Source organism: Vidua chalybeata, chromosome 5 (assembly GCF_026979565.1).
Source record: "Vidua chalybeata isolate OUT-0048 chromosome 5, bVidCha1 merged haplotype, whole genome shotgun sequence".
NCBI classification, from domain to species: domain Eukaryota; kingdom Metazoa; phylum Chordata; class Aves; order Passeriformes; family Viduidae; genus Vidua; species Vidua chalybeata.
This window is the reverse complement of record NC_071534.1, coordinates 65,121,371-65,255,363: the sequence shown is the minus strand read 5'-3', so window position 1 is coordinate 65,255,363 and position 133,993 is coordinate 65,121,371. Positions and strand designations below refer to the sequence as shown.

At 42.8% G+C, this 133,993-nt stretch overlaps 6 protein-coding genes across 10 annotated transcripts; 4 read left to right on the top strand and 2 right to left on the bottom strand.

Moving 5' to 3' along the window:
- The first annotated feature begins 36,872 nt into the window (after positions 1-36,872).
- Positions 36,873-48,239, top strand: HSPA14 (heat shock protein family A (Hsp70) member 14). Its single transcript, XM_053942326.1, has 14 exons — positions 36,873-36,929; positions 37,019-37,099; positions 37,202-37,284; positions 38,142-38,190; positions 38,985-39,078; positions 39,205-39,295; positions 40,327-40,431; positions 41,008-41,169; positions 41,626-41,781; positions 42,964-43,066; positions 44,583-44,795; positions 45,197-45,370; positions 46,201-46,271; positions 47,560-48,239. The coding sequence occupies exons 1-14, from the start codon at positions 36,873-36,875 to the stop codon at positions 47,636-47,638; spliced, it is 1,518 nt and encodes a 505-aa protein (XP_053798301.1). The 3' UTR covers positions 47,639-48,239.
- A 1,001-nt stretch (positions 48,240-49,240) lies between these two features.
- SUV39H2 (SUV39H2 histone lysine methyltransferase) lies at positions 49,241-61,180 on the top strand. Its single transcript, XM_053942327.1, has 6 exons — positions 49,241-49,318; positions 50,318-50,463; positions 51,433-52,104; positions 54,010-54,156; positions 55,700-55,829; positions 57,184-61,180. Exons 1-6 carry the CDS (start codon positions 49,300-49,302, stop codon positions 57,291-57,293), a joined length of 1,224 nt encoding a protein of 407 aa, XP_053798302.1. The 5' UTR covers positions 49,241-49,299; the 3' UTR covers positions 57,294-61,180.
- A 302-nt stretch (positions 61,181-61,482) lies between these two features.
- On the bottom strand, positions 61,483-73,274 carry DCLRE1C (DNA cross-link repair 1C). The gene is made up of 14 exons (XM_053942324.1): positions 73,166-73,274; positions 73,035-73,086; positions 71,293-71,377; positions 70,047-70,106; positions 69,346-69,401; positions 69,166-69,267; positions 68,844-68,916; positions 68,539-68,679; positions 67,917-68,018; positions 67,190-67,326; positions 66,973-67,027; positions 65,320-65,408; positions 64,360-64,460; positions 61,483-63,883 (listed from the first exon to the last, which is right to left on the bottom strand). The coding sequence occupies exons 1-14, from the start codon at positions 73,272-73,274 to the stop codon at positions 62,925-62,927; spliced, it is 2,121 nt and encodes a 706-aa protein (XP_053798299.1). The 3' UTR covers positions 61,483-62,924.
- Positions 73,275-73,392: 118 nt separating this feature from the next.
- On the top strand, positions 73,393-81,333 carry MEIG1 (meiosis/spermiogenesis associated 1). 4 transcript variants are annotated; one of them, XM_053944187.1, is made up of 4 exons: positions 73,393-73,538; positions 75,585-75,671; positions 77,539-77,701; positions 79,669-81,333. In XM_053944187.1, the coding sequence occupies exons 3-4, from the start codon at positions 77,543-77,545 to the stop codon at positions 79,795-79,797; spliced, it is 288 nt and encodes a 95-aa protein (XP_053800162.1). In that variant the 5' UTR covers positions 73,393-73,538; positions 75,585-75,671; positions 77,539-77,542; the 3' UTR covers positions 79,798-81,333. The 4 variants fall into 4 exon arrangements, with proteins under 4 accessions (XP_053800162.1, XP_053800163.1, XP_053800161.1 ...); XM_053944188.1 differs by lacking the exon at positions 75,585-75,671 and having other exon boundaries at positions 77,543-77,701; XM_053944186.1 differs by lacking the exon at positions 75,585-75,671 and having other exon boundaries at positions 77,528-77,701.
- Positions 81,334-92,158: 10,825 nt separating this feature from the next.
- Positions 92,159-101,188, top strand: TMEM243 (transmembrane protein 243). Its single transcript, XM_053942839.1, has 4 exons — positions 92,159-92,282; positions 98,611-98,661; positions 99,513-99,617; positions 100,672-101,188. The coding sequence occupies exons 1-4, from the start codon at positions 92,205-92,207 to the stop codon at positions 100,792-100,794; spliced, it is 357 nt and encodes a 118-aa protein (XP_053798814.1). The 5' UTR covers positions 92,159-92,204; the 3' UTR covers positions 100,795-101,188.
- On the bottom strand, positions 101,186-130,935 carry DMTF1 (cyclin D binding myb like transcription factor 1). Of its 2 annotated transcripts, none has more exons than XM_053942838.1 (17): positions 130,637-130,935; positions 123,256-123,372; positions 122,635-122,754; positions 121,610-121,704; positions 120,740-120,854; positions 118,511-118,587; positions 116,928-117,085; positions 116,094-116,126; positions 114,848-114,957; positions 114,075-114,303; positions 112,316-112,467; positions 110,647-110,862; positions 108,088-108,173; positions 107,298-107,456; positions 106,173-106,559; positions 103,076-103,223; positions 101,186-102,531 (listed from the first exon to the last, which is right to left on the bottom strand). In XM_053942838.1, exons 2-17 carry the CDS (start codon positions 123,362-123,364, stop codon positions 102,422-102,424), a joined length of 2,304 nt encoding a protein of 767 aa, XP_053798813.1. In that variant the 5' UTR covers positions 123,365-123,372; positions 130,637-130,935; the 3' UTR covers positions 101,186-102,421. The 2 variants fall into 2 exon arrangements, with proteins under 2 accessions (XP_053798813.1, XP_053798812.1); XM_053942837.1 differs by lacking the exon at positions 130,637-130,935 and adding an exon at positions 124,813-124,893.
- Between the last annotated feature and the right edge of the window lie 3,058 nt (positions 130,936-133,993).

Genomic DNA, 133,993 nt, shown 5'->3' with positions numbered 1-133,993 from the left:
CCACATCTAGCATTTCTTGTTATGCATTACACAGGCAATTCAAAATCCAGGTTGAGTTTTACAGCAGCATATGCACATTAGGGAGAAACATTAAGAAATAAAAGATGAAAGGCCGGCTGAGAGGAGAAGAAAGCAAAAAGTGTGGAAAAGGACCAAAGGGCCAGACCCATGTACTGTGACAGCTATCAGAGCAGAGAGGAACATCACAGTGACACTGTATTTTAGGAAAGAAACATGTCATGAAAAACCCATCAGATTAGATTAGACTTCTTTCCTCCAATGCCTTGGTGCATCTTGAAGAGCAGCATGGTTTCTTTAAATAACCTGTGTGTTTTACACAGTCCAGCAGGCTGGGGGAGACTTCTGGGTGTGCAAAAACACTCTGAGCTCAAACAGTCCCCCTGTGCTGGAGAGTGGATGTCCATGCCCCAAGGGCAGGTACAGCCAGGGATCACTCTCCTGCATCCACCTCCAGCATGGGGAGGTGGGGGGAACCCATGGGAGCCCCTCAGCATTTCACCCTGTGAAAGGGAGGAGTGGCAGCACATCTCTGGTTAGGAGCCCATGTGGTGATGAGACATCACCTCAGTATGTCACTGTCAACTGCTGACATGATCTCAGCTTTGTCTGGCACCCAAAGTCTCCTGGAGAGAGCACACTGGGCTCCAGATGCTTCTTTATATCTGACTATTTGCATTCCTCCCTCTTGGGGTTTAAACCTAACTGGGCTTTGCAATTAGCTTCAGGAGAGCTGCCCCTTCTCCCTGTGCTGGTAACAAATGCTGAGCCTCTGACATGAAGTGGCTCAGAGTTTGCACTTTGGGGGCAATATAGTAACCAGCTCACTCAATCCACTTTCTTATTTATCTGTCCATTCTTCAGAACAGGGCAAAGCTTGAGCTCCTGCCCTGAGAGGCTAATCCCAGGGTATTCCACTGGGGTGGTGTTTGTTTTATCACTTCAGCTGGCTATCAGGGCTGCTAAAGAGCTGACACATGGGTGAGGAGAGGGGCAGAGCTGGACTGGGGGCCAGTGGAAGGCCCCCTCCACTTCCCACATCCCTGCTCTCCCTTCCTCCACCCCTCTGCCACTGCAATGCCACTGATTTCTAAGTCTCCCACCTCAGTCCTCTACAGAGAGTACCAGTTTCTCTTTTGTTTTTAAAATTTTTATTGACAAATAACTCCTTCAACCAGGCAGATCTTAGTGAGATATTATGCCTGTTCTCTCCATGTGCAATTCTGCTGATTTTGTTGGAAAATCAAGCTCCTTCCCATTGCTGGTAACATTTGTTCTTTGGCTGAGAAATGATGGCTGAAGGGAATGGAAACAATAGGATTCAATGAGCATTTGCTTCCAGGGGGTTTCTTGCCAGTGCAATTCCAAAAGTAAAACTAACAATAATGAAAAATGACGTAAGTGTTAATATTATCTCTGAGAAGAAGTTAAATTGCACAAGCCTGGGGAGCTGAAAGAGTAGTTTAATTAAAATCTGCTTGCGCCTGCTTTCTTCCCCACATGTATGAGCAAAGCCCTCTGGGAAAATCCTCCTACAAGAAAGACAAATCCCTCTGAAAACTGGAGAATTCCACAAAACACTTATAGCCAGAAAAATAAGGACAAGCAGTTGCTTAAGGCCACTGGCTTCAGTCAGAGCCCAAATAACTGGATCCAGTCCCTGCTGTCCCTGGAGCTGTGCTGGGGCAGGAGCAGCAGGCACCCACGAGCTCTTACTGTGACTTTCAGAGAAAATCTTGTTGTCACAAAAATTCTCTTCTTCTCCCTATACATTTACCTGTATCTATCATCTCAGGGCCATTTTTGGACCTTGAATGCTTTTCTTTTTCACCATTTAAATTGTACATGAACAGATTCCATCCTGCTAGGGAGATTTTTTCTGCCAGTGAATGGTGACTCAGCATAAATAATTTTCCTTTACTGCTTGGGTTTATTGTTTGAGTTTCCTGAGAGCTGGTTCTGCCACTCTTCCTTTTCAGAAATTGTGCATGATTTCAGACCAGAGGATCTCAAGGTCTGGGACTTGATTTCACACACTTTTCTTTTAAACCAAATTATAATACCAGATGAGGAACTGCTGAATTCTTGTGCAATAAAAATAAACTTGTCTTGAAATTATTTATATTATATTATAATATTTGGTTGAAATATTAAAAAAATCTGTTGTAGTGGTTTTTTTTTAATTTCCCATTTGCAAATGTCACAGCTGCAAAGTGTAGAGGTTTGTGTATAATAGGAGTTTTATGGTAGCAGCATAATGAATATTAGATGCTTCTGTCAAATGATCACATATTGAATAATAGCAGAGAAAGTGGAAGAAAAATTTCCAGAGAGAGGAGAAAAACACAACCTGAAGGAGTGAAGCTCACTCAGGTTTTGGAGCTGAGTAGAAGAAAGAAGAACTGAAACTGATTTTTGCCTAAGACATATTTGCTTTTAATGTCTAGAAGGTTACATACCCACTCAGCACTGGGACAGAGAGCACCACAAAGTCTTGGGATATTAAAGGAGTGGTTTGCCAAGGTCTGGCAGGTCTGCAGAGGAAGGTGGCAGCAGACAGAAGAGCTTTTGGTTTGTGGAATCAGAGGACGAATTTAGCTTAATATTAGGAAAGGACCTTCCCATGGAGACATCCAAAGAAGCTGAACACACATTACTGGGGTCCTCATAGGGAATAAGGCAAATTTTTGCTCACAGAAATTAAAGTCTGGAAAATGCCCCACTCTAGTGAGAGATGAGTGTCATTCATGCAGGTGTTGATGCCTGGGTCACTTGAGCACTATTGCTCATGAAGACAACACTCAGTCGTTAAGAATTTGTACCAGACGTCTGAAATCTCATCAAGCTGCAACCTGGACAGCAAAATCACACTGCACTTAACTACTTTTTCTTTTTCCCCTGGAAGGTTCTAGATCATGCAGCTGGGCTGTGGAAGATTGAGATCTACCACTGAAACAAGGTCCTGCCCTATTACTACTTTTTGTTGCCCAGTTTGGGTTAGCAGGGGTTGGTTGCTGTACATGACAAGTGAAGGACTCAAGGTACTCAGCAGAAAGAAGTATCTGTTAAAATTTCATTTTAGGTACCTAAAAATTATCTTGTGGCATCTAGCCACTACTTTTGATACTAAGCCAAAGGACAAACACAAATCCTGTCAGCAAACAGGTCAGTTTGATCTTTTTACTAACCCCATTATTTACATCTGAAATTGCAGAGCAAGGAACTCAGCAGCTTCTACCCACTGAATTATTTGTTAGCTCTGTCTGTGCTTAGCTTCTCTTCATGTAGCCAGTGCAGCAGCAGGGCTGGAGGCAGCTGTGTATGTGTACAGGTGAGAGGCCAGCCCTGTCCCCTGAGAAGGCATTGTCTTTTAGCCACAGCATCTGTCTGCTTTGTGTCAGGGCAGGAGAGCTAAGGGTCCCTTCTGCTAGTGCTAGTTACAAAAAAGCACTAATTTAGTCAGAGCAGCTGGAGACTCCTGGCTGCTGGTGTGTGGAAAAGAGGGGGACAGAAAGAACAGGGCTACATTCCAAATGTACAGCAAATGTTTAGTCCCAAATTACAGCAGCCTGCCATTGTTCTGGGGGGTGTTCAGCCTCCACGTGGAGTCCTTACCCAACACAAAGCTCTGTGTGCACGTTCTGAAGCAAAGCTCAAACAACAGCATTTTGCATCTGATGCTCTGAAATCAATGGCAATCCCCAGTGGGAGGAACCCTCCACATCAAACCCTTGAGTCTGGCAGTGCTCAGTAGTTTTTTTAGAGGAACTAACGGCCCAGATGATTTGGGGTTTTGGCACTGTTGGTGCACTGTTTGTAGTCTAAATGTTTCCATTAAAAATAATCAAGAAATTGGACCTGTCTTCTTATGGCTTAAATAGTACTTTTCTAAAGCTCTGTATTCAGGTGTGTTGTCTGGGGAGAGGCTGAATGCTGGTCTCAGTGTAGAGCTGGACTGCCAAGCCATGGCCTTTCAGATCAATATTTTGTTTTAACACCCAGCCCCAGTGCATTAGATATAACAATATCTCTGGGTACAACTGTCCTCAACACATGGCTATGGGACAAGGAGAACAAGCAGAAGCAAAGATAAATGCTGTCATGCCAGAAGTGTGTGATTCCACACAGAGTGCACTCTGAAAGACTCAAAATAGCTATACTGCAATCTATTATGTCTGGATATATTAGTGATAAATTGATACACATAGTATATGTGTATATATATATATAAATATATATATATAATGATCTATAAAGTTTTGGATTTCTTGAGCTCTATGTCTCTGGGCAAATATAAGGTCAGGTTCATGTAAGGCTTGATCTTTATTCACAGGCAGAGTCCCCAGGGTCCTACTGGCTGATGAGTAGTTTGGTGCTGGATCAGACTGCTTAAATACAGAAACTTCTTAGGTTACTAAAACTAACCCCAAACCAAGACTATTGTGGAGGACCATATAAAAGGTTTTCCAGAAGTCCAGGTAGAGATCAGTAGCTCTTCTCATGTCCACTGGTGCCATCACTCCACCTAGGAAGGACACTTCTATGGTCACTCAGGCACAACTTGCCCTCAGTGAAGCTGTATCGGCCTTTCTCTTCTGCTTTTGCTGCTGGAGAGGGAGTGGCCATGGCTGTGCCAGATGTGAAGACTGCTCAACAGCCAGCCCTGGATCAGTAAGAATGCACAATATTGACAGAGTTTGCTTTATCAACAGCAAAACAGCAGAGCTGTGATGTGTCAAGTCATAAATAACTCATCATGGGGAAAGTGTGCACTGTCTGGGCAGGGAGCCACAGCATTCATCCTTAGATATGCATTCAAATCAGTCCCATTAGTATCATATTCTTCTGTAATTACTCCGTTGATTCAAACTGCATCTTATCTCCCCCCAAGAGCTGCAAACACCCTTTAATTTACTGAGAGGCAGGAGGCAGGAGAATGTTACCATAACATTCACACTGAGTTCAGAGCAAGGCTGTGGAGAGCATGCAAGCAGGGCATGAACACCTATGGAGCTGAACAGTATTGGTTCTGCAGGTGCTAAAGTGAGCAAAAGCCAAAACCTGGAGGCTAATGGGGTGCCAGTGTTTACTCACACAGCAGCATCCCAGGACCCTAAGAGTAGAAGGGGTATGAACTCTTCACTGACCCTGGGCTGTTCTGTGCTGGTGATGAAACCCAAAACCTGTCAAGTTTCATGTGGTCTCCGATTTCCTATAGGAGGTTTCAAAGTGCTCCTGTTACAATATCTTGTTTTCAGAAGCACCTTTCATGAAACTTCATAAATTCTCCTTAATCCCCTTTAAATGAGGGTCTTGTGACTTCCAAGCGCTCCCTGAAAGCTCCACTGTTTCTATTATTGTTGTTGGCACAGAGGAGGTTCATTACTCCCAAAAGCTGCTGGAATAGGTTTCAGTGTGGGAGTGGGCATGGAAGAAGCTCTTAGGCTGTCCCTCATCACTCTGCTAGGCAGGAGATGCTGTAGAAAAGCAGCTGAAATGCAACTGCTTAACCCCTCTGCAAAAAATAACCCAGCTGATTCAAGCTGAGGAAGTAAGAGGTAAGAGAGAGATTCAGAAAAAGCAAGAAGAACATTTTCTTGTCAAATAAGGGAAACTGCACCATTTTGGTTTGGGTCAGCTAAAGCAATGCCATGTGAAAGATGAAAGGGGAGTTGTTGGATGGGGAGTTCTGCAGGCAGGAGGGGGTTGGCAGTGCTCACTGCTCTGTGCACAGATGTGCCAACCTAGGGACAGCACAGTCTGGGATGGGACACAGCATCTCTTTGACCAGAGCCTGCTGCTTCTACCACTAGGATGGATTTTATTTTGCATATGTGCAGGGCATGGAAGAGAATGAGTTGTGCGTTAGCCAGGATAAAAGGCTCTGTGCTGCCATTACCTCTGTGCTTGTGTGGGAGTGGAGAGCAAGGAGAAAAATGTAATGAGAAAGTCTGGTTTCACTTAGGTGCTGTTTATGTTGAGAGTGAAGAACTGCCAGCCCACACACACTCTCCCCAGACAGCTGCCAGCTACAGAGTCAAGATTAAGAGGGAGAGTTGAAGGGAAACCTTACAGTAGCATGCTCTAGTAAGAGATTTTGGTCACAGAGAGCAAGGAAACAGAGAGGGGGGGAAAAAAAAATCAATCCTGTCCAAGGACTCTCTCAAGTCTCTTGGAAGGCTCTGGCCAAATAGCCAGGGCCATAATCTCCCAAATGAATTTGCCAAAGCATTAAAATAAAAATGTAATTTCTATATGACACTGTTTTATTTGAGATGCTAAGCTCCTGCAGATGTCAGAGGAGCAAAGGGTGTTAATGCTCCTCTGGCAACCACAGCCTGAGACTGAGCATCCAGCTAGAGCACTATGAAGAGATGGGTTTACTCTTTGGGTTTAATTTGATTAAATTAAAGCAAATTTGCACCAGAGTAATACTGGGGAAAATAAAAGTAGTTTTTTCTTGTTGCTGGAGAAAAGACCATCCCTGTGCAAGTCCTACAGTCCCCCTGATGAAATGATCACAAACATTTTCTGCTGAGGGGTGGAGTGAAGCCTTTGCCAAGGTAAGCAAAAAGACAGCTCAGAATTGAGCAGCTGCCAATCACCAAGTAATTATGTTCTTTTCCTGCTAGTTTTTAGCTGCCTATCAAAATACTTCTCTCCCAAAGCATGCTTGAAATGCTTCCTTCAGCAGTCAGACACGCAGGCCCACAGGGCTGGCCAGCACCTGAGGGGAGTTTGAACACAACCTGGGCTGTTTTCCCAGGAGAGCACGAGAAGTGCCAGGAATCCTCACAAGCATTGCGTCCTTAGGAGCTGGTATTACAAAACCACGAGCATGAGTGAGTCTGACTGTGAGAAGTCCCATTATTTTCAATGGACTGTTGATATATTCCGTGTATTTATGGATTTTACCTACAGGGTAAAACTTCATTGTAGGGCTTCACCTAGGCCACTAGTGGTGGGCATCCTCCATCTCAACTGTCCTCATCTCTTGCAGTCCTGTATCTCCACTCAGTGAGCACTTTCCCCTCCTGTAAATGTGTGACAAGTCGTTACCAGGCTTTGTTTTACATCATTATCTTGACACTCAGATCAGTTCTGGACCAAGCCTGGTAAAGTTGTTGTGAATTATGTGAATTATGGTGCCAAACACCTGGCTGTTCTGTTCAGAGTCTTGAAAATAACCATCACTGTGTCAAATCCACTGAGTGTCTTCTCTAGCCAAGGAACTGCTCCAGGTACCGAAAAGGTACAAATGCAAAACAGACAAAGCTACACATTCAAGATTTGAAAGTAGCTATGAGATCCTCTAAAGGGTTCAGTGTACCCTGAAGGCATGACTGGTACTTTATCTAGGAAGTTGCAGGTGAGACCAATTTCATTAAGGGTCCCCAGGAGCAACTGGAAGCTTCATCCAACATATCATTCCCATGATCTCTGGTATAAGGTCTCAGCTTCTGATTTTCTGGTGGCTCAAACAGCTTGAAAGGGAAAAAATATTCACTGATGCACTGGATGATGTTTGGGTTTCTTTTGTTTTGGAAAATAAACCAATCTGAGCTGTGAAGGTCATCAGAGTTCAAGTCAGGTGAGTGATATTGCAAGTAGAAGGGGTCACTGATATGCTTTTGTCAACATGAAACATTTATTGGAGTCATAGCACAGTTGTTGGTTCGGAGCAATAAGGATTTCTTTTCAGTTTTCACCCCAGAGTTTATCAGTTGCTAAAACTGTACTTGGAAATAAAAGATGAGAAAATTTTTATGCTGTAGCTGAGGTTGAAAGACCAGGCAAACAAGTTCCCATCTCTAGTTCTGGCAGCTTTGATTTATGGCCTTGTAAAGGCTGATAACGACTTTCCAGCACACAAAACACAAGCAAATTAATTCTTTACACGTCAGAATCAGGACAAAGATGCAAGATGTCAAATACTTCATTGAAATTTAATCATGCTTTATTACTGAGGCAACCCCTAAATATTAAAATGATGGTTAGTTATTTACAAGCATATTGCTGCCATGGTAATTGTGATGAAACAACTCTAACTCAATCTCTTTGGTAATTATTTTCATGTCTAATTTCTGTTTGGATCATGTTTATATCAGATTTAAGCTTGGCTCCATCTGGAGCAGATGCAGCCTTCTCATAAAAGGAATAATTGATCAAATTCTGGATTTGGTTACATATATGCAACTCCAGTGTAATCCAAAATATGTGACTACATATCCCAGGAGGGAGGGTCAGCTGGAAGATCTTGTTAATTAGTATATTATGTGTTCAAATTAGAATTGTATGCTGCTATTAGTGAAAAGTGGACTGATGCTCTCTCTGCTTGAAAAGGATTATGCTGACAGGTAGACAGCAGGTCTCTCTCTTGATGCTGGAAGTTTCAGTGTATTTGTCCTTAGCTCCTTGATGTCATTTCAGAAATGAAGGAGACAAAATACTATGAGTATTTATCCTGACATCACTTCAGCTATTGTTGAAGAATTTGATGCAAAAACATGAATTAAAGATTTCTTGTGTAGGGCTGTGAGATTCCTGTGTAGACCTAGCAAATTTCCCTTTGTCACTTAGCCGCTAAATGTTATTTTAATGTATAGATTTCACTGTGATTGCATAGGAAATAGGAAAAATTCTGTCTGTTTTATAGCTGGAGAAAGAGAAATACCAAGGGAAATTCAGATATGACAAGGAGGATGGATATCTCAGTCTTCTCCATTGGACCTCACTGGCTCCTTTAGCAATGTCTGGATATTATTATTTTTGGACAGGCATGAGCTCTGCTTTGGGACTGAAATGCCTCCAGCCCTGGTTCTCCATCAGCCCTGTGCTTTCTTCTCTCCTTTCCTCTCCACCCTCCCACCAAAGCCACCCACACCCTGGTCACAGAGACCCTGTGCTCCTCTTTCTCTCCTCATGGACCATATTTTCCCTGAGTCCCTTCCCTTACATGTACACCAGATGTCCTGTGTGCCTCCCACCACCTTTCCTCTCCATCTTCTTCCTCCCACTCACGTCAGGAGCAATGTGTGTGGTCCCCAGCCCATCACATGCCTTGACCATAACCTCCCTCTCTCTTCCCCACTCCCTGCCAAAGTCCCATTGCTGGGATCCTCTTCTTCCTCTCCAGATTTATCATGTCTCTTCCCCAGTTGTGGCAGAAAGTCCAAACCCCCCAGTATCTCCACATGCCACACTTCCATCCTTAACCCACCAGAGTCAGTCCACATCCTGCATTCCTTCTTCCACCCACTGCACTCCGACTTCCAACCAGTGCATCACACAGTCCTCACGAATGACCAGCCCCCTCTTCTTATTTTGCTTCAATTATTTATTTTCCCTTTACCTGAGAAGGCAATCAGTGATGGTAGTAACATCTTCAAACCAGTTGAGCTGATGGGCAGAGCTGAGGGAGGACACTGCTTTGCTGTAGGGTACCAAGAGCTGCTGCTCAGCAAGTCTCACAGAAAAGCTGAACGTGGACACTCAGACACCAAGACTCTGTGGGGTCTCCTGTTTCTCCCCAGTTTGCCACCCAAATAATCTCAGCCCATTGGCTGCAGAGTGCCCAGACAGCCTGGAAGTGGTCAGATGCAACATCTGGGCTGTGTGTGCCGTGGAGACAGAAGTGCTCCTTGTGTGTGGGACGTCACAAGTATCACTGACCAGACCCTGGCAGGAAGGTCCCAGTGATGAGGGGCAGCAGAAAGCCCAGTTCCTGCTCTAACAAGGAATTTCCTTGCAGATCTCCTCAGTGACAGGAAAACATCAGGGGGCTTAGAAGAAGGTATTCAGCAGGAACTTCAGGGCAGGACCACACTTCCTGATGAATGTTTCTTTTGTAGCTTGTTCTTAAAAAATCCCTAAAACCAGTGATGAAAGATTTGAAGTGGTAAATTGTATGACTGATTTTGAATCGCCTAGATTGTCCAGAGGGATTGGGGCCATTCCTGACTTCTCCTCTGATTGCAGATTCATATAAATTTTACTCCAAAATTGGACCATGTGTACTCCTGGAGAAACCCCTGGCTCAGGTTAGCCAGCAGAATCCCTGCTCCACCACTGCATAAGTATGGAACATCTTTGGACTGCCACAGTCTTAACCCTTCAGCATTGCCTGTTCCAACACCACAGGCCTGTGAGGTTTGAGATGCCTGTGCCCAACATAAGAAACCTCTTCTGCTACAGTGAACACGCACAGTGGGCGAGAGGTGCTGGCAGAGGCTTTGACAGCACAAAGAGCAGCAGGTCAGCAAAGGCAAAGGGTGAAGTGGTTGGAAGGGAACAGGTAGGAGCAGACAGAGGGCAGAAATTGTCATAAAACCATTGTAAAGCCAAGAGCACCACACCAAAAGCACCATTATAAAACCAAGAGCTGTCTCAGGGACAGCAAAGAGATGCCTTGTGCTTATAAGCTGCATGCATGCATTAAAATCCAGACATCACACAAATGGTGGCTGGAAGGAGCCTTCTGAGGTCTCTTTTCCACCCTCCTCCTTAAAGCCAGATGGCTACCAAGGGTATGCCAGGTCAGCCCTGGATTTGTCCAGCCAAGTCTTGTAATCCTCCAAGCAGAGCATCCCCATCACTTCTGTGTGACCTCCTCCCATGCTGCACTGCCCTCCAGGTGAGAAAGCCTTTCCTAACATCCACCCTGAACCTCCAAAGCAAGAAAAAACCCCAAAAACCAAACCAAACCAGAAAAAACAAACAAAAACAACAACCAAAAAAAAAAAAAAAAAAAAAAAAAAAAAAAAAAAAAAACACAAAAACCAAACATACAAAACGAACAAACAAAAATCCCCACCAGCAAACAAAGCAAAACAAAACAAAAATAACAACAACAAAAAAACAACATCAACAACAAAAGGGAAACCAGAGAAGTGTTTTACAGAAGTGAAGCAACAAAAAAAGTGAAACCACAGCTGGTGATGCAGACCTTGATAACATCTGTTTTGGCTCTTGAATGTCAGAAGGACTAAATGTACTACCTCCATCCCCAGATAATGGCCAGCTAGCTATTCTTCAGAATCCAGAGCACCTTCATAGTCAGCCCTCCCTTCTACAAATTATTGTTGTTGGGCAGCTCCCTTTCTTCCTTATATTATTTACTTCTATTCTACGTAGGAGCTGTGGTTGAGGGCTGAGCTGCTCTACAGAGCTCCCAGCTCTGGTGATTGCAGCATAACCCACTTGGAAACCCTGATTCTGGTAAGTTTCTTAATTCCAGCAGATATATCTCACGTGAAACCTTTTTCTAGCTCTTGTTCTACAAGAAGGACATATATCTTTGCCAAACACAGTACTACTACCTGACTGTGATGGGGAAGCAAACAGCAGAACTCTGAATATATACAATTTGGCAGGAAACTGGGGGAGGACTGAACTCCTAAACAAAAGCTGTGATATAAAGAATTTGAGTCACACGTGGCTTCTATTCCTCAGTGTTTATTGGAGGGAAAAAAGCCTGTGATCTCCAGTTACCTAGCCAAGAGAAAATGAGAACAGTACTATTTGTCCATTACTATTTATTATTTTAGTAGTAACAATGGCAAAATACTCAACTTTGTGATCTTATTGAAGCAAGAATAAATGGAATTCACCAAAACTACACTCAAAACTACATTCAAAACCTTACTGTTGTCTCCAAGCACACACAAGCTAAAAATAAGATGGAAAAGGGATTCTGCAGTCACTGGTGCCACAGCCTTGAGGCACTTGGCTGAGTGGCAAAAATGCAGCATTCACTCAAGTCAGGGGGAAAAAATGATGCCTGTTCATTTCAAGGGATTTTGGATGACATCCAAAACAAGTGAAGATCGACAAAAGATAGGAAGGCAATTGATCGAAACATACTGTAAAAGTGCCTGGTATTATTACAAACATCCCCAAAGGCTTCTGATAATAGTGCAGGAAAGCTACAGCTGTGATATTGTATTATTTTAGTAAGAACAGCTATTAGTCCCTTCCTGCATGCCAATCAATACCAAGGTAAATGCTCCCGTGGATTTTTTTTTTCCTACCCTTTCTCTACCCAGTAAAAGTGAGCCAGGTCTCTTACCTTGTTGCACAGCAACTTCTAGAGCACTCACCTTTGGCACGTGGATGATGGACGGCCTGGGGATGTGAGTGCAGAGTGCAATAACTTCCTGGCTCAGCTCTTTAGCAGCAAACACTGGTGACTCGGTGGTGGCAGGCACCGCCTGAGCAGCAGTGTGATTGCTGGAGCTGCCCTGTTTGTCAGAGCGCCGGCTGCCTTTGAACATCTCCCCGCTGTCCCTCTCTCCTCCGTGCTTGATGCTGCTGGCTGCTGCTGTGGATGGCTGCAGGCACACTGCTGAGGCTGCCTCTGTCCTCTCCTCCTCCATGGACACGGGGCCTGCGTTGGGCTGCTCGAACGGGGTGTTTTCGTGTGCGTTTCCGAAGCAGGTGAGCAGGGCTGAGCAAGGGAAAGGATGCATCTTGGATGACAGGTTATCGGATCCGCTTAGCCTGCTTTCCACAGCGGCATAATCAACAGGCTGCACTCACATCCACAACAGTGACCAAAATGAAAGCCCCGGCATGACGGCATTCCAGCCTTCCTAGGAGAGAGCACCCCCTGTTCTGCTGTCAGGAGCATTCAGAAGCGGGGTACTACACCTCCTGCTCTGTCCTCCACCAAAGTCAGCCCACTATCTCCTCCCTGCAGCCCACTCCTATTGTCTACAAGGCAAAGAGGTGCAGGCACAATAAAAACGTTTGCAGCCCTTGCATGCTCTTGCTGGGAGCTGTCAGCAGCTGAACAAAGCCCTCACAATAGCCCCATAGCCCTGGCAGGCTACGGTTACAGGAGCGGACACTCCAGCACCCGGCGGTCCTCAATCAATAGTGCCACGGCCTCAAGTTACCTGGTGAAGGAGGCAAAAAGATAATGTAGCCCGAGCTCTGCGGCCATAACAGCATCAACACTGTATCAGTGTCATCATAACAATAGCAAAACTGGCTCTGGTTACGCTGCTCCGGTGTTTATTAGCGAAAATGCCCCAAAATTGTTCATCTGTCACTGGCTTGGATCAAAAACGTGCTTCCAAGCTCTGGCTGGGCTGCTCAGCGTTAAGATGGGAAAACGAGCGGGTGCTTTGGTCAGGAAGGTGAAGATGGGGTGCTGTGTGGGTACCCATGTCTAGCACCCCCTCCTACAGCACAGGCAGGATCCGTCCCCCAGCTCCTCCTCCAGCCACGAAGCATCACATCTCCCAGCCCTTCTCAAAGTCACCCACTGCTCTCCCGGCCCTCTCCATTCCCCAGAGAAAACCAGGGAAGCATCCTACTGAAACTCTGCTGCTGGGTGGTTGTAAAGGGAGACATTTCCTCTTTCAATGTGCAGTGCCTCGAGGCTGGCTGTTAAAACAAAAATATGTGGGAAGTGAGGGAAGAAGGGAGATTGTGGTTAGAGCATCTGCTTCCAGAAAATCCCAGTTCCTTCTATTTTGTGCTGCCACAGGCTTCCTGTGTGATAGCAGAGATGTTATTTGATCTCTATCTCCATCTGTAAAAAGGAGGAGAGTAATCACTTCTTTTTTTCCACCCATTATACATATCCTGTCTCTTTGTAAAAGGTTATCAACTCTTGAGGGCAGCAACTTGGTCTTATTTGCCCTTAAGCTGCTGGTACAAAAGGTCTCTGAATACAAACATTGCATTTACCTGCTAATATCTTCTAAAGAGAAATTTGGGGTTCAGTCTTTCCCAAGAAGGTAATTTATTTTTCTAGCCTGGTTTGCTGTTAGATGTTTGTCAGACCCTCCCTGTAATTGTTACTTTCATATTCCTTAGGGTGTAACACTGAGCAAAAAAGTGACATAGTAAAAGAAACTCATACTCATAGTAAAAGAAACTACTACCCAGTAGTAGTAGTAGCTCATCAGGAACCAAAGTACAGAATGTTGAGGGTTAAATTCCTGATGTGTAAATTTTCAGCACTGGGAGCAACACAATCTCAGGTCCCTCATCCATCCCCAGTAACTTAAGTTCTCTTTGTACCCTTTTCTAACTGAGTCTTGCACATCTCAGTGTCTGGTTTTGGGTTTTAGAAAGGTCCAAAGTGGCCTCCAGCTTGCACAGCAATGCATTTTGTCCTGCGGGGGCTCTTGCTGTCCTGCATCACTTCCCCATTTGTAAATACTGCCCGGTATTTAAATGAAGACCATATGGCTCTTGGAATGAGAATCAGGTACCTGCTGACCTAAAAAGACTTGGAAAAAGTTAGGAGAGGATCTAATAGTGGGGAAACAAACTCAGAGGTGAAAAATGTGCTGCAAAAATGAAAACACTTGAAGTGAAAAGCACTAGCTTTTTATAGTATTATAGTCATGGAAGTGGTTGATTTTGGTTAGGGGTCCACCTTGCTTTACTAGAGGTGAAAGTAGCAGCACCAATGTCAGCATCCAAGGAGACAAAAGGCTGGCTGTGCTGATATGCAGCAGCTTCCTCTCACTTTGCATCCACTGGGGTGGACATGGATTCCTTTGGAAGTGGATTCACTTGCAATAATAATAATAATTTTGCACCCACTTGGGTGCCCCGTTCCTCTGCACATCTCTGTGGCTGTGAGAGGTCAGATAATGAGGCAGGACCAAAGAACTGTTTTTATGTGGGAACAGCTTTTAGTGCTTAGGTAAGAACAATAATTTCAAAGTGATGCACAACTAAGTCTTCAATGATCTGACATTAATTAAACAGTAAGTTGTCCTTGGAATTAAAATAATTATTTCAGCAAGTCAGTCAGCCAACAACCTACATTCAATTATTTCCAGGTCTTCAGCTGGCCATGCCAGCTTTTATTCAACTGTTTCTGAGAACTTAGTGAGTTGATAGGGACACCAGTCTACACAAAGACTAGCTGCATGAGTGAGTCATGACCACTTAAATTCACCACATCACAGATGCATGTCTGAGTGAAGAGTGGTTGTTCTAAAAATCAGGTGTGTGTTTGTATTACCTCTGAGGAGGGAGGAGGTTCAGTGCCTGCTTGCTGTGAGAGCCACAGAGATACTTTTTCAGCCAACAAAAAGAGCTAAATGCTCCATTGTACCTGTAAGAGAAGTGATCAGGACAAGAGTAATTAACCCACGAGTCTTGTCCTGAGTTCAAAGACAACATAAGAAATCTCACAAGCTGAGAATGTTCAAAATTAACTTGGTGGTGACATCTAAGACGTGGCAGCCATGAGCCCCAGCAGTCAGACTTGAGCTCCATCTCCTTACAGCTTGGGGCCATTGGGTTTTAGTTAAAGCCCATCACTCTTGCTAACACTGCAGTCATGACTCAAGGTTTATTTCATCCAAGCAGATCTCCTTGCACCAATCAACCAACTGTACTAACCACTTTTTATATGTGGTGAGATATTATTAGGACAAGAGACAAGACTCGCTTTATTTTTCCTGAATTTGCTCATAAATTAATGATGAGCTGAAATGTTCTGGCTTAACAGCTCACGGAGCTGGACATGTCGAGTAAATGGAGAAGGTGAATTGCAGCCAACTCTTGACCTGTCTTTAGTATTATTCCTTCAAGAGGAATTTTTCCTTCACTTGTCTGACGTTATACTCTCTTCTCAGCAGGAGACATCAGGTCAGATTTAGCTCAGATGCTCCAGGTTTGCAGCAGGAGCTAAGCCTAGCTGGGTCTCTCACTTCACAGGAGCCAGTTTTGCAGCATTTTGTTTTACAGCTTTTGTTCTTCTGAGTTGCCCCTTCTTTGCTCATCTCTCCTACAGTAGCACTGACTCTCTAAACATCTCCCAAAACCAAGTCTGTCTGATGGGTTTGGCCATAGCTCAGCATTCCCCAGCACCTCCCCTTTCTCATCCTGACAAAAGCCACAACCTGCATCTGCTGCCTCTGTGCTGCCTGCAATGGTCATTGCACCAAAGTAAGTTTTAGGTTAAATCAGAGCTGATGATAATCAATAGAGTTCCACTGCCTTCAGATCTGAGGGATCAGAGGATATAAATCCAGTCTCCTGCTATCTCTTCTATCTCCTATCAGACTGCCCAAACTTTAACTGGAAACCAGGTGAGCTTCTGTCTCCTCCTACTTCATATGACACATATGAAACTGACAGAGGACAGGTCTAGATTAGATGTTAGGAAGAAATTCTTTATTGTGAGAGTGTTGAGGCCCTGGCACAGGTTGCCCAGAGAAGCTGTGGATGCCCCATCCCTGGAAGTGTTCAAAGAGAGGTTGAATGGGGATTAGAGCAGCCTGGTCTAATGGAAGGTGTCCTTGCCTGTGGCAGGGGGTTGGAACGATGTGTGTGTGATGTATGCTTTCTATACACACACAGTATGGATCAGTAGGATGTGCAGAGAGTGTAGATGGAATCAGGAAATCAGCTGGAAGCAACTTGGCACGACTTGGATGGAGCTTAATAGAAGTTAGTTCAGAGAAGAGCACTGCAGATGCCGCAGGACCAGTTCATAAGGGAAGGCGTAAAAGAGCTCAGCTGGAGATGCAACAAGAAACCAGTAAGATAAACAATGAGATAAGATGGCCTGTGTTTATCTGAGGCACATACGGATTGAGGTTAAAAAATAAGGTGATTATGGAAGCCAAAACACTCCCTAATAATTTCAGAGTTTCTTTCATCTTCTGTTGTACCTGCTATTAGGAATCACTGAGGGCAGGTGACTGGCTGAGAGGAACTATTAGTCTCATCCAGTTATGGCAGAGCCTGTTTTTCTAGACAGGAAAAAGTTAGACTGATTTATGAAAGATTTTACTTAATAATAAACAAGTTTTTAAAAACATGAACAGGAAACTTTTATAGGTTTTCTTTTTCAACTAATTTTCTGAAATTTCTAAATGTTTTGACACTTTCAAAATCAAACAAACAAAAAAGAAACAAACAAACCCCCTCCCCCCTCATATTCCATTGCTAATCTGGTTTTTGAAGGTCTTGCCTGTCAAAATCTCACTCCTGAGAGGCTACAAAAACCTCCTGTCTTGGAATGCCAAAAACCTGACAGGGCTAACTGATCAGCTGGAGGCAGACTCTGAGTACACCCCTCTGTCTTCCCAGGAAAGGCTATAATCTTGAGGGACTGTGAAAATGCTTATTCCCTAAGGGATTCCTACTGAGTAGCTGGGAAAAAAAACACAACTAAAAAGTAAACCCATGTGGTGAGATTACAGAAGACTGGAAATGAAGAGCTAAACTAAAGTCCTTTGCAACAAATTGTGCCATTCTACTGTAGAATTAAGGACAGAAGTTGTATGATTCCTGAAGCTGGATAAATGCACACATGCACTCTTTATATTAATGAAAGTCATTGTTCAAATTTTCAATTTTCAGCCATGCAAATAAGATTCATACCAAACCAAAGTCCTGGGCCTTGGAGCCAGAAGATTTTGTAAACCAAGTTTTGATTGTGCTGTTGAAATGGATATAACAGAGATGATGATATTTACTTTGCTATCTTCCAGCTAGGCAGGTTGTTTCCATCAGTGAAAACTTGGAAAAAGTCAGAAGGCCGCTTAATGAATTAGTTCCTTCATAACAAGTGCTACTAGTTGCTGAGATGGATTTAAGCCTTGCTCCTGCAGCTGGATTAACAACTGAAATAAAACTTCTGTCTCAGCACAAGTTGTCCTTGAGGCAGCAGCAGACTCTTTTTTTTGTAGTTTAGAGGATTCAATATTAAAACCCATATTTTTGTTTTAAATGGCCTTTCATGCACAAATGACACTTCAAGCCTCTGAGCCAGAACAGTTTCAAATAATTGACACTTTGTAAATGATCAGCTTCATTTACTTTCTGTTCTTTTCTCAGTCACACATCCAAACTTCACAACTTTATACATTTATAGCAATTTTCCGGTTTTCACTCTCACCCACTGGTATTAACATGGCGTGACTGTGAGCATTAAGTAAAACAAAAGAGCAATGACAAAATATTTCTCTGAGTTTCAATGACTTTACTTCATAGGAAGATTTCCTTTGAATTTGCAAATATTCATTCCAGTCTCTGTGCAGCCCTTTTAAAATAACACAGACTTGCCCTATGGCTGCTTCTTAGCAATCATTCCAAAAGGCAGGTAATTATCAAGGAATTAAAAAAAAAAGGCGGATTATCTTGTTTGTAACTTTGAATCATAGAATGGTTTGGGTTGGAAGGAGCCTTTAAAGGTCATCTAGTTCAACCCCCTGCAAGGAGCAGAGACCTTCCACTAGGCCAGGTTGCTAAATGCCCTGTCCTGCCAGTCTGACCTTGAACACTTCCAATCCACCACCTCTCTGAGCAACCTGTTCCACTATTTCACCATGCTCACTGCAAAAAAAAAAAAAAAAAAAAAAAAAAAAAAAAAAAAAAAAAATCTTCCTTGTACCTAGCCTGGATCTGCCTTCTTTTAGTTTAAAACCATTACCCCTTGGCCTACCAGAACAGGCCCTGCTCTGAAAGTCTGTCCCCATTTGGAACAGGTTGCCCAGGGAAGTGGTGGAGTCTCCATCCCTGCAGGTATTTAAAAGACACTTAGATGGTTGGACTCAGTGACCTTAAAGGTCTTTTCCAATCTAAATGGTTCTATGATTCTATGATCTTTCTTATAAGCCCCCTCTAAGTACTGGAAGGCCACAGTAAGCTCTCCCTAGATCCTTCTCTTCTCCATGCTGAACAACACCCGCTGTCTCAGCCTGTCCTCACAGAGAGGGGCTCCAGGCCCAGCCATCGTCACAGCCTTCCTCTGGACCCACTCCAACAGGTCCATGTCTGTCTTGGACTGGGGTTCCCCAGCCTCATGCAGTACCCCTGGAGAGCAGAGGGGAACAATCTTCCCCCTTGACCTACTGGCCACGCTTCTTTGGACTGGAAACATATCTTTGATGCAGCAGACACATCCGTGGGCCCTGATGGCCTGATCCACTGTCCCCGAGCCATTCTTCCTATTCCAGACGGTTGTTTTGCCCACACGTGTTGGCATATGGATGGAGCAGACTGCCAGATGCCCTCTTGGAAAGGGATGGAATGAAGGCCGCTCTCCCAGCGGGGATTTTCTCAAACAGCTCTGATTTTTCCAGTTTTTGTCATGGGAAGCAGGGGGTCTCAGCCCTTCCTTCGCTGGTCTGCAGCTGTGTCACTGCTCCCGGCAGCACTGGGCAGCTCCACTCCTGTGTACAGAGAAATGCAGCTGAGCCTGGACTGGGGGAATCGTTCTCTGCCTGCCCCTTCCCTGCTCTGCTTGCTGAGCCGAGCCCTTTTCCAGTTGCACACCACAGATGGCTAATTAGGATCATGGAGAGAGGAAATCTGCTCTGTGGCCTTCTGTGCAGGGAATGGGCTCTCCGTTATGCAGATGAGATTGCTGTGTAATTCAGCCCCGTGTTGCAGCTGGGGCATGGCACAGCACCCAGGGCTATGGCACAGTCCTGCCCTCGGGGACCTGGAATCTGATTTTGAGCATGGATGGGCAAGCAGAGAAATGGGGCGTGCAAAAGAAGGGAGCAATGTCTGGGAGCAGAAAAGGTGGATTTTCAGGTTCTTTTCATTCCCACTGGCTTCTTCTTTGAACCCTCCCCATATCCATTTAAAAAATATCGCTTATGATATTTAATTTCAAGGCACTGTCGTTATCTCTCACCCTTAAAATCACATTTTCATTCTTGACTATGCTAATTACAATGCAACAATTGCCTCCCAGAAAAAATTCACCCAATTCCTTAGACTCTGTGAGCCCTTAACTGAGCAAGTCTCCATAGCTAACAGAAAGAGAGCCATGAGGAACCATGCCAGGTACCCTGTGTCACACATGGGCCACAAAATCTCACTCCAAAATTTCTGATGCAAAGAAAAGCACCATATTTCCTTCTTCCCTCTCAGGGGCTTGAAAATACATCATCACTGAGCACTTCAGACACATATTGTAACTTGTGTTCTGAGTGCTTGCTGAACAAAACCTGCACTTCAACTCAGCATAGCAGTGATTTGTGAGTATTAAAAACAGAATCAATATTAAGGGGCAACATAGTGAGAGATTTTAAAATCATATAATTTGTTTGTATTTCCCTGCAAACCTCCGGGCATTTTATAAAAACACTTCAAAAAAACATTTTATTTACAGGAAAGGAAATCCCTCTTTCTTATTTGTATGAAGAAGCCATCTTTCTTGATAAGAACATTTTTGTGGGAAAAAAAAATCTACCAAAGCAATTATTATTTCAGGAAATGATACTTTGTGAAATGATCTTTCTGGTTTGGAAGCCTGTTTTTGAAAACTCTAAATAAAGCCTGCACTTGCCATGGCCTTGACCAGAGATAGGTGATTAAACCAAACAAGGTCCTCAATCATTTTGCTCAGTTCCATTTAATTTTGGCCATGTCGGCACATCTCTTAGCTCTGTTTACTTTGCACTATTCTTGCTTGATGCTTGGGAAAATGAACAGTCATGTCTGTGGCCAAGATTCTGTATTTAATCAAGAAACAAGATCATGGAATTGCAGAAAGGTTGAGGCTGAAAGGAACCTCTAGGGGTAATCTTGTCCAAGTCCCCTGCTCAACTAGAACCACCTAGAGCAATTGTCCAGAGCTGATGATGTCCAGAACTGTGTCCAGATGGCTTTTGAATATCTCTAAGAATGGAGACAACATCCTTGGGCAACCTGTGCCAGTGCTCAGTCACTCTCACAGCTAAAAAAAAAGTGTTTCCTAGGGTTCAGATGGAATCCCCAGCCTTTCAGGTTGTGTGTTTCAGTTTGTTTCAGTTTGTGCCCATTGCCCGTGGCCCTGTCACTGGGCACCACTGAACAGAGCCTGGCTCCCTCCTCCTTGCACCCTCCTTTCAGGTTTTTACAAACCTGATAAGATCCCCCTGAGCCTTCTCTGCTCCAAGCTGAAGAGTCCCAGCTCTCTCAGCCTCTCCTCTTAGGACAGCTGATCCAGACTCTTCATTGTCTTCACGATCTTTTGCTGTATTTCCCTTATGTCCATGTCACTCTTGTATTGGAGAGCCCAGAACTGAACAAAATACTCCAGGTGGAGTCTCCAGAGAGCAGAGTAGAGGGGAAATATCACTTCCCTCCAACTTCTGGTAATAGTGTAATGCAGCCCTTTGCCTTTGCTGCAGGGGCACTGTGCTGGCTCATGCTCAACTTGGTGTCCACCAAGGTCCTTTTCTGACAAGCTGTTTTCCTGTTGGGTGGCCTCCAGCATGTATTGGTGTTGGGGTTGTTCTTCCCCTGGCACTTTTGCTTGAGTTGAGTTTCATGAGGTTCCTGCTGGCCCATTTCTCCAGATTACTGAGATCTGGATGGAAGTGTAATTCATTGGTGTATCAGATGCTCCTCCCAGCCTGGTGTCATCCAGTTCATGACCACATAAAATCCATCTCAGATAGAAGTAGGTGCCTTAAACATCATTCACTGAGTCCAGGAACCACAGCAATCAACCAGCTCAGGTCTGACAGCAAAAGCTCTGGACTGACTGCCTGCCCTGGATCCACTTGGGCAGCTGGCGAGAGGCTGCCCTTCAGCATCATGCTGCCTCCTGCCCACACGTGCAGCAGGGGCAATTCCCAACCAACAGGCTGAAATACGTGTGTGTGTTGATGCAACGCACTTGTTCCATGTTTGCTTACAGTGCCTGAGCCAAACACAGATGGCTGGGTTTGCTACTGCCTCTGCAAGGGGCTCTGCGGGCATTTCACTGCCGCCCTCCTCGCTGTGACCTCAGAGGCAACAATCCAAAGGCATCCCTGTGGTGTCCTTAAAACTAATTATCCAGAACTTCAGGCATTGGGAATGGTAACCCAGCTACACAAGTTTCAACAGAGGATTGCTGGTTTTGCAGACATTCAGAACATTTCCCAAGCAGAGATGACTCCTCAGCACGATGCACGGAGTCCTCTCTCAACCAAGCCTGCAAGATGATCAATCATGGTGCTATTACTTTTTAACCTCTGTACAGCTTCCACACTTCAGGTTTCATTTGTTTGATCCAGTCTTTAGACTTCTTTTTTTGCCTTCCCAACCCCACGACAGGCACATACACAGCTCACAGGTGCAGCTTTCCACCGCTTGACTTGTTGGGGTCGGTTGTGCTGGCTGCAGCTGGCTGCCTGATTAAACAGGCAGGAATTCCCATCTCAGTGCCCACAATGCATCTAGCAGCTGTCTTGCTCCCACAGACTGCTCTGATTTTGAGGAAAATGGTTTTAAATAGCTGCTTCCCCCTCACACCCACCCTTTGACTTCACTGCAGTATAATCAGGTCATGATAAACCACAGCATGGGCCTGTTTGACTCTGCCTTCCAGAGCAAATATTTGGCAAGAACAAAAGTTATGGGGACTTTCAAGGTGCTTCAGGCTTGGAAAATTTGGCCATTTCATTCACATGCTGCAAATGTGAAATTAACAATAAAATTTAAGGAGCAATTTTGAAAATCTTATTGCAACAAAATGTCTTCTGAAAAGATGGGTCCAGTGCGTGATTTAGATGTGAAGGAGCTGAGCCAAGAAGTTGTAGCAGTGTTTAAGGCTTGAGAAGGAGTCAGTTAAAGCTCCTGCTTCCCAGAGGCAGGTGAAATGCCAAAATTGCAGATTCCACATTTAAAATATGTCTCTGAGCCCTTGGGCTTGTAACAGAGAGTCTGAAGTTTACCCTGGGAGTAGTCAGTAACACACTGATGTGTCCCTATGGCCCTGTGCAGCTTCCAGCAGGGAGGACACAGTGAGGGCCCTTTAGCAGGGAGGGAACAGATCCTTCATCAGCACACAGCACTGGGACAGTGTCCCACACTGCACCCTCTTCTGCTCTGCACTCCCAGAGCAGATGCAGAGGATCACCCCATCAGTGTCCAACCCAATTTAGATGCCTCTGCAGGGCAGAGGGGGTACCTGGGGGGACCAATCCAACGCATCTGCTGTGCCCAAAGGCACCTCATCCTGCTGGTTGGACACTCTGGAGCTGATGCTGCACACAGAGGGCAGACACAGGCAAAGACTATTAAGAAGGCAGATTGTAGCAAATACAAAAGATGCCAAACTTGGCCTGAAATCTGCTCAGCACCTTCCTCCAGGATATTATTGAATTTGGGATAGCTACCAATTTCATAGCTGCATTTTGAGATCCATGGCAGGTGCCCAGCTGGCAGAAATCTCTCAGTGGCAAGACTGAGGGGAAGCATTGTCCGTGCTTCCGACACGGACCCGGACCTCTGCCCCAGCATTAACAATGCAGTTAACTTCCAGGGAGCTCTTGGCTCTGCTCAGCTCAGCCCCCTCCAGTGCTCCCTTCAGGAGATGGCTTCACCTATCCACACTGGCTGTGAGCACAGAAAGGGAGGTCAGATCCCAGCCTGTGTCTTTCCGGCAGGACCCTCCTTTATGGCTCACTTGCCAGCAACAGTCGTTAGTGTTTCACAACTTCCTGCTCTGCCACTGCCTCTGTTGTGCGTGGACAAAAGGCTTTCTCTTGGCATGACATGCTGGGAGACAGAAGGCACCTCCTCTGCCAGAGTCTATGGAATGGTGGTCTCAGCAGTAGGGGAAAAAATAGCTTTTTGGGCTGCTGAGTTTGCTGGCATCAGCAAATGTCAATTCACAGGCTGAGACAGCTCCAGAACGCTGTGGGCTGATGGCAGCTATTTCTGCACCAATTCAGTGGACAAGGGAGTCCCACCTGGTACACAAAACTTTCCCACTGCCATGCTTTGTTCAGAGTGAATATTTTTCTTCCTAATTTTTAAATTTTAAAGCTGCTGCTTAAACAGTCACTGTGTGTGACTTGAGTGCCTTTCCCTCTAAGAAATTTTGCATAGGAACCCACACCAAGCCATGGGCTGATGGGAATTGTCTGGGTTCTGCTGAGCTCATTTGACTCCTGGCAACTCTGAGTCTATCCTTAGGTGCACACCTGACTGCCTATTCCACAGGCAAATAAGTCATAGCTGAGCAGAAAGAGGTCTTGAACAGGACCTAAATATCTTTTTATATTTTTATGTGTGTATATATATATATTCTTGACCACAAGAATAAGTTTGCAAACTTTAGGCAACACAATTAAATCCATCTATTGAAATGCTTTGGCAATGAAATCCAAATTTATGTATTTTGCACATTGTTTTACAACTCACTGCAAAAAGATAAGATGGTTTTGGATAGGAAATGCAGACTATCTTATTCAAATGTACCTGGAGGGAAATGGAGGTAGACAGGAAGGTTTAGGCAAGGTGTGTTTGACCACATCCCCCGAGTAATAATCTGCTGTTTTATGAAGTGATAGAAAATTTTAAATAAGTGGAAGGGATGGACTTAACTTCTGTGACAGAGCACAACCAAAAGGCAAGTAACATTAAGAGTAAAGCAGGTCCTTGGTTCATTACTGATAGAGAAGGAGCAATTTATCTTCCACTTCCTTTTTTTAAAGCAGATGTACCCAAATAACTTACAATTAGATATATAGATACAGATAAAGATATAGATATATAGTTACCAACTTATGTGTCTTGTGTTTTCCTCTGTGACAGGAGATAGTGAAAAACACTGCAAACCCTCACAAGACAGGCTCTATTCAGTGACCTCCCCAGCTGGCCCTAGAGATGTCTGCTCAGTCAAGAGATTCAAGTCCAGGGTTTCCAGACAAGACAAGGCTGCCAAGGCTCAGATGTGAATTTTTAGGCATTTATTAATTTGTAACATATTAGAAGTCTGTTTTTTACTAATTTTACCATTGCATTTAACCAACTACAATCAGAGCCCTTTTTCTATTGGGTTTGATTGTGAAATAAAAAAACTGTTGAAAGGGCTGCCAATGCATGAACTAGTTTCTTTCCTAAGTACTGCATCTTGTTCTGCTCTGCTTCTCCAGCTGTTAGAAAGTAGGTCTCACTTTTTCCAGGATGGGTCAAGTTACCAGAGGAAGGTTTCTTCCTGCTGTTAAGGGATCTGCTGCCAGTCTCAGACTTTGGGACCAGCTCAGATCCTGCCATCAGGGCTTAAGCTCTCATGGTACAACCTGTCCTGCTGCCTCCCATACCTTTCTCAATGTGAGGGTGCCTGGGCAGAGCAGCCTGGGATGGGAGATAGCACATTTCCTTCTGGTGGAATTTGAAGGGATTCTGCTCATTCCCACAGGAAATTTTGAGGTAGGACAAGCCTTCTGCTTTCCTTTTCTGATTTGTACCATTATCTTCTGGTGATCTTCCTGCACCTACATTTTCTGTACTTGTTAAATTCACAGACCCTACCTGCATACATGTCAATAACCCCTTTAAACAAGCAGAATGTCCTTCTGAGTACTCCAGAATGGAGCAGTGGGATTTTCTGGTTGTGTTGCCTTCCATTGTACTAATCCCTGATTGGAAGGGATTTGAAGAGCACCAAAACAATAAGAGAGTTGAGAGCTCAAATTCTATTGAAAACCTCTGGAAAGTTTATTTCAGTAAAGTGAGGTAGCAAAGCCCTTGGATATTTAAAGATCGTGACAAAACCCTTGGATATCTAAAGATTTTGGTAAAGTATAATTCAGTGTGGGAAGAGATGTATTTAGAGTAGGTCTAAAAAGCTTGAGTTTTCATTTATAGTAGCTTTAAGTGGATTTGGCTGTGTATTTGTGGCAAACTGCTTCAAAGACAACAAGCAAAGGAAAACAGAGGCTTGTTCAAGAATCATTCCCAAGCAGCAAAGATCTTGGGATTAGGAAATAATCTTCACAAGGGAACATGTATGTATATTGATGCCACACTGACTCTCCCATCCATTATAAGATTACAGATGCTAGGTGAAACACTCATTTTGTCCTTTGTGCACTGCAATCAGTGCCTTTTTAGAAAAAAAAGGTTTTTTTTCACCCCAGGATTCTGCCTTATTCTGTAACATGCAATGGACAGGGTGATCCACAGGAACCCTGTGGATTTGTCTCCTTCTTTCACTGCTAAGATAAAAGCCTCCCAGGAAAGCCAAGATGGATTTTTGGCCAAGGAGCTGCCTGTGGAAGCTGCAGCCGGTGCCAAATACCTCCCTGTGAGATGATAAAATGATGTGATTGCTGGCTGCTGCCCAGTGTCAGCAGCGAGTGCTCTGACGGCGACTTCTGCTGGTCTGTGCTGTCCTTGCCCTGCCATGGCTGCTGCTGGCACTGCAGGCACAGCCCCTTCCTAATCCTGACAGCATCATGACATGCTTTAAATGAACTCACCTGAAAACACACTGAAACAAAAACAAAGGCCATGATTCTTGCTAAACTGCAGTTTTCTGGTAGAACTGCACTGGGAAGCAGTGACACACCAGGTTTTATCAGGAGACTTTGTTTATCAGCAACCATCAGCAGACTGGGAAGGCACCATTGGAAATCCCCCTCCAGCTCCCAGCCTAAATCTTAGCAGAGCTGGTGTAACATGGCCAGAGAGATTTAAAGCTGCCTCACACCAATAAATCCTGTGCTTGTAAATGACAAACTCTACCGGTGTCACATACACTTAAAATCAATGGTGAACTTAATCTCCACTGCAGCTGGGTATTGATTTACCTACATTGACTTAAATTCCAATGTAGTAAATCGAGAGCTACCTAGAACTAACATAAAATTGTAGGTTAAAGGCACTAGTCCTAAGAAAAATAATTTTAGCAGGATTAATTATTTTTGCCTGAGTTTCCCTCTGGGTACGGTTGGAACAATCACAAGCTGGCAGGTTAGTTACTCAAGGCATGTAAAAGTCAACAGCAACACTGAAAGGAAGAAACCTCCAGGACAGGCTGGAAAACCAGAAGACAGCACATGCCACTGTGTCCTGCAAAGCTCAGCTTTCCCTGTTTTCATATGGCCACATACATATGGCATGTGAATTCTGTCACTTTCCTGCCAGACTAAAATTAAGTAACTGAAGCTACTTGCATCAGAAGTCTGAGGTTAAATTAAACCATTGGGGGACCTGGAGAGGACTGGATTCTGTGCCAGCTTGTAGTGGAAATTTCTTAAGTGTCTGAGGTGAGGAATATTAATAAGAAAATCAGAAGAGTGTATGCATGCAAATGGCAATGATGCATAGTAAGAGGCAGATTGTTTCCTAGCAACACAGGCTTTAGGCTGGTTAGTTTTGGTTAGCATTTTCTGACTAACAGCTGCAATTTGTATCTGTACTGCTGCTCACTTGCCTACCTGTGCTGAAAGAGAGAAAAAGCAATAGGGAGCACAGGGTAGGGTCTGTATGTGCCAGGCTGTACTCGCAGGGGAGAACTCTGAGTGTGGGGAACCTCCCAGAAGCACAAAAGTGGATGAGTTGGAAGTGTTTCTTCAGATGCCCATTTCTGCCACGTGTGAGCTAGCTCTGACCTGGACCTTGTGCTTCAGGCAGCTGGGCCAGGGCACATGAATTTCACTTCTCTCCTCCTCTATCTTTATTCTTTAGTACCATGTGCTCCAGGAATACCCTGTGGCTAATTCTGCTCTCAGTATCATCAGTGAGAGACCCTTGACTTCACTGGTAACAGGGCAGACCCCTTTTATTTATTTATGGATTCTGTCTGTGGCTTTATTTACACCATATCCTCAGAGAATAGTGTAGGAAAACAGTTCCTCTCTGTGTGTGTGTGTGTTGATGTGTGTTATGTATAGGTCTTGGCATACTGGGACCTCTGCTCACCTATTGCAAGGTAAATAATTAATGATTGTATGTCTGTTAGAAATCTTTTCTGAAGGTGTTTGACAAATGCCTTGCACTGCTAGGGTGCTACAAAAGCAACTCCTAATAAAAATCCCAACCATCCCTTTAAGGCAGCGTTTGTGACCAACATGGGCTGGATGGTGTGATCTAGGCTTTCCACACGGGCACTTTGGAACAAATTCTGCTTTCTCCATACAGATCCTGCTGACTTCTCCCCAGCCTGTCAGTACTTCCAGCACTCAGCCTCCCTCACCCTCCTGGAGAGCTCTATGGGTTTTAAATCCAGATTCCTTTCCGCAAGAGGAAAGAATGTGAGAGATGCTTTATACAGCATGTGAGTTTTCAAATTGTCCTTAACTCCTCTGCGCTGTGGAGAGCAAAAGATTCACCCAGTTTATGTAAATGCTGTGAAGCAATTGCTGTAAGAGAGGGCAGCACAGTCAGGGAGACCAATTGTTGCACCCCAAATGTAATGGGTTTCTAGTCCCGCATCCTCCAGTGATCTGTCTGCAGCTCCAAGTGTTTAAAGCCCAGGACCAAGGCTTTACCAGTCCACGACATCTCTAGAGGGGATGGCACCAGCTCCTCTGTCTCATTTCTATCCTCAAGAGAAAGGCTTTAGAATAAGTCTCATTAGCCACCAGAAAAATCACACAGGAGAATGAGTCCGAGAAGTGCCCAGCCATGAGAAAAGCTCATGCCAGCCCCTGCACTTTACTAGGAAAAATGCAGCAGATCCAAAAGTCACAAGCCACTGGAAATGAGGTTTCATTCAGTCCGTGGGACTGGCTGTTTATGTCCTATATTTAGTTTCTGTCTGCCAAGAAAAACTGTCTGGGTAAGAGGAACACAATTTTTTGGTGTACAAAGAAAGCAAGAAGAGGGAGAAGAGCCTTCACTTATTTGAGTTATTTAAAACTCGGCAGTCTTTGTGCACAGCTGTCCAACTTGAACAAGCAACCTCTCTCTGAAGGAGTCAGCATTGCTCCTCCTTCACTGCAGAGCTGGGAAAGTGCCCATCCACATCCATGAGTCATCCAGACAGGCCTCCAACAAAGGCTGCTCTGGCTAGCAGGAAAGTGTAAGCCCCAAACTTTTCCTGGCCTGAGCTGTAAGTAGATGAGAAAAGGGAGGAAGGGACTAGAGAACTATTTATTTCCCTTTCTGTTTGGGTTTAGAAAGGCTGAAGAACAGAAACAGTCTGTAGGAAGGTACCCAAATGTGACAGTGAGACCCCAAAACCCAGCAACTTGCTTTAAAACCTCGACCTACTTTATCCAAGCTCATCAAAACATCTGCCACCTTATACTTTTTATAGATCTTTGGGAGAGAATGCTGAAAGCTGGGAAGGCTTGCACATTCCTAGAAAGCCATGGAAGTAAAAGGTACAATTATGCCAGGTATGTTGACTGCCACAAGCCACTGGCTAAAATCATGGGACTCCCTTTTCCATGGGGTAAAACACATGGCAAAGCAAAAGGCACAGCAGTGCCAGACCTGCTCATAATGGATGTTGTAAATGTGAAAATAATGCATTTTCGAGGAGGTACTGAATGGTGTTGTTTCTATTTAGCAATGTTTTGTTTAAATTTGCACCAGTAATAAATCCTGAAGGTAAGCCTTGGATTGTGTCAGTCTGTCACATGAGCAGACATAATGAATGTACAGTTAAATGAATTAATGAGTAACGTGATACAGCAAGGAAGCTCTCCTCTTCATGGTAGAATGCATCACATAAAAGCAGCAGGAGTTTTCTACTAGCTGTTACAGCACAGAGAAGGCAAAGAGACCACCTGTGGTTCTAAATCAAGAATGAGTCTCTTGCAACTCTACCCACCTAGGCTGTCCCACCAGGACCCATAGTGGGTAAGCACTCTTCAGCACAGGGGCAGGAGGCTGATCCACAGAAACCTCTGCTTATCTTCTGCCCAGACTGATTCACTGTTTCTCTGCACCCCTGGAAATTCCTCTTGGTTTGACTGTAATTTCTTCAGGTAGATTTTGTCTTTTTGCTCTGCAGTTGAACAGCACTCAGAGGAACAACCTCTGGGCATGAGAACAGGCCAGGAAAACCTTCAAAAGGCAAACTGGGGAAATCCAGAGCTGAAAATTCAGCGTGCTTCTTTCTTCAAAGGGCAGACCCATGCAATTGATTGGTGCTGCAGATGTCTCTGCTGAAGTTGGCCTAAGACCCCTGCTTGGTGTAGTCGGATTTGTCCCCTGTGAGCTACCAGAAAGCATCCTGTCTCCTGCAGGAGCTCTTCTGTGAAGACTTTGAGGATTCCCCTCCCACTTCCAAAGAAGTCAGGAGACCCTGCAGCAGAACTGATTAACATCAGAGCATGGAGAGATTTTACAACAAACTGCCTCATTGCTCAGCCCTCCTGTGGCTCAGGAGGTAGGATCAGAGGGTGTAATGTGTCCCAACTGCCTGGGCCCCAGGTCTGCCCGCAATGAGAACTGGTTTTGTCTCCATAAGAATGTGTCGCTTTCCACACAAGTGCCAGCTGTTATTTCAGAGGCAGCTCTCTGGGTCCAGGTCATTAAAACCAGAGTGTCACACAGTAAAGTCATTGGGTGTCTGGAATTCCTCGGAAGCCCTGAAGCTGTCGCTAAGGAAAAGTGCAGCTGTTTGTTCATCAGCACACCAGCTCCCTGCTCTGCACCCTTGGCCCTTCCCAGCTTCCTCTGTAAAGGTGGAAGGGAATTTCAGTGTATCTATTCAGTCATCAGCTGATGAGCTGCCAACAGCTCTGTTAATTTTCCCCTGCTGTAATAGGCAGTTTAGGGCCCCAGCCAATGACCAGGGAAGCTGCTGGAAAGAGTCCCACTGATTTCAATGGCTGTCCAACAACATGCAGCCATATATGCTGAAAATGAAGCACAAATCTGCTTCTCACAGGCCACAGGACTGTCCTCTGTTATTCATAATTATCATTATTATTGTCATTACTGGATTTGAATTAATGCCCGTGAGTGCAGATGGACAGCAATTTTTCTGAGCACAAATTCTGCCATTTAACCAGGGCTTTCTCAGAACTTCAAACAAAGAAGAATGGTTCCAGATGCCATTCTTTTCCTTTACATCCCCACAGCTGCTGACCAGCTATGATGTCCACAGCAAATTTCTCTAAGTGAATTGTAAAATCTGTCAAAAAATTCTTTACATACAACAATAATAAAAACCTTAAGCTGAACATCAGAGATTGCCAAAGGAATATTAACAAGATAGCTAAAGACAGGGATCATTAACACTTAAAAAAATATGACTGCTCTGTAGTTTAAAGAAGAACTGTAATTTCATCCTTGAGCTTTATAGATAACAGTGGGATTGTGGGAAAGGAAGTAGTTTTGTCAGCTCTGCATGAATCCTATTAACACTTTTTATTTTTTTTTAATAAAAGGAGCTCAAAATCTATCACCACTTTGATCTCAGTTCAGTAAAGCTAATCTTAGTGTTGGTTTTAACATGGACATTTAATTGCATTTAATCATCTTCTGCAAAAATCAATTTAGTTGACATGATACTGACCAGGACTGGTCAGCAGAGATAAGAGCTGTGTTCTAGCTACTCCATCCTATTACACTCACCTCTAAGCAGGCAACTAATTAATGTGGTTATCCTCAGAACACCCTTGGGAGGAAGGAAAATTATGTTCCTGTTTATTTGTTCGTTTGGGTTTTTTTTTCAAATGAAGAACTCAGGGAACAGCAAAATTAAATGGCTTCCACAAGACCATGTGGTAAATCTCTGACAGTGCACAGAATGAACTCCTCGTTTCTAGCTGGCACCCTCATGCCTAAATCCATTCTTTGCCTACATGAATCACTATCAAATCTAATGCTGATCACAACCTGTTGTGGTAGTCATCTTTTCTTAAACTGCTGGTTTAAACATTGCTCAGTTTTCATAGAATCATGGAACTGTTCAGGTTGGAAAAGGCCCCTAAGAACATTGAGTCCAACCCTTACCCCAGCACCACTGTGCTCAATATGACCCCAAATGCCACACACCACACACCTTCTGAAAACTTCCAGGGATGGTGATTCCAATGCCTGACCTCCCTTTCAGCAAATAATTTGCTACTAATATCTAATTCTAATCTAAATCTTCCCTGACACAACTTGAGGCCATTTCCTCTCCTCCTTTTGTAGCCACCTCGCCCTGCAGAGTATGAACTTCATGGCAGTGCTCAATGCACACAAGGTTTTCCACTGAGAGCACAAAAGTGAATTTCAGGCATACTCTATCATGAAGTCTGCTTTGAAAGCTCTGAGCTTGCCTCATGGCATCCTTTGTAATTTGTGTCACAACTTAGGTCTGCATTATTAACCTTAACATTTTGCATTTACAGAGCATCCTCCAGCCAAGGATCTCAGCACACTTCCTATCTATTATTAAAGTCTTTCAACATTCCTGCAGAGTGAACTCGGCATCATTTAAGAGAAAGAAAAAATGGAAAAAGGACAAGAGAGGAAAAAGGACAAAAATATGCAGATTTGCTCTTTTACTGGGGGAAAAAAACCCTGATATGTATGTTTGAAATTTCTCAGGCTTGACAAGAATAATGAAGTTGTTTAGCCAATGAGCAATGAGAATATTGCTTTTTTTGTTGTTGTTGTTGTTGTTTTATTAACACCAAACCTACATGCAATTATCTGTGGCATATGCTTATATTTACTCTTCAGTAATTCATACAATTGATTTCCCTAATAGCCAAATTTCAACAAAGCCTTGTCAAAGGTGACTTGTCCCAGTTCTCTGTTCTAGCCTTGAAGTGTGTTTGCTGTGTTTAATTGGCCTTCAGTACCTCCTTGCCCCTGTCAACAATAATTCACAATTGGCTGAGTGGCAGCAGAGAAGAAATGTACGGGAGTGACCTGAAAGAGCTTCCTATTTTCAGGACAACATTGTTTTCAGTGGAGTCATCAGCAGATTCCTTTGGGATGCTTCAGTGTGGATGAGCAGCTCATTCAAGGAGCACTCATCAATGCCCCAGGTACAGTTTGGTCGTTTCAGACTGTAAGAAAATCAAGTTTTTTGAAAGCACCCTAAGGTTTTTCAAAAGAAGAAAGAAAACTACCATTCTTGTTTTACAATCCAAATAGGAGATGTTTAATATACTCTATGTCCTCTAAAATATAAGCCAACCTTAGCATACTCTCTAATAGGCACTCTGATGTGAGTAAAAGGAAATTAATCTGGCTTCAACTTTGCTGCCAACCTGAAGAGACTGAATGCTGTAAGTTGTAGCACTGCGATTTCATGCGGCCGTTCTGCCACCTACAGGCGCTGACAGCAGCTCTGCAAGGGGTTTGCCTGCCAAGCTTCCTATGTACTTTTTTTGGGGGGCTCTGCTGAAGGAAGACTCCACAGCAGTCAGCCCCGACCTTCGACCCATAAAAATATTTTGTTACACTTTTTATATATTAAGTATTTAACTAATCTAACCCACTAACTGAGCTTGCTTCTTCCCTACCATTTATATACTGTGGTTATGAAGAAGGGGTACTGAAATCAGTTTTATTAAGTGACTTTTGTAATGGGTGGCAAGTGTTAGAGCAAAGCCAGAAATAGCTACAGCCTCCACCAAAGCCCAGCAGCTTTGGAAGTGATATACAGACAGACCCCCCCCAACACTATATGTCCCCAAAATAAGCACTGCAATGAATAAGGATGGTGTAATCACTCCAGGGAATTTAGGCTATGAGCTTGAAAAGCCTCATTTTATACAAAGTGAGGGAAATGGAAGTTTACTAACAGAGATGACAGTACCTCCAGTAAGACTCTGTAGTCTTACACCTCTGTCTTGGGGAAGGAGCTGTTTTCAAAGCTGGGGCTAAGTGCCACACAGAGGATTCCTGTCCAGGTCCCCCACAGCCAGGCTCTCACAAAGCTCTCCTGAGAATCCTGACCACTGAGCTGACTTTGTTCACATCCTCCGTGATCACCTCAGGCCAGAGATGATCACAGGCCACAGTCTTGGAGTTGCCATCTTGTCTCCTCGGATCTTAATTTTCTGAGAATTAAGTCAGAACACACACAACATAATTAAAATAATTTCCTCACCCCATGGGACATTTTAGAGTATGCACTATTTCCCAGCTGCAAAACAATCTTTGTTCGATAGAGACACTTGCTTCCACCTTAAAGGCATTAAAGCTAGCCTGTGAGAAAGATGGGGACAGAGTTTTTAGCAGGGCCTGTTGCAAGGGGTGGTGGTTTTAAATTGAAAGAGGGCTGATTTGTGTTAGATATGAGGAGATAAGGCTGGATGGATGGCTGAGAAATGTGCCACAGCCTGGAGGAGAAGAAACAGCTCTGACACTGTGAAAGGTTTGTGCTACTGCTTTTTCAGCTGGGAAATAATACTAAGGGGTTTCATCTGAGTACCTGTCTAATTCTAAGCTGAGTTTGATGCATGGTGGGTGTTCACTGGATGTAGGTGCCTGGAGATGTGCAGGACTCCAGTCAGACTGTGGCTGGGTGTTTCTCCCTGCCTCAGAGAAATAGCTCTCACAGAGGTGTGCAAGATAAATACTAAACCCAGGCTGCTGCTTCCACTTTTTATTTAGAGGTGGGTTGTTGCCCCATCTATCAGCTCACAGAAGCTCAGTGCAGCTTCTGAACTTCCCATTAGATAAGAACAATTCCCAAAAACATAGGAAGGGCACAGACAGACAAGGACTTTTCACTCCTCAGCAAACACCACTTGCCACCACAAACCTCTGCCAAGGAATTTCTTGTCTGGTATCATTCAGGTTTGTTTATTCATGGCAGGAACATTAATTGCTTTGGTTAAGATAAGTAGAACTTCTGTGTGTCCATAAGGACATATCTATGGCATAACAACTGGAAAATAACTGTGGGTGTGCTTAGCTGTGTAGGAGTTGTTACCAGGGTGGCCACAAGCACTTTGTTATGCACAGATTACACATTCTGGCTTGGGTTCTAAATAGCAGTATATTGACATAAATGACATAACCAGCATTAGGATTTGGAGGAAAGCACAGGAAAAATATTTTGTTTTCTGTATTGGGGCCTCTGTTCTCTTTTACCCTCACATCTTCTGTGTCTCTTCCCAGACTCCCTTCTCTTTTGCCAAAAGCATCATGGGGAGCCCTCCACCACTTCCCCCTTTTCTACAATACCTTTTTCCAGTCCATACAGCTCTCTCCTGCCCACTTCTACTCTTTTTCTCTTTTCATTCCTCCATTTACAAGAGAAGACAGAAAGGAGCTACAATTTGGACATACTCCAAAGGGATTGTTTCCAGCTGTGTAAGCTTTGCCTTTGTCACGCTGCCATCACCTCTGGAGCATGGACTGCTGGCATCTGAGCTCCAGCCTTTGGGCACCTTCAGCAAGCTCAGTTACCCAAAGGAAGATTGTCCCCATGACTTAAGAACCTTAAGAACGTGGGATCTGTTCTGGGATAGACAATTCCTTTGAGACTCCAAGTAACACCTTTCACCTCTGTGTGGTCTGGGTCCATTCCTTTGACCTTCAACATATCATTTACAAAGCATGGTAAGGACAATCTTTGTTTCAGAGCAATGCAGTGAGATGGCCCAGAGGGGCATTTAGACTCCCTATGGAAATGAGATGCAAATGAGCACCCAAACCTACACAAGTGCTATCACCTGGACAGTGTGAGGTTGCAAATGTGAGGTGGCCTGGCCTGTCCTGTGATAACTTTGCAGTTCCTTTTATGGGGTCACAGAAAACCTGGGGAGCTGTTGGCACACTGCTCTGGCCAGGATGAATTTCTGTGTGAATGATGCTGATTTTCCCAGGAATGATTAGAGATATTTTTTTTTTTTTTCTTCCCTGCCCTGTGGCATTGAGAACAAATTTCTCCAACAGCAGTGTAGCATTATGAGACACTGAGCTTTGCTTTCAGGCATTGGTCATGCCTTGTTAGACGATGGAAAACCAGCACTCCAGCTCAACCTGCAGCACTAAATACAGAGATATGTCTGTAATATAGGAGGGTTGGACATTATGTTATAGATACATATTATAATATTGGCTTTTTGCAAATATTAAAATGGATTCTATATGTGTAGAGTTAAAGAAACTTTCTTATAAAGATATAGCTTCTATTTCTGTTGTTAATTAAGCTTAGACATGGTAGTGAAATAGCTGATATAAGTATGCTTGTGTTAAAATGCCTGCTTGGATGGGATAATATCCAATGAACATATGAAGAGGACACCTCTGCATCTGCCAACTATCAGCGTTCACCGTCTGAAGACAATGTGGGCCGGGGCCAACACTGAAGATGATGATGATAAAAAAGGACTAAAACCACAACCAAGGAATATGCATGCTCTAAAAAGGTGGACCCAAGGAGGAGATATGCTAAATAATTCTTGGAACACGCAAACTAGTTTGGGAAAAAGTTTACTATGCATAAGAGTCTATGAATATGCAACATGGTGATGTAAGGGAAAAGGTATTTAAGGGGTATCTCTGAAGATAAGTGCCAAGGTGCACCCGGCCATAATAACCTTCACTCTATGGTCCTTGTCTCCTATTGTCCTTTATTGAACTTTTTACATTTTCACAGGAGTGAACGTGTTTTTCACAATTAGGAGGAATTTCTTCACAGAAATGATGGTTACACAGTGGAACAGCACGCCCAGGGAGGTGGCGGACTCGCCATCCCTGGAAATGCTTAAGGAAAGTCCGGACACGGCACTCAGCGCCATGGTCTGGTTGACAGGGCGGTGTTCAGTCATAGGCTGGACTCGGTGATCTCAGAGGTCTTTTCCAGCCTAATGGAAAAGGTTGGAAAAGGTTCTGTGATTTACAACCTCTCCCTTCATGTGCTTCGCTGCGAGCAATTAAACCGCGAGAGGCGCCACGGACATAAACCACAGGCGCACTTGGCGCTTTCTCCACCTCGGTCGCGGTGCTCGACTTTGATTGCTCTATTTTCTAGTTCCCGCACGTTAACTCCTATTTTCTCGCCGCTTAACCCGGCGTCCCGGGTTAAAGGAACCCTCACGGAGCCGCCTCCGCCTCAGCGCCGCGTCCCGCCAAAACCCGCGCGCCTCGCCCGCACAGTCTGCCCCCGTTGCTATGCGCGATGACGCCACTCGCTCCGCTTTTTCTCATTGGCTGCTCCGCCGGTTACGGCACAGCGCGGCGCGGGATTGGCTGGGAGCGGGCCCGCGCGGGGCACGTCGGGGCGGGAGGGGACAATGGCGGCCATCGGGGTGCACCTGGGCGCCACCTGTGCGTGCGCCGCCGTGTACAAGGTGAGCCCCGGGCCCGCGCGGAGCCCCCCCTCGGCCGTGAAGCCCCCACAGGCTCACGGCTGGGCCTCCCTCTCTGTCTCTCTCCGCAGGATGGCCGCGCCGACGTGGTCGCCAACGACGCCGGGGACAGGGTCACTCCCGCGGTCGTGGCGTTCTCGGAGAGCGAGGAGGTGAGGCTGCCCCTCCGCGGGGTGCTGCGGGGAGGAGGAAGGGACGGGGCTCTGTCTGCTACTCAGCTTTTCCTTTCTTGTTGTCCTTTGGTTTTCGTTCAGGTTGTTGGCTTAGCTGCGAAGCAAAGCAGGATAAGAAATATTTCAAACACTGTAGTGAAAGTAAAGCAGATCCTTGGGCGAAGGTAAGAGAGTGGGCGTAGAAGGGGCGGTGAGAAATTTTTCCCACTTAAAGCTGTTTTCACCTCTCAGCACTGATACTGAAGGCATCTCTTAAAAAATCATTCTGTTATCATAGAGTCACTGAACGGTTTTGTTTGTAAGGGATTTTAATGATCACCTCTCTTCCAGCCCCCCTGCCATGGGCAGGGACAGCTTCCCCTAGACCAGGTTGGTACTATGAGCTTCTTAGCCTGTGTTTTCTGCCAGCAGCAAAGAGATGCTTGTGAAAATAGAAAAGTAGAGAAGAAAAAAATGTGTTTTAGGTCTGAACTTGTCTGTGAAATTCAAGTTGTGAAATATATAGTTGCATATATGCTTTTCATACATACTTACGTTTCTTAATTGTGACTTTTTTGTCACCTGATTGCTCTTCTGTAAAATACACTGTGGTTTAACTTTTCAGTGGTGACTGAGCTTTCATTCATTACAGCCCTTTCATTGACAGGAGCTGATGAGATGTTGCCCATTTTGGTGTATTTCTCAGCAGTTCTCAGATGCAGAACTTCACTGAAATATTTTATAATGTTTATGGGGGATAGCAGGTTAAGGCAATGTGTTAGGTTTTGGTTTTCCCTTTCCATTATTATTAGGTATTTTTTTCAATCATAAGTTTTAAGAAAGGAGAATGAAAAATGCCACCTGTCAAAACTGCTGGGTTTTCTTCTACTCTGTAAATGTATCTGTAGAGTGAAAACAGGAATTTTTGGTTCAAGTATAGCTTGATGCATTGGAGATGTTAAAAGGAATATCAGCAAGATGCATTTGTGCAATTAACCTTGAATGCTTGATTTATTTTGTTATTTTGAATTTTTATGGACAGCTCTGGTGACCCTCAGGCAAAGAAGTATATTGCAGAAAGCAAATGCTCTGTGAGTATGATGATTTATATCATTTTATGCTTTCCTTGTCATTGTTTGGGCCATACCATGTCTGTGTTCTGTAGTGATCAGCTCTCATTGTATGATGTCCCTTTGCTGCTATGTGGAATGTTTCTGGTTTTATCCAGTAGATAACCATGTTCTGGGGTCTGTCATCATGATACAGTTAGTTCCAACAGAAAATTATTTACCTCTTGACCATTCTCAAAAGGGATGATCCTAATATATTTAGGTAGTGGTACTGTGGTTTTTCTTAGAGCTGGTAAAAGATACTGGTGAAAGTTGCAGCACCTTGTGATTAACATCTCTAACCAGTTGATTTAATCTCAGTATTTAATTTGTGTAATACTGTCCTCGTTGCTAGAAAATTTTGCAAAACGGGAGAAAAATTATCCTGAAAAATACATTCATAACAAAAGAGTGAGTTTTCCCCTGGGTTTGGACTGTTCATATTGGTGTGAATTTAGAAATAGCTGAGGTTTTTCTCGTGGAATATAACCAGGAGTGTACTTTTATTCTAAACGTTGCTTTTGCACTCAGGAAAACTTAATAGAAAGGGAAAGTCTGGACTCTTTAAATTCTTACATGTCCCTCTTGTGTCTGTTATATGGTATGAGTCTTTGATAAGCATGTTGAAAGTGTTTATTCCCTTGTAGTAGAATACTAATGCAGAGAGTGTTTACATAGTCCAGTACTTTTTACTTTAAACAGAGCCTAAATTAGACATTACTTTTTGTTATTAACCAAATTAATGTCTGACAAAGGTGTGTTGGTTTTGCTTACAGATAATTGAGAAGAATGGGAAACTTCAGTATGAAATAGATAACAAACTTATTAACCCAGAAGATGTGGCAAAACTAATTTTCAGTAAAATGAAAGGTATATAATAGTTAAATTCATTGTCATGTTTTAGCTTTTTAAGCTGTTCTTTTATTTTTAAGATGTCATATATTTTTTTCTTGCTTGCTTTTACTCACCATGCTCTCTGCCTGTGTTCCTAAACAGAGACTGCCCAGTCTGCATTGGGTTCAGATGTGAATGATGTTGTTGTCACAGTACCATTTGATTTTGGAGAGAATCAGAAAAATGCCCTTGGGTAAGAGCATTGATGTTTTTCTGTTACTTTATATGTCTAAATCAGATGGTTTGGAAGATCAGCAGAGAGAATTCTGCTGCTGGACTTCAATTTGTGACTGTCAGTCAAGATACTGGGATGTTATTTAAACTGGAAAAATATGAAAGTAAGAGATTTAATCCTGAGTGGAGCAACTTTGAATGGAATTTGCTGATGTGACCAAAAGGAAATTTTGAATCACTGAAGTGAGAGGAAATTTCAATTTCATCAAGGATAAAACCTCATTTCATATCAGGATCTTCAGTGACCCCTTTGAAATGCAAATAGTTTTTCACCCTCCTCCATAATTTCCCCTCCCTGGCCTTCATACTTCCCAGAGTGGTGCTACATGGCCTCTTGAGGTCTGCTTTGTCAGAGTGCAGATTTGGAATACATACCAGTTTTCTACTTGGAAATTCTGTTTGAAAACACTTTTGCTCTAACAGTTCCTCAGTAGGAAAACATAAGTGTGCTTGAAGCTGAATATAAATTGCAGCATCTGTTTTTGCTTTCTGATACGTAAAAGCCCATACATTTAATTGTCATGAAAGAAATAAATAAAACTTAAAAGTGGGAGAAACAAGTTGTGGGGTATTCTCAGGGTTACTGAATTTTCAAGAAAACATGTAAGTTAAATGTTGCAAGTAAATTAATTTCGTTACATGTTGAAATAATGTATCAAGGACTTTTAATACCACACCTGAAGATAAGTTACCAAGTTTCATTTAGGGTGGGGTGTAGTTGTGGGGTATTTTGCAGTTTTCATGGGCTGTGTAATCTGATAGACCAGTATTTTCTATGACAAAGAGCACACAGCAGATCCAATTATTTGAAGAACACAATAGCAACTGACCTTCTTGGTAGCTATCTTGTCCAGTCACTCAGTTTTGTTAATACCATGCTATAAACAAGGTCTGATTAAGTGGCACATGTAGTTCAGGTGAAATCCTAATAGTGTGTGACTATAGTGAGATCATTAAAGTAAAATGAAATGCTGTTATGGCTCATTACAGGGAAGCAGCTGCAGCTGCTGGGTTCAATGTTATGAGATTAATTCATGAACCGTCTGCAGCTCTCCTTGCTTATGGAATTGGCCAAGATTCACCCACTGGGAAAAGGTAAAATCCTAATATTTTAGTTCTTTTTAAGCTGCTGTACTTAAATCCTGAGAAATCTTAAATGAGGAAATGCTGTGTTGCATTAACATGAGGCTTGTTTTGCTTTTTTCTCTCAATCAAGACAATAAACATTTAGAAGTTGTAATCTGAAGTGTATTAAATCCCTTTGCTTTGGTCTTTATATTTTGAGAATTGTGTCTAAAGATTTGTTCCCAGTTTCCAACTTTCTGTTTAATAAGCTATTGGCTTGAAGAAAAATGCATTCCTTTTTAAACATATTTTGGCATAGTTGCTTTTAATCGTGGGAGATGGGATCATTTTACATGGACTGGAAGAACTAAAGCAGAGTTCCTGGGTTCAGTAGGTGCATCTGGTTGTCTTTATGAATATACAGATAATTCACTTTGAAAATACTTAAGGCTGCTGTCAGTTTGAACTTTTTTGTTCTTCTTGTTTGGTGTTTCTTTACCATTCTCATATACTTCTTGTCTGATTAAAACCTTCAATACATGGTGGTAGTCTTTTGACAGTGTGTCAAAATTAATGCTCCCTTCAATATTTTTTTTAATGTGGCAGCAACGTGCTGGTTTATAAACTGGGTGGAACATCACTTTCTATCACAGTCATAGAAGTAAACAGTGGAATATATCGTGTACTTGCTACAAACACAGATGACAGCATTGGTGGAGTTTGCTTCACAGAAGCTCTAGCACAACACTTAGCTTCTGAATTTCAGAGGTAAGATTTGAAGTCCATGCATGTTGCTGTTAGGACAGGATCTTCATTATATGGTGCTTGCTTTAAAAAAAAATCTAGCAGAATCTCTGTTAGTGAAATGGTTCAAGTAAAGATGATGCTGGAGGAGCAGTCAGTTGTTTGGGGCAGTCAGCCCCAGGAGGAATGGGCTCCTTCAGTCCAGGAAGAAGTCAGGAGAATGCCTGGGAGGAGGAGGACTGGGAAATGCCCGAGTTTGGGTGGATGTTGCCTAAAGCTGGTGTTAAACTATAAGGGCTCAGCTGTGGACTTTGTTGTGTCGAGATGTGTGCAAACTGTCAAAGTGGCATTGTAGTTAATACTAAAATGTTTACAAAAAAAAAGTGCAAGAACTCTAACCTGTTCTTCCTTTCAGAAGGAGTTACCAGTCAAATTCCTGTCTCTTTAAACTGGTATAATCTTTTTTTTTTTTAAATACAGGTCTTGTAAACATGATATTAGAGGAAATCCCAGAGCCATGATGAAGTTAATGAACAGTGCTGATATTGCAAAACACTCTTTATCAACCCTGGGAAGTGCAAACTGTTTTGTAGATTCATTATATGATGGATTGGATTTTGATTGCAATGTATCCAGGTAAGACAGATCTTGAAGCTACTGAAGTCTTTCTAGGTGGTGTTATGGATGTTCATTCAGTAAGCTTTGATTTCTGATGGTGTTTATTTTAGAGAAGGAAGTAAGATTGGAGGCAAACCTGCTGTTTCATGTTGGTGGTTCTGTTGTGCTGCAATCTGTAGTGGTCAGGACAGTCACACTAACAGTGTTGCCCTGATGGTTAGGAAATGAAGTGCAAAAAAGGCACAAGGAGACCCCATCTTCACAGTCTGGTTGTTGATGGGAGGGGAAGTAGATACTGTAATGTGTAGTGGCTGTTCCCTTCCCCTTATTGTTTTTGTTGTACTTTCCTTAAAGAAAAGATAGCTTGTGGACTCTTCATCTAAATAAGATCCAGAATGGTAGGAGTCCTCAAAGTCTTGATGTTGCTTCTCGGTGAGAGCTGGACTAGAAAGATATTTTCTGTCTTTTTGTTCCTATTGCTGTGTCTTACTCAGTCTCTTTTCCCTTGGGATGGTCTGTTAGTGAGACTTTTTTAGCTCACTTTGATTGTTCTTCTAGGCAGCAGCAGCAGCTTTAGCAAAATGATATAGACTTTTCCATTCCAGAACTCCAGCAGCTGGAGCTGCTCAAATAAAGCACAGCATGTTTGAAAGTGTGAGAAGCAATACTGTATAAATGGGGTCATGTTGCAGACTTTGATTTGTTGTATTCATGCAGAGTAGATCTTCCTTTGCAGGCTTGAAAGAGACAAAAGCAAGCACAAGTTTGTTTTTTAATTTGCTTAATCTACTCCCTGTGTGAAAATCATGACACTGCTTGATTTGCCCCTAAAAAATGAGTCCTTGTATTCATTTTAAAGATCATGAAGCAGTTCAGGGATTTTTCTTTATTTTTTTGGCATGAGTCAAGACAGCAATACTGATGCTGTCAGGACAACAATACTGTTTTTTTTCCTCTGGAATACACTGAAGAATGCATGTGAATTCGTGTAGGTGTTGTTGATGGAACTAATAGCACAGATATTTCCACAACAGCAAAATTACTTGAAGATTAATAATGGGAAAAGATCACTTTTTAAAAATCCCTTAGTAGCAGCTGGAGAACTAAAGTATATTCTAAAAATTATTGTTCTTCCATTTCAGGTACTTTTCTCTAATGGATGACATGATCCTTTTTGAATGTTTTGTTTTTCTCTTTTAGGGCCAGGTTTGAACTTATCTGTTCTTCACTTTTTAGTAAGTGTGTAGAAGCAATTAAAAAGCTCTTGCAGCAAGTTGGATTTACAGCAGATGATATTAATAAGGTAATAATAGAAATCATGTAGGATGTTTCCACAAGAACAATGTTTATGGGGCCTGTTGTCCTTGCAGACTGAGATTATTGAGCATGATATATTTAAGCAGTTTTGACTGGGATCCAACAAAGTCTATAGATTCAGGGTCTTTAGAATTGCTGTATTTGCTTTCATTTCAGGTATTTGAAGTTAAGTATAAGGTAGTGTCACATTCAGTTGTGTGTTTTTACTGCTGCATATTGAGTAGGTGGGGAGGATTTGTCTCTATTTGGTGTGTTTGTGTAACTCTGCACAAATTCAAGCTGAGGAGTACCTTCCTTAAGTTCAGTCTTGTGGGCTTTGTTCTGCCTTCATTCAACTTTGGACAGGGTATGCTGACACTTCTGAAGAAAGGCAAAGTTTTGACTTAAAGCTGAACAGTTCACCAAGTGTCCACTTGGTGCTTGTGTTCCTCCTTGCAGGCTTAAAAACTACAGGAGGTGCCAAACCAGGGAGTGGTTTAATCCCAAAGATGGTGAGCAAGGCTGCAGACATAAGTAGTTTAAGTCATGTCTCTCTTGCCTTGGTGTAAGAGAGAAATTCATCTCACCTCCTTTGTGCATGTGCTTGGCAAATGATGCTGCATTCATTGCTGATAGAATTGGCTCATCAGGTCTGCAGCTGAAGTTGCCTGGTGCTTTCAATGACACTTAATGCTGTTTCAGACTCTTAATTAGTATTTGTTGTGTCACATCTCAGTTTCTCTGATGGATAATGAAGTATCCCAGGCCACTGTTCGAAGAACAACTTTTGTTTTCTGGTGGCAGTGGTTTTTAGGTGGCCTTTCAGGCCTCAGTGCTTTGGATGGAGGGCAGTGAAACACTTTAAATGTAAAAATAAATAATTTCAGAGTTGTAAATTAGGTTTATGTTTTACATGTGCAAAAGTGGGAGTTAGCTTTGTTTCCAGATCTGGCTGATTTCAACAAAGTCTCTGTGATAAGACTTGGATTTAGGGATAAAACCTGACTTGCTCCTTCCTACAGGTGCACGATGGAAAGGGTGAGTGGCAAGCAGCACAAGTTACAGCATGGGGAAATTTTAGATTCTAGGAAAGGAATGTGTAGTATGAGGGAAATCAGATGCTGAATTAAGGGCCTACAGAGTCTGTGGAATGTGTATGTGTGGAGGAAAGGTCCTGAGCAGCCTGTTGTAACTGTGCCTGGTCTGGCTGGGAGGTTGGACTAGATTACCTCTGGAAGTCCCTTTGAACCTGATGTTCTTTTTGTGATGAATTTTTCAATTTTCAAGGTGCTACTTTATTTAGGTGATTCTTGCTGTAAGAGGAAACTTTTCAAAGACATCATATTTCCTTTAATTTCAAAAGCAAAAGTATCAAGTCAACCAAAGATTACATCAATTTTTATTCCAACAACTGCAGATGATAAAATATCCCAGAACAGTTTGCATTTTTGCACTGCAGGGTGTGACCTGTCTGTTTTATTTCACAGACTAAAGATTTGAAATTATCACGATGTGTTTTCCAGGTAGTTCTTTGTGGTGGGTCTGCTCGAATCCCAAAGCTACAGCAGTTGATCAAAGATATTTTCCCAACTGTGGAATTACTGAATTCAATTCCTCCAGATGAAGTTATTCCCATTGGTGCAGCCATAGAGGCAGGAATTCTGCTAGGGAAAGAGAATACCTTATTAGAAGAAGATGCACTCATTGAGTGTTCTGCCAAAGATATTCTTCTTAAGGTAAGGCTAAAATAAGAATATTAGAAAATCTTACTGCTGCAGTGAATATATAACACTGATTATGTGTGATTGATGTTAGAGAAACAGCATTGGTGTATTATTACTTCTACAGATTTGCTATAGATCAGCAGTACATGGTAACTTAGGTTTATTGACAAAAAATTAACAGAAAATTTGATTTTAAGGGGAGATAGATTGTATGTTTCCTATGTTGTAATAGCTGGACTTCTCATTTGTGGGAATGTCAGGGTTTTTACTTGCTGTGATGGTAAATGTGACAGAGGGAATGAAGCTTGGATTTCTTTTCTTGTGGAGCATTGTTGTAACACTTCCAGGTCAATAAAGCACTTAAAGAAAAACATGAACTGTACTCTTTTTTTTTCTTTCTTTCTTTTTTTAAGGGAGTAGACGAGTCAGGGGCTGACAAATTCACAGTGCTGTTTCCATCTGGGACACCATTGCCAGCTCGAAGGCAGCACACCCTACATGCTCCTGGAAATATTTCCTCTGTGTGCCTTGAGCTGTACGAGTCATTGGGGAAGAGTCCCATGAATGAAGAAGAGAAATTTGCACAGGTGAGTGTATGTGCACACTTCTGTGTACTTTCAACAGCCACCTGGAAAAAAAAATGGAAACCAATTCCACCAATACCAAAACTTGTTGTTAGAAAATTTCAGTGGCATGCATCTCTTTGGTATTGGTTTTTAATTGTTCTTCTGGACATGCAAAATACTGAACTACTTTGTAAAGTACTGAAGTTTCCCTTTTGAAGGGAAGCCTAAATAGCTGACAGGATTTGACACGTGGCACTACTGTAATAAGATCACCTGGGATGAGAGATCTTTACCAGTTATTCCAGTCGTACACAGATCCTTGAACATTTTTAAAATAAAATTGATGAAGGAAATGGTATAACTAATGTGTTGATTACTTTCTGATCTTCCTAGATTGGACAGGATCTTGTTATTAAATATTGAATTTGATTAAATCAAGCAAGGGTTTAAAGTTGTTGTTTAGGAATCAACCTACAGAGAGAGCACAGCTTTTCTGAAACAGTTATGATGTGCTTTCGTTGGAAAGCATCAGGGAAGGGGAAGATGTGTCTGATATTGATGGAGTATTTAAGAAGATTGTTATTCCACCTTAATTCTGCCCAAATATCTTTAAAGGGGACGGGGAAGGGATGTTACCTAATAATTACAGTACTGATTCTAAGGACACTGTGGGAGTGATAGGTACTTCAGCTATCTCAGGGATAGATTCTGCACCAAAACACAAAAACGATAGTGCAAATAGCTAAAATGCATGAATTTTCGCATCTTAGCTGTTGTGTCACTTCCCTTGAGCTGCTGCACAAGAACTTGAAGAAATTACTATAATCGAACTTTTTTTTTTTTTTTAATAGATTGTACTCCAGGATTTAGATAAAAAGGAAGATGGCCTACATGATATACTAACTGTTCTCACTATGAAAAGGTACCCAAACCACTTGTTCTACTGTTTACTCTGCTATGTCACACTTCTGACAAACAGTCTTTGCTCCTGTTACAGAGTATTTAATTTTTTTTTTTTTTTTTTTTTTTTTTTTTTTTTTTTTAGAAATTTCAGCATTTCTTTAGTAACAGGGCTGTACAGTCCTAGCAGGGGTAAATTCTGTAGAAATGTGGGTTTTCTGCAGTACCTTTGGTGCTGTCATTCCTTGATTCTTAAAGAAACAAAGCTTAATACAATTGTGTAGATTATTTTTAGCAACTTCTGAACCCTTGATCAGTTTGACCATGCATGAGAGCAGTTGGGATCTCAGACTTTCTCTGGAAGTGGGTTGGGTAGCTTTGCTGAATGCCCACACTCTTGGGAAAAACTGAAGGAGGTTTTGTCTTTTTTAGTTACGAAGGATTGCAGAATTTACAGTGGTTCTGTCCTTTCAGAGGCAGGGTTGTTAAACAGAGAAACAATGCCACAAGAAATTTCTACTTGCTATTTAAGTTTCAAAATACTTCATTTTCTTATGTTAGCTATCAGGTGTATTAATGCCTATCAATAGACCTCACCTAAAATGCCTTGTCATACACAGATTTATATACTGAGCACTGATAAGGAAAACATTTTGGGGACTATAGATGCAACTCTGTCATGCAGAAAAACAGCATTATTTGGAAGGAGGTTCAAGGAATATTTAGGTGTAAAAGGGAGAGGAAGTTCAGTAGAGAACATCTATTTGTACCTAAATATTTTGTGTGGCTGTATGACTAGCTGAAGTAGGGCTCAATATTGTTTCTTAAGTCTTGGATTTTGATAATAAAGGTTTTCCTTGCTGAAGGAGATCCTTGGAATTTAAAGACTACTTACACTTCAAAAGTCATGTTCTCGTGCTATGACAAGACATGTTTATCAATCCACTGCTGTTATTCAGTTCTCACAAGGAATAATTTGAATAATATTACCACATATTCTGTTTACAAATCTGTACAAAATAAATTCAATTGCAATATTTAAATGTGTTCTTAGATCTATTCCACCATATGTAGAGAATATAGATGCTTTAAGGGCAAGAAGTATAAAGGTATAAAACCAATGACTAAACTAAACTTAATTTCATAAATCAATTTCATCTGTGTTGAAGCATGTTTGTCCCTGGATATTTTGATGCTGATCTATCATCCTTTCATCTGTGTGAGGACTGTTGTTCATTAACTCTGGCACATGCAGTAACATAATAAGTGCTGTGTTGAGATAATCCTAAACACATCTCTCTTTTATCTAGGGATGGGTCCTTGCACGTTACCTGCACAGATCAAGATACTGGAAAGTGTGAAATTATCACTGTTGAAGTGGCATCATAGGCCATTTTGAAAGGCAACATTTTTCTAACGTGATTTTTGTCTCTTACTGGCTTTTCTGCCAAAACAGTGACTCTTTGTGATGTCTCTCATGATTCTTAGAGGACTGTAATAAATTAAAGTAAAATGCCACCAAGTTATTTTGCCACCAAGTCTGTTTAGAGTATGGTGCAAAACGTTAGTCAAGACATGTGAACAGCAGATCGTTGAATTATCAGCACTTGGTTTACAAAATGCAAAGCACAAATGCCTGTGGTTCAGCAACAAGCATGTTACACAGTTTGAAGATTTTTCTTGAATAATCAGGTCTTGTACCTGTTCAGCCAGTGCACCTGTGGCTTCAGCAGTATAGCTTTGAGCAAGTGAGAACGAGACTAGGTGAAAATCCACTCTCTGGTAATTATACTGGAATCCTGTGTGGTCTTGATATTGCCCAGAACCGTGAAGGTGGAGCCCATTTGCGCTGACCTCTTGAGCAGGTGAATTTTTTTTTTTTTCCCCAAGAGTTTTTTTCTGTAAAATGGTTTTGTCATATTACCTGAGGAATGTAAGAGTTAAGTGTACTTATTTATATGTTATTAAAAAATACATTTTTTTATGCGGATCCTGACAATCTCCATTATGTGTGGCACTGTTTTAAATCTGTATTGTCATACAGTTGTGTGGGTATAAGCTGGCAGGTTTTTTTCAATAACGAGATGGAGCAGGCAAGAGTGGTTACAACAACAATAATATGAGGGTCTCAGCCTAAAGGGCTGTTAAGGGACAGCAGTTCAGTGCTTAGAACCTTGTGTTACCTTGTAAAACATTGAAAGTGTCACAGAAGGGCCTCAAGAATTAGAGAACACCAGGTAAGGGATACCTGTCTGGGTTTGAAGAGGGTTGTATTCCATTACCTGGGGTTTGAAGTGAACTAGAAAACATCTTCAACAACCGCCTGAAAGGAGCCTTCCTGTCAGTGGTTGCCTGGGAGAAAGACCCCGACAGGAGGAGAGGTTGCTGACTCAGCTGTGACAGGGGAGGTTTGGGTTGAACAATGGGAGGAATTTCTTCATATTGAAGGTGATTAGACATTGGAATGGGCTGCCCAAGGGAGGTGGTGAAGTCACCATCCCTGGAGGTGTTCAGTGAAAGCCTGGACGTGGCACTCAGTGCCATGGTCTGCTTGACAGGGTGGCGTTTGGTCATAGAGACTTGATGATCTTGGGGGCCTTTTCTAAAGTAATCGATTCTGTGATTCTATCGAAGCTACATTAATAGTGAACACCTCATCTGAGGTGATGACGGTGTAGCGGTTTTTTTTTTTCTTTCTTTTTTTTTTTTCCCTCCAAAAAGTGCCGGGACCATTATCCGAGATTCTTTTCAGTTCTGCAGCTGAGGGGCCCGGGAAAGAAGCTTCCTCGCGCTTCCCCCGCCAGTCCCAGGCACCGCAGGGCTCTGTAAGAACAAAAGCAAAATGTCTTTAAATCCATCCCGCTCCCTTTCAGCCGCTCTCCGCCCCGTTCCCGCTTTCCCGGCTCCGTCCCGCCGGGGGCCCCTCACGGCAGAGGCGGGAAAGGGAAGGGCGGGCAGAGCCGCGCGCGCGCCCGGGCCGCCCTCTGCGCCCCGCCCCCTTCCGGCGGGGGGCGGAGCCGGCGCTGCCCAAGCGCGGTCCCCCCCCCAACATGGAGGGTTGGCGAGGAGGTGAGGGGGGAGCGGGCTGGGGACGGGGCCGCCCGGGGCTCTGCTGCCTGCCGGGCGCTGGGGGGCCGGGACGGACGGGGGGAGGACGGGTGGGGAAGCTCCCGCTCGCTTTCGGCGATGGGAGCCGCTACCGGTCCCTGTCACCCGGCTCTGTCAGGACCGTTCCCACCGCCCCTGCCCACAGACCCCCGGCGGGCGGAAAGGGAAGGGCTGGGGGTCCTGCCCGCTGGCCCCAGGGGAGCTGTGGGAGGAGGGCGGGAGGTGCCTGGGGTAAACCTGCCACCGAGGGTGGGACGCAGGGAGAGGCGCTGGATCCCGGTGCGGCCGCGGGAAAGGCACCGCCGCCCCCTCCCGAGCTCTGAACTGCGCCGCGGGCCGGGGCGGGAGAGCCCCGCGGAGCCCCGGGGGGAGGTGGGCACGGCCCCGCAGCCGGCGGCTCCCGCTCTGGACTTCATTCAGCCCCTTGATCCCGGTGTTTCCCGGGCGCTGGCGCCCTGCGGAGTGTCTCGTCCCTCTAAATCCGCCTGGCTGACCGGGCACTCGCGATCCTTCCGGATGAGGGCTGTGGGTCTCTATCTCTTCGTCCAGTCACCATGGTTGCATCGCAAGTACTCAGCTGCTCTTGACTTCAGAAATTTGGCGGTCTTGTTAAAGAACGGAGATTTCGTGCTTGACGTAATTCAGTTATGCGATGCTGTAATTGTAGAAAAAATGCTGGTGCTTTTAGTGTATCTAGTGAAAACCTGTGGAAGTCTCTGCCTTCCAAAATATTTGTTGTTCTTTAGACGCTTACGTGCTGTATAGAATAAAGGTGCAGGGAAGGAATCATTAACGTGTTTAGCTTGGCCCGTTAGAGAAGGGTTGAGTTGGAGATGCTGCAGTTGTGCAAGAGACTCATGGACTGCTGTCACAAATGGTAATGTGGGGACTCTGGGATGAGGCATGATGATTTCAATTTAGCACATTAAATAGGATTCTTTACCAATTTTCTTATTGTAGCCTGGTATGTGCCATGTCTAGCTTCACTTGAGACCCTCCAAGAATTATGTAGGAAGGAAAATCTCACATGTAAATCCATTGGAATCACCAACAGGAGTCTAAAGAGTTATGAGGTGGAATATTTGTGTGACTACAAGGTAGAAGAGGTAAGAGAAACACAGACCAATTTGATCACTCTTTCAGCTGAAATTTGGAAGCAAGCCAAAGATAGTTTTGCTCATAATATAAAGCAGCAGACAGTGAGGACAAAGTTTTTGCTGGCATCAAATTAAATATATTTTAAACTTTAAACTGTAAACAGAAAGTGGTATAAACTTCTACTTTCAGTATGTGGAAGGAAGATCTTTTCCTGAAATTACAGACATTTAGAATATGAAATGTTTCATCTTTGTGTATCTGATGCTGATGCTTTAGGGTGGTAGCTCAGAATGAATTATGATGCCTGTCCTTTATTTGCAGACAACTATGTGTATTTCTCTCTTGATTCTTTTAGTCTATTCGGTGAAGAATTAGGGCCATGTGCTGCAAATGGATTCCTGTGAAATTCAGTCTCAGGATCTGTCCTTGTTACAGTTATTTGTCCTTTTTAAATAAGTGCAATATGTATGCTGCTTCATTGTAAATACAATATTACACTTACCAAATTAATTAGTGTTCTGGAAGGATGGTTGATATGACCAAATAGTGGGTTTTAGACTTTTTTTTTGCTACATTTTTTTTTTTTTTTTTTTTTTTTGTTCTGTGTGTGATACAACTGCATTCTGCTTGTGCGTACGAGTCATACAGCGAGTTAGCATAACTTACCACCTGCCTTGACAAACTAGCCTCCTCCTTCTCCTCCAGGTATGCTGTTAGCAGAGTTCATCCCAACTTTTGATTTCTTTGCCCCTAGAGACAATTTGTAAAGTATGCAAAATTGTGCTACAAGTTAATTTGCAAACAACCTGATTTTTCTCTTTCTCCCCTGTTGTAATTTTTATGGGGATATCAAGGCCTTCTGCCTTGTGTGCTGATCTTTAAGTCCAGAGTTCCTGTGTTTGTCTGTGTTGTTCTGTGATGCTGGATTTCAGCGACATGAACTCTGGCTAAATCTGTATCTGTTTCTGTATTTCAAGGGCAAAGCATACTATCTTGTGAAATGGAAAGGATGGCCAGAATCTTCAAATACTTGGGAACCTCGGAAACATCTGAACTGTCCTCTGCTTATTCAGAACTTTCTTAGAGACAAAACTGAATACTTGTCTCGGGGGAGGGGAGGCAAAGCAATGAAACTGAGAAACCATGTTAAAACTTTGAAACCTGCAATTGCAGATTATATTGTAAAGAAGGCCAAACAAAGAATAGCTCTGCAGAGGTGGAAAGAAGAACTCAACAGGAAAAAGAATCACAAAGCAATGATTCTGGTAGAAAACACCGTGGATCTTGAAGGCCCTCCTTTAGACTTCTACTACATCAATGAGTACAAACCTGCTCCAGGAATAAATGTGCTCAATGGAATAACAACTGGCTGTGAATGTGCTGACTGCCCTGCTGAGAAGTGCTGTCCAAAGGAGGCTGGGTTTATTTTGGCTTACAATAAACATAAGAAATTGAAAATCCAGCCTGGCTTGCCCATCTATGAGTGCAATTCATATTGTAGGTGTGGGCCTGACTGCCCGAATAGGATTGTGCAGAAAGGGACCCCGTATTCACTCTGCATCTTCAGAACCAACAACGGCCGTGGCTGGGGAGTAAAAACCCTCCAGAAAATTAAAACCAACAGTTTTGTGATGGAGTATGTTGGAGAGGTAGGTATGTATTTATCTCATAGAGGTGAATTACATACAATCAAGGAAATGTTAGATAAAATCTTAATGACCTTTCTCTCCATTTTCACACTTCTTGGCTTCTTCACCTGGAGGGTGGTCAGACACTGGAACAGGCTCGCCAGGGAGGTGATCGTGGCAACAAGCCTGACAGAGTTCATGGCGTGTTTGGACAATACTCTAAGGCACATGGTTGGTTCCTGGGGATGTCCTGGGCAGGGCCATGACTTGGTGATCCTTGTGGGACTCTTCCAACTCAGGATACTCTGCAGTTCTACTCTGTAATAGATCAGTCTGCTTTTGAGTGGAGATATAAAGGAACATTCAAGTTGACAGCAGAAATCTGTTGTCTAGAACATTCTTTCATTCCAGCGCAGTTGTAAAAGATCAAAAGGAAAGAGAATGTTTATCTCATATGGTACTAAAGAATTATTTTAGATGCATGCCCTAATAGTATTTCTAAAGGCAAGTCCTTAATTTCTTTCATGGCAATAATATTCTTCATTCTTCCCTGATCATATTTTTTGTAGCTTTTTGCCATTCCCAAAGTATAGTAATTTTGAAACTCCCTGCCCAGACTTTCAGTCCCTTTTCTGTTTTATCTGCACTTCTAAGGTAGTATTTCCAAGCATATCTATTGCTTTTGATTAACAGCAAGAGTAACACTCATAGTACGGACATTATCTGCTTATTCAATCTCATTCTCAAAGAGAACTTTTATGTTATAAAATACAGACCTTGAGTTACTCTTGAGATTTTGTATTGCCCTTGTTTATGTGTTTCAGCCTCTGCTCTGTTCTAGGTCTCTTCACACCAGCAGTTCCTGGCAGCCTCTCTGTTACAGTCTGTTGCTACTGTTACAAATCTGCCTTGCTACTATGTTGACTCAAAGTATTTCCTTCTGTCCCTTTGTACAATGTTTATGATCTTAAGTAGATTTCCTCCATGCTTCCTGCCTGAAAGCTTCTTCTCATGTTCATCCATTTCCTTTAAATATACAAAAGGTCATACACTCCATTCACCAAAAGGTGATTATGTAATTTTGTTGTTTAAAGGAAACTGTGTATTTACCTTTTCACCTGAACCTCCTTAATATCTACTCCTGAGTTCTCAAATCTCATCTGTCAGATTTTAGAGGGATTTGTTGTCCAATTCCATTACATTTTGTATCTCTCTTGCTGCCAAATTATGATTTCTTTGCTGAATCTGCACAACAGAATGTGTTTAATGTGACAGGCTGCAGATGAAGTTGTTTAAGCTGTTTCATCTGTCGACAGTGACACACTCACCTAATTGAATAGATTGAGCTTTGTGAAGTGATGTCTATCTGAGCTGCAGTGAATAGGATCTTTCATTGCAGTCAAAAATAGCAGGAAGAGATGCTGCTTTGAAGAGAGGAAATGAATATCAGGCTGTAAATGTGGCTGGGTTTTAAAGACTGATACCTGTTGATCACCTTTGCAAAGGGAAAAGGTTGAATCTTGGTTTTATGTGAAGTAAATGAGGCTTTCTGTATCTAATGGAAAAAGTGTGTATATAGAAACTTCAGGTAAAAACAGTTGATTGGATTGTCATCATCAAAATTATTAGTAGAGGGTGCTGATATGTTTTTTTTTCCCCAGAGATAAGGTAGTGCTGTGCATCAGCTGTAGACAAATTGCATCCAGAGAAGCCTCAATCAAAAATAATTAGTTCAGCTGTATGTACTCTTATGTATTCTTCATTCATTAGATGGAATGCTATTTCAACATCAAAAACTTACTGTGGTATTGTTTTTGCTAAGTATTTTTTAAACTTTTTTTCTAACTTGATTGTGATTTTTGTTTAGATTTAGTAATAATTAATAGTATGATGCAGGTTTCTTTTTTCTTTTTTTTTTTTTTTTAGGTGATTACAAGTGAGGAAGCAGAGAGGCGAGGCCAGTTCTATGACAACCAGGGAAATACATACTTGTTTGATTTGGACTATGACTCAGATGAATTTACAGTAGATGCAGCTCGATATGGAAATGTGTCCCACTTTGTGAACCACAGTGTAAGACTTTGTTTTGTATACTAAGGATTTGGATAATTATCCTCATTGTGCTAGAAATGTCTTCTACTGTAAACATTTCCTTACTGTATTCACAGTTTTTCTGGAGTAATTTGCTTCATGGCAGCACAATCCAAATGATGTAATGAACAGAACAGAATACTGGGCCTTACTTGGATTGAGACTGCCTACCAAAATTTGGGGGAGAGATGCTGCCTGAAGTGGACATCCTGTAGGACTGGAGTTTTCACAGAATCAGCTGGTTCTAGACAACCACAATAGGGTTGGTTTGGGTGTGTTTTTTCTGAGTACCTGAAATACTTAACATGTGACAGGTCCTTAATGAAATTAGCCAGGAGTCAGAGATGACAGGAATTTATGTGTTATTTTGTAGCTGGGCAGGATAGAATATTACTCTGAATTTCATCCTGCAAACTTGGCAGAGGAAAAAGAGAAAATTCCTGTGCTTTCTTAGGTATCTACAGCAGAGAAATATAATTATTCCTCCTAATCTAAACTTGCCAGAGAACTCAAAAGTAAATTTTAACAAGCAGTTTTTGTAGTGTTTTGTTGAAGTTCAACTGAAGTACCTAAATCAAGAAGGCTGAGCTGCATTTGTAAGGATTCCTGAACTAAAAATATTTCTTACTAATTCAATGTTTGTGAGGCATGCAGTCAGTGTTCTACAAATACAGAAAATTCATGTATTTGGATTTTTGAGATGGCGATACTTATATTTCATGCAGGCTTGCCAGGGAAAAGGATAAAGAAGAGTTTTAGATAGAGTTGCTCTTCACTTTTGCAAATGGGAGTATTCTCAGTCTTCAGTGTAAATTGAGATGTCTGTAACTTCACTTCTGATTCTTTAATGTGTGATATATTTCACTGTTAAAGAACAAAAAAGCATTCAGAATTTAACAGTGTCAGGGACTACTGACTTTTGACACTTAATCCAGAGAAAATGTGGAAGTGGTTTCTAGTTCCAGCTTAATGACCTTCACCCTCCTCTTAGCACCCAGACCATGGCAGGAAATTCAAGAAGCCAAGCAGGTTTGCAGTTTATAGTAGAAATTCATGCATAGTATGAAGATGTTATCTCTGACCTGGAAGCAATGCTTAAACATCACTACAGAGAAGTGAGTTTGTGGGGCTTGAAACACTAGGTTGTTTTTAGTTTTCTTTCAACTTTAATTCTTTTTATGGATTTTGTTGGTACATACTAGACTCTGAATGTAGCTCTAATTATGTGATCAGCATTTTTGTTGTCACCTTTAAAGGTGCCATTTTTTAATAGGTTGTTGCATATTAGTGTAGTCTGCACATTGTGCAAAGGTTGCCTTCCTGGAAGGACTTGAATCTGAGCTACAAATGTTCTCCTGGAACATTATTTCCATTTGTTGATTTCAGAAGATAACTTAATTGCATACTTCTGTCACTGAGACAAGAACCCATTCTTTCTTTGCTGTGACCTTGGTTTACTTAAACATCTCAGTGATATTAAATGTTATTTTTTCTAAACAGAAACTGCATTAATTTTTGCTTACAGTGTGATCCAAATCTTCAAGTCTTCAATGTGTTTATTGATAACCTCGACTTGCGTCTTCCTCGAATAGCGCTGTTCTCTACCCGAACCATCAAGGCTGGAGAAGAGCTAACCTTTGACTATCAGATGAAAGGTCTGCACATTTTGACATGGTTCTTGTGGAAGTTTTGGGGTGCTGGTGGGGTTTACTGCAGCCTGAATGATGGTAGCATTTCAGCTCAGGCACAGCTTTTTATAAACATAGCTCTGGCTTTCAGAACAGTCATTGCTCATGACATACAGTGCAGAGAGGAGCACACCCAGAAGCTTTTGCCTGCGTGTCTAATGCACTGCCTCCCTCAGTGCTCCTAGCACATCAGGGATTGTGGCTGGATTGTCTGGTAAAGCAAATGATTTTGAAGCTTTGTCCCAGAAATGCTCAAAGGAATGGTCAGGCTGCCCTTAAATAAAGCTCTCCTTTATTCAAATCAGCATTTCAGGTAAACTACTTTCTAGGTAGTCTGTTAGTGATAGTTACTAAGATAGATATTAAGGCAGTTGTAACAGCTCAGCAGCATGACCATAGTCTTTGAGTTCTGGTATCCTGTAGGCCTCAGCTGTGGATGTAGGACCTATGCAACAGCTGTTTCAGCTGGGATAGAGTTAATTTCTTCTCAGTAGCTGGAACAGTGCTGTGTTTTAGACACAGTATGAGAATATTGTTGATAATTTACTGATGTTTTCTTAGGTCCAAGAACTTTTTTGTGTCTCATGCTTTTACCAGTGAGGAGGTACTCAAAAAAATGTAAAAAAAAAATCTGGTAGGAAGCATAGACAGTGAACTAGTCAAAGAGATATTCCATGCCAGAGAATGTCATGTCCAATGTGGAAACTGGGGAGATATCCAGAAGGGGCTGATCAGAGTTCAGGGATGGCCTCTGGGCATCAATGAGCCAAAGGTAAGCAATTGTATGTGCATCACTCATGTTTGTTTTTTTCTTTTATTACTACTACTAATAATAATCATCAGCATAATCAGAATATCATAATTATTACAATATTTTACTGTTTCAATTATTAAACTGTTCTTATCTCAACCTACAAGTTTTACTTTTGGTTCTCCTCCCTGCTCCGTGGGGGTGAAAGTGAGCAGGTGGCTGTGTGGTGTTTCATTGCCATCTGGCTTAAAACACCACACTGCCAAATTGATCTTGAACCTTAAAACTCTTGTTTCTCTCTGTTTGTGACGCTGGCATTTAAAGCCAGCTGCACTGTCAGCTGATCCATGTACCTGGGGGTACAAAGATCAAGTCTGAGTTTTGGAGTCTGATGTGTATGCCAGGTGTTGTACAAGTAGCTGTAACGAGGGTATCAGTAGAATCTGAGTGAGCTTCACACACGGCTCTTTGAACTGGGCTGTTAGAAGGCCTTTAGAAGCTGTTTGAATACTGGGCATGATCTTGGTCTGTCTTTTAGAACTTCCTTACTTGTGTTCATCTGTGTTGCAGGTTCACTAGATCTGACTTCAGACTCTGCTGAAGGTCTTACCCCATCCAAAAAGAGCATCAGAACTGTCTGTAAATGTGGAGCCATGTGTTGCAGAGGTTATCTCAACTGAGTTTGGGTATCCAAAGTCACAAATATTTTGTTCTTTTTTCGTGTTTTAAGAAGACTCTTCTTTCACACATATATTCAAGTATTCTTACACCTAATGTAAATAAGGATGGTGAAAACAAGGTATTGTGTTTGTAATTGAAATGGCATTGGCCAAAGAAAGAGATTGTAGTGTTTCAAGCCAATACAGAACTGCTAATGGGGATTAAAAATTCATTTTTCTGGAGCAGTTGTTTAGGAAGCCGTAAAATGTATGCAAAGAAAACTCTAAAATGTACCTTGATGTGAATATTCCTAGAATCATAGAATAAGCTGGACTGGAAGGGACCCTCAAGGGTCATCATGTCCAGCTCTTAGTCCTGCACAGGACATCCCCAAGAGTCACACCCTGTGCCTGAGAGCATTGTCCAAACACTTCTTGAACTCTGCCAAGCTTGGTGCTGTGACCACTTCCCTGGGGAGCCTCTTCCAGTGCCCAACCACCCTCTGAGTGAGAGAACCTTTTCCTAATATCCAATCTAAACCTCCCGTGACTCAACTTCAAGCTACATGTTTTTTATACCTTGAGAAGTCAGGAAGCATTTGATTTGAATTCTAAATCTTAGTTGACAGTTCTTTTGCTTTTTTTGTTGTATAAAGAAAAGCTTGAAGATCTTAGCAATAACATTTATGGCACCAGGGTGAGGGATTAAGGAGAGCTAGTGTGTAAATAAAGGTTCACAGGACTGCAAATTGTAAAGTGTCCATGGAACTCCATGCAAAGAAAGTAATTGCAGAAAGAAAATTAGAGAGGTCAAAGCTCAGTTAAAATTTAACCTGGCCACTTCTTTAAAGGATAGTAAAAAATGTTTTTATAAATACATTAATAGCAAAAGGAGGGGCAAGGAAAAATTTCAATCATTGTTGGACACAGTGAGGGAATATGGTTACCAAAGATGAGGACAAGGCTGAGGTACTTAACACCTTCTTTGCCTCAGTTTTCAACATCAAGACAGTTGTTCTGTCCTCAGGGCAACTGGCCTCCTGAGCTGGAGAAGAATAGTCCTCCTGTAATCCAGGAGGAAGCAGTTAGAGGCTTGCTGAGCCACTTAGATGCTCATAAGTCCATGGGACCAGATGGGATCCACCCTAGGGTGATGAGGGAGCTGGCAGATGAGCTCACCAAGCCACTCCATCATGTACCTGGAGAAAAGGAGGCTCAGGGCTGACCTCATCTCTCTCTACAGCTCCCTGACAGGAGGGTGTAGCCAGGTGAGGGTCTCCCAGGGATCCAGCAACAGGACAAGGAGACATAGTCTCAAGGTGTGCTGGCAGGGTTAGGTTGGATATTAGGAAAAATTTCTTCACAGGAGGGGTGATTGGACACTGGAATGGGCTGCTTAGATAGGAGCATCCTGAAGGTGTTTTAAAAAAGAGTGGATGTGGCACTCAGTGCCATGGTCTGGTTGACAAGATGGTGTTCAGTCATAAGTTGTACTCAATGATCTCAAAAGCCTTTTCCAGCCTAATTGATTCTGTGATTCTGTAATTGGTATTAACAGATCCCAAGTGTAAAATTTGAACTTCTTAGCTGATGTTATGTAGAATGTTTTCAGTTGTTATGCTCTGATTTTGTTAGGATTCTATAGGAGGACTGCAGTTCCACAGAGCATTTGTAAATATGAAATTGTCAGAAGTAACATTTAGCTGTTTGTTTTCATTACATAAATTTGGCAGTCATGGCTGAAACAAGTTGCTGGCTACAGTTTGGAAATAGATAGCAAAACGTTAAAGAGAGCAGCCCATTGTCTAACAAAGTCAGTGCATTGTGGACATATGCTTTGTTATCTGTTAGGTGCAAAAGAGCGCTGGGATTGATGTATATTCACAACTGGTTTTGGTTAAATTTTTTCATACTGTGTCTTTTTTACCTAGTGAGAGATATCTAAGATACTAGGCCTGTATTTTCTGGTTGCAAAAATGTTAACTTCAGTGAAGTTAGACTAGGGGTGAGTATACCCATTTGCTGTAGACATTTGTGAGATGTTCTTGAATGTAAAGGCTGAGAAATGTGCTGTTCTTCAGCTGCTTTAGTCATCTTTTTTTTTTCCTGATCATCTTAAAGTTGTCTCAATCTATTCATAACATATGCTAAGTTTTGCTTGGCTTCAGAACCACTGAAGAGCAGTTGAGGTGGGTGATGAGTGGAGTTGCAGCCAAGGTCCATGCTCTAGGAATGATCCACATGCTTTTTTCTCATGGATTCAGAGCTCGTAAAACTTGCATATTGCTTACCAGTCATGTAAATGTTGACAGGGTCAGGCAGAATAATGTGGCTCCATAAATGGATGCTCCATAGCTGGATGCTGGCTATGTATTGTAAGTCAGCTAGTTACCTTTATAAGGTGCACAGCTGTTGGCTCAGGTGAATGAAGTCAAGTACCTAGCATGTAACTGTTTACTTAATTTGTTAGAAAATGCCTTAAATTCCATGTTAATTATTAGCACTTCAAAAAGAGCATTTCAAGGTTGTTTCTTAAGAAGCACAGTTGCATTTGTACTGAAGATCTGGCTCTTTGGTAGCAAATGACATTTTATATGCTACTAGCCAAAATCAGTTTTAAACTTTTGGTGAAGAGCATGGGCTTCTGGAAATTCTGTGTGAGTTTTGTAATCTACAATACAGAGATACACATTGAAATAGAGACTTTATATTGCTTAATGAATAGGAGGAAGTTTGCTTAGATTTAAAAGTATTTGATGTGATCAGGCTCACCTGTATCCACAGCTGATAAATGCTGAATCTTGTGAGTTTTTATCATGCCATATCTCTAATATTTTTTTTTAAGTTTTAAGTGAAATATGGAGCTTTAATGTCAGCAAACTCTAGATGATCTTGCATCGTTTGGAGTCATTAGTGCTTTCTCTTGCATGTAGCTCAAATGAGCAGTGCATTCCATGTGGATGGAATCTGCAGTCTCCAGCTCCTTAATCCGCTGCAGCCTGCACTGTCCCTGCAGGATGGAGCGGCTGCAGCAAGAGATGGATTCCTTACTCCAGCCTCGCCCGTGCCAGGGGCACGGGGCAGGCCCCAGGCTCTGTCTCTCCCCATGCCCAGTTTGATTTAACTATTGCAAGTAGCTGCATTTTAGAAGGTAACAGTTGTGGCAGTTGTACTGGAGTACAGTGTCTGCCTTTTCCAGAGGCAGAGAATGTTATCACCAGCACTGGAATAACGCTGCTGTTGGTTAAGGATATGTGTGTTATCTTCTGCCATAAATAAAGAACCGTTAATTTATGTTCTGGGAGGTAGCAGTATTTTGTATTTATTTGAAGGAAACCCATTAATCCAGTTTCCAACATAAGAGCCTTGAACAGTATTTTATATTTACCTATTCACAGTGTATTTGGATTGCAGTCAGTGAATTAGCTTAATGGGACACTGTGTCACTTAAAACTCCTTTGACTATTTTTATGAGTTTGGCAGAAAATTGCCAAACTGGAAATGGAGAAATAGCTTTTTCCAATTTCTTAGGGAAGCTAAACCAGCCCAGCTTCGGCCTTTGTTTTGCTTTGTGGTCTGTTGGCATCGTCATGGTCACCAATTCAGTTGTGTGTATGCACTTCTTGGGGGCTGGTAACCTGTGGCCTGCCCTCCAGCTGTTCTTTTTTTGTTGGTTTTAGTTTTTTTGTGCAAAACTAAAGCTGCAATATCACCTGTAAGAAAAGTTATTGTCTATTTATTTAATCTCCAAGTTAAGTCAATCTTTTGTTTATTTTTAATGTATGTTTTAGGAACTGTATTAGAAGATGCAGTTTGTAAGCTCAGGAACATTTTCTTTTCATATTGTGCCATCTCTAGTATTGCTGTCTTCCTATAGTTTTTGATAAAATAAATTAAATTTAGTTTTTCTCTTGTTGTTGTCGTTTTTAAAAAAAAAATTAGCCTGTCAAAATTAGTTGTAGCACTAGAATTTGCTTTAAGACTGCAACCTCTTAATTCCTGGCTTGTACCCAAATTTTCTAGGACTATAAGGACTCCAGCAGAGGGACCATGAGGAAGTGATGTGTTTTCAGTTTAGGGCTGGTGAGAACTGGTATAAATTTACACTTGCCTGAACGGACTGGATTCCTGTGTATTTGAGCAACCTGTTAAAGGCAGCCCTGAACTTACATGCACAGTTTTCAGATATGAAATGAGCCAAAAGAAGAGGTACTGTTTTGTCTGACTTTATTCACAGAGGTGGTTCCAACAGCAGCTCCACTCACTCAGGCTTGCTAAAAAACTTCCAAAGTTGGTAGATCACATTTGGAAATTAGGTTAACAAATCCCACAAAAGGAAAGGTAACAGTGGGAAAAATACATGGATCTTTAATGTCCTTAGAATCATACATAGATTATGGCAAAGCTTTGTCCCTCCTGTTCCCTGTGGCAGAATCAGTGTGGTTGGTTTAATATTCACATGTCACTAAACCTGGCACAACAACTGAAGGTACACTCAGAGGAGGAGGGATGTTGTGCTAAATTATGTTTAATTCTTTAGGACTTAAGACCATGGATGGAAGACCTCAGGAATTTTTAGATGACTTCTGTGGTTTTGATATTCTGTAGGCACTCCAGTGTAGGAAAAACCTGAATTACATTTCTATGTTAGAAGCTAAGAATTTTGGCAGAGAGTTATGATGGCACATGTGCATGGAGAATATATTGATTTATATATTGATTTAATAACAATATATATAACAATAATATATTGATTTAAAACAGTGAAGTGTACAGAGTGTTGCAGAGGAGGTGAAGTTTTGTAGTACAAGAGCCTGTCTGGGATACAAGGTTACCTTTTGTGGCTGAGTTACCTGCCAGAGCAGGACAGGGCTGGTAACTTGGGAACCACAGGACTTTAGGTTTTTCTGAAGAACAATTCAGAACAAACCAGAACACAGAGGAAGCGATGACAAGGTGTTTGCAATGAGTTGGAGGTGAAGCATAGACAGCAGTCTGCAGTACCTAACTCAGGAGTTAAAGCTCCTGAGAGACTTTAAAGAGAGACTTTTTTAAATGAACAATTTGATTTAAAACAAATTAAAGCCACCTCGCAACCTCAGTAATTCTCTAATCTGTTCTGCAGTTATTTTTAAAAATAACTGTAGTGAGTATTGATTAAATTGTTATAATAATGATAAACAATGGTAGTCGGGATTAAAGCCAAATTACAACTGCCTTGTTTGCATGGTCATTCTTAGGTCTTCCTCCCCACAGTTAATAGTGTGCTATTTTATTAAAACCTGAGATCACATTACAAAGGCAAACTCTTAGAGCTCATGATAAACACTAAATTTCATTTAGTGTCCTACCCATAGTTTTGTGTGGTCCATTTTTTGTCTACTTACAGTCCTGGAGACTTGAACCTTGGGAGGTAGAAGGCTTTTACTGTCCCTCCTGGGAATACTTTCTGAATACTTCCCTTTCAGTATTTCATGGAAGGAACAATAAAAGGTACAGAGGCTGCAAATTCCTGGTTCTGACAGTAAGATACTTCTGAACTAAGTATGACTCAGCATAGCTGCAGACAGTAACCAGCAGGAAAGAGAAAAATAATTCAGGTATTAATAGACATGCTGGGTATTACCACAAGGTAATCAGTTATACCTGTTCTCAGGAGACTTTTTTCTCACTGATTATGTTTTCACCTGCTGCAAGCTTCTTGTATAAATGGTGCAGTTTATCTGGCTGAGGTGCTTCAGCACCAGGAGTCAAGGGAATTTCAAAGTCAGAGGAGCTCTGGGAGTCCCTCCTCAGCTCCAGATCAGGAGTCCTGGAGCTGTCGCTTATTTCTGCCAGCACATCCTGAATGTGGGCAGTGCCATCTTCTGCAGCTTTCTCACAACCTTTGCTTTTCAAGCCACAGGCACCATCGTGGGCACAAAGTCTGTTCTGACCTGGTGGCTTCCCCCTGCTGCTGTCCAGCTGAGTGTCCCTGGGACTCTCCTGCAGCACAGGAACCACTGCTCTGCTCCCACCTGTGCTGAGGTCCAGGGCACTTCTCTCCTGGGAGGTGATGAGCACCGTGTCCATTTGACTATCCCAGCCCTGGCTCCCCTGCTCTGATATGTGTGTTGACTGAGAAGAATTTTGGGAGGAGATGTGTGTTGAGTCACTTACTCCATCTGAATCGCTGAAGAGTGACTGGGACCCGCCAGCATCTGCTGAAGATGGGATGTTGTCCTCATTTTCAGAGCTTTCCTCTAGTTTATTACCTGTAAAAAATTCATCCCAGCAAGGGACACTGGCATTAGACTCCTGCTGGTCACTAGTAACTCCATTGAAATTGGCTGTGGAAGTGGCATCTGGCTCATGGGAAAGAAATGGAACTGTATTTTTTTCAGGTTCTTCTTCGTCATCTTCATCATCATCATTTGATTCTTCACAGTCCACGAAGTCTGTCTTGAGGGAGGTGTAAGTTGTGGTCCCTTTGTAACTTTCTGTGCTTTCATTAATGTTTCCTTCAGAATTTTCAGACTGTCCTGTGCTGCAGGGCCTGCTCTCTCCTCTCTGCTGTTTTGGAATCTTAGGCCTTGTAGAAATTAATTCTGAATCAAAGAGATCATCTTCATCTGGCAAGAAACAAACAGAAAATCACTAAGAAAAGTTCACATCTCTGCTAAAATCTTGTTGAGAGCAAATTTTTAATAAAAATTCATTTAGTATAAATTGAGGAAAATATTCTTTAACCCAGCTGGAGATTTTGCAGGATGATATAGACAGTGTTTGCCTTGCCTTGTCTAGCACAGTACGTCACAGAGACAGAACAAGCTTTCCTAGGGCTGGTCTGGGACTGAGGGAATGAACTCCATCCAAAAACTTACAGGGCTGTTGAACATTAAGTACATTTTAAGACTGCAAACAAGTGTGTTTTCACACAGTTAGTGCTCTCTCATCCTCCTAATACCTAAGTTCACATAATTTCTATTTCTGTTTTCCAGCTGTTGCTTTGAACACACAGACAGACTGCGGTGAACACCAAAGCTTTTGGCACCTCTGCTTAGACAGACTTCTGTTTAAGGTGCAGTAGCAGCAGCAGAACCTTTACCTGTATCAGATAATTCTCTCTTGTGGGCTCTCTTCAGTGTTCCTAAGGGCTTGTACCTGGGTTCCATGATTCTCCTGTATGACCTGCATAATGGCTTTAATCTGAAGGGAATGAGAAAAGCAGTTAATATTTAGAATTCAGCAGATGCTTTCAGGAGCAAAAGTAAATCCTTTAACTTGTTTTAAGTACAATGCTCCATGCCTTTCGTAGGCACTGCAGCACAAATATTAAAGCAAAGGCAGCAATACCTAGGGCAAAGTCCTTGACTCATTGACAAGCTTCAGCAGCTGAAAGGTAGAAATCTGTCCTTTCAATATATTTACCTTAAAACATGTACATTTTTTGGAAACTATCTTGTAGTTCCTTACTTACAGAAGACAAACTGACAGGGTTCAAAATCTGACTAGAGTTTTATTCAGTAATTATTAAATGAAAGTCTCCTTTCTTACTAAGGAGGAAAGAAAAAAGGAACAGGAATCTTTGTTCTGTCCAGATTGAAACACCACAGCTCTCCTGCTCCCCGAGGGTGCTTTTTAAGCTATCAACATCTACAGCAGCACAGAAGAACTGGCCACTCTGATGCTGTGTGGGGGAGGAGTTCAAGTCCCCAGAGAAACCACCTTTAAAAGAAATTTCTGAGAAGTAGCAATGACAAATAGAAATGGGTCACAGAACAGAGTGAGATGAATCTATATTCAGCTTCCTCCCAAACAGTTTACCAGCAGAAAAGCCTCTACACACAGATAGAAGTAGAATACAAGCTCTGAGACTCAGCTCAACGTACACGTGTGCTTCAGAAAGCCCAAGTCTGTGGGACTGAATATAGAAGAAAAATCTGAATTATCAGACAAGTAAAGCAAAAGGCAATAGCCCTCCTGAGAGGCTGGGATTCAGGAGGTGAATTGTCCTTACAGGAGCAGAGTTTGGATCACCTCCGTCCAGCAGCCACTTGTCACTTACATGTCCATAACTTTGTCCTCTGTCCCACCCATTGGCAGTACATTGGGATACACATTCACAGGACAGATATAGCTCAGGAAATCCTTGATCTGAATTCCAGAAAAGAAGAAGCAATTTAACAAATTACATCAACAATTAAGAATGTCACTTAAAGGCAGCACTGATGCAAGCACATCCAAAAGTACTACTAGTAGTCTTTATGAAAAGACCAATGTAGCCATGACTCTGTCAAAGTGGATATCTCTGGAACAAGGAAACAGGCCTGAAGGGATGCTGAGAACTCAGCCTCACCTAACACCTCACTGCAATTATCAATTACTACACAAGACTATCACTGTCTCTGAAAGAAAAGGCTGGGCAGACCAGCAATGTGATCCAGTGCTTCCTTGTCCTTACTGCTGCTGATTTTTTCAAATATGCATTCTTCTTACTGGAGTTCAAGTCTCTTGTTTTGCAGATCAGGTATTCCTTTCTATTCCTAAAGTCTCTCCTGAAGTACCCTGTAAAAGCCCATTATGACAAAACACACTGTTTTTTCCAAGCCTTACTCTGTCATCTTCTAGATGATCTCCAGTAATTTTCTTTGAGAATTGTGTCCGGTTTGGGGCACTCCTGCTGAGCACTGAAAACACTTGCAGGTTGCTGAGTACACTGCTATCTGTACAGACAGCAGGACTGTCCTGGAGTGACCCATAATACTGCAATTTTGTATCTAGCAGTTATTTACTGTTATTTCTTTGCCTGTTACTGTTGCACTTGTTAGGAAACTGTTATTTTTTCACTTCTATCTACTCCTGTTCATTCCTTACTGGTGGAAAGGGATTAGTTGAACCTGTAAAGAGAGACAACGCGTTCCAGAGTGTTCTCCTTTAAATTGTCTCAAACCAAGACAAGGACCCATCTATTTTTGCATGTGGAGGTAGGAGTGTTAGTTACACTACCCCCCATATTCCACTAACAAATTCCACACTGGGACCTCCATTTAAAATTCTGCATGGCAGAGCAAATTTAAACTTAATCAGGATCTTAAAAACAGTACTGCCTTCCTCCATTTTGTAGTGCAAGACTTTGTGACAGTTCATTGTTAGCACTGATCCAGTTTCAGTTCAATTTCTTAGGAGAAAGTAGCATTTTTAAATCTGTATCGAGTCATACTAAATGAAAGTGTGTGATTGTGCTGAGGATGCTGCCATGACCAATTTCCTTTTAGTCTTTTAATACAGGAAAAGGGGCAAGAGCAGCAATCAGGATGAGAGAAAATTCAGTTTAAATATGTAGGCTGAGAAAAGAAGGCAAACCCACCCAAATCTGAGTCACACCAGAAAAACTAAACTAAAACTTCATGCTTTAAGCATTGCATGGTTACACAATAATCTAAAATAGGCAGTCAAAACAATTGCAGAAGTGACCTATACACTGAGAACAGAGAAGAGGAAATAGGCTTGTGATCCTGCTCTACTTTAACATGTTCCTCTGCAGCTATATAAAAACAAATTTCTCTGTCTTCAGCATTCAGAATTTCCTATCTCCTTACATCTTATTACTGACAGGATTTTTTCTTAGTATGATAAATCCTGTCATCCACTCCAGAATAATCAAAACTCTTTTACATTTTCATAATCAATGTATACTCAGTACTAGAAGTATACATACCTCGCTGTACGAAGAGTGGAAAGAAAAACAAGCTCTGTATGTTCTCTCCCCAGTCCTAGAAAAACAGAAGAGTCACAGAAATTAGGTAACTGCTCTTCATCCGTGGTCAACAGATCAGCCTAACTTACTCTTAAGTCCATTCTGAGATTCAATTATACACGTATCAAGCAAGATACAAACCTGAAACAACAGGTTTTTGTGTGGCCTAAATGCTCACCTCACTATTACATTGGTTTTCTTTTTCCTTTCCCCAAACCACATTGTGGAGGGTTTGATGCTGATTATGTGCAGGGGAGTTCCATTAAGGCAAGTCATCCCACAGGGCAGTCTGTTCCCTCGGAAGCAGTCATCATCCTGTCCAATGGATATAAAATTAAGTTCAACAGTGACCTTTTTTTACCCAGAAATTAAGCAGCATAGCATCTAGCCAAACCACGTTCCTCTCTCACATCTAATTCCCTTGAAAGACCCTGTCACATCTTGGTTCTTTAGTGCACCTGGCAGAGCACATCAGCCAGAGACCAGTGCTCCAATGTGCCATCTCAGTTTCTACCTGTGTTCCTCCAAGCTGGAGCCTCCAGCCTGACAGACATCCTGAAAGTGGATGGCCACATGCTAAAACCACACAGGCACCATCTGAGCTGCTTTTGATACATTGAAATGGGTAATACCTGATTGATCTACTCTGCTGCTTGTCTTACTTCACTTAAAAACACAATTTTCAGGTTTCAAGTACAATTAAATTACTTCTAGCATAAGCTAATATATTTTTCTCTTTTTTTTTCTAAAAATACAAAACAACTTCAACCCACTAAGGTTTTCACTCTGCTTCACATTACGTCACCATTTCACCAGTCTTCATTAACCCAAGAGGCACCAAACATCAGCACCTATAACCACACTTTCACAGCAAAGGCAGGGAAGGCTTTGCAGAGCAAACGCACCCGAGGATGTCGACAGGCGTGAATCTGCGTGCGTTGGTCTGTGGTAACATGGCACAGGATTTCTGGCATGTTCCTGAACATATCAAGTTTGTTCATGTGCACCTAGAGAAAGCCAGAGTTTACTCTTTATTAGTGCTTGCTAGACTGCAGCTGGAGCAGCTGTGTAGATGTGATTCTGCTCTCCTCAAATGCTGGCAGGCACTTAAATTATTACTCCCAATAATGTCCAAGCAGAGATGTGTCAGCCAAAACTTGGACATCTAGAACAAGTAGAACATACCACCTACACTGAAGAAGGATGAATACTCATGAGAAAATCAGAATATATACACTAACTTTTAATGCTGTCTGCAAATGACTTTTATCATTCACAAAATAAAAGGGAGTGAGGTAAACACTGACCTTGAAAACTGCGAATTAACTTCTCTTTGGAAAGTCCAGATGTTCCAGACTGAAGTTAACTAGTTACCTCATTCTGAGCACAACTGCACTTTTTAAGGGAAGTTAAAGAAACAGGCATAACTGTGACCTAGAGCAGCCCTCTAAACAGCCATTGTCAGCTCAGTGTTGGCCACAACATTACTGAGGATCTGTTCCAAAGCAACAATTAGAGAAACATTACCTTGATTCCGAGTTCCTCGCTGAGGTTTATGAATAAATACTCATATCCATAAGCAGCTTTGCAGTTCAGCCACACAACATGATTACGAGACAGTGAGGTCCAGCTTCGCACTAACTCCAACATCCCATTTAAACATTCCTCCTGAAAAGTGTAGTAAGTGCTGTCAATCATCTTGGAAGATACTTCCAAAGTGCTGTGATTTAGTAATGCAAAATGGCATTGCCTTGTAAGACTTACCTAACAAAGGGGTAGTTAATTAATCAACAGTTTTAAGGGCCTTTCTTCTCACAATTTATTAGACTTACCCGGCTTGGTATGTGATAAAATTTGGGATCACAAAAAGTAGTGTCCAAATACACACTCCGGATGTCTTTTACCCTGGAGGATAGAAATGTGATATCAGAGTAAACATTGTACCACAGTGCTAAGATACACCACTTCCTCTCTCTTCAAAAGGAGGTAATTCTACCTCTTGATTACAAAGAATATGTCAAATGGGGCTTGTAACTGCAGTATTGCAATTATATTTAATCTAGAATAAAAAATGAGGAAAAAATAATGAATACCTTGCCAAATTGTCCATGCCATATGATCTTCTGTTCTTTCTATATCTCACAAATAGCTCACCTAGTCCCTGAATGCAAAAGCTCCATTCTGGCTGCTTCTCCTTTTGCAAGTCTGAAATCCCCTGTGTACAACACAGTGCCATTCTCACCTTCAAATAGAAACCTGCAGACAGCAACATTTGGGTCAAACTCCTCATTAAATGCCAGGTGGTGAAACATTTAAAGAATTGAAAGGACATACATGACTGAACCTGGACAGTGACCAGCTGGCAGAAGTGTCACCACGACATCTTCTTTCTGGAAGAGAGGGGTTAGCATTATTTTCAGACTGTAGTAAGTACTACCAGTACTTTTGTCAGTACAGTGAGAGCAATGCATTACTCCCCACAGCCTCCTGCGGCATTTATCATTGCTTTTAAAACCAGAGAGTTTCTTCACACTGCAGTCACCATCCTGTCATGGCAGACGAGAGAACCAAGTATTGTATGGTGCTAATAAAGCAAGCTGGACAGAAGACAGTTCTGCTTTCTTGGTTCCTCGTGAGCAAGTACAGAATAGTTTGAGTTGGAAGGGACCTTTAAAGTTCATCCAGTCCAACTCCCCTGCCATAAGCAAGGACATCTTCAACTAGATCAGAGTGCTCAGAGCCTCATCCTGACCTTAAATGTTTCCAGGGATGGGGCATCCACCACCTCTCTGGGCAACCTGTTCCAATGTTTCACCATCCTCATTGTAAAATGCTTCTTCCTTATATCTAGTCTGAATCGAGCCTTTTTTAGTTTAGAACTACCACCCCTTTTTCTGTCACTACAGGAGAGGAGGGGCACATACATTTCAAAAATAGCTTGTGCACTTCAGATGCTGCAGCTGTGTTTCCTGTGCTCACGAAAACAGCATTACTGCCCATTACTGACATATGAATCTTTTTTTCCTGTAACTTACCTCACCAGATGTTTCATCTTCTAAAGTAATCTGAGTTGGTGTTTCAACTTCCAATGCAACCTGTAACAAAATGATTAATTGCATTATAGGATTTACTGAACATTCTGTTTCATGTTTATGTCTAAGTATTTATTATGTAGACATCTGTAGCACTCACTCTGGCTAATGCTAAGTCTGTAAAATAAACTCATTTTCCAATAGTAAGTCATAAATTTCCATTTCCAGTGGAAGAAATTTTCCTTAAAGTTATCTAAAAATTAAATGGAGATACCTCAGGCAAGGTGTGCATGCCTAAAGAGTTAGAGAGTGTTGGACTTCTACCAGCAACAGCCCTTGTTTTTCTGGATGGATCACATGCCTTATTTTTGAATGACTGCAAAGCCCAAAATCTCAGTCCCACAGCAGTGGATCTTGCTAGGACAGCTCTGTGCTGCAGTACTTCCCACTGCCCCCTATTACCAGAAGCAGAGCCCACAAATCACTGGGACCACGTATTCCTGTATTTGTGCAGAGATAATTATTTTTATTTTTATAAAAAAATACTCATGTTCTGTTTTATAATGCCTGTTTTATAATTAATCATATAATAATTATATTATTATTATAATATATTTTATATAAAAAATAAGTGCTATATAATTATTTTTATTTATGTTAAATAACTCATGTTCTGTTTTATAATGCCTGCATCTGCAAAGGGAAGGAAATAACTTCAAGTCACACCTGTACATAACACTGATCCCTTGCAGTCTGGCTCCAAACACTGGGAATCATGTAAATTTATTAAGTTTTTCAGTGATTTTATACTAAAACTTCTTCATGTTATAGTCCATTTTCCAAAAAGCAAAAGGAAAATCATATAACTTCAGATTATATACACTCCAAGCAATAAGAGACTTTAAATTAAGCGAAAGAGAAATAAAGGACAGAAGCAAAGAGACATGAGCAAGGTAAGGAAATGAATGTAAATTCAAATGTACAAATGATCAATGTAAGGATGAAGGCCATGTAAAGCTGAAGGTGAGAGAAAAGGAAAGTTTTTTTGGGGGGGAAAATAATAAAACAACAAACAGCAATAAACCAATGCCACATAGCAAGCAGCAGGAAAGGCACATGGTTGGAAGTACTCAAGCCCTGAAACACTGTGTCAACACCAATATTTAGACACTCCTGAGGAGCAGAGAGCTTCTTCCTTCTGAGAATCACTGCTTTGAAAGTGCTATTTTCAAAATAAACACAAACTCACAATATGATTCTCCCAAAACTTGTATTTCCAGTTAGTCAACAACAATTCCTTAGTTACAGGTGAGCAGTATAGTTTAACTTTCAAGCTGTGAGGAGACAAAAAACACAGATAAGTGTTTTTTAAAGTAGACATGAGGACAAATCTAATGACACATCAGCACCTGGCACCCAGTACATCAAACCCTGCACTCAGAAACCTCTCATGTGAGGAGACCTGCAGAGCTGGAAGCCTGCAGGCTTCTCTTCAGCACAGCAAACCCAAACCTACCCCTGTGTGCCCCTGCCTGCATGGTTTTGTGCAGACACAAATGCAGCGTGGGTACATGGTCATGACCTATCTGCTTGTGTGTGCACCCCTGCACACACCCCTGGAACAGGCATTTGGGACAGTCAGCACACAGAACATTCCTTATGAAGCTTGAGCTGATGCACAGAGACCTCATGAGCAGAGATTATCTGCTTGCATCAGAGGAGATGCATTATCTACTCTAATAAATCAAAGAGAGCCTAGGAACTGGTCCACAACCTCCCTGGGCCCATTGCCACATTTGATCATCTTCATGGTGATAAAAGTGTCCCTTGTCCTTTCTTTATGCACTTCCATGAAAAGTCTGGCTCCATCTCCTCTACCCCTACCTGCAAACAGTGATATATGATTGTTTCCTACTCCTAAGACCAAAGACCTCTCAGCCTCTCCTCACATATGACAGGGCCCTGGCCCCAGACCAATGTGGTGATGCTGACCAAAACACCTATCAATTTACTATCCAGGGGACCCAGGGCTGGACACAGTACCCCAGAAAAGTCTCACAGACACTGCCCAGAGGGGAATAATGGTCTCTCTCAAACTGCTGGCTACCTGCTTGCTTATACACCTCAGAGAGCACAGCTAGCTCCTTCACTGCACAGGCACAGCACTGTCTCTGTGTATCAACACCTCCAGGGAATAACAGAGAGATTCTCATGAAGCTCATGAACGTCAGGGAGTTCAACAAGGCCAAGTGTACCTGAATCTGGGCAACCTCTGGTATCAAAACAGACTGAGGGATAAATGGGTTAACAGCAGCCCTGCAGAAGACTTTGGGGTACTGGTGGATGAGAGGCTGGACACGAGCCAGCAGTGTGCATTTGCAGCCCAGAAAGCCAATCTTATCCTGGGCTGCTTGATCAGCACTGTGGGCAGCAGGACAAGGCAGGGGACTCTGCCCCTCTGCTCCACTCCTGTCCTGTGAGACCCCACCTGCAGTGCTGCATCCAGCTCTGGGGTCCCCAGCACAGGAAGGACAGCGACCTGCTGGAGCAGGTCCAGAGGAGACCACCAGGATGGTCAGAGGGCTGGAGCGCCTGTCCTATGAAGACAAGGCTAAGATAGCTGGGATTTTTCAGCCTAGAGAAGAGAAAATTCTGGGGGGACATTACTGCTATTTCATATTTTAAGAATTATAGAGAGGGACCTTCTACAAGGACGTGGTGTGGACAAGGGGAGCCGACTTCAAATTGAAAGGGGGCAGGTCTAATGAGATACGAGGAAGAAGTTTTTTACAATGAGTGAGGGTGGTGAGGCACAGGAACAAATTGCCCAGAGAAGTTGCGGATGCCCCATCCCTGGAAGAGTTCGCGGCCAGGAGCAACCCGGTCTAGCGGGAGGTGTCCCTGTCCCGTTCCCATCCTGGGCTTTATGACCCCTGGCAATTTCCTCGAGCTGTTTAGCCGCGCACCGGCCGCCCCGCCAGCAGCCCGTACCTGCCCTCCAGCCTCCTCTTCAGGGCGGTCGCCCGCAGCCCCATCATGTGATCTGGGGAGAGAGGCACGGGGTCAGTCGGGGGACACACGGGGGAGGAGGGACAGGCGGGGGGACCCTGGCGGGCCCTCACCCTTGTGGCAGTGCGACAGGAAGAAGGCGCGCGCGCGCAGGTTGTCGCGGTCGAAGCGGTCGATGGACACGGCCGGGTACTCGCGCGTGCGGCCCCCGAACCGGCTCATGGCGGGCGGCGCGCGCTTCCGCCCGCCCGGCCCCCAGCCAATCCCGAGGCGGCCCCGCCCCCGCGCCGGCCTATCAGGGGCGGGCGCGGCCTCTTAAAGAGGCCCCGGCGGGCGGGTGCCTGGCGACCGTTGGCGTCGCGAGGGGACAGCCGTGAGGGGTCCGGGGAGGGGGGAGGCCGTGAGGGGCGCCGCCATCGCGCCTCGGCCGCCGCTCCGCCCCGCCCCGCGGGAGAACAGTCCCCGTTTTGTATCTCTTGAACCGAGGTGGGCTGCCTTAAGGGCTGAGTGGGCGGGTTGTAGCCAGGGCGGTGGGAGCACGGTGAAGTTACGGTCGCAGCGCAGTTAGGGATGCAGGCCGGGACGTCTGCCTGAGCACCTCGGAATGTACAAGGAACTGTCGGAGTAGAGTAGGTAGAAAGAGGGGAACTTAAGTTAGATATTAGGGAGAATTTTTTTACAGTGCGGGCTGTGAGGCACTGGGACAGGTTGCCCGGTGAGGGTGTGGTGCCCGAGCTCTGGAACAGTTCAAGGCTAGGTTGGATGGGGCTTTGACTAACCTGATCTAATGGAAGGTGTCCCTGCTCATGGCTGGGGGTCGGAACGAGATGATCTTTAAGGGTCTTTCCAACCCCTTGACATCCTATGAAATCTCTTGCTGGTTCTTCTGAGACCCCAAGCAAATCCTGTGTTTGCTGTCTTGGGTTACGTGATGCAGGCGGTACCGCCATCTCCTCCCACTGCTGTGCCCCAGGGCCTCTCCTGCCTGGGGACATGGTGCTCCTTGTCCGGGCCGAGGATGCAGCAGGGCCCCCTGTCCTGCCTGATACCCCGGCCTGGAGCCAAGGTGCCCCTGCTCTTCAAGTTTGCTGGTGAATATGGGTGTACACCCTAGGTATACCACAATGGGTGAAGGCACAGACACCACTCCTCCCCAGCACCAGGCACACAGGCTGCGACCCACAGTCCTGCTCCAACCTGCTGACATGCAGCCCCTCACTCATGACAGCCCTCCCCCAGTAGTTAATTTTTCGGGACACATCCTGTTACTGCTGCAGTGGCTGGAAATTTAGTACTCCCTCTGGCTCCAGATATCATAGGCCAGAGGTGCTCATACCCCAGCCTGACTCCCAGAGCTGGCACCAGTGTTCACTCATACACAGGTCTCACCAGGAGCTGGCACTTTATCCTTGCAGCACACGCACATGGGGAATACACAGTTTGTGCAGAGAGACAGCCAAGATTTAAGAAGATACAGTAGGGCAGGATAGTCTGTGGTGATCAGGTGTGGGGCTTAGATGGGCATGTAATACTGACTGGTCCTGTTTTACACAGGACAGGCTTATTTTATACTCCTTTCTGTCTAGTCTCATCTTTGTTTCTCACTGCTCCTGCACATTCCTCACAAATCTATACAGTTCCATGGATTCCCACACCTCCCCAAGTCTGGGCCCCCCTGGTTAAGTCTCACCAGTGCAAAGTCCAGGTTGGTCTCCCTGGATGTCATTCCTGTAGTTTCTTTATAGCCCATCTATTAGTGCTGGAGTTGAGGTTTATTTATGTCAGGTCCCCGTCTCTGCATATTTTGTTTGTTTCACCCTTTTTCCCAAATTTCCCAGCTGACAAGGTCCCTGATCAGATAACCTTGCTGAAATAAACATTCTCACACTCTTCACATGCCACAGGCGTGGTTCTCATCATCACTTTCCTAATTTGCTGCTCAGGTTTGAGACCCCATATATTGTTTTCTGTCTTTCTCCCTTTCCTGTAACCCCATGTTGCAGTGAAAATGGTCCTTGAGCAGATGCCCTAAGGGAGCAGATGCCCTAACTCTCCTCCCACAAACCCTTACAGCTTGTGTAACAGTTCAGGAAACCACCATCAGTGAGCCCAGGCTAGTTAGGATTCCACAGTAATTGTGTTCAAAAAAATCTGTTCCCAAGGCCAAAGCACTCACTGTTTACCCTAAATTAGGAGCTGGCAAACATTGTTATCTTAGCAAAGTTCACTTCACTGTTCAAAAATTCCCCTTCAATGAAAAGTGTTAATATTAAACTGAATATTTTCTTACCATTCTCTTGTCTTCTTTATTTGCCTTTGTCTGTCTGTTGTCTTTCATCTCTTCTCTGGATTCCTGGCTGGAGTACAGCTGTTTCCTACTCTGGCACAACGAAAACAGCTCTGTGCCTAGAACTTGGACACATAATAGACAAAGAGTACAATTTTTAAATAGCAGCCCCAAAATGGGATGCTTTCAATATATGAAGTCACTAAGCTGGAACTTTCAATATATGATCTTTATTTTTTGGGCAGGAACGCCTGTGGACAGGCACTGTGAATTAATGGTGACTCAAGAAGTGCCAGACCTACCCACACATCTCGAAGAAAAACATTCATTAGGTGAATCCAGCATGTCCAGTAAAGAAGTACTTAAAACTAATGACACGTTAATTATCACAAGACACATAATTTCATTATAGCTTAGCATTTATTAGGATCTAGTATTATTGCTAATAATATTGATTGTCTAAAGTCAATATTGAATGACAACAGTTCTCATCAAACACTGAAGAAAAAATACAGAGCTTGAAAAATCCTGTGACGGCTACAGAAGAGCCCTTTGCAGGAGAAAAAAACTTATCCTACTTACTACCCTAAATTTAGAATAAGGATCTGTGCTTATCCTGTTAATTTGTATTTGATACCTCATAAGCAGGTGGGAAAATTAGTTTTTAGTTTAGTGAATGGCTGCTTTCAATTGCAAAATGCTGCAGTGCCTGGTAATCGAATGCTTGGAGTACTGAACTCCAAGAAATGGTTTAGTGTTGCCAGAAAAATGTCCTTTTACATATTTTATTGATCTCTAATAAATGTATTTGATAAGAGATTAAAGGCCCTTTCTTTGTCTCCTGCTGGCTCTCATACAAACAGGAGATATGTATGCAGACTTCTTTCTGCTAATTCTACATTGTGATAATAATAATTCTTGATATAATTTTCACAAATATTTTTATCCTGTGGTGCAAAACTTTTTTCCCAATTTCTGCTTTTCCAAAAGACTAGTGTCATCTTGCATTTGATACGATTTCAGCATTCAATTTTCCAGCTCTCTGTTGATATAGGAACTTGCCAAATAAAGAAATTGGGCAAGGTTTGGAGACAGCATGATACCCACAGGGAAGGAGACTGTATTCATCCTCTCACTGCAAAATCCAGAAGTTTTCATTCCTTGGAGATACTTTCCTAGTTATGAAGCTGAAGCTTGGTGACATTTCAAAACTGGGAAAGGACTTATCTCTGATCATACCTGCTAGGCATGATAGTGAAGGGTGTGTTTTGCTTGTAGAAGCAACAAAAGTTCTATTTGAGCAGGAAAATAAGATATGCTTAGGAAAGCAAATGCAATGAAATTCAGAAGTAAAATTATTTCTTTTTTTAATGTAGTTCAAATCCATCCCTGGTGAGTATCCACTGTCTGCAATTTTTTATTGCTTTTTTATTGCTCTTGTTTTTAGTTTGCGTAGGGTTTTTTTTTAATTTATCTAATTAATTAATTTTATTTTCAGTTTGAGTTTCAGCTTGTCTCAGTTCTGCTCTTTTCAGATTTAGCAGCTGATTAACCTGTTTGCTATGTCTCAGCAGACTGAACAAATGGGTTTTGTGTGAGGAGGAAGTCAGTGGCAGTCCATTTGCTTGGGCAAAGCTAGAAAAGGGTGAATTCTGGCAGGTTGTGCGCCTTGTCTCCTTATCCAGTTTATCTCTGAAGACCTTATCTCTGTCACTGGCACTGTGGCCCTGTCACTGACTGTGCATTTCTCCTTTCCCCTCGTCTCCCATCCTGAGTCTTTGCTGTTCTTCAGTAGCAGCCCAGATCTTCATTCTGTGGTTCCCAGTTTGGTGTCACTTCAGGAGCAAGAAAGAAAAATATGTAAATCTGCCTGCCTGCCCCAAGGGGACAGCAACTGCAAAGATGTGAAATTCAGAAGTACTGCATTTAGTATTTTTTTAATTCATCAATGTGCACAGTTAAATTTTAGGAAGGTTGAGTCAAGATGTATATGGAAGTACAGATGTGTTGGGTTTGTTTGACATCAAATAGTGCATTTAATTGGATTCCAACTGCTTATAACTTTTTCCTTTTTTGACCTCAGACTTTGAACTCTGTAATTCCTTTATTTTAAAATTTTGTTCTATCCATTACTCTATGTCCCCAACAAAATCACTTGCTTCTGTCTTCTCTATTTAATTTTTTTAAGTCTAATTTCAGGAAGATGTCTGAAGTTTCTGAAGTCATGACTAAAGCTGACATCAAACCAAAATCTATGCATCGTGCCAAAATATGGTCAGATGACGTAGAGAACTTATACAGATTTCAGCAAGCTGGATACAGAGATGAGGTGGAATATAAACAAGTAAAACAAGTTGATGAGGTAAGATTTAAAACTTTGTATTGTAAGAGTTGCTACTTTAAACTTCTGTCTCATGTAAAATGATTAAATAAAAATAGAGGTGCTGCTTATTTCCTTTCATTTAGGCTAGGTTCTGATAGAGTATGCTTCCTCTCAGGTCTGACTTGAATTCTTGAGCTGTTTATTCCCCATCTCTGATGCATTTAGAAGCATCACAGATCTCTTTGAACAGATGTAGCTGATCACCAAAGGTATAATTCAGTATTGAGGGAAGAAGTATTTCAAAGTGAGTTCTCTGAAGCTTCTGCATTAGTCTGTCAATAGACTTGATAGGAAACTCATTGTTGGTCCATGGAGTCAATCCTGTGTCATTGCTACTGCTTTCACTTTGCAGTTGGATTGTGTGGTAGCACAGTCACTTTGTGCACACTCAGAGCTTGGCCCCTCTCAAAATGATGTCCACAATGGCAATATTTGAACTGTACTAAAGGCAGTTGTGACAGAGGCTCTTGTCAACACCAGGGACTTGCACCTCTGCTCATCGCAGTTGTTAGTGATGCTCCCCAGCACATCGAATGAGCTATTGAGTGGTGGCCAAATATCCAGTGGTTACTCGAGGTTCAAAATAGCAACCAACAGATTAATACAACAAACAATATATCATTTTTTATTACAGCTTTATAATTTATCTTCCAAAGCAACAAATATATTATGAAGAACACAATTTTAAAATATGTTGACCTCCTGTGCACATAAGAAAGAACAGAAAGTTCCAAGAAACTCACACCACATCCAGTTAACTCAAAACACAGCAAAACATGTTGATGTGCATAATAAGATAGTTTATTATTTTATTGTGGACTCTGATACCACTGCAAAGGCTGTGGTATAATTTTCAGTAACTGCAGAAGGAAATCACATCATTATTGTGGTAGGATCTGTGTGTTCAAGATTTATGGCAGGGCTCAATCACTGGCAGTTAAAACCTGATGAAAGTTAAAGAATACCACTGACTAATTATAATGTGAGCATGCATTTAGTTCCAGCATGCCAGGGCCTGGCAGTGATTCTCTTTCAACTTACATATTCTGAAATGTCTTGTTAAGTCCATATTAGGTTTCTATAATGCAGTTGTTACTAAAGATGCAATTATAATGTAGGTGGAATGAATATTAAGGCTGTTATGTTTAGACAGACAATGCAAATAACACAGCTGTATGCCTGAAGTCATAAGGTAAGTGATTAAGTGGGCTCTCCAATTAGAGAATGCTCTAGTTTGACATCCTGTTGTCAGCTCTGCCTGGAAGAGAAATAAGATTCTTATTACCTGATTTTTAAGGTTTAGTTTAATCAGAAGCAGTCTTAGATGCTCAAGCTGAAAGAGCTATTAAGGCCATAAAGCTGCTGAACGTGCAAATGCTGAAGCCTTTAATTTAAAGGTTTACACTGTGAAACAGCAAAGAGCACCAGGGTGATGCTGTGTTTAGGTGGGACTGATCCTACTGTCTTTGAGACTGATACAGTCTGAGGCTTACTTTATTTTCATTAAATTACTAATGAAGAGCACATTTTTCATGGTCAGAAGGATCTGAAAGAAACCTTTAAATATATGTCAGTCTTACAGGAACAGACACTTGCAGCCTCTCAGATTACTGAATAACTGAATAGCATTAATGTTATATTCCTAAACAAGGTGTTTTAAAATCTTTGACTTGTCCAATTTTAAATTAGCCTGTTAAATATCCTTAGATTCTTATTTCTAGGTTTTTCAGATCACATAATTTTATACTAAACCTGAAAACTGGTTTCTGTCATCTTGTTCTCAATCTGTTTTTAAAAATTCAGCAAGTTAATAGAAAAGTAGTATTTAGATGCAAATAAGAGTTTCCTATGAAAGTATACCCTGTATTCCTTGCAATGTCATGCACAAACATCATTTAATATGAGCATGTTCAGGTGATTTTATATCCTTTTTGTTCTACTTGTAGGTAGAGTGCTGGCCAGAAACTGGATTTGTTAAGAAACTCCAGAGAAGGGACAATACATTCTATTATTACAATAGGCAAAGAGAATGTGAAGACAAAGATGTCCGTAAAGTGAAAGTTTATGTGTATTAGTGTTACTGTTCTGGTTGGTTTGTTATTATAAATTGTTTTTTAAGACCTGTAAGTAAATGAATGTGTAATCTGGTTTAAAGTATCTATGTCATGCTTAGATAGAAAGGGGAGTGCTAGAAATGTAGAGAAGCCTGAACTATAGACATAGAAACTTCACTTTTTCCTTCCTATAACTAAAAGTCTTATTATTCCTCATTTTCCTGGTTACAAATGCTTAGACATAAAGCTAAAAAGCTGGTAAATGGGCATCATATATTTCAGTTAACTGTATAACATCCATTGTAAGTAAAAGCATCAATCTTTATTCCAAACAATATAATCTAGTTGGCACTGGTTAATGTCAGCCACAGTCTCTTGGGGTAGCTAAGGGTTATGAGACTCCAAAGGGCCAAAGTGAGGCCAGAGCACTGACTAACATTTCCTTAGAGCAGAGCAAGAAAAACAAGCAAAGAATTTAAATGAAGGATGCTGAACAATCAAGTAACAATGGCCAGTGCTGAGCTGCAGATATAAAGGCTGGTTATTGTGATAGAAGGAGTCACAACAGAAATGTGTTTCTGTCTATCCTCAAAGTAGTTTTGTCAGGTGCCAGTATTAATTACTCAAAGAGGAAATATTAATTGACTTAGTAGAAGATGCTTTCTTGCGGGGGTGGATTGTGGATTCACAGGTGTTGGGAACATGGAGAATAAAACTACAGGGAAAACATGAAATCCACGCTTGGTAATATTTAGGGGAAAGTGACATACACAGATGATATGTGGGATTTCTGGGCAGAATTCATCTCATCTAGCTTCAAATGTCACATTATCAACATCCATACCTAATCCTGTCATTTGGACAGCCTTTGTTCTGAATAGAGAGAAGCTCTTGTGGGCACAATTAATTTATTTTAAGTGCAGCTATGTAACATTTTAATGTGCTACTGTGACATCAGCTCTGCAGCAGCTGCCTGTACCTGGGCTACTGAGACACTCAATGAGGATGAGGGACTGTAGTTACCTTCACTCATGAGGGGATTTAATTAAAATACTTTGCAATGCCAAAGCTCTTGATAATTGACCAGTAGAACAGACTGTTGTTATGTAAACCACTAGATGCGTTTGTGGTAGTTACAAAAAAAATTGTTATTAATATTTCGTATCTCTAGACTGTTGACCAAGGGTATCTAAACTCAGTTTTAGGCATGACTTAGCAGTGTACGTTTGACCACCTATTTTGTGGATATTCTTCTTTTATTTAAGCCTAAAATGGAAGCAGACTCAAGATGAGAAATAGAGGACTTACAGCACCTAATCAAAATAAGTAGTATTAGTGCAATATTTAAAAGACCTCATTGACAATGACTGGTAATGATCTCCTCATCTTATTTAGACTACTTGGAAAGTTTTAGCTTAAATTTGTATGAGCTCTGTTAGAGAAATGACTGAAAGATACTCTGAAGCAACTATGAAACTTATATTCCCAGAAGGTTTTAATGGCATATAGAGAGTTACTGCAGTGTAGAGAAATAAAGCATTGCTACAATGAATGCCACTTCAGCCTTTCATTATGATTTCTTTTATGCTTGGAGTGCTCTGGATGTACTTTTTAAAACCATGACTTTTCTCATACTTTACAGCTAAATAGTGGGAACAGATCAATTACGAGATAACCCATCTATTTTGTCACTTTGGTTTAGTGGATCTCACTTTGTTAACTTTATAGATTCCTGAAAACAAAATATTCCAGTGGACATGAAAACAGCCTTTAAAGAATTTCACAAAAATAGATGTGGTGTATAGCCAGCTCAAATTTATTGTCAGAATTTATTGCTATCAGCACACACAGAAGAAGTGAGAACATTTGGTATAGCCATTTTCTCAGTCTATAAAAGAGACATAGTTGGGCATTCAAGAACAGGAATTAAAACTGCAGGTAACTCTGTAGGATTTAATGTGATTTTTTTTCCTCAAGAAAGATTTTTAAAAATTGAAACACATAAGAGATTATTCTGGCATTCCTCATTTTACCTCACTACTCCTCAATATTTTTGCAATATTGCTGGATGCTTCTGTCTGTATTTCAAAATCATGAGTATGCATTTCATGCAGCCCATGGATATTTCACTTCAAACAAATAGCATGGGAATTCGTGTTCCACTTTATATGAGTTGACAGATCCTTCCCATTAAGAGAGAGTGAGTTACCTAGATATTACTTACTCAATGTAAAAAAGGTTGAAAGTCACTGTGATATTTAAAAGATTCACGGGATGAAAGAGAAAGACAAGCCTTGTAATTAGTAAGACCAGTTTACAGAGATGGCCTTTGTCAAGACTGGTGAATTTGGGAGTTCTCTCAGTTCATTAGCAAAACAGCAGGTTTTGTACTGACAGTGTTCATTTCAATGATAGTTGTTCTTTGACATCCAGTTCGTGCTAAACTTAAGGTAATGTGACCACTCCTCCAGCCTGCCAAAGTTCCTCCTGACCAGGCTTCGGCATTCAGCTGGGCTGGCCAAACATGAAGCTGATACTTGAGTACCAGCAAGGTTTCCTCTGCTGCCTGTGTGCTGGATGTATCTTTCACTCAGAAGAGCTGTCAAAAGAACTCAGTGTTTTCCCTTATCTGATACATTTGACAAGAGAAATATCTGAAATATTTCTTAACTAAAATATCCCTACCTCAGTTTTAAGCAGGTGGAGAACTGTGAGCTCACTTGTCTTTTAAGCTTAGTTATGAAGGAGTATCAGAAGTAAGTGATCTGGGGATCTGTTCTTCATTTAAGGATGACATAACAGTACTTATCAACATAAATAATTTCTGAACATCATTATACAAACTCTTTTACTGAATTTTAAAGAACAAAAGCACATATCTCAAGTTTTATTGCCTAGAGATGAAAATATGTGCTATTTTTCTGATTTGAGTCTTAGTAAAAAGTAATTATGTAAGAAATACTTTCCCAGGTACTTATCTGTTGGTATTTCTCTTATCAGGGAATACTGTACTGCTCTCAATGGCCATTTGCAGCAGCTCTAGGAATGACTGGTGGCAAGGCTCTCTGTTAGCTTGCAGCTGCCTAAGCCTGATCTACTTGGTCTAATTCTCTTCATAGTTTTGTTCCAGAAGAATAAATCCTTTCTGTGCCTGTAGAAGCTCACAAAAGTAGGTAAAACAAAGTTCCAAGACCTACTTTTTAGACTTTGTGTTTGACTGTTACACATGAAATGGCAAGAGTGCAGCCTTGGGTGTTCCAGGCTGCTGTGCTGTTTTTCAGGCTTTACTGGAATCCATTATGGAATGGTATTTTCTGACAGTGATACCATGGCTGTTTGCTTGCTTTGCAGTCACAGCAGCTCAAAGCTCTGCACAGAATGATGAAGTAGTAGAAGTGTTTTGTTTTTCATTTAGGCACCCAAATGGACAGTTGTTTTTCCATTTCTGAAGGCAGTTGAAACTCAGCCTTTTGGTTTTCAAACATCTCTGAGTTTTGAGATACAGTATCTTTGCTGCTTGTTGCTTTTGTGTTTCTTTTTTCCCCGTCAACACTCTTCCATATTCTCTGCCTTCACAGGCACTCCTCACTCATGGATCCCTTGAAAAGCCTGTCCAATGTCCTCTATCCTGGCTCCCTCAACCTGAGCCTGGCTCGGACGTTAAGTCTTTTCCAGGGGCTGGCACACAGCCAAGGTAATTAAGGATGGGTTTAATAAGAAGGCAGGCCAGACTGCATGGATCAGGGCCAGGGCCCAGCCAGGTGACTGTCCTGCCCAAACACTTGCTGTCATGTCTGATCCCTCCAACCTCCTTCCTTGTCATCTTCCCATACTTGTTCCACCCTGATCCTTCTCTTCCTGTGTCTTTGGTAATTTCTGTAAACATCCTGTAGTAAGTTTTGTTCAGTCCCCCAAGCTCCCTCAAATACACCTCTAATTGCACACTAACCATGTTTTCTCCATTTTATCAGTTGCAATACTGAGGCAGATCCTCTCCAAAGCCAGAGTAGCTCCTTTAATGGCCCATCAGTCAGTGCCTGGCAAGCTCTGCCTTCCCTTATTGTCTCTCTAATTACCTGTTCATTAATGGTTGTGTGCCTGTGTGTTTAAATCACTGTTTTCCTCGTTATTTGTTATTTCTGAGATACGGACTAACCAAACAGTTTACTGAAGCAGATGCTCTCCAGTTTCACACGTGCCGTGGCAGGCTCCCCGAGGCAGGCGCTTGGCTGCGCTCTGAGGGATGATGTAGAGGCACCTACGCACCGGAGCCCCGCGGTGCTGCCGCTGCTGCACGTGCCCTGGCAGGAGGCAGCTCTAGGGAAGGGATACAGGGAAAGGAATGCCTAGAAGCAGAAGGAGGAGGGGGAAGGGGAAAGGAGGGAAGAAGGGGACGGGTTCAGGGAAGGACGAGCAGGTTAAAGAGTCAAGCACACAGATGCATCAGCATTTTGCCAGCAATCTCGTACTCACATAAACGTCCTCCCCTGCTGGCAGCTCTTGCTGGTTGGGGAAGTAGGATGTGGCCCCAGCTCCTCACTGCAGATATTCCTTCTGCGTTGGCAGGAGCACCCAAATACCTCATCCAAGGGGGAGCTATCCTGCTCGGGTGGATAAACTGCTGCCAGCTGCTTGAGGGATGGAGCAAAAAGCAGGGGGACTGGATCTATGGCAGGCTCTTCATGTTTGCCCGGGGTGTCTAGAGGATGTCTGCTGTGCCGTCCTGGGGAGCATCCTCGTGCCAAGTACACGATGTTCCAGCCAGGGCTGGGATGTGAGTGAGGAGGAGCCAGCAGGTGGGCTGCGAGTGCGAGGAGATAAGCGCTAGGATGCTGTGCCTGGAGAGATGGGCTGGAGCCAGGCACACACGACACAGGGATGTGTTGGGCAGTGTTTCTGGAGAAAAGAGCCTGGTGTCCCTGCAGATCAGCTTCTTTCCGTGGCTCTGGTTTCCTGAAGCTACAGACAGTGGAGCTCTTGCTCTGTGGTGGTTGCATCCTGCCAACTCCTATCCTAAACTCCTATCCTAACCTCCTAACATGCCCATCTTGTTCAGAAGGAACTTGAGTCACAATCCAGAAGGACCCTTTTTCCCTCCACTTGACCCTTCAAAAAGGAGGAGGTCTGTATACCAGAGCTGAAAGATCACTATTTGGAGGAGATGCTAATTAAAACCATGAAATATCTCTTTGATAGCCTGTCACTCACAACTTTGGTCTCCGCAAATGAGAAAGATTACTACACTTGCAACTACAGAGATTTTTTTTATTTTAAATCAGTGGATTAATATTTTGTCAGACCAGAGCAATATTTCAACAGAGAAGACAGCTAGGTAGATAGATGGCAGACAGATCTGAAGAATGGGTTCAGATCTGAACCCATTTAGAAGAGATATTTAGAAGAGATATTCATTGCCGTAGAATGCTTATTGCAAACACTATTGAGAATGCAAAGCAACAGAAGCAGAAGAAATAGAAAAACTTAATTAGGTTATAGACAGTAAGGAGACATTAAAATATCACTGGGAATCTTAACTTAGGAATAGCTTCTCTGTTATTTGCAATCTTACCACTTATGTCCATCAGATGGGAAAAACATCACACCAAATGTTCATAATTCCTGCTTTACTATATCAGAACAAGGTAATTGGATTCATCTATACCAGATGAAATAATTTACCATCTGTAGCTGAGGAGGATGTGAAACATCACCTTCTAAATACAAACAACTTTAAGTTCAGAAATCTGGGGTCATGCACACTTCCATTCTTAAGACCAATAGCTTAGTACTCTCATTTCACTAATTTTACATCTTAACAAACTTTGGAAAACAAGAGGTGCCAGAGGACTGATGGAGGGTCAACATGAACCAGTACTTGAAAGGGAATGATAGTAGACTGGATAAACAGACTAATCAGGGATAAATTAATGAAGTGGTTACACTGGGACTCTGTCAATTGAGGTTAATAAGTATTTTCCACTGTGCTTCACTGATCAGACACATCTTGTCTGATACAGACAAGGTGGATACAGAAATGTAAGACAGATACAGAGCAGGCAGAAGTTTTGTTTCTGGGACATTATTTTACTGCCTGAGGACTAACACACTTCCCAAACACTGTCATCATTCTCAGCCCAGAGTTACCTGACTATAAGCAGTGACTTGTGCTGTGTGAGACCCTGAGAAGAGAGTTCACACCTTTCACTTGGGATGGAGCCCTCTGCCCTCAGACTCTGTGAAATCTATAAACTTTAGTAAGATAACAGCTCCCTGGTGCAAATAGGATTTGCATGACTTGCTTTTCAATTCAGAGGCTGTAGCCACTGCAGGTTTTGAATTGCACATGCCCATGGAGAAGAAAAAAACTGTGGTTGGGGCAGTGCCAGCTGGAAACATTTCAGCACAAGAGGCAGCAATCTAGATTTCAGGCAGATGTTTTAGTCAGCCTCTGGCTAGCCATTGTTTAATGGAACATCGAGTTTTGGGAAGAAAATCTTCTCCTGGATGTGTTTGTTTGGCAGGTAGCCTTGATGTGGCTTGGGAAGATGGATGAGGCATACAGACCCTTGCTGCTGGTGGGATGACCTCTCAGAGCATGCTTGCTGTGGGCAAAGAAGGTTTTTCATCTCACCTCTCTGCAGAGAATCACAAAACTCTGCATTTCAAGGCTGTAGTAGTGCCAAAGGGGAGCATATGCACATACTAAGGAAGGACAAATAGATGCATAATTTTCTTTTCATCCCACTGTGGAAAGCTTAAATGACAAGATGGAAATCCTGCAAAATCAGGAGGTGGTACTGCTGCTCTTTGTCCTTTTGCTATTCAAAGTAGCTTTTCTCTTCTTGAAGATCAGTACCAATGCAGATTTCCCTTCAATGTTCCTGCCACCCTTGGTGGGGTGATGTCTGACTTGCAGATGCAGCAGATGAGGGGCTGTTTTGCTATTCAGCTGGTGTGTCACACCGAGCTCTATCCTCTGCTCTTCAAAGGGGTGTTTTGAAGCAGCCCCACAGCTGCTGCCCCACTTAATGTCTGCCACCAGCTCAGAGGAGCAGTGGGTAAACAGCTTATACATCTATCAGAAGCTCAGGAGGGAAATGTGCATTGTATATCCATACATGTGTGTATATTAATGAAATGTTTATCTTTTGGAAGATATTTTTTCTCAAAAATAAAAAATATGGAGGAAATTTTTTCTCTAAATCGAATGCTGACTCTTTGCTGAGATTATGGAACATGAAGGAATAGATGGGAAAGCTTCTGCAATTCATTAAGTAAGATAATGTAAAAGAGGGAGAATCCACAATCCTCATAAAACTCAAATGCTGAAAAATCCACAGGAGAAAGAAGATTATAATGAATAATTCAGACAATACATCCTTGAATGAGAATGTTTCAGCTTCCTCATTTGCTCAGTCTCTCATCTGATCTCCAAGAGCTAAACACAAATGTGGAAAAAGTGAAATAAAATAGTTTTTCAGAACTATTTGAAGCCCTCTGCCTGCATTCTGGAGCTCGGAGGGACACCACGGGCTGAGGTTTGCATAGGATCTGTGTGCTCGTGCCTCCCTCTGCTGACTGCTTCCCCAGACCTCTCTCTCCCTGGCTGCAAATCATAAAAGGCCAAGGTAGTTTCCCCCTTCCTGTTGGGCTGATGTTCCTCCCCATGTCCTAAGCAATGACAGCAAAGTCCGGGGAGCTGTTGGGTATGGGCTGCTCACATCAGCCCCAATGCCAGTGGGTGTTACCCCAGCAGCCCTGTGTTCCCTTTGTGGCATCTGCTCCATGGGTCCCAGTGTCACTCAGGTTCTCCATTAACTCTAAATGAAAGCATCCTTGTTTAGGGGAAAAACTCTGCAAGCAGTAAGGCAGAGACTCAAGGAAAGTTACCATAAACTGAGAGATGCAGGCAGACACCTTTGGCTACATCACTAGATTACACCTGGGGTATACTGGAAATACTTCACTGAATTTTGATTTTATCTCTTTTGTGGTTCTGTTTGTTTGGTTTTTTTTTGGGGGGGGGATGTTGTTTGTTTACTTGGGTTTGGTGGTTTTTTGTTTGGTTTGATTTGGTTTTGGTTTTGTTTCTTCTTCTTTTAAAGTTTGAATATGTCTGTAACACCTCTTGGTACCAGTTTTAAAATCTTTTCATTTTATAGGCAGCTACTAAGTAAAAATCACCGTGGGAACTGCAAAACTTAAAGGTTTTGCATTCTCTTCTCCTTTCACACACTCCCTACAGAAACTTCCTGTCCTCTCAGCAGAACATGTGCCCCCAGCAAAGACAAGAAATGTACAATCTCACCATGGCAGAATAAACTGAAAATCATGCCCCTTGCTCTTGGGGGAGGACCATGCTGGCTGTCCTCGAGCTGGTTGTCCCTTGATGATCTGCCAGAGTTGGGTGACCCTTTCTGTGGAGGGAGTCAAACCCAACTCTTCTGGGATGATGGAGAGGGATCTCAGTGTTGTAAATGTCTTGTCCATTTATTCCTCTTCCAGAGTATTTCCTTAGGTTGGGAGCTGATAGAGATGAGATTAAAGTCTATTCTAACAAACCAAGTTTGTTAGGTTTCCTTTGGGCTTGAAAACACAGATGAAAACAGCTCCTGGATGCCCCAGGAGTTTTGTGTTGTAGAAGCTTTGTTAGAAAGCTGTGAGAAAACTGCTATCCTTTCAAAATAAAGTGTGCCAACTAGAACAGCCCCACGGCCACGGTGCTGGGAGCTGAGGGCTGATTTAACAGTGCAAAAAACAATTACCAGGCTGTAATCAGTAATGGCTGTGTCAGGAAGCTGAAATCACTACGGGGAAGGATCCAGGAGAGCAGGGTCTGCTCTTGCTGGAGCTGACACTAAGACAAATGGCAGCAGAAAACCCCTGCTACCAAAGAGTTATGGAATATATTGATGCATTAGAAGCCCCAGCACATTAGATCACTAGAAAGGACACACAGAGCATCAGGGAGCCAGGTCAGTGAGGGGCTGAAGGCAGCACTGCCTGCCCAGATGAGTTACTGACCTCCACCCTGGGACTCTGACAGTCAGCTGGTGAGTTAGAGAGGCAGCAGCATCAGTGACAGTGATATATAATTCGCCTTGGGATATATTGAAATTTTCATATATGTGCTGAATTAAACCTTCACCCAGAGTGCAGAGAAAAACACATGATGACTTCTAATATAAATAAAATATTAGACAGGAGAAAGCACATAGTCTTTTATAGTCTATGGTGCTATGTTCTGAAGAGACTCCAAAGCTCTCTGCAATTTATGAGCCAAATCTATTTCTAGGAAGTAATGCCAGGAATATTTTTGAGGAAGGAAAGCTAAAGCTCAGCATGTAAACCTTGTAACTGCTATAACAGATGCAGCCAACTGTAATAAATGTAAAACACACTAAATAAGACCAAGGGAATTGTGTCCTACCTGAGCAGTACAAGTCTTTCCAATGTTAAACTATCCAAGATTTCCTTTGATATTACTTCCTCCATTAAAAAGCAATTAGTTTTTTATTTCAGACCTGAGAAGCATAGGTACTTTTCACTGAAGATTGATACACTTACTTTGAATTGTAGAAAGAAGTAAATCTGTTTGGTCTGTTAGATTAGTGGCTCAATCAGACTCTCACTCTTCAAATTAGAGCTGCTGTCTACTAAGTGATCACATCACCCAGGAAGCATTTGATGCACAAGTGAGTGGTCCAGGTGGGAGAGATGTAGGTTGGTTAAGTGTAGAAGACATGTAGCACTTAAAAAACAAGATACTATAACAAAGCATGGACTGAGAAACAAGTAACTCCCCTGTTCCAATATTCCCCGGTTATTGATTCATTGATTGTTATGCCCAAGTAACAATTTGTGGTTTTCAGCAAGTTTTGCCTGTGTTTTGCATTTGTTCTCAGTTATTCAGTGGATGTTGAAGAAGGTTATGTCCCTTTGTCCCACCGAGCCGTAACTCCAAGTATACATGCAGTACATGACGCATGGCACACCCACAGTTGCCCCCCTCCAGCACTGCCATGCCCCACCCAGACCCCACAACCCCCTCAGTATTTAATCTGGGCACAGCCAGAGCCTGCTCAGGAGTAGAATTAATACACAACTACTGAAAAATGAGCACAGAACCAACTGTTCTGTAGGTCAAGAGCACTTGTGTGTCAGGAAGCCACATCCTTCACACCATGGGATTGTTTCTTACCAGGTGGCTCAAGAGGACATGAAGAGTCTCTCCACTGAGTCCTGGAGACCCTTCTTCCCCAGAGCTTACCCTGGGAACGACTGCTGGAGGGTTACAGGAGGCCTTAGTGCCTTCCCACCCAGTACTTCAGCTCAGGACACACTCAAGCTCTTGGAAGCTGTGATAATTTTCCAGCCTCACTTGAATTCAATACTTTTCGCCTTTGAAGCGGCGGCGCTTTGGTCTCCGAGTGTGCTGAGCACGGAGGCCAAGAGCAGATCGAGTGCTCCAAGCCCTGTGTGCACATCACGGCCCCAGGGCAAGCAGGCACACGTGAGAGGTGAAATGACAGAAACGTTTCGCAAGAGAAGCGCTGATTTCACTGGGCTCTTGCTCAACAGCTGGGAGCTCCCATGAGCCGAGCTGTGACCAGTGGCCTGCAGGAGGACCTTGGTGACAGGAACTGGAGCCACCAACAGAACAACTGCTCTGGCACCTCATATCTGCAGCTGGTGTTCTTCTTTCTGATCTTTTCAACGACAGACTTGGCCTACAAATCTTTTCTATCCAGCAAGAAGGAAATGGCCATGCTATTTCTCCTAAATTCCAGTGATATTTAGGGGAGTTTGTCTCTCAGGGCAAATAGCCCCCTGGAGAGGTGCATGGCAGGGAGAGCAGGGTCAGGGGGAAACCACAGAGCTCATTTGAACAAAAAACTTACAATCTGTCCTGGAAGCTACAACATTTAGTGCATCTTAATTGGCTTATTTTCACCCTAAAATGCACTTGGAGAAAGGTTGTATCCATTATGGTCTGGGGGGTGTCCAAGAGGAAAGCTATATTTCTGAGACGAAGTGATGTAAATAGAAAAAATGAAATTAAGTAAAAAGGAAAAAAAAAAAACCAAACCAATAGAAATTAATTTAAATAAAAATGAAATTAAATGTAAATAAAAAGATAATTAGAAAATTAAAATCAATAAAAATAAAATTTAAAATAACATTAAAACTAATGCCCCCAGGCTTTCTCATGTGCAAACACATCATCAGCTCCAAAGCAGCAGCAGCAGCAACAGTACGTGGGTTAACTTTGGCTAAGGAATGTATACAGCAAAAGTGTTTTACTGTTACCAATCCTAGCTCCAGGAATAATCCCTCTCTTTTACCTCGTTTAGGTGGGTAACTCATGTAGGGGATCAGGAAGAGCACTGGTGAGTTCATTTTCCAGCTCTAGCAGGATCAGATGTTTATAAATAAATAAATAAGCCCACAAAAATTAAAGTAAAATAGAATAAAGTAAAATAAAATAAATTACAAAATAAGAAAAATACAACAGCTATAAAATAAAGGTTAGGTTGGATATCAGGAAAAGGTTTTACACCCAGAGGTGGCTGGGCACTGGAACAGGCTGTGCAGGGAGGCACTCACAGCACTGAGCCTGACAGAGCTCAAGAAGGGTTTGGACAATGCTCTCAGGCACAGGGTGAGGTTTGTGGGGTGTCCTGGGCACGGCCAGGAGTTGGACTGATATTACTTTTGGGTCCCTTCCAACTCAGGATATTCTGCTTCTATGATTCTATGAGAGTAAAACACAATAAAGGAAAACAAAATAAAATAAAAAAATAATAAGAAGAAAATAAAACCTATAATAAAAAAAATCAAGTCGAATCAAAACCAAATCAAATCAGGCTCATTTCTCCAAGCTGCCTTATCATCATCCCTAATGAGATTTGCTCAAATACCGCAACTTTGTTGAGCAACAAATCGGCACAGTCAGCGGCGGCGCGCTGGCCCCGCCCCTCCCCGCGCAGGCCGGGCTGGCGGCTCCGCACCCGCGCAGGTCCCGCGGCGCCGCTCCCGCCGCTGCGCTCCGCCCCTGCCGGTGCCGGTGCCGCCCGCGGGGCCGCTCCGCTCCGCTCCGCCCCTGCCGGGGCCGGTGCCGCCCGCGGGGCCGCTCCGCTCCGCTCCGCCCCTGCCGGGGCCGGTGCCGGTGCCGCCCGCGGGGCCGCTCCGCTCCGCTCCGCCCCTGCCGGGGCCGGTGCCGCCCGCGGGGCCGCTCCGCTCCGCTCCGCCCCTGCCGGGGCCGGTGCCGGTGCCGCCCGCGGGGCCGCTCCGCTCCGCTCCGCTCCGCCCCTGCCGGGGCCGGTGCCGCCCGCGGGGCGCGGAGCGGCCGCGCAGGGGCGGGCGGGGGGGGAGGCGCAGCATGAGCGGGCGCCCCCCCGCGGCCGCCGGCGCAGCGCCCCCGCGCCATGGAGGGATTCCCCGCCCGCGGGTACGGCACCGGCGGCGCGGACAACCGGCCGCTCTTCGGGGAGACCTCGGCCAGGGTAAGGGACGGCGCTCCGCCACGCCAGCGGCACCCCCCTCCCCAAAACAACCCCCCGCCAAAGCGAACCGCAGCGGAGGAAATGCAGCTGAAAGTCCCGTAGTGCCCCCCCTTCCCCACCCTCCCGGCGTAAGTGCCCCCCGGTTGTGAGGAACCTCCTCCCGGCCACCCCGGAGAGCGGCGGCTCGCCACCCGCTGCCCCCGGGCTCGGCACGGAGCGCCGCAGGCAGCCGAGCGGCCGGCCCGAGCGAGGAACCTGCCCGAATCCTGCAAACAAATTTTAAAATCCCTATGAAATAAGAAAGAATCCTCAGTCCGCCTCCAAAACAGCAAGAAAAATCAGAAAGGCTTCACCTCATTGAAAAAAATAAAAGGAGCCCCCTAAATTCCAAAAGAAGGAAAAGCTTAAATTTGATGTAATTATTAAAGAAAAAACCCTGAAATAAAAGAAAAACAACCATCTCCCAATTAGCGCCTCAAAACAAAAATATTCCATAAAATTAATCCCAAACAAGCACCGCGCCAAATTTTAAAAAAACCAAACCGTATCCCCATAAGTACCCCCCCAGCAAGACCCCCCCTCCCCAAATAAAAAACTCACAAAACATTCCCCCTTCCCTTCCCCCCAGGGAAATCAACTTCCAAATAACCCTCCCCAAGCCAACATCCCCCCAAAACTCCATCGGGAACTTGGGGCTCGGGGTCCCAGGATTGGGGGGACCCTCGGAGTGGGGCTGGGAAGGGGTTTGGGCACGGGCAGGGGGTCACAGAGCCGCCGTGTCCCACCCGGGTGTGCCCTGCAGCCGCCAGACCGGGGCTCTGGGGCTGCAGCGCCCCAGGCTGCCTCTCACCCAGTTTGGGGGGTCTTTGCTGGGGATGGGGATGGTGGGGGGGGCTGCGTTTGGTGCCTTCCTGGGAATTGATTTTTCTCCCGGGCTGGAGGAGCTGGCGGTGGCTCCTTGGCTGACGGGTGGCAGCAGCGGCTCCTCAGGTGTCAATCCCCGTAAGCCGCTCGGCTCTCGGCGCTGCTGCGGGGGGCTGTGCCGGGGAGGGGGCTCCTGGGGCTGCCCGGCATCGGGATCCCTCGGGAACCACGGCACCTGGAGGTGTCACATCGTCGGTCTGGGACTTGGGGTTGTCCCCTGTTAGGAGGGGTTACCCACACTCGTGTGTGTGTTTGGGGGGTGCAGGCTGAAACTGCCTGAGATTATTCGGAAGTGTATCAAGTCCATCACCGCCCTCCCTGCAAGAACTTGGAACTGCTGCTACAATTATAATGTTGAATGAAAATAAAGTGAGACCAATTGGATTTTTGGGGAAAAATAGAATGAGGTGGCATAGGAGGACAGGCAGGATGCCAAGAGGATGAACTGAGGGTGGGACAGGTATCCCCGCTAGCAGTTGCTGGCTCTGATGGGGAGCACTGGAGGCAAGGGTACCTTTGTTGGAGCAGTGCCCTGCACTTGGGTCCTGCTGGACGGTCCTTGGTCAGGGATTTTGGGAAGCTCCCAGCGATGGGCACTTCTGGGGACTGGGATGTGCCATCGGAGCAGGGAGGCAGTCCTGGCAGGTAACTCCCAAACTTTTCAGCCCAGGTTAAGCCTTCGATCCCTGATCGCTGTCTTTTTCCAGCTATGCCTCTTCTCTCAAAGGAGAGCAGTAAATAATAAACGTGGGATGCTAATTTCACTTCCTGGGCTCTAACGGGGATCCAGCATCCTGCACTTCACCCCCTGCCTGTCTCCTGTGGCTTTTTTGGAACCTGTCATATGGGTCGAGCAGCAGCCAATGGTCTCTCTCTGCTGAACCCGTGTCTGACAGACAAGGGATCACTGTATTGGCCAGGGGTCGTTTCCTCCCTGATTCACTGGGGTTGCTTAGGAACAGACGCTGGTGAGGTCCCGAGCTGGAATGTTCTGTGTCAGAAATGGAAAAGCTAAACTTTGCCTTTAAATGGGAGCAGGTCTGCCGGGAGAAGTGTGTCTGCTCATGCCCCACTCTGCTTTTGGGTCTCTGCAAATGATGGCTGATACTGGCAAACCGGGATCGTCTGCTCGGGCTGGGGCCACAAGGAGGGGCAGGGGCAGTGCTTGTGCCCCAGGAAGCCCTGCGCCCAAAATTAGGGGTCTTCCACTCTTGCCAGCAATTGGAAATGGATGTAGAGATGGGGACTCCCTGCCTTCCTGCACTCTCTTGCTCTCCAAGCTGGTGACTTTGAGGGTAGAGGCACTCTGTGGGGATGGCAGAGCTGGGCAGCAGCACCCACCTCCTTGCCCTGCCGTGGTCCAGCTGCTCCTGCCAAGCTTGCTCTTCTGTGTGACTGCTGAGCAGAGACTGGGGCAAGATGGTACCAAAGAAGTGGCTGGTGGGAAGAGGGAGTGCGGCATCCACGGCGCTGATGAATGCCAGGCGCTGTGGATTCAGCCGTGGTTTCCAGGGATGCAGCGCTGGCAGTGAATGGGGATGAGACAAGGCAGAGGCACAGCTGTACGGTGGCAAAGAGGGGACAGAGTGTCACAGGTGCAGCACTTTGCAGGAAAGAAGTTCAAAGCTGGGTTCCTCCATGGTGGGAGTGTTTGAGTGGGTGGGAGTTAATTGCTGTGGGTTGGAAGCAGAAAGCAATAGAGAAACTGAGCAGCTCAGGATGGGAATGATGAGCTTTTAAGGACACACCAGGAAGTCCCCATGTCTTGCAGAGGGTGGGTGTCCAGCTTGGCCCTGAGCACAGCCTGTATTGCCTGCAATTCCACCAGGCTGGGTCTGGCACTGCATTCAGGTATCCCCTACGGCTGCAGCGGGCTGCAATGGCTGCTGACCATCTGGACTTGCTGATGTAAGGCATAAAAATGGCCTTTCTGTCACTCCTGCAGAGATGGCACCAGGTACCCACGCTCCAGGGGACCTGCTCATTCCCTTCTCCTGGCCAAGCCTCTGCAGGGATCCCTGTGGGCTCAGCCCACATGCTGCTAACTTGGAGGATTCAAGGATGGAAGTTGCCAAGCTGGAATGGGGCGAAGAGCAAAGCTCCAATGCCAAAGGCTGTGGAGGGAGTGCAGATACAGTCTCAGTCCAGCCTCAGTTTCCCTGCTACTCCAAGTAACCTTGACCCAGATCCTAAAGAATCCTGGATTGTGCCCTCCTGCTTTGCAAGGATTTGACACTTCCTGACCTTACGTCCCTTTCCCAGAGTCAGATGGTTGGAGACCTCCGCACTGCAGAGGCTCCCTGGGAGAAGCCTGATGCCTCCAGCCCCTGCAATACCCTCCCCAGAGTAGAAGGACAGGGCAGAAACCCTCCTGTTTCAAAATGCATCTTGTGCAACAGTGAAACATGGAATTCATCTCCTGGCTGGCCAACAGCTCACTACGTCTCAGCAGCTGGCTGGCTGAATGGGGACCCCCATGGAGGCACTGCTGGGCTAAATCAGAAGTTGGTGTGTGTGTGCCAGTACCCTGTGCTGGTCCAGGTGACCTCAGGCAGCTGCAGGCTTTCTGTTTTCATGTGCCTGCTGGGTTTTTTGTCTTTTTACTCTAGCAGCTATTACTGTACATAGTGATGCTGGAGAAAAATCCTTCCTGAATCAGCTGTGCTGGTCATAAGAGCCTGCTGTGCCAGCTGGGTGACATGTAGGACACAAGGCTCACCACAGCCAGTTTCTGCGTGCCCAGTATCCAGGAGTGTCTGCCCGGGCCAGGCTGTGCACTCGGACACAGTGTGGAGGTGAAAGGCTCCGTCATCCCCAATCCCTTTAGCCGTCTTGGCCTCTGCTTGAGTATTTTTAACCTTTTTGCTGTGCTAAGCTGCCTGGGGCTGAAGTGTCAGTGGGCACTGGGGAATACAGCCTCTCACTGCTTCGCCAAGCCCGGGATTTCAGGATCAGTGTCTAATCCCTGGATCCTGAAATACCTTCTTCTGCCAGTTGTGCATTTTGAAAATTTGAGTGCCCGCCGGTTTGAGCACGGGGAAGGGGCTGCCTGGCTGCAGGGATTGGATGCCACGTGCTCCACTGCTGGCATCTGTACCTGCCCAGGCTGTCACTGGAGGTCCCTCGGTCAGCAGTGTGAGATGAGAGGTCCCTGTGCCGGGGGGATGCTCTCTCCCACACTGAAACAGTCAAGAGAGAAATGCTCCATGATCGCTGTCAAGTCTGACCTCCTTGTTTTCTGCTGCCAGTCCAGTCTGTCCTGGCACAATGGGTCTCTAGTTAATGAGGAGCACAGTCATGGCTGAGTTTCTGGATGGTGACTGACTGTGTGTCCATCCCTCTGAGCTCTCTGCAGAGCTGGCTGTGACTCTGTGCTCACCAGATGAGTTCTGCAGGTTGGTGACCCACTGCTAGTTCTGCAGCTGGCTCCCTGGCATTCCCTGCTATCTCTGCTGTTGAAAGCCCATCTCCTCATGGCACAAGGGATCCAGTTGCTTACCTCTTGCCACCCTGAATGGAGGAGTTGAGCCTGAATGCCAACTCTGGTCCCCCTCCATAACATTGCCTTGGTGGGCTCAGCCAGGTCTGCAGGGCATAGCAAAACTGCTATCCTCTCCTGGCACTGGAGTGGCTTTTGTGGTAAGGATCCTTCCGTGCCCTGCCTAAAGTTAGCTTTGAGTTCTTTAATTTATTTTAGGTGAGGAGGAGGAGTCCAGCTGAGCTGTCATGATATGCTCTCATGGAGCATTTCATGCTTGCATTTTTCAAGTTGCTTCTCTTGTTTGCCTGGAGTTACTTCTCTTGGTTCCTTTTTGGGGTCAGTGGTGGGTATCTCGTATCACGTGTCTCGTGGCGCTCAGAGGCTGCTGTCACATCACCAACTCCGTGTGTGGAAATGCCGGTGAGGAGAAGGGGTTTGTGCCTGGCTGGTGAGGACCTTGCACAGGGGATGTTGGTGACAATTTCCTATGGAGGGGGGGTCACTTCCCACTGCTGCAGCCACTGCTCTTCTCCCACACTTGGGGCCTCTGAGCTGCAGGAGCATCAGTGGTTTTGTTTTACAAAGAGGAGTTGGGGACTAATAGAAGAGGTTTCAGAGTCTGCTTGCTGTGGCCTTATCCCCTGGGGATGAACACAACCGGGGCACAGCATCCACCTGTTCCTGAAGCACCTCAAGGTGAGCTCCACAGCCTTAGGTCAGGGCTGGTGGTGTCCCACAAAAGCATGATTTGCTGCTCTCTGCCTCCTCTTTGCTTTCTTCTAGTGCCCTGCTGTTGTCATGTGTTACTTCTTGATGACCTGGGACTTCTCCCTCTACAAATCCAAATTCTAGGAGGGAAGAACTGTGTGAGAGCAGGTGGAGGGAAGCCCGTGCTGCCCTGCCTGCTGGCGGGGATGTCAGGCAAAATGCTTTCACTGCTCAAACTCTTTTCTCACTTTCCTTTCACCATACCTATTTAATGACTCTCAGTACACTTAATCGAAGTCTGGGGTGTTTTCTCTCTGCACATTTTTTCTGCTGTAGCTGTTGTTTTAGCCTTTGAGTTGTCAGCCATCTGGGGTGTCACACCTGGCTGTGTGCAGCCCAGTCCGACTGTGGTGATACATGTTTGTACTCAGAGCAGCACCAGGGAGGAGGCAGTGTGCTGGCAGGGATTGGAATATTCTCCTTTTGTTTTTTCTGCAGAAGGTTAATCAATACAGGGTCTTGCTGTGGGTGCTCCTCTGAGCCCATGGTCACACAGCCCAGTGTCACAGCCAGTCCCTGCACTGATGCCACTGGGATGGGACTGCAATGCTGTCACTGAGGGATCTTTCTTCCCAGGGACAAAAAGGTTGTGTCCTTCCAGTTGTTTTATACTGATCAGGAGCAGCAGCAAGAAGTGAGGGGGATATCTGTCTGTCTAAGCAGAGCCACTGTATGGCATCTTCAGATCTGCTGGTGTTAGGGTGGAGCATTTGGGGTGTGGCAACGCTTCACCTCCTTGCCAGCAGCCCACAAATTCCCTCCTAAGACTCTATCAGTCTATTAATTCTCAGGCAGGGACGCTAAAAAAAGCTTTTTCTGACAACCTCCATCTGTGCACTCCCACTTTAAAAAAAAAATTAAATACAATTTGCACAACTGTAATCTATTTAGATGTAGCAAAGAAGCGATTTGCAAATGAGCAAACCTGCTGCACGAGGCCTTGACCAGTACAACCTCCCTGGGGTCCGTGGAGGGAGGGGAAACCTTCCTGTGTGGCAGAGCTGATCAGGGAGCCTTGATGGTGTGCTGGCAATAATGTGGATCCTGGCTGATGTTCTCAGTGTTGTTGGTTAATGCTCTGTTTTATATGGTTTGGGGTTGGTTTTTTTGCTATTGTTTTTTTAGGTACACATAACACTCTTCTCTTTTCTTCAGGACAGAATCATCAATCTAGTTGTTGGTGGCTTAACAACCTTGCTGCTTGTAGTAAGTATCTCCCATCCTACCCCATGTTGCATCTTTAAGTGACAGGAAGAAAACCAGAATTCCTCCCCAAAAATGGGTGGTGAAGCTTCCAATGACCAAAGAGGCTCTGATTTAGTGTAGGCAGTCATTTTGGGACATACCTGTCTTTTGAAACTCTTTGACAACAGGAGAAAGGGAATACCTTTCTTTAAGAGCTGCAATAAAATCCTTGAAGTTCTCTGGCAGATTGTCCGTCCTGGCTGAACGTGAGGCTGGGTGAGACAACAAAGCATTTATGTGCCAGGAGAGCGTGTTTGCTTCTATTTCCTTCTATTTATGACTTATTGTCCTCTATTTATGGCTTATACAAGTCTTCCCAAAGTTTGTCCCTTTGTGTTGAGCTGTGCTTTCCCCAAGCTTTAAAGACAAACCCGATGCCGTCGCGACTGGAGACCATCGGCGTGGTCTACGGGGGGATTGTTGGAGAGCTGAGGTGCAGGGAGGCTGTGGGGACAGGTGAGGTGCCAGCTGGTGGAACACTTGGCTGAAGGGCTGCTCCTGCATGGGCAGTGTGCACGTCTGGGCCTGATGGCTTCATGGCCACTTGGAGGGTGGTTTCTGGCAATAAGCCAGCGTGGCAAAGCTTTTGGCACAGTTTTTTTCCCACTCCTCTCAGTGTGCAGCTGTATCAAAGCAGTTTTCCTCCAGACTTGCACATTTTCCTTCAGCTCCTCTGGGGTGGGAGTCAGAGGCCAGGGAGGGGTGTGCAGATCAGGATGCGAGTGCTGTGCTGCTCCAGCCCTTGGGCTGAGCCTCTTCTCACTGCAGCTCTGGCCAGAGTGAAATCCTCATCTTTGTTTTCCTCCATACAGGTCACTCTAATCAGTGCTTTTGTCTTCCCGCAACTACCTCCAAAACCTGTGAATGTATTTTTTGCTTTCTGCATCTCCTTGTGTTGCATTTCTGCTGGCATTCTTGTAAGTACCGCCATGTTTGCGTGCTTTTGAGTCAATGGCTCTGAATAAAATCTGCTTTACATGGTGCTGCCTTCTTTTTTACACTCTCCTAGAAAAGCTTTCCTGCCTCCACAACACAAGCTGACAATGAGGGAGCGGTAGTGAGTTTTGCATTTACTGCAGAGTAAGTGTGTGAACTGAGCCAACTCCTGCAGCCCAGCTGTGGTGCAAGACTTGTGATCTCTGTGGCACTGCCACCCACAGCTGCCCATGGAGACAGAGTAGGAAACCAGGGAGCAGAGCACTGAAATGGGAATGCAGAGATGGACCGTGCTGCAGAAGATACCTGAAGTGGGGTCAGCCATGAACTTGGACTAGTCAGTGACCTTTCAAACACAGGGGTAGGAAGCTACAGCAAGTGGAAGATGTTCCTCTACTCAACAACTGCAGAATTCCAAGGGAGTTGGTCGCAAACACTGCAAAGGGAACTGGCAGGTCTGAGTTCACAGAATCACAGAATGGTTTGGGTTGGAAGGGGCTGTCAAAGACCATCTAGTCCAAGCCCCCTTCCATGGGGAGGCACATTGGCTCCTTATTCTGCTGTAGCTTTTCATACTTGGAGCATTCTCCTTCCTCCAGCTGTGACCTGGAGCAGCCCTGAACCCTCACTGCTGGGTACACTGGGAGGTTGCTCTGCATTGCCTGGTCAGTCCCAGTTTTTGATCCTACAGAGCTGGTGGCCACGACTCTGCCCAGAATAGACTGTGTTAGTGCAAAGCTGATGTTTGTCCTCATCCACCAGGGTGTAGCCAGCTTTGAGAGTTAAAACACTTCCAGCTAAGCCACCCACTCTCCCTGCCTCTCAGCAAAGCTGACCAGACAGCACCTCTCCTCAGGGCCAGTTTCACATACAGACACACACACACTCAGTCCCTCTGGCCAGAGGAAGTTGGATTGTTTTACAGGAAGAAAAAAACACCCAAAACGAAATCTGCAAGTTGCCAATTCAGTTACCAAAGAGTTTCCTTAGAATACCTAGCTTTTTGAAATAACACAAACTCCTTTTGTCTTCTAGATCTACTGGTATCGACAAGGAGACCTGGAACCCAAATTTAGGAATCTAATTTACTACATATTGTTTTCTATTGTCATGTTATGTATATGTGCCAACCTGTACTTCCATGAAGTGGGTAAATGAAGGACATTGGGAATACCCAGCAATGATGCTGCTGTGTCAGACTGCTTCCAGCTCAGCTCTCAGCTCTACTCGAGACATTGAAGTGAGAACCATCAGCCTGAGAGGAAAGAAGTGGGTTGTGCAAGGATAAATCAGTACATGATTTTCATGTAAATGTATATGTAATGTCCCTCTTGTTGGGGAGAATTATTGCCATAAGACGTGACATTCTGCTTTTTTTTGAAGAGCTACTGTTGCGCTTAATGAACATTCCAGTTGTACTGATGTTTCAGAATGGCACAAGCTTTTTCATTTTGGAAAAAAAATGCACTTTTTTTCAATTACTGTACAAATAAACTGCAGCACTGAAAGGATCTGTGGCAGTATAAATAAATGGCATCTTACAGTCAAGTAAGACAAATACTCTTTATTTTGTTGAAACTGAATATACAATTATTTCTGTTCCCTAGGCAACCATTTAAAACTACAACTTATTTTTCACATTAACAAAACCACAGACTGAAAAAGACCAACTCTTGATTATGAAGAGCTAATTACAGAAATAAATAAAATAATTTATACAAGTCTTTAGTTTCTATAGCTTTTTCTCTTGATTCCTAGTTAACAGGCTGTGGTTCAGCCTAGTGTCTGTTTCAAACAATGTAGGAATTAATTGGCCTCCTTTGCCTCAAGGCCCTATGTCCAGATTCTCAGAGAGTTATTCCTCCAAGACTTTGCCACCTTCACACCACTCCCCACTTACTAACTTGCTGCAGAAATCAGGTCTGGAGAGGTGGCTGGTAGTGTCAGGTAAACAGCAACAGAGACAAATGTTCCAACCCACTCACAACAATCTCACAGAAATTCCAAGCTTGTCGGGGGAGGCTGGTGGGTCCCAGTAGCTTCCCTTTCTCATAGCCCTTCCCTTTTTATTTAGCTTGCTGTAGTGATGAAAGAAAAAAAAAAAAAAATTCCACAAGTGATCTTTCTGAGCTCTGTCCATTGCCAGCAATGGATTCCTCAGGAACAAGCAGACCAGGCAAGTCCCATAAGCTTCTGCTTTCTTCCTATGCCACAGACATACGAACGAGCCAGGTGAGATGGGAATACACCCACTGCTTCACGATGCTGCCCATGCTCCCTGAAGTCTTTGATGGAACTTACTTCTTCCAGAAATGTAACAGTCTCTTACTCCATGTATTACAAGAGTCAGTAAGTGCAAAAATCCTCACCCATTCTTCATGAAGCCTGTGCAAACTACTACTTGCTGCGGCACTAAGAGGCTACAGTCCACAATCCTTGACTTCTGTCCAGTTTTCCACGTGTGCAGTTCAGCACATCACTAACAAGTCAGATCAGAACTGACTGGATGGATCTGAGCACTATGAGCACTGCAACAGAGGCTCTTCAGCACACTGGAACACCCCAGTGAGACATGGCACCTCAGGCCTTGGCTGGCGGCTCAATCCTCCCTCCTGGATGAGGGAAACAGCCTGAGCAGAGAAAGTGCACCATGGTCATTTCACACTGGAAGCTCCTGTTCAAAGAGACAGACTGTGACTGCTTTCTTTGGAAACGTGGCACAGGGTTGTAACTAAACTTCACAATGCAAACATGGTCAATAGAAAATGGACACCATTGCTGCTTCTCAGTGACAGCTCACTAAATCCTCAACATCCTTTGAATCTTCTGAGTCAGGACTGCCCAACGATGAGCCAATAATGTGTGACCCATCTCCATGATGTTGTAGGATAGGATCTGGCAAGGGACAAAAAGCATTAGAACTATTGCTGTGCCATTATAACAAGATACAAAATACAAACTTTGGAGACAGGAAATGTAGCCTGGAATTCTAACCAATTACAGGCAGTGTTGCTCAAACTAGGCAGTTTGCAATTTCTAGTTTCACAGGAACACAGAATAGCTGGGGTTGGAAGCGACTTCTGGAGATCCTCTAGTCCAACCCCTTGCTAAAGCTGGTTCAGCTAGAGCACATTGCACAGGACCACATCCAGGTGGGTTTTGAGTATCTTTAGAGAAGGTAAGTGATGACCAATATGGATGGATATGGATGCAACGGTGTGACTCACATTTGCATCCATCAGGTATTGCACTATCAGTGCTGACCCTCTGATGGCTCTACAGGGAGATAATTCCTCTGGGGAGGAGTATTTGTTAGGTTACTTGCAGTTTCACAGCACTGATATGTAAAATTATTTAAGAGAAAGCAAGGATCTATGAAGGGTTGTCTGCAGAAACTCAAAAGCTCTATACAGTGCTTTAATGAAAGGGACTGTCATACCTGTGAGAGTTGTCAAGGGCAAGACTGATTCGCTATCTATATCATCTGTTGCCTGGATAAAACCATGGGAAGAGGGAACAATAAGCACAGTCTCGTCATCTATTGTAGGCTGATCAACTTGTTCTTCTATTGTTGGGGAACCCAGGTCCTGCACAACACAGAACAGGCTATGAGAGAGTATTCACTGCAGCATAAACAAAATCCTGCATTGCTCAGCCATACTCCACAGTAAGCAATACACTCTGGATGAATTTTATCTCATTAAGTTGAAATGTCACTACTTATTTCAGCATTTACAGGGCATGTTTCATCTTAGAGCAGGTACTCAAAAACAAGATGAGAGGAATTTTACCCTCTTAAGTAATGTGGAGAGGAAGGGAGACACTGCAAGGTGGTGATAAAATGTTCCCTTGCAAGTCAAATATTATGCCTGTTAATAGGAATAATTAGGCTTTTCCACTACTTTCTGTCTAGATGTTATGAGACTAAAACATTACCTTTATAGCACTTACCTGCTCCACAAACCCAACAGCTTTACCTTAAGTTTCACAACTCCTGTTGTCAAATTTTAAGTGACACTGAACACAGAGCTCAAAAGACCCACTTTATTTGCTGTGCCTTGCTTGGTCTGTCACTGGCTGGAATCTGGCTCCAGACTTTTTTTGCTGACCTTAATGGTACCACAAGACTGGCAACACACAGATTCCTTCCAGGTACAAGTTGTCAATACCCTCATTCTCTTCCAGTCCTGCCATTGCTGCTGCTCTTGCCTCTTCCCTGGCTCCTGTGGTACTCGAATGGCAGCAACACATCTGGCTGACTCAGTGTCACAGCACACTCCTGGTCCCATAAATGCAGTGAAAAGTCATCCCACACAGTACTGCCAGAATCAGCAGAGATATTTGGATTCCAGTTCTTGTGTGTAACATGCTTAAGGTCTGTTCAAACTTCAGGAATCCCTGATGTAGAATGCTAGCAACTGCTGCTGACACAATGGAAGGCACCTGGATTTATCACTGTTTTCAGAGGTTACAGCCCTCTGTGTTTAAGAAAATCCTGAAGTTCCTCCACCTTGTTTTTTGTAGGAAAACTTGCTTCCCTACGTAACTCCACAGTGTTTTTGCAAAGGCAGCTGTCTGAAAACCCCTTCCTTGATGCTGCTGGAGAGGAGCTGACAACCTGTGCTGCAGCTCTGTGAACCGCACTTGGTCCCATCCACAAGGGCACGGTGTGCCTGACCTGCAGGAGCAGCTCTCAGCAGAGCACACAGCTCTGCTCACTGGCAGCACTGGGCTGCAAGGCCTGAAACTGGCAAGAGGAGGCGTGAAAAACTAAAGAAGTCATTGTGGCAAATGGGCACCTTTCCCAGCCAGAAATAATAAAACCCTGCAGCATGACTGCCTGCCTCCTACTACCCGCCCACAGTGACAATACAATCCTGGCAAGCTCATAAAAATAACACTGACTTAAAGAAAACAAAATTTAGGCATGTTTTTCTAGAGTAACTTTTCACTGAGAATTACTCACAGACAGTTCACTATTTCCTAGAATTTAAGTACACATGTCAAACTTGAATCTGACTTGAAGGGTATAGCAAATTAGAATTACAAATTCAGTTTGTTTTTCTGTGTAGAAAAAAAAAGTTTACATTCTGCTAGCCATGAGCAATTTGTACAAAGTTAAACTAGGAACTAGGTTAATATCAAAAGTTTATTAATTCTACCTTGAAAAGCTAAAGTTTTAAAATAAGAATAGAAAGCTGATGGTCTGCCTCAAATGTTGAAAATCTTATCACAATTATGTCAATCATGACACAGAAAGAGGAAAATGGAAGAATAATCCCCATCTTCTGATGTACTCAGGATTCAGATGCTTCCATAGTAGCAAGCTTGAGATGTACAAAGATTCTCCCTTTTCTAAGAGCATAACAGATATGCACTGTCTATTAGAAGCTTCTTCAAAGACAAGACCAAAGCATATTAATGATACATTTTCAAGGCTGACAAAGCAGAAATGAAGCTACTGTGGAGAGCAGTGTTCTAAAAAACAGGAAGGGGTATTTCATCCTAACTCATCTTTTCCCAAATTCCAACCTAACCAAACCTGTAAAGGAAGAGTACTTTTCTACCCGGTAAAGAGTGTTATCTTCTTTTTAGCACCTCTGTTTTCTGTGACTTAGTCATTTTCCTAATTCCACCAACTGAAAGAAACAATCCAAATACCTGTAATCATTTGGATAAACTAATTTCTCCATCTCAGGTGTTGGAGCTGAATAAATCTGAGGCCAGAGAAAGAAGTAGCTTAATGTTTCAAATTCCCATTTAACAGATACTTGACTGGAACAGTATGTTTAACAGAAGTCCTCAAAACTGGAAACTGAGGTACATCTTGAAGTATGTTATTAGACTCAAAAAGCAAAACCTAAATACTCGAGCTCTCCTCCCTTGCTCAATCTATTGATGCAGGTGTGTTGGACAATTAACAGCCCAATTTAAAGCAACAGCATCAAGCAGGAATCACCTAAAGGCAACTGCTCAGTGCCATCAATGTTCCAGCTTTCCACTGTCACTATGCAGAAGTACTCTGAGTAATGAAGCAACTCTACAGCTAGCGAGGTGCTCAGTGCTCCAGATGAAGTCAAATATAAGCTCTGGGACCAAATTAAATGTTGTTACTTTCATATTTGTAACATACTAACAAAGCTCAAGGATAGAGGATCTCGGCAAATACTTGTAGAACTGTGATTCAGAATCACAGAATTCTTTGGATGGGAAGGGACCTTGAAGATCACTCCAGGCCCCATCCAATCTGGCCTTGAACACTTCCAGAGATGAGTGCCTCAGCACTCTCATAGGAAAGAATTTTCTCCTAATGCCTCATCTAAACATACATTCTTTCAGTTTGAAGCCATTCCCCCTTGTCCTGTCACTATATGCTCTTATGAATAGTCTCTCTTCATCTTTCTCCCTTCAGCTACCAATATAAATGAAATCACTGGGATATTTCAGATTAATAGCTTAACATAAAGCCACAGATACAATGAAATAATTCTCTGTGCAGAAATGGGGAAAATATCAAGTATCACGCCCTCCCTTACCTCAGTAACGTAAGTGCTGGGTAAATCAGAGTGAGAATCCTCATTCTGTTTCAGGCTGGCATCAGCAATCTCCTCCTCTGTTCTTACCATAACTCCATCCATCAGTTCTCTACTATTCCTGCTGCTAAACTTGGAAGCATCATCTTCGTTGTAGGCTGACTGCTCTTCGTCACTCAGCTTGGACTGATGAATATCATGTGGGAAAGTATTTGTTCCTAGGGTGTCTGGAGGATCTGTCAGGTCAGCTGACTGAATGTCTGCATCCACAGTCAGTTCTGTCTGGGTGACAGAGGAGGAGATGTCTTCGGCAGCAACGGTGCGGATTATGACACTCGGCGTGTGGCACTGCACTGTGACGTTGTCACTCGTGTTTAACAAATGCTCTGGCTGTCAGCAGCATTTGCAAAAAAGAGACAAACAAAACAAAAATGGTCAGAGACTTTCCTGTAACTATTTACAGATCTTTCAAGCAAATACAAGCAAAAAGATTCCAATTGCTAAGTGTAGTTCAGAGTTTTATTATATATATATCCTATGTCAGCCCAGATCATCTGTTGACCTTTCCTGTTCCTAAAGGATAACTTTGTAGACTGAATGTGGTGTCATGTGTTCTTTAGTCACAAATAAAGTAAATACATAATAATATGAAAGAGGCAACCATTCAGGTGAGGACCACTGTAGATTCAAAAGGTCAGTGTTTTTTCCACTGAATTTTTCATCACTTTTGTGATTCAATCTCGTTTGCTTCCCCTTCCCTCCCTCTAACAAAAAGCAATACTTGACACTACTAGCCAAGTGTTGTGGACTAGTATCTATTTGTGAGAGTAACTGAAAACATCACAAAACATCAAGACTTGGTTTTGCTGGGGACCAAGACACTAAATGGAGACATTCTGTTCAGAACTTGCTCACTAAACCAAGCTCTGAAGCAACCTGAGGGTTTTTTTAAAAAAAAAACAATACACAAAGCCCCAAATTCTCAGTCTTCAGGATTTTAAGCAAAGTAGCATTGTAATGACTTGAGAACTGCTTCGCAAGATTAACATGCATGTGCAGGGCCTTGCATGACAAGGCTCCCCTTCCCCCAGTGCCCGAACCGGGGCTGTCCCTGCCCAGAGCGCTCACAGATAAGGCGTGAACGATGATCTGCTCCGGGGATGCCGGAGCTGCCGCGGCCGTCAGGGTCATGGTGGGACTCGTTGTCAGCGTTAAGGGGAGGCCTTGGCTCGAGCTTGTCTGCAGTAAGTAGGTACCTGGTGTCCCAGTCGGCTGGAGGTGGAAAGACTGAAAAGACAACAACACGGGTTTAATGCAAAATGCACTGCCCAGGACATACTGGAGCATTTTGATTTACATGAACCAGCTTAAATGTAACTCCCCTGGAAAATCACCACACCAACTCAATCCCTTCTGCACTGCACTCAAAAAGCAGAAAAAAACCTCATCTGTAGCCTTAGGCTACCGAGGCAAGTATTAAAGGCAGGAGCCCAGCAGGTCTGTATAATGCTGTACAACAGCAGGTAAAAAAGGAACAAATTCAACTTACTTTTGCATTGAGATGAAAGAGAAACTGTGCTATAAATTACAGGACAATGGAACTGAGACAATCTTTACTTGCTGGGAGCTTTCTCTGGCTCCTTTATGTCAGATTTCAACAACAAAAAAAAAAACATGCACAAAGGAAAACTTTGTAGCATTAAAGCAAATTTAAAGCATTTAACTGTATTTCACAGTTTGCTCAGCAGCCCTAATGGATTACACTTTCAGAAATAAGTTTTAGAACTCTTCTTCTTTCCACTTGAAAACCTTCCCTTTTCTGTTTTTTTTTTTTTTTTTTGGAAGTGCAGACTTCTGTAGTCTAAGAAGTAGCTGGTTTGAAAAGAAAAAAACACAGTAACAAACACCAGTGACTTACTGGAAGAATCTCAAAGGTCTGTAGTGTTCCACTGTTCAGTGTTATTGTCTCAGAGTCAACAGTAGCAGCAGGGGAATCGGTTGAGGCTGCAAAAGGAAGGAAAAAAAAAAGAAAAGGAAAGTATGTAAACCAGAATGTTCAGCCCCGTAGAGAGAATAACATACTATAATTAATACATGGCAGGGTACTGTTAATTCCCCTAAGAGGAAAAAGAAAACTGGCTGCAGTCCTAATGACAAGGTTCTCTAATTGGTACCCAAGATACAATTCTATTTAAAGAGAGCATTCTACAATCCAAAAGAGCAAAAGAAAGTAAATATGGGTTTAGCACACAGAGATAAAAGAAGAAAATAAAGTTTCTGACATGATTTAATTAATTTTTGTAATGAGATTTGCAAGAGGTTCTAATGTAAAGATACCCTTTGTAATAATATCCTTTGTACTGCCTGCTTCAAACTGGTGTCAGGCTTAACATGGTTGTGTTTCCCACAGACCTCTTTTTCTTTTTTTGTGTTTCTAATCTTTTCTGCACTCCACAGTATGTCCACCCCTGATGAAAGTTCAAATGCTTCCCAGATATTTGCCTATCCTGTGTGTTATGACTGCAGTATAAAAGCTGTAAGTATTCTTACTACAACTATGTAATTATTTATGCAGTTAGCTCCACTACTTTTACAAGTAGTGAAGTAGTGAAAACAGTTGATGTACCAGGTATTTTAAGATCACCAGGTCCAAACAACTTGTACTCAAAACTTTATAACCATAATTGTAATTTCTACTTACTCTTAAAAAAAAAATCACAAGTTCTAGGAAGCTGAAACAAAATTAATACTCTGTCTGGGGTTTTCCAGTAATTTCCTAAGTGCCAAAAGGGGAAAAGATTTACAAGATGATAACAGTGACCCAAGCAATGGAAACTTTGCCATCTCAGACTCCGTGGCTGCAAAATACAGTAATTTTGGTCTCTTAAGAAGATAAAAGCTCAATTTTGGAAGCTATTATTGTTGTAGTGGCATGTTCAAGGTCTCCTGCTGCAGATTTCCTGGCACTCAATAGCAGGGAGCTGTAAAGTATGGCCTGTCAGTCACCTAGCCAGTATATTCATAAAACCTCAGGAATTGCCCCTTTGAAACCCTGAGCCTTCCACAAAATGCAGCTGAAAGTGGCTAAGAGGTTCAGCTCTCATGGGACTGTGAAACACACAACACAAAATTCACTGTGATTACACAACCAGAAATTCTTCAGAAAAGCAGACTAAAATGGGGGAAAAGGCTTGTTACGCAGACATGGGCAAGTGAAGTCACAAAATAACCATTACAGGATTCAATTCAGAAATTATTAAAGGTTCCAGGATCCCAGCCCATCCTGCCTGCTCATCAAAACCCATCGTCTTCGATCAAGCTTCATTCAAAGTCTGAGACTACTGACATACTGTGACAGATAAGAAGTTCTTGGCTTGGTGTCATCTGTCATTCTAATTAGAAAATAAACCACATAAAATGAAGCTAGCACTTAATAAATAGATTAAGATAGACTGATCTACTAAAATTATAAACAGAAAATTGTCTGCCAAATGCCTATTCATGCATAGTCTGAAGCATCAGTTTGTAGACTGATCAGCTTAGCTCAGAGCAGGGTGCTAATAATGCCAGGACTATGGGTCCAATCCTTGTATGGGCCACTCATTTAAGAGCTGGGACTCGATGATCCACGTGGATCCTTCCCAACTCAGAATATTCTGTAACTAATTGGTAATCAGCAAGACCAAAACACTAAATTTTCCTAATAAAATTTACAAATGACAAATGGTGCAAAATAATATACAGTGCAGATGACAGACTGCATGTGACTGGAGTTACTTAATAAGATTAGTTACAAGATCAAGCAGTAAGAACTACACTCAGAGCAAATCTGGGAATCAATGTTAGATAATGAGCAAAATTCATCCTTAAGAGCATGGGAAGCATCAACTTAAAAAAAAATACAGTGGTTTAGCAGAACATTGGCTGAATGTTGGTGTGACTTAGCAGCTAACGTTTTCCAGAGTGTTTGTGACTAGAAATAATTGCATAACAAAGGACTAGAAAAAAAAACACTTATACCTTCCCTTCAGTGCCTGCATCAGAACTTAGGGATAGCAGTCTATGTAACTTACAAAAGAAGAATTTGTACATGATGTTCATTGCTCTCTGCAAGAGTGACCAGAAACAACTTAAGGAATAAACATACACACTCTATATTCATTAAGAAGTTTATGAAGGCTTTTCAAACAACAGGCTATGTGGCAAACTCCTGTGTGCACACACACAAACAGACACCAACAACACCTGTGTTCAGGTGCTCCAATTGTAGCTTCTTGGAACTACAGTCACAGCAATATCTACGTTTGCCTAACAAAGTTAGAAACAGGTAAACAGAACACAGAAATGTTTCATCTGAAGTTATGGCATGACCAAGGGACAATGAATACAACTCTTACAAGATACACTCCCTCCTCCTTCACCACCTTAGCAGAAGCAAGTTTCAGGTTTTGTGTGAGTGGTTTGTTTCAGTACTTACAGACGTGGGTGATCTGCACTGGGATCTGCAGAGCTGCCATGGGGCTCGGGGCACTGCCTGTGCTCTCCTCCAAGCGAGCCACCCGGATCTGCACGTGCTGCACCCCCGAGCTGGGGTTAGTGTTTGCTAAGCCACTGCCACACTTGTTCTCTGGAAGCTGGTGCCCTGGATTGTTTTTTTGATTCTCGTGGAGCTGTTTAAGACCCTTTATCAGCACTGAGAGAAAAAACACTCATGCTAAAGCAGGTTGAACAAGCACATTTGAAATGCTGCAACTAGTGATTTACCCAAGATGAAAAGAGCAAACAAAATCCTACAGAACCTGGAACTTAAGCAATCTCCAGAGATACAGAAACTAGAAATTTAGCACATACATAGATCATTTATAGCCAACTACAGCAGTGAACTAGATTTGCTCATGGAACCCAGGCACTTCACGATGCTTGGGGGAAAAAAAGAACACATAGCCCATAAAATTTTGGAACTCTCTAAAATGATGCATGGTATATCCCCAAGCTACAATCAAGTGCCAGTATCACTAGCTGCTACCAGAAGTAAATCCTCCAATCTTCTACAACACAGAAGCAGATTTGTTCAAGAGCTTCACAGAAATGTCACTGAAAATGGGGAGCAAGAGAGAATGAATCCCACAGTGATTATATCACAATTATTCACCTGTGCATGAGGAGGCCCATTGCTCCAACAGAACCGCACACCCTTCTTCGCTATGATTGCTTTGGCCCTGCTGAGGGAGCAGCTGATGTAACAGCAGATCACAAAACCTGAGGCCTCAGCTTCTCTAGAATTCATTACAGCAAACTGCCTAAACATCTCCCCTTTGTCAGGGGAAAGACAGCACAGCCTGTTGATGCAGTGCTGCATTTATCTTATGAATTATTTGATGCAACAACTGCCTATTAATGTGTGGTAACAGGGGCCCTACTCCCAGCTGCAGCCTTGAGGCAGGACTAATATATAACCACACTGTCAACCACAGCACAACTGTGCATTAAATTACATCTTTCATTAATTATGACATGACTAATCTCTCTGATTTTTTTCCTCTCCCCAAGTAAGACAAAGGGAGGTCTGAAGGTCACCCCTTTGGCTTAAGCACTAATTTCTCCAAGCCAGAACGGGAAAATGGTATGAAATGTATTTGGGGGAGCTTTATACTCCTGACTCCTGCCCGCCTCCTCACAGCACCTAGTAGTAGATCTACTTTCTGTCTACACCTAAGGCTCAGCACCTGACAGAGATTACATTTTAACATTGTAAAGGCAACACACCTAACCTGAGGCCATAGTTAGGCTGCAGATACATATCCTCTTCCACCTGAAGAGGTCACTGCCCTCCATACCAAAGATCAGCATCATCTGAGATCTGCCAGCTGAGCTGCTCATATACATACTCTCACTTTAGCCAAAGCCAGAAGGGATGGCAAAGTATGTCTAGTTGTACACATCAGGTTGGCCTTTTTGACTGAAACACTTAAGGACTGCTTGTAGGTGCAATTCAGCCAGCAGATCCAAGGGGCCAGTAACTTCCAGCAAAGGAACAATGTGCTCTTTGGCCAGCAATGCTGTAAGCAGACAACAAAATGCAGCCTTATTCCTTTGACATATGTAAAAGGGGCTTTCAGAAGAGAAGTGCGCAAGCAGTACATTACCAGGGAATGAAACATCTTTGTGGTTTGCAATCTGTCTTTTAATGGTCCACCATTTACTCCGAAGCCACTGTGGGGAGCGGACACTACTCCATCCCTCAGCCAGTAAGTCCCAATTGATGTCATTTTCATCAGAAACTTCAAGTTCCGCTATCCTGGCAGGATAGAGAAAACATTGACCTGTTAGAAACTGCCCTCCAGACCGGCAGAGTGTCGCACACGTCCGGCCGTGTCACACGTAACAGCGCAGAACGACATGCTAGTGACCAGCCCACCAGAGCTCAGGAATCGACACAGGCTTCCACGGCTCCACGCTGCCAGAGGTCAAGCAGAATCATAAACAACAGAAGATGGACTAGACCTGTTAGGTGATCCAGTCCATCTCCTTGCCATGCAGGATTATTCTCCTTATTTATTTATACATTAGGTCTTAGATCAGATTATTGTGAAGCATTCCAAGTGGTGGTACTTGCATCTTTTCTTTTTGAAAAAACATTCCCCAAACACATCTCCAAGGCAGGAAATACCTTCTGAGATTCACTCTGAACATTCACTTAATTAATTTCATGTTATGATATTTACTTGTTTTCTTCTAAGTAACAACCATCTGTCCTTAACACAGATTTTTGCCTTCTCTCAGATGCTTCTTAGCCAAAGTAGATGAAGTTAACTACAGCATTAAACACTTCCTCATAAATCAATCCCACCAGGCTCTCCAGATAAGGGACAGTTTTCTCTACCACTTTTTCTCTACAGAATCTGTTTGGAATCACTAAAAATCTCTGAATTGCCCTTATCTGTACATGGAGCATATGAAAGAGAGGTGAATAGTGAGGGGAGATATTTTTGTGGAAGTTAAGAAAAGTCCTCTTCACAAATAAGGCAAGAGCACTCTTGCTAGCTAAAGAAAGAAAGAAGTAAAAATGAAAAAAAAAACCTACCAAAACCAACCCTGTAGGATAAGTAAAGGATATCTGGACAGACCAAACCAGAAATATTAAGAAATATACCCAGCACATTCTGAAATGTGGAATCAGGCTCTTCATTTTGAGTTTATGTCAAACAGCTTCACTAAATTTGTTACTACTACTTTGTAAGTATTCCTTAGATTCCCTGGATCTCTTGGCTTTTCATTCCCACCCAACCATAAAAATCCACTGGCTAAAAAGCTTGAGTTAAAGGCATTCAAAATTGAAGGAGGACTGGAGAGAGCAAAAGATTTCCAAAGTCACTACCAGGTTGCCAGTTCAAACATAGTCAGAGATGCTGATATCCAATCAGTGTTTGTTGGCCTACATGAAATTAATTTGCAGTCTCAGTTTAGCTCTTTGTAGACAAGATGTCCACATCACAGAAACCACCACCACACTTGACCCTTGTTGGTCATCTCAGCAGAGAGGCCAAGGACTGAATGGGCAGGGAGACTGAGCTACCCTCCAGTTAAGGGTTAAAGCGCATCGGTGGGGCAACGTGTGGGAAGCTTGCACGGTTTGCTGCCTGTGCTGTACCTTTTCTGTGGAATAAAGAAGACTTCAGTCTCCAGGGTTTTCAATCTGACACCTTTCACGAACACTAACATTCACTAAAAAAACAAAAAACAAAAAATATGTTCAATAATAAATCTCTGGGAACTGTAAACACAGCAGTGATTTTTGGAAGGTTCTAGAATTTTCAGTGTCTAGGAAACCAGCAAAATGGACCCCAATGGAATCCTGCTAGCAACACATATTACAAACCTTTAAAAGTAACTAAAATAACAAACCTCAAGATCAGATTTATTTCATCCTCCTTGGTCCACTCGGTGCCTCCACTTTGTTTCCAGTTGAGATAGTTGAGCCATTTAGAGCGGCACTGCTTCTCCGAGCGCGTCCCGACCCGTTCTGCCACCGCAGCCCACGACACACCTTGTGTGACAATGTCACCTGGCTCTGTGCTTGTCAGCTCATGCACTACTTCTGCCAGTCTTTTTTCTTCTTTCTCTGTCCACTTTCCTGAAAGAGAGAGAAGCCCTCCAACTTAACTAGCAATACATACTCTCTGTTCTGACCCATAACATGCCAGCAGATATTTTAACGGCCATGTCCAACACCTTATTCCAGATGGAAATATTACCTTGTGAAGAAGATGTAACTGTTCTTAATTACTAACAATTTATATCATATCCATTCTTGATTAATTAATCAACAATTCCATTGTTCTGCTGCCAAATTTCTCTTTTCTCTTCCTCTCACAGATGAGTAAGGCCACACAGAACTTGTAAAAATAGTGACCAAAGCAAATTGATCCAAGCTATCTGAATTGTACTAGCTGGAGTGAATTAACCATGCAACAATTTAGTGCACATTATTCACATGAGGGCTGACTGAATTTTCCTTTATACTTGAAAATATGCATTACAAAATAAACAGTACTTTACTCCTGAAGTGCATCTGTCTCTCTCTTGCACCAAACACACAGTGTAACTCTATAACCATTAAACACAAGGGACAGAATTTTAACCAGAATATTCACTTCTGACACAAGCATTTACCTCACCTGTGTTGCAGGTATCCTTCATCAGTCTACATCGATCCTTTACAGATGAAGCACTTCTCCCCAGGGCAGCTCCTATTGTGGCCCAATCATTACCATGCTTTACTCTCAGCCTAAAGAGAAATGTGCTCATTAGCACTATATCCAGTTAGGAAATTACCAAAATACCAAATATTCTCTAATAAAAACAGGATGAATGTGCAGTTGACAGGCTTAAAGAGAGAATGGAGAAATCACTTTGCTACTTTACAATTAGTATTTTCTGCTACTTTTTCCTGTGTGTTTCTAGAAGCCTTTTGGACCAGCTGAGCCACAAGATACATATAAAATGCATAGTATCTGTCTTGCAGGAAGATTGTGAGGCTTAATGAGTGTGTTAAACACAATATGAATGTTTAGATAAACAGCTGATTTCCATTCTATACAGGTTCCTCAATGATTTTCAGGTGGTGTAGAGAGCACTTGAGAAATTTCAGTAATGCCCAATGAAAATCCAGGCATCCTACAATTTAAATTAAGCAAAAGACTGCATAATCACATTCATCATTTTAGCAATCATCTTCCTCCTTCACATGACAGCAGGTTGCTTAAAATGTTGATCCATAAGTAGTTCTGACACATCTGGAACCATGGGCACCTTGTGAATGACACAAACCAGCTCAATTGATCCAAACAGATCCATCAATGCAATGCAATATACTCCCTTCCTTCCTTCAGTCCAACAGTTTCTTCCAGCTGCTCGAGCATGGAAATGTGCAGGAGGGGATAAAGTCTGCAGCCCCATCTCCTTGATCTACCAGGTTCACACTCAAAATTAGGCTTTTTGAGCTGTACTGATAATTTATGTATCTGTAATACTTCCTAGGGGAGATCCTACTCTTGACCTGCCATTTCCTTTAGGAATAACCTTTGCTCAAATTTTGTACAGAAAAGGAACTTCTATTTCTCATAACCACAAATCTTGACTGTGCTTGTAAAAATCTGAAAGTTTCCTAGTTACAACAGAAGCCTTGCTTTAGAACTTAGTTGCATATTGTCAGGGCCTGAACACACATTAGAAAAAAAAAAATTAAAGAATTCAAATGTAGTTTCATTTTTCTTTAGATAGTAACCACTACTTTTGGGTAATGTAGGAGCAGTCAAATTTATTTGTAACTCTTCAGTGATTTCATATAAGGAAACCCTTAAAAATGGATCAAGCTACTAAATATAAACAAGGAAGAATGACCTTGTTCATAAGATAACTTACTCTTTAAGCTTTTCAATTTCCTCAGGAGTGTACCTAAGCAACAGGTAAATAAAAAGACATTATGTTAAACAGAAAGCATACAGCATAAATATTATTATTTTACTAATGACACAGCACACATTTCGCTAGAACAAGAGATTAAGGAATTTCAGCTGTAAGACACAATCTGACTGAATACTTCAAAAGAATGTGAGGAACAAATGTCATTTCCACATTAGTGCATTTCTAAGGTTAACTGGTATAAGATTCCTCTCATTTGTCAAAAAATTTCCTCATTCTTCGTGAGCTTACTACTATGAACAGAATTAGAATTTTCTGCATTAGTCTTTCAAATAAACAGCTTCTTCCTTACTGCCCCAATTCACCATCACCATAAAGCTGACTCTCCATCAAAAAAGTGTATCAGCACTGAGAAGATAATGTTAATTTTCAACTGCCTTGAAAAACTAAAATATAATATCCTTTCTGCATAGCACCCGATCAATGCTTTAAAAAATGTCAAGCAAGGCATCAATTACTTCCAGTCACAGCTCTAGAAAAAGTTACATCTCAGGAGATCCATCCTTGTGTCCAAGTCCTGTCATCATATCAGGATCTGTTATTCACCTTTGTTTTGGGCTTTTTGCTTGTCTGTTCTTTAAAGCTGCCATTGAATACCATCAACTGAACACAACTATTGCCAAGGATGATCTATCAGAATTGAGCAGACGTGACATATTAGCAAAATCTAGGTCTGTTTGGCTAAAATTTTCTGTCTCACATAGAACATGTCCAGCATAAATACATGACCCTACTCATACCAATAAAACCATGCAGCATTAGAGGGTTTCATACTTTCCAACATGGTTTCTGTCATCATACATGCGAAGAACTCTTCTATAGACAGCAAAGAGAGGCCGATTCAGACCCCAAGCTATTGTCCTGTAGAAATCTTTTCTTTCATCTTTTGACATTTCAAATATAATTTCAGTGGCATCTTTTATTCCACGGGCCTAGAACAAAGCATTTAAAAAAAAAACAAACAAAAACAAAAACCACAAACAGAACACCTTAGATAAAGTCTCCTAAGAATCAAGAAGTAGAACACAAGAACTGAAGCCATTATGCAGCTTTCTGTGTATCACAAATACTACAGTCCAAAAGTAAAATGGAGTATTTATGGATTAGCTCCCTCAAATACAAACCCTTGAACACTAGGTTTTGTTGTTTTGGTTTTTTTACATTGGAGTCCAGGAAGACACAGAAATTCTAACACCTATCCACATTAAAAAAAAAAAAAAAATCTGTCCAATGTATATTTTAAGATCAAAACTTGAACCGTCATATAGAACATCATGGAATATGTATTGTGGTGGAATTAGTCTGAGGCCATACAAGGGAAGGCTGTCAAACAGTGCGATATTGATTTATTACATAATTATAGATATTCCTTACGCAAAAGCGATTTCTTTCAATTAAACTATTCTTCTTGTTCTGATGGAAACTCAAATAAATTCAATACAAAAATACTGCAATGAAGTATAACAGTAAAGCTTAACTCCAGCTTAAACTAAGAATCACTATATTTCAGTTATTCAAAGTAGTACAAGAAAGCAGATAAATGGGAACAGAATGAATCAAATGATTTATCAGTAACTCAGAAAAGTTATTTAGCTAGCTTAAAAATGCTTCACTAGATTTAAAACACAGCATTACCCATGAATGATTTTGTGGCAAAACCTCTAATATATGTGTGGGCAGACACACTCTTCAACTAATACTGTGGATTTTTATTCAAGTGAACACTAAATTCAGGGCTTTTTTTTAAACCACAGGTGAAGGATGGTGAAACTGTAATATTGAGGCTATATATTCTCAGTTGTAAGGGTTCAGCTCAAATAGTCTCAGCTGCAAGCCTACCACAAATATAATTTATGGGCAATTATCACCATCAGCATGTTCACCACATGCCCATTTACACTGAACTCTGATCCCAGTAATTTAAGGGGAAGAAAGCAGACACAGGCATCCTGCTAGTATAGTACACAATCACAGCCCTGGCACCAAGGATGTCTGGGAAGTTGTATTCAGTGCTTAGTAAGGAAACTGCTAATGCAATTTTTTACATCTTTAACAAAAGTTCTATGAGTCCTCAAGGTATAGTCAGAGAAAGAGATTTAACCATGTGAAATGTCATGTCAGAATGCTCCAAACAGCCTATATCCAGCACAAAAATTAAAAGCAATGTTACATTCAGTAGTACTTAAATCCTGTCTATGAATAAAATTTTCTTATGTATTTCAAATGGGTGATGACCATTCCTAAAAGAAACCAATCCAAATCACTTACTGAGTATTCTGGGAAGTACTAAAGAAATTTGGTTTCTTACAGGAACTGCATCACCACATCAATGAGCAGGGAACATACTCTAAACATACCTTTAAATAACGCTCAATGTTACTCATCAAAATGTCAATTTCTTCCTTTGACCACATCCCTTGCTTCCATTTATGGCCTGAAAATAGAAATGACAACTAATTACTGAAGCAAGAAGTATCTGAAAACATGACCCATACTGGAATTAACAAGGAAAAGAATAATTTTAGCTACTAAAATATACCTAGCATTAATTTTAAACAGATGTTATTTCATAACTGATAGTAGCATTCAACTAATATTTAAATAACGTGAGTCAGACCCCTCTTCAAAAACATCCCATTTTTAAAAACAGAATATGAACTCCTCCATGTGCTGCTAAGTCACATTTTCAGCCTTTCTCTTCAGCTGCAACTAGAAAATTTCTGTCTTTAAACTGACAGCTGAAATATCCATGTACTCAAAATGATTCCAGAAGCTGGAACTTAAAATACGACTCAGAAGATCACCTGGAATTGGCAACAAGGTGGGGCTCTCTTGCATACCTTAACACTGCTGAACATGAGAGCAGTGCCACCTACTGTGAGTGCTTTTTATAGAGGTAAATGCTCCATTAAGCCTCTTTTTGACAAGCTGGTCCCCATTTCTCTCCTCCTTTTTGCATTGGGAGTAATGCTCAGGGGTCACAGCCAACATAAAACCTTGTGGTGGGTCTTTTTAGTTCCCCAAATAAAAGTGGCAAGCCAATAGAAACCATGTTTCCTCTCTGCCTATGTCTTTAGTAACTACAATGCCAGCTAAGCTTTAAAAGCAGATGCAACCAACTTTATTCAGAGAGAAAATTTCAAACCTGAAGTCTTTTAATAAAACATTAAAACATTCCTACTTTAAATTATCCTTTTTTCCTCTTATGGTCCTACCATACTTTTAATTGAGCTTATGCTGGTGTGACCCAGTTTACATATTGGTGTGTGCTGGCTATCTGCCCACCTCTGCTCAGGAAAATCAGGGTACTTCCTTCTCAGCCTGCTAATTACCAGAGCTGAGAGACAGAACACACCAAAGAGACTGTCTACTCAAATCCAATTATAATGAAAAGTACAGGCATTATTACTAATTCCATTGGAACTGGTGAGAGAGTACTCTTTGCCTGTGTCCCATAGCTTCAATCTCTTCTTCCACAGTTACAGAGACAGAAAAATAATGTATTCCAGTAACTGTGATTCACACAGATCCAAGCCTCTGACCTGACTTAATGGGACACTGCTACTCTTTACACGGAATAACCTTTAATAGCAAACTATTTTAGGAAAGGACATATATTTTGCACTTTACATGTTTGCATATTCATAGTCAAGATTATCAGAACCTGCCCACAGTTCTGGGAAGAAAGCATTATTAGGTGGAGACTGCTATAAAGTGATGAGCTCAGGCAACACATGCCAAACTCTGAGCTACTGTAAAAGAAGACACACACTGGCATTCCTTCACTGCTGTGACAAACCACAGAGCTTACAAGAAAAGTTCAGACAGTGGAGATTCTCAAATATTTTTCTTGGCATATTTTACTAGGAATATCTTCCTCAAGTTATTAACCTCTTAACTGGAATCACTAGACTGAGTGACCTCCATTGACCAGCTGACAATTCTATGTCTCTTCCTAAAGGTTTCTAACAAAAAGAGGGGGCTGCTTTGAACTGACTGAAGAAAAAAAAAAAATTCCCCTAGAAGAAGTAAAAGTCAAAGTAAGAAAAACAGTAGAGGGGCTGAGGAAACCAGAGATACAATATATCTTCATTTGACACTAACTTTTTTCTCTAGGTTTAGAAAGCCACTTCCCCTGTGGGCAGGAAAGAAAAGACAAAATCTCTTGAGTTCAGCAACTACTGTATGATTGCACAGATATATTTAGAAAGGGAGGAATGCCCAGTGGGGTGGAATTTTTAGGAGTAGTAGAGATTATTTCATTAGGTCCTGGTCTGCAGGAGCCCTCTTCCTCTGAAGCAACTCTATTAACCTGAGCAAGGATTGTTTTTCTTCTTGGTGTCCCCCACTTCTGCTGCAGCTTCCCACCCCCTGACCAGGCAAACACAATTCTCTGCCCAATCTGGGCTGACACACAGCATTCACAGCCCTTCTCTACTGTGGCCACTACTTTCACCACTGCAGGCGTGGCCCATTTCCAAAAAGCCAGACCAGAGACTACTTTATGCAACTTGCAAAACGTTCTGAGACATTTGGAATAGTTTACATCTCTACAGCATGGGAGAACTGCATTCGAAATACCCCACCTTTATTGGTTAGAGAATCCTTATCCTCTTTGGTTGTGAACCACGCTTGGCTAACAGCTGATACTTCCTCATTGCCCATTGGGGAGATTTCATCCAACTGTTCATTCTGAAGAATCTTGAAAAGACCAATATGAAATTATAGAGTCAGATATTCAGTTGATTATATCACTTTGCAATTAACACGGAGACATAGTTTGAAGGAAAATGAAATCAGCACACCTTGTCACCTTGCTGAATGTTCAAAAGTGTCATGCCTTAGATATGGCATTGGAACTATCACCTTTGTTAAAACACCTGAGTAAGATTTAGCATATTAATACACAGATGTTGTGAGAATTAATTAGGTAACATTCTTCATCTTGTTTAATGTACAGTAAGTAAGAAGAGTCTCACTGGCTATGGTGGGAACAGGACTATATCCAGCACCTCCAATCTAGAACTTTTAAACACAGTATACCCACAAAGAAAACTGCATGTAACTGTTAGGACTTGTGACAAGAGACAAAGCCTATTTAAGCCTGTTATAAAGCTTAATTTATAATCAAAGAATGACAGAAATAACAGATAAACTTGTCTTCTATGCAGATCACAACAGAGCACATAACTACCAGTGGAGGGTTACCTCTATTACTCTTTCCAGTATTGCTCTTTGGGCAGCAACTTAAGACTACAAATAACCTCTCTCATATATAAAATTATTCAATTGTCCTTTTACAGACCAGCATTTTTACAAAAAAGATCCCTGCTCACATATATTAATTTCAAAGAGTCTTATTCATTTAGTAAGCATTTCTGATATTTGTTTCCCTTTTCATTTCAATTTAAATAAAAGCATACATCAAATAGGTACATTTTGAAGTTTTACAGTACCTGAATCTGGGTAACAGTTCCTTCATTAAGCTCATCTTCAGCTACCTCAGTGGTAGCAGTCATGGTCACCTCAAAGCTCTGATCATTTTCTGAAACTTCAGAATGGGTAAGTTAGTTGCATACTTAACTCCTGAACCATTTTTTCACACATGCTACAAGTTTTATAAATTGCTACCTTTGAAGTGAAAATTTTGAAGAGCCTTACTTGGATTTATTTGTTGACACAGTAAATTCACTAAAATTATTATCAACTGCTTCTCTTCATAAAATTTAAATATGGATTTAGAAATCTTCAGTTTTATGCTTGACTACAACTATGACTTAATGTGAAACATATACAAAATGTGTTTGATGCAAAAATTTGAAACTGTATTAATATTTCTTTTCCAGCCCTACCTCTAGTATTTTCAAATTAAAGGAGAACATTCAAATCTTTTGGCTGCATGCATTTTCCCCAGTCCTCCTTCAACTTCAATATGATAATGCCTTTATTTCTAAGGAATTTCTACAGAGTTCCACCAAATAAACAGACACTCCAGGTACTGCAAATTGTATTTTAACTAGATCTGGTTTTGTCTCCCTTTGGGAGATGACACTAAACTTTCTAATATTCAACTTCTGGAAAATTAATTCAGTATTCATCCTATATCTTTTACATCAATCTCTTTTACACACACCTCAATATTATAAAACACTGAAATACTAACTGTACTGTCTGATCATTAAAAAACTCCAAATCTCTTTGCAGGAGAGTATTTAGTTGCTAATTTACATATCCTTCATTATCCTTAATTTTATTCAATGCACCTGTGCCTGCAGGTCTCTAAACTACTTTAACACAGGCTTATTTTACCAGTACTAATTGCTGCAAAACTATACAAGGCTGAAAAAATATGATAACCAAGTATATTAATAAAAATTGGAAGAAAAAAACCCCATGCAGAATATTCTACTGTGATTCAAGAGTCCACTTTTAACCTTTACCAACAGATATACGTGCTACAGGAGTACATAAAAGAACTTACTTGGAACGGCAACAACAGAAATGCATGGAGTAGAATCATCAAGGCTTTGATCATCCTCTGATAAGCAAAGCCTCTTGTGTGGAGGTTCAGAGCTGTCTTCAGAGTCTACTTCATCAGCTTCTAACAACAAAAACACACTCAGGTTACTTCCTGTAAGCTAAGTAGAGCCTTGGACGGAGTTCTCCTAAAAAGCTGACCAAAGGAAATAGTAGAAGCAAATGTGACAGGCTGGTTCAGTGCTTTGCTGCTGCCCAGGAACCTGGTCTAACTTATGGGCAACAGCAGTCCCCATGCTTTCTTCAACATGCATTTTCTTTGAAAATTCTATCCACAGTCTGTCAAACACAGATCAGTCTACAGAAATTTGGGTACATGCTTGGTTCTAAGAATCCATTTCAACTGAAATAAACCACAGCAGCTGTATCTTTGTTGGGCACACACAAACAGCTTTGGGATTTACACCCAATTCAACACTTTATCATTCTTTAAACCAAAGCAGTACAATTTTTGTACAGTGAGCTGCACCTGAGTAGCTCACAGAATTTGTGGGCAGGGATGTATGGCGGCCAGACCAATCAAAAGAAAGAAGAAAAAAAAATACTATGTAATACAATTCTATACCATTTTGAGGGCAATGAAGAATTAGGTTCCCTTCAGTATCCTGAGTCAAAGTCACAGAGTTCACGGTTTCTACTGTCACTGTGTCAGACTCTTCTTCAACTGTGCTCATACTCAAACCTGAAAGAGCAACACACAGATTATGTTTCTGCAGCTGGACTCCACTTGGACCACAATGCTGATTCCACAGCCCACACAACCAGCACCAACTCCCACAGGGAATGAGCCTGCTCTTTCACAGGACAAATCCACAGTTTCAGACATTCACCGACCTTTACTTTCCTGCACACATATATTGCACAGGGTAAAACCAGATAGCTTTAAAGAAACTTTCTTTAAAGTTAAAAATAGTACCTAAACTCCTTATTATGAGAATTTGCAATCTAGTGATTTCTTTTTTTTCAAACACAAACCTAGGCTATTACTTTTTCATCATTTCTAAATTCTTCACATTTGATATTTTTGTCCAGTATTTGTTCCACTGTTAATTTAATAATTCTGCTATTATAGAACTGAAAGCTAGTCAAGACTGACAAATATTTTTCTAGTGTCCTATTAGTCACAGCTGCCCTATTTATAGACTGCCAACTTGCAAAGTTTTATTCTCCTTCCATGCATATAACTAAATGTGAAACTTGGACTTTTTCTTCAGCATTTAAACAACAAAAGCAACAGAAAATTACAGCAAGCAATCACCAGTACAAAAAGCAACTGAGGGAATAAGCAATCCCAGATAAGCCATATACATTGAAGTCACAGAATTAGGGCAATATAAAGTGCCTCTCATAATTTAATTTCCACTATAAAAGTACTGCAATGAAACACAAAGTTTCCAAGAAGTTCTATGTAAACCACCAGCAGAATTTCAGAAATAAAACAAAGCAAAACCCCACAAAAAAGTTTTATCCAAATACAAAGAGATGCAGCCTTTGTTGCTGCAGAAGCTAAATGAAATAACATCTAAAATATCCAGAAGCTTTACAAAGATTTCATCAGTTTTAAGCCTGCTTTTCTTGACTTTGGCAGAGATTTGTCAAAAGAAAATAGAATTTATTTCTCCTTTAACTGCTCAGTCCTTTTTCTATGTTTACTAATATGTCAACAAACACAAAAAAAATCACTTTTAACTTTTATTTTGAAGCCAGAATGCTGTTAAAAGTATCTGGCTATAGCTTTAGAAAAAAGAAATACGTTATAAATTTTCCATGTACTAGGCAGGGATAGCTATATACCCACATGTAACTGGAATTTACAACTTGGATTTCAAATTCCCTGTATAATGTTAACATTATTGTGTCAGCAGGAGATTATTTAATTTTTAATCAGAAAACGTGTTCTTCAGTATTGAAGATCCCCAAGAGAAGTGTTATCCTAGAAAGATAAAACTACTGCCAGTCTTCCTAAAAAACTACTTCTCGCCTCTTGAGCTTGTTGAAGATTTGACACATCTTTAAGCACACACAGTGACTGATTCCTCAAATGAAGTGATATTACCCTTCTGAACATGTAAAGAATTTCAGATACCACTGACATTTTAAATCAGAGGATTCTCAAACTTACTTTCACATCTACCATCAGCAGTTCCTTGCCACATGCAAGTGTAGGAGGGAGTAACTTCCTTGGGATTCATCTGCTGCTGAGTTTTACAGCCTGTGCTCTTTCCTTCACTAGAAGCTGCTGTTTGCTGCATGGTTGTAATACTGATTTTAGGAACCCAGTGAGGCATCCTTAATGCTAAAACATGAAGGAAGACATCCAAAGCATTACAGCTAAATTAGCAGACTGTAACTTTTTCAACCCACTTTTAAGTTATTAATTTAGCTTTTGGGGAGTGAAGAAACTGGGCCAAAATAAACAGATTCTCTTTTTCATGTTCGTATGTACTTTCTAAGTAAGTTTTACTACAGGGACTGCTGTAGTAAAAATCCTTAAAGTTACTGGAAAGGAGGTGGAGGATTCTTCCTTAATTTATGTCAACTAGTTGTCACAACATTTATTTTTCTACAATCAGTTGAAAGCATCCATTTTTCACAATTTTAGAGGCCTGAAAGACATGAGATTTATAAGACACATTACAACAGTCATTTACTTCACCTACAGCTGTTCTGAAAGCAGTGGAAACTATAGCACCATCCACAGCAGAAGACAGAGCAGACTATTCCTTCTTTTTTATTTGAAGACTGATGAAAATTGAGTACAGGCACAGCAAAGCTGTGTCATTGTTTCAGCAGTTACTCAGGACTTGATGAAAATTGTATATTTAGAGGATTTGGCTACCTAATAAAAAACACAGGGTAATTAACCCCTTTACATTCCCTGCCTTGCTAGTTTACAAGTTAGCAGGGAACAGGACACAGCATAAAAGGGATCCATCCATCCAAATATGGCATTCCCAGAGACGGGGAGGAAGCTATACCCAGGATCAGCAGCTGCTAGCCTGGCACTTCCATCCAGAGCTGTAACAGGATTTACCAGACAGTGGCTGAGGCAGCACGTCTGAGAGCACCACTGACTCCTCTGATCAAGTCACACATCTAAAGCTCTCAGCTCAAGCTCCCCCGAATTGCAGAGCACCAGACACCAGGCACTGCACTTTGTTCAAGGACCTGGGACTTCCCAAGAAACATTCCTCAATGTAATTCCTGGATGGAGGATGGGTTTATAACTCCTTGCTGATTTCCCAAAAATGGTTTATGCCACCTGTAAATGCAGGCTCTCCCAAAAAAATTAATGATGCTCTGTGTAAGATACTCATGATTTAGCGTATCCAAAGTTTTCTGAGTAAAGGTAATAACCTTGACCAATCCTTGATAAAAACTTAAAAAGAGCCACATCCTTGATTCCCATCAACTTTAAGGCATATGGCCTTGGATCACAACTGAACACTGAGTAGAAAGAACATGAGGAATGAAGTCAAAGTCAAATGCATATTTTGGACACTACTTTTTATTCATTAGACCATACGAATACAAGAAAACTGCAAGAAAAACCAACCAACCAGGTTCTTTCAAGCTACATTTATCCCAGGACAGGGACACCATTTGACTCATTTGGTCACACAAATGAGTGACCAAAATCAGGAATAACTGTAGTGGTTCTTTCGTGTGAATAGGAAACAATCCCCAGATCTTACGAACTTCACTGTTTCACACCTTAATAATGATGTAGCTACCAGGTACTCTGAACATGCATCAGGTGTGACACATCCACAGGGAGCTCAGGGGCCAAAGCCCAGTGCTGCTGCCTGAGCCAACACCCTTTGATGCCTTCTCCTGAGCCTGGCTGCAGGGACACTGTGCCTGCAGGACGCCCTCGATCCATCACAGCGCAGAAGCCAGAGCTGTGCTAAACAATGCCAGATCACAGCAGAGGCTTTGGGATGTGCCATATGAATTCTGCTCATTACACACACCTGCACATCCACACATCTGCTCTTGCAAAGGCTAAATGCAAAGTAAATGACAGCCATGGTTTATTAATTAGTGAGAAATAGGACCTGAGTAGTCTCATCACCTCCAAAATATCACCGTCTTTTCACAAGTTCACTAGGTGTGCTTTTGAAAATGCAAACAAGTTTTATTTTAAACAAAAGACTTACTTGAATTTTAAATTAACAACCCAAGGTTTTTCTTTAATCATCGATTCAGACACATTCTTTACAGAGGTGCCAATCCATCACTAATATTTCATGTTCTGAAGGAAGGTGTTAGCTTTTGGGGAAGAGAACAGTGTTGCAGAGACATGCACTGAAAGTGTGGGTGCCATAATCCATAATGAAACTGTGATACAAAATTTTGATAGCCAAACCGAATTTTATTTCTGCATCTTTTATTTTAAAGAAAGAAGCAAGCAGCATTGGGTGGCCGGGGAGTCACCACTCCACTCACAGCACACGCCACGTACAAGTTCAGCAAAGTATAATACACCGTTTTTAAGCCTACAAAGCATTTTCCAGTGTGCTTGTGTTACTCTGAATCAGCAAGTATCAATAAGCTGGGATCAGCAATTTCATAATCTTTCCAGGTGGTTGTTGGCTTCCTGTCCTGCTCGTGCTTGTCTGGAGGGAGGCCCTTCACCAATGTCTGCTAAATAATTTTAGTCTGGTACAAGTGCATCAAGCTTTTCATTATACAAAAGCATTTAGTCGCTTTGTTGCAATATCCCTTAGCTTTACCACAGCTTCCTCTATTTTATTCTAAGCATCAGTCATTTTTGCCACCTCATCTCTTGACTCTACTATACTACTTCTATTTTCTTTTTCGATGTTTTATTTGGCTATTTGGTCAGAAAATTTCAAAACCATTCTTTGTAGTTATCCCAGGGAACGTGTCCACTTTTGACACAGCAGATACAAGCATTTGCTGATTCCATTGCCAGTTGACACAAATCACAAAAACATTTTTCACAATATCATCTTAGAAATCAGTGTCAATTCAATAAGCATTTTTGCCTTGTTGGATTTCTGTGTGTATTTACCAAACTCAACACTTTTTAGAGCAGTATTACAATTTCAAACAGGTTTCAACATGCAGCCAAAGAGGTGGGAAAATACTTTGTCTACAAGACTCATTTAATACAGATTTCCAATATAAGTTTTCCACTAAAGCCACATAATAGAGTTGTTCTTATTTATCTGGGAAGCATGCAGCAGAATTATGGCAGGAAAAAAAACCCTCACAAAGCTGATTTTACACCAAAAAAAAATAATATCCTAATACAAATTTCCTTTAATTCTAAATAAACCTCATCAGGCAGATGGGCTCAATTATTCTGTAGGCTGTAAAAATTAAGTACTTCAAAGAAACAATATTTTTACTCCTGCAGACAGAATTCTGTCATTGCCCCTGGTTATTAACTGAATGTTATATCTAGTCTTCAGTGGAGTGTTGTAAATCTTAAAATTTCTATAATGAGTTGAATTAAAGGCAGCATTCTCTGCATTGGGCAATAAGTATGTCTCACTAAATCTTGTAAAAAGCAAAAACTGAAGATTATTAAGGGAGGATTCCAGTTACTGTGGCATTTAACTGGAACAATCCCATGGAACACATTGGGATTTTGAGGCATTTGTTCAAGAGTAACACTAAGGAAACAAAGTCATTACAGGACCTCATATTTTAGGATGCCTGAATGTTTAGTGTATTCCACACCAAGTCAGTACTTCCAGTACGTTATCAGGAGCTTTTATTATTCATCTAGTGCCACTGTTGTTATGCTCATATTCAACAAAATTCCCCCAACTTTACTTCAGACCAATCGAGTTCTGCTCAAGTTTAAAATTCCACCACACAGAAATTTTCTCCAACAGCTGCCAACAATGGATATGAAAAGGAACCAAACTGGGCAGACACCAATCACAAGGACCCAGGGACCTGAGTCTGGGGCATACAAGGATTTATTAATCTGTATCAGCATGAGAATACAGTCCTGTAGATACAGTTGCATCCTACTCATCAGTGGTATTTAGAGAAGTGGGCCACCAATGAAGCAGAATATATGGGAGACACAATGGGACAAAGTGTTCTCATCTGCATTGATCCAAATTTGGCAGAACTCCATGAGTTTTAGCCTGTCCATTGAAAGTTTAATGAAAAGCACTGAGCATGCTTTAAATGTCACACAGGGGAAAAAAAACAACACAAAACAAAATAAAACCTATGTCCTAGCTCTTTCAAAAGAAATAAACATAGAAAGTTTTGAGTTTTCTTTTTCAGGAACTGGCTACTGGGCACCAGGTTACGGCTATGGATAGAAATCTTCCCAAGTATATGTACTAAAATTCTTTTCCCTTCATGTAAATCTAGTTGCATGCTAAGCATTTTAGTAACTTCTTCACCTTTATAAACTATGAGTAGAATTTCAGCATGCAAGAAAAATAAGAAAAATTATCCTAACTGTAAGACTGATAAGCAAAGAGAAGTCTTTCTTGGTTTCTGATGGACAGATAAGCACAGAAACGATGCTCAGAAAAGGAGAACATGCAAAACACAGTAGAGAGATCTTTGTCTCTTATACAGCCACTTTTTATAATTTTGTGTGGTTAAGACAAAAATCAGTAGTTCTGGGCATTCTCCTTAAGGAGTTATAATTAATGTTCAATCATTTCAGTAAGTCATAAAACATCATGAAGTTGTTTATTATTATAATCACGTGACATGATGTAAATGAAAACCAGAATGAGATGCTCCATCTCAATGCAAAACCTGCATCTCCTGGTTTTGCAAAGGAATTCTGACTATGCTGTCAAGAGGCCAACTTACATCTGTAGCCAGAGCAGCACCAGCAAACAAAAAACATTTTCTAGATTACTTCAACTAACAATGGCCAGGTGGGGCTGAACAGTGTAACTCTTTGTGAATGAATACATACAAATACTATCAGTCAGCTGAAGATATAGCTGGTACAAGGGTAATACACTTCACCATGCCCCCAAGGGCAAAACAAAGAGGCCAAAAAAAAAAAAAAAAAAGAAAAAAAATGCGGGAAAAAATAGTCTTTTCCAACTGTAATCCTTTATTTTGGCAAAACAGAGCATTGCTCTAGTGCAGAAGGTCCTGGTACCGCCCTAGGATGAAACCCCTGATCTTGGCAGAGTCGAACACTTCAGGCTCCACTTGCCCTAAGCAACCTCAAATCACAACTCTCGACTCTCGCTGGGAAAAAAAAGAGATTATGAAACAAAACAGATAAAATCCACAAGCTCAGGATACCCCAAGTGCAGACCCAGCGAGAGGAAATGGAGAAATTCAAATGCGATCTTGCAGGTGGGCCTCTTTATTAGAGACACCCAAGCATGGAGGGAGGGAGTTAAGACCAGAAAAAACAACAATTAAAAAATAATATAACATAATAAACAAAACAAACGCGCTGGCCGGCCTCCCCTGGCCCTGTCCTCCCAAAGGAGCCGGGTTTAGTAATTTCCAGGGCCCCTCCGTCTGTCCGCTTCCCAATTTCGCTGCGCGCAGCGCTCCCGCGGGCCGGCAGCTCCTCGGGAAGGCGGGGAGCCACGGCCCAGGGCCGGCCCAGGGCTCTCCCAGGCGAGCAGCCGGCGGGAGGCAGTGCCCCTGCCCCGGCACTGCCCCCGGGGCGGCGGCTCCGAGCCCGCCTCAGCCCCGCTGCCCCGCGGCCGCCAGCGCCGCCATTTGGCCCCGGGCGGCCGCCGCCATTTTCCCGTGCCCTCGGCGGGCGGCGGCGCTGGACGGCCCCACCGCGGGCTCCGCTGCCCGCCCGGCCCTTCCCGCCCGGCCGGCAGCCCGGCCCGAGCGCGCCGAGCCGCGGGGCCGCACACGGCCGCTCCCCGCCCCGTCCCCTCCCCTCCGCCCGCGGCCGCCGCCGCTGCCCGGAGCGCCCGGCCCTGCGATCCCGCAGGGCCCCGCGCACTTACTTCCTGTTTTGGGTCCGGGCACTTGAGAAACCAGGATGGAGACTCCCAAGTACCAGGATGGAGGCGCCGGGCGGCGGCGGGCGGCGAGCGGGGGAGGCGGAGGCGGCGGCGGGGCGAGGCGCTGCGAGCCCGCCGGAAGGGCCCGCGTCCGCCCGCCCGGCGCTTCCGCCCGCCCGCCTGGCGCCACAAAGCGCACGGAGCGGGGCCCGGAGCGCCGGCAGCGCCACAAAGCGCACGGCGCCTTCCCCGCCTCGCTGAGGGGCCCCGGGGACGGAGCCCCTGGACGTCCACACGGAATTGATTAGGTTGGGAAAGACCTCGGAGGCCATCCATCGAGCCCACCATACAGCCGAATACGACCCTGTCAAGCAGACCATGGCACGCTGTGCCACATCCAGACCTTCCTTAAACACCTCCAGCGATGGTGACTCCACTACTTCTCTGGGCAGCCCATTCCAGTGTTTAATCAGTGGACGTCAATCAATGTCTAATCAATGGCCACACATATGATGAGGGCTCTGGAGCATCTCTCACATGAGGAGAGACTGTGCAATGTGGGCATTTTTAATCTGGAGAGGACTGGAAGGGAATCTCAATGTGTATAAATATCTCAAAGGTGGGTGCCAAGAGGATGGTGCCAGACATTTTTTGGTGGTGCCCAGAGCAGTGGCCATAAACTAAAAGACAGAAAGTTTCACCTCAACATGAGGAACAACAACTTTACATGGAGTGTAGCAGAGCACTGGAGGAGGCTGCCCAGGGAAGTAGACGAATCTTCTTCTGTGGAGACATTCCAAACCCACGTGGATGCATTCCTGTGTAAGCTGCTCTGGGTGACCCTGCCTTGGCAGGGGGGGTTGGACTGGATCATCTCCAGAGGTCCCTTCGAATCCTAATCATTCTGTGACTCTGTGGTCACTTTTTGTTTCCCTCCTGCCCAACAACTTCACAAAACCAGGGCATATTAATAAACAATTAGCCATAAAGCCAAGAATAAACAAGCATGTAGTGGTGCCCAGCTTGTGGTGCTTGCTGCCCTGTGGAATGGGTGCCTGTGGGTGCCATGATCCTTGGCAAATGAGCTGAGTCCCTCACAGACAAACTGGACACATAAGGGCAAGAGGGTGCATGGCATCCCCTGCCTACAATTTTTTTTGTCTAAAAACCTCATTGCACTTCTATCACAAAGCCCCTTTTTGGCTACTTCCCTTATGTGTGACCTCCAGCTGTGTCCTCCTCAAACCTTGGGAGCTTTAAAAAGTGTCCTCATGGGAAGACAGGGCAGCTTAGGGGAGGAGACATTGCACATAAAAATGGTGGTAAATTATGGAGATGAAATGTGTAGCTGAGACAAAAAGCTAAGGAGCTGAAAGCAGGATTTATAGCACCTGTTTGGTCAAAGCACACTTACATTAACTCTGGTCTATGTGTACTTGGTATTTCTGGACATCAAAACTCAGGAATCTCGAGTACCACACCCAGTAGTTGACTTCCAGGGAAAAATTTGAGTGCCTGGTACCCTTAGGCACTAAATGGCCAAAGCAGAGACACAGTTTGCTATTCTAGGATTGCATACAGCTGTTGGACTCACCAGCCATGATCTCTTGCAGCTTCTGGGTTTTTTTCCCCCCAGTTTTTGCAGCAAATGAAGCATGAGCACTACATTTGCCTTCCTTGAAGTACCTGTCTTGTTGTTGTGGTGGTGGTTTTTTTTCTGTTTGTTTTTTGGTTTTTATTTGTTTGCTTGGCTGGTTTGGTTTCAAGGCAGCTACAGGCTTGCTTTCAAAATAGCATGATACCAATTCCTTGAGCTGTACCAAAATGCTTCATCAGGAGGCTGTGTTCAGACTGCAGGAAACTATACTGAAATTTCATATAAGCCTTCACCATGTGGAAATTTCTAAAAAGACCTCGTTCAGTAAGCAGCAAACATGAAGAGGACTCCTTCCATAAATTAGTTTCCCCATATGTCATCCCTTCAGTTACGAGCCTTTCCCATGCTAGGTATAAAGCCTTTCTCTTTACTATATTTTTATCTTACCTATCTGGATGTACCGTGTAGAAAACATTATTTTAGCTGCAAAATCTGTACCTCCTTTTACACAGTGGTGTTGTTCTGGGACATATCATAGCGAGAGATAAAGAAGATAAGCTGTGAAGTGGCAGCAGGTTGAGGACTGGGCCACTGGGAATTTTATGCCAGCATTTTAGTCACAGATCTGCAAGACTTTGTGCAGCGTTTGGGATGATAACCTGTGTTTGGGCCCCGTTCCCTGTTTATGCAATAGAAAGAATCTAATTTTCCTCACAGATATGTGCTATAACCACACTCAGGAACATTCACTTTATATCAGATTCAAGGTATATGTAGGTAAAATGCTGCCTGGGATTCTCTGCTGTTTCAGGAGCAGGATGAAATCTTGCTCTTGTAAGAGCAAATGAGGTTCATGAATCCTGAGTTACCTCATGTTAATGGAACAATTGCATGCATCTATACCTACTTAACTCGACGAAAGAGTCAAACACAGAGTTTGCTACGGACCTAACAATCTCTTCTTTAGATTAAGTTAGCTTTTCACTAACTCACACCGAGTTTTCTTCCAGAGGCCCTGTGTTCCTGTTAGCCACCAGGTGTCCCTACTGCCATGTGTTCCAGACCCACCAGTTGCATCCCAGAGATGGAACGTCTCTCCCTCTGCTCCAATTAAAGGCCAATTAGCATTGCTCTGTATGTACAGCAAACTCACGCCTCGTCAAGCATTAGGGGGAAAGTGGGACTGGGGAGTTGCTTGATAAGGCAAAGATGTGAGAAGGAGGATCGACATGCTGATGACTCACCATAAATCCTGAAGGCAAAGTGTGAATTTAATAATCCCAAATCTGATTACATGGGTGGGGAGAGAAAGCTTGGTGCAGATCCTTTTTCATGATAGAAGAAATAAAGTTTTTTTTCTGCAAGATTCAGGGGAAGAAATGCAAAACATAGAAGTTAGAAAAGGCCTCGATTCCTGTTTGTTTATGAGATTTTTCATATTTACATAGATTTCTATCTGTATAGATATGAACCTCATTACATATGGGTACAGCAAATATATTCATTACTCATTGACAGAAATAAATATTTATAAATAAACAATCTAGTATTTATATAACACTTGTTCATTCGTATGCTCTCAGTTTGGTAGGGGCTGGCTATGGAGAATTGCTCAGGCTCAGGCTCTGAAGAGCTGCCTTGAAAGAGAGAGAAGGAGCAACAGAGCACTGGTGGCAGTTTGTGTGGGCTCTTCACTGCAGAGTGAATCTCCTGTAAGAAAAATTATTACCTTGTGGCCTGGCCTAGGAAGAATCCTGTAAAGA

Coding starts and splice junctions, on each gene's coding strand:
- HSPA14 (XM_053942326.1), top strand. CDS start 36,873: ATGGCGGCCATCGGGGTGCACCTGGGCGCCACCTGTGCGTGCGCCGCC. Junction 38,191..38,984: donor TTGCAGAAAGCAAATGCTCT/GTGAGTATGATG, acceptor TTTTGCTTACAG/ATAATTGAGAAGAATGGGAA. Junction 45,371..46,200: donor AAGAAGAGAAATTTGCACAG/GTGAGTGTATGT, acceptor TTTTTTTAATAG/ATTGTACTCCAGGATTTAGA.
- SUV39H2 (XM_053942327.1), top strand. Junction 52,105..54,009: donor TGATGGAGTATGTTGGAGAG/GTAGGTATGTAT, acceptor TTTTTTTTTTAG/GTGATTACAAGTGAGGAAGC. Junction 55,830..57,183: donor CTTTGACTATCAGATGAAAG/GTCTGCACATTT, acceptor TCTGTGTTGCAG/GTTCACTAGATCTGACTTCA.
- DCLRE1C (XM_053942324.1), bottom strand. CDS start 73,274: ATGAGCCGGTTCGGGGGCCGCACGCGCGAGTACCCGGCCGTGTCCATC. Junction 69,268..69,345: donor CACTGTCCAGGTTCAGTCAT/GTATGTCCTTTC, acceptor TGCTGTCTGCAG/GTTTCTATTTGAAGGTGAGA. Junction 68,917..69,165: donor CTTTTGCATTCAGGGACTAG/GTGAGCTATTTG, acceptor TCTATCCTCCAG/GGTAAAAGACATCCGGAGTG.
- MEIG1 (XM_053944188.1), top strand. CDS start 77,543: ATGTCTGAAGTTTCTGAAGTCATGACTAAAGCTGACATCAAACCAAAA. Junction 77,702..79,668: donor AAGTAAAACAAGTTGATGAG/GTAAGATTTAAA, acceptor TTCTACTTGTAG/GTAGAGTGCTGGCCAGAAAC.
- TMEM243 (XM_053942839.1), top strand. CDS start 92,205: ATGGAGGGATTCCCCGCCCGCGGGTACGGCACCGGCGGCGCGGACAAC. Junction 92,283..98,610: donor TCGGGGAGACCTCGGCCAGG/GTAAGGGACGGC, acceptor TCTTTTCTTCAG/GACAGAATCATCAATCTAGT. Junction 99,618..100,671: donor GCATTTCTGCTGGCATTCTT/GTAAGTACCGCC, acceptor TTTGTCTTCTAG/ATCTACTGGTATCGACAAGG.
- DMTF1 (XM_053942837.1), bottom strand. CDS start 124,882: ATGAATCCCAAGGAAGTTACTCCCTCCTACACTTGCATGTGGCAAGGA. Junction 116,127..116,927: donor GACAGAAACCATGTTGGAAA/GTATGAAACCCT, acceptor CCTGTTGCTTAG/GTACACTCCTGAGGAAATTG. Junction 108,174..110,646: donor AGTGCAGATCACCCACGTCT/GTAAGTACTGAA, acceptor TTCCTTTTGCAG/CCTCAACCGATTCCCCTGCT.